This window comes from Tursiops truncatus, chromosome 8, assembly GCF_011762595.2.
Source record: "Tursiops truncatus isolate mTurTru1 chromosome 8, mTurTru1.mat.Y, whole genome shotgun sequence".
NCBI classification, from domain to species: Eukaryota; Metazoa; Chordata; class Mammalia; order Artiodactyla; family Delphinidae; genus Tursiops; species Tursiops truncatus.
In genome coordinates, this window is record NC_047041.1 from 86,008,074 (window position 1) to 86,129,969 (window position 121,896).

Sequence of the window (121,896 nt, forward strand, 5' to 3'; positions counted from 1 at the left end):
CCCCAGAGAGTGAGCATGGGGCTAAAATCAGATGGTGCTTAGGACTGTCCTTTGAGAGCTTTCAAGGACCATACAGATCTAAGACATTTCTTAATTCTCTTATGATTAATACTCCCAGAGACCTTTTGTGTCATCAGTGAACTGTGTTCCGTAGGAACAGCATTTAACACTTATATGTATTTCTGTGGTATTGTGCTTTTAGATTTCCTTGGAGTCTGGCTCTCCTAAATGGCCTGATTGCTTTCTAATGGAGCTTTCTGGATCACCTCTCAGTATGGCCGCCTAATGGGTTACTTTCCTACTTTGGGGGCCCACCTGAAGTCAGCATAAACCAATACTTTATGGAGCTCCTTGAGGGGCCGTGGGAAGCCTGTATAAGCACACACATCTCTAGCCTCACAGGGCCAGACTCTAGCTTCCCACCACGGTTGGATTCACCCACAGGTGCATATATTTTTTTTCCTTAGTGTTACATGCCCTTGATCAGTTTTTCCACAGTGGATACTTGTGTGGGTTTTTATTTTATTTTTTGTTTGTCTATTTAGCATCTAATAGCTATTTATTTTTATTCTGGTAACAGACGTCTCCATAATGTTGTGTGCTGTGCTGGAGCTGGCTGTTAAGTATCTGTCAGTTGTCAAACACGGCCATTATTAAAAATTAAATTATATAAATGTGCAGTTAGTAATCAAGGTTCAAAGTTCACCACTTCCTAATTATTTTGCTGCACTTTGTTATTACCTCAGCCCTTGAGATATTTATGTCTATTGTATCTATGGTGGAAATACTATTTAATGGTGTGCTACTGTGCATCTCCTCCCAACTTTGCATTTAGTGACGTGTTGATGGCTTGAAGAAGGCCATGGTAGGAGTATTTACACCACAAATCTGGCAAATCAGGGCTCCCACGCCCCTGTAGAATCCTGGTTTACCCCACTCTTAGCTTCAGGGGGTCAGTCCTTACAGACTTAAACCAATTAGTAAGGCCTGTTCCTCTGCCCGCACTGAAAGGCTGATTTGGGCCAATGAATGCCTGACCCAAGACTTTTACTTTCCTGTGGAGGGGATGAAGCTCTCGTCCCTGCATGAGTTGCAACCGCAAGGGGAGAGCTAGTCCAAGAATCAAGCTAACACATGGAGGAAAGCAGACAGAAGCTGAGAGATGGAAGGCCTGGATTTTGGAAGTATCATTAAACCCCAGAATCAAGCAGCACCTGACTTTGAGTCTGCCTAAATCAGAGATCAGCAGACTTTTGCTATAAGGGGCCGGATAGGAAAGGTTTCTGTCAGGGCTACTCATCTCAGCTATTACAGTGTAAAGGCCATAACCAATACATAAACCAGTGGGCATAACTGAGTTCCAATAAAACTATTTACAAGGGCAGGTGGTGGGCAGGATTTGGCCCAAGAGCAATAATTTGCAGATACTGCATCTAAGGCAATAAATTCCCTTTTTTGCTCAAGCATATTTGGCTTGGTTTTCTAACACTTGTAACTGGAAAAGCCTTAACTAATCCAGGTTCATGGGTTGTGAACAATACAAACTGACTCTGAATTCCTTAAGGAAAAACAGAGATTTATTATTAAAATAAATGGTAGCCAAAATTTAAATTCCCAGGAGAGAGATTCCCATTGTTCTAGCTCAAGTCACATCTCTAAGGGAGGGAGATTTACAAGTCCTTCCAAGACCACATGTGGGGGGAAGGGGTTGTTTCCACAGGGAAAATTAAGGGGCTATAATCAGATGAACAGGCCCTGGAGGCTCAATCTACTCCAATAAGACAGGGGAAAAGTCCCGGAATTAAGCACATTTAGCAGACACCCTGTACACGCAGCTCATCAAAGGAACTTTTGTGTGTTAGAAAATAGCTCTCCTTTTTTTTTTTTAAATAAATTTATTTATTTATTTTTGGCTGCTTTGAGTCTTTGTTGCCGTGCACAGGCTTTCTCTAATTGCAGCGACTGGGGGCCACTCTTCGTTGCAGTGCGCAGGCTTCTCATGGCGGTGGCTTCTCTTGTTGTGGAGCACGGGCTCTAGGCGCGCAGGCTTCAGTACTTGTGGCTCGCGGTCTGTAGAGCGCAGGCTCAGTAGCTGTGGCGCACAGGCTTATTTGCTCCACGGCATGTGGGATCTTCCCGGACCAGGGCTCGAACCCGTGTCCTCTGCATTGGCAGGCGGATTCTTAACCACTGCACCACCAGGGAAGCCCTAGAAAATAGGTCTCCTTGACAGAAGAAGTGTGTCCTAGTTGTACCTCTGCCACTAACATGCTGTGTTTCCCTGGGCAAGATATGAAACTTCTCTGGGCCTTAGCTCTTCAAGTACTAAAAGAAGGTGATGAGCCAGGAATCTTTTAAGGGCTTGCTGAGTGCCCAGTTTTGGCGGTTCTTTCCACATATCAGTTATCTTGCCTGTTGGTCTCTAAGACTTAATACTCTGTGCCCTCTGGTTCACCTTTTTTGCATAATCATGAGCTGAGGGAGCTCCCACCTGTTACTTAATTTCTGTGAATATGAATTTCCTCATCCGTTACGGGTCCCACCCTGGAAAGTGGTGTAAGGATTAGATTGATGGATGATTGGAAGGCAGTGTGTGTACTCGTTCAAGGTGGGGCTTTGGAGTTAGACTAGCTGGGTCCAATTCTTCTTTAGCCTTTTTTACTGTACCATTGAGCAGGTTATTTAAACTCTTGGAATCTTTGTTTCCTCATCTGTAAAGTGGGGATATTTGTAGAATTCTCTTCACAGGAGTGTTGTGTAGATTAAATGAGCCACTGCATGTGACATGCTTAGTGTAGAGCCTGGCACACAGTAGATCATCTGTAAAGAGTAACTGTTTATTATATTTGCTTATCATGATTGTATTCGGTTTTTAGAAATAAGTTCCTGATAGAAACTTCCTCCTGCTTTTTACTTTTCTCATTATGGAATTTTTCAAAAGTAATTCTTTGGGTTTTGCTGTCAGTTGCTTTTAGTTATTTCTCTGAACTTGTGAAAGTAATCCAGGCCTATTTTTTTTTAAATTTGATTTTCTAACCATTATAGTAGGATGCTTTCAGTTAAAGTAACAGATTTATATGAGAAAGGGCATTTATTGGCCCATGCAATTGCAAAGTCATCTAAGGCTTAATATAGCACTCGAAAATGTCACCCAAGATTGTTTTCTTCCTCTCACTACACTCTGCCTTCTGTACGGACTATTTCATGTTAAAACGATCTCAAATCATGGCCATAAGATGGTTGCCAGTAGATCCAGGGGTTACCTGCTTCCTCTTCCACATCCTTCAGAAAGAGAAAAGGTGTCTCCCAGTGGCGTTCTCAGAAAAGCAAGAAAGCTGCTTTCCCATAAGCCTCTAACAAATGTCTTTTCAAGCCTTATTTGCCCAGATGAGGTCATTCACTCATGCCTGAGAGAAATTGTGCCCCCAGAGGTTACTGTGTTTAACCCAATCTTCAGACCCACCTCTGAAGCTGCCTGACTGTCCGCCCAGCACACTGAGGACGCAGAAGAGGCAGGCTCCAGGGAAATTTGTGCCAGGACTGAATGGTAAGGGCAGAGCGCTGGCTCATGTCCACCACCTCTGTTTTGATCCTCTGTGTTGTTTCTAAGTCCCTGTATTAGTTTGCTACGGCTGCCATAGCAAAGTACCACACACTGGGTGGTTTAAACAACATAAATTTATTTCCTCCCAATTCTGGACGCTAAAAATCCAAGATCAGGGCATTGGCGGGGTTGGTTTCTTCTGAGGCCTCGCTCGCTCCTTGGCTGACAGGTGGCTGCCTTCTCCCTGTGTCTTCACCTTGTCTTCCTCTGTGTGTGTTTGGTCCTAATCTCCTCTTCTTATAAGGTTACCACTTATAGTAGATTAGGATCCACCCTAAGGACATCATTTTACCTTAATTACCTCTTTAAAGACCGTATCTCCAATACAGTCACATTCTGAGGTCCTGGGGGTTAGGATTTCTACATATGAGTTTGGGGGGACACAAATTTTTTTTTTTTTTTTTTTTTTTGCGCAGTACGCGGGCCTCTCACTGTTGTGGCCTCTCCCGTTGCGGAGCACAGGCTCCGGACGCGCAGGTTCAGCGGCCATGGCTCACGGGCCCAGCCGCTCTGCGGCATGTGGGATCTTCCCGGACTGGGGCACGAACCCGTGTCCCCTGCATCGGCAGGCGGACTCCCAACCACTGCGCCACCAGGGAAGCCCTGGGGGGACACAATTTAGCCCGTAACAATTCCCAGCTTCCAAGACTACTCCTCAAAAGAACTATTTTTTAAAGGCTTGTTGCATAACTATAGTTCATAATTATTCCAAAAACATTCTTTGAAATGAACCTACACTGACTTTGCCTCAGAGATTAAGACAGCTGTTTTATCCATGAGATTCTCTCAAGAGTCAGGAAATGTTTCACGCACCTGACAAAATTTCACCTTAGAAAAGTTTTAAGGCAGGTGTTACCAGTAATTTGGGCACCTATATTTGAAAAGTAAAATATACCCAACATAAATTCTTGGTGAACCTCTCAAAATGAACTGGTAATAAACATAACCCCAGAAAATGGAATGATTTGACATAATGGTTTAGAGTGAACTATGGCAGCTTTTATTTTCATCCACCTAGCACACTTTGGTCATACCATTTCTTTTGTTTTTTTTGAGGAATTTTCTCAACTCCATGTGACTTTTGGGTACATGACAGTCAAATCATTGCCCACGGCCCACCACCACGCACCTCTGGCCTCATCACAGGGTTAAGCAGGCGGTTGCATCCTCAGGACAAGGTGATTAGCTGAAGGACTGGGCACATGGCCCAAGTCAGGACTTACCCGGATGTTAGAAATTGGAGGGGGAGGGTGGCCCTCCTGTTGCAGGTTGGATTGTGTCCCCCCAAAAGATATGTTGAAGTCCTAAACCCTGCTACCTGTGAATGTGACCTTATTTGGAAATATGGTCTTTATAGATAGAATCAAATTAAGATGAAGTCATCCTCTGTTGCGGTGGGGGCCCTAATCCAATATGACTGGTGTCCTTATAAGAAGAGAAGTATGTGTCAGATACACACTGCTATATATGAAATAGATAACCAACAAGGACCTACTGGATAGCACAGGGAGCTATACTCAATAATTTGTAATAACCTATAAGAGAAAAGAATCTGAAAAAGAATATATATATATATATATACACATATATATCTGAATCACTTTGCTGTATACCTGAAACTGACACAACATTGTAAATCAACTATACTACAATTAAATAAATAAATAAATAGGAATAATAATGGCAGAAAAAAAGAAGAGAAGAGAAACAGAGGCACATGAGGAGAACACCATATAAGGATGGAAGCAGAGACTGGAATGATGCCATAAGCCAGTGGGGTCTACAAGCCGAGGAACACTAAGGATTGCAGCTGTACCAGAAGCTGAGAGAGACATGGGCAGATTCTCCCCGGCAGCCCTCAGAGAGAGCATGTCCATGTGAACACCTTGATTTCAGACTTCTAGCCTCCAGAACCGCGAGAAACTACATTTCTGTTATTTTAAGCAATCCAGTTTGTGGTACTTTGTTACAGAAGTCTTAGGGAATTGATACACTTCCCATTCTCTCTTTTTTTTTGCTGTTCGCGGGCCTCTCACCGCTGTGGCCTCTCCCGTTGCAGAGCACAGGCTCCGGACGCGCAGGCTCAGCGGCCATGGCTCATGGGCCTAGCCGCTCTGCGGCATGCGGGATCCTCCCGGACCGGGGCACAGACCCGCGTCCCCTGCATCGGCAGGCGGACTCTCAACCACTGCGCCACCAGGGAAGCCCACTTCCCATTCTCTTGAACTGTAAATTGCAGCTGAGGATTCTGAGTGTCTACCATTGCCGGCCTGGGATTATTTCCTTAGGATGGATTCCTGTGAGTCAATTGTCAAAGTTAACAAAATCGACAATTTTTTTTTTACGAGGTAAACATTTTTATTACTTTTGATATGTATTCCAAATGGGTTTCCAAAAGGTTTATTAATTTTCACTACCAGCAATGATGTATGCCATTTTATTTGACTTTTAATTATTTAAAATATCAAACATGCAAAGATCTGATAGTATGGTGAACTCTCGTGTCCGTATTACCCAACTTTAATAATCATCATTTTGCTATTCTTGGTCAATCTGCATCCTCTCTCCCCCACCAACATGCATCATTTTTTTCTTTCCTGATATAAACTATAGATGTAGCTTTTCGTCCATAAATACTTTAGTATGTATCTCCAATAGATAAGCAAATCCAAACCAATAACACACAATTAAATTAACACAATCCATTCAGTTTCCCCCTATTTTCAAAAAAGAATTGTTAACACTTGCTTTATTGGAATCAGGATCCAAACCAACGTTGTACTTGATTGATCTATCTCTTGTGTCTTTTAATGGCTAACAGTTTCCCCTCTCCTCTCTTTCCCCCCAAATTCCATTTATTTGAAGTCTCTGGTCAGTCACTTGTCCTATATTCCTCATCTGGGCCCCATTCTTCATTTGACTGACTGCACCCCTGTGGGATCCTCAACGCATTCCTCCCTCCCCTATCTCCCCACCAGATGGTAAGTGGCAACGGCTCCATTAGACTATTTCCCTTAAAGTTGCTAAGCTCTTGAAATGACTTTTTAAATGTCCCCTGGAAAGACTAACTATTTAAAGAATCTAAACCATCCTTAAGGACCCAATTAAATGTCAGGGTAAGTGACTGTTAAAACCTTGCTTTAGTTAGGGGCAATAAAAATAAAACCCTGTTATCCTCGTCTGCGTATATTCCCCTCGAGGCCAGTGGGAGAGGATAATATAGAGGTGGTATGACGTCTTTAAGACATAAGCCAAAGTCATTCTATATTTACTTAGTGAGCTTTCCAGCTCTGTGCCCCACAGCTGGAGTCATCAGACAAAGAGCAGAATGATGATAAGATGGGTAGCTATCCATTTAATACCACCTGCAAGGCAGTCAGTCTCTGTTTCAATTAACCTGCTGGGGAGAAAAAACTTCTCATCTACACTCTTATGTTCAGCATTTGGAGCTCTGCAAATTAATCTGACAAAAGATAGATTAGCAAGAGAAAAGGCAGATTTTTATTCACACATGTATGTGGGAATTCACAGAAAAACGTGACTCAAGGAGACAGAATGTGGAGCTCATGAACCAACTTAATAGAGGACAGAGGAGGAGAAGGGCGTTTATGGAAAAACAAACGACTTTTAGAAAAGATAAATGGGCCCTTAGGAATTACTTGAGAGATATGATTGTTTTGTGATCATGTCTATTTAGGTAATTTCTTATTCTGGTGCCAATTTCTCATCTCCAATGATAGGAGTCAATCTTCGCTGGTTGTGAATTCCTGGCGCAGAGGTTTATGACAGTTTAATTCTTTCGGAAGGTTCTGCTTTTACGCAGATAAGGGGAATTCAGAACAAAGACTCTTCACAATGGTATATTCCAGATCCCTTCATTTACCGCATCTGAAACTTCCCTAGAAGTTTCACAGATAAGGAGCTGAGTTATCTGATTGGCCCGTATTCCACTGACCCAGCCTCTCAGTCCTGGGAACAGATCAGTCCAGTTAAAGTTTTGTGTCATTTTAGGAGGTGATGGTGCAGAGGGAAGTGGGGCCAAAATTAGGCCTTTATATGGTGCAAGCAATCAGGCATTTAATGAGGAGCATTTCTATGAAAACAAAAGAAAAACAAAGATTTATGGTTGGAGCTTCTCTCTTCTTTCTTTTTTCTTTTCTTTTCTTTCCTTCCTGGTCCAGAGTGCAGCCAGTTGAAATTTCTAAATGTTGAGCTCAAAATGTCTTTGGGTGGTAGCCTGATGATGGTAGTGGCAATGTCACAGTCATGGCTGTTCCCCGGAGGGGACCGTGGAAGAAGCAAGTGTTCTGGTGAACTTTCTGAGTGGCCCACAGTGTTCTGGTGATAAATCTTTTGAAGTTATGTCAAGTCGCCCAGTTCAGCATGCAAGGCTTTGGAAAAAGGACATTTTAGTTCTCAGCGATGCCAAGACAAGAGAGTGGGAGAAAAACTGGAAACATTAATTACTGACAAAATGTGTGGTATAGCAGGATCCAGTTTACAAAGAGGTGACATAAGCTCAATGAACAGAACTAGAATCTGATAACCCACAAGGGTGGATGATCGTTTTCCATCGACACATAAAATTGCTCTCTACAATCACCCCCATTCTGATCAAAGCTAATCAAGGTAAGATTACTCTTATTTTCAAAATAATGAAATGGGGGAGGGGTAGCAGTATGCTTTAATGTGTTTATGTTGTTCATTTAATTAGGGAGGCAAGACCATGTTGATCTATCTGAGGGACAGATTATTTTCAAGTACATGGTATTTATTTAGAATGCAGATATGATATGGTCTACTTAAATGGAAGCTTTGACAGGATAATTATAGGATATTAATAGATTCAGAAAAACAGGTTCTCCATAAGGCAACTCGTGGTTAGCCAACTAGATAATTAGCAAAAGTGAAAATCACTTTTCTTTATAAATATTTTCCTATTCCAAGTTTCCTTGATTTACAAAGCTTTGCTAGTTAATCCAATGAGTGGGTTTTCTTGTAATTTCAAAATGGAAATACTCTGACTTAATCTTGCATACACCTCAAAACACAGTCAAATAAATAAATAAAAGAGGAGATATAAACAGAGGAAGAGGGGGGAGTGGGAGTGGGGGCGGAGCCTAGCCCTTCTTGTGAAAGCGCCCGTCTGGGAACTCCGTACTGTAAGCGCTAACTTCAGGCCCAGGGCATCCCTGATGTGGCTCATTTTACACCACTTTCACTAGTTTTTGCCATGTCTGCACACCAACAAGGTATTGTTCACTTAGTAAGATGGATTCTACTTTTCAAAGTTAAATTTACTTAGAAAGGAAAACCATAGTTAATTGTAAATGAAAATTTATAACGCCGGCCCCAGCAGTTCAAGGATTTTTCTGTTTTGCTTTCTGCTATATTCCCTAAGTGCCTAATAAAGTGCTTGGTAGGTACTCAAGGTTTTTGTTCTTGTTGTTTAATTTATATTTTTGGCTGCATCGGGTCTTCATTGCAGCATGGGATCTTCGTTGAGGCATGTGGGATCTTTTTCTTGCAGCACACGGGCTTCTCTCTAGTTGTGGCGTGTGGGTTTTCCCTCTCTAGCTGTGGCGTGAGGGCTCCAGGGTGCGTGGGCTCTATAGTTGTGGCACGCGGGCTCTCTCACTGAGGTGCGCGAGCTCAGTTGTTGTGGTGCACGCGGGCTTGGTTACCCTGTGGCATGTGGGATCTTAGTTCCCCGAGCAGGGATCGAACCCGAGTCCCCTGTATTGGAAGGCGGATTCTTTACCACTGGACCACCAGGGAAGTCTCCGGTACTCAAGATTTGTTGAATGAATAAATGTCATTGTCATCAATAGAAAAGCAAGTATTTCTGGACTTCCCTGGTGGCGCAGTGGTTAAGAATCCACCTGCCAATGCAGGGGTCATGGGTTCGATCCCTGGGCCAGGAAGATCCCACATGCTGCAGAGCAACTAAGCCTGTGCTCCACAACTACTGAGCCTGCGCTCTAGAGCCCACAAGCCACAACTACTGAGCCCAATGCTGCAACTACTGAAGCCCACACGCCTAGAGTCCTTGCTCCGCAACAAAAAAGCCACCGCGATGAGAAACCCGCGCACCACAACAAAGAGTAGTCCCTGTTCTCCGCAACTGGAGAAAGCCCGCATGCAGCAACACAGACCCAATGCAGCCAAAAATAAATAAATAAGTTTATAAAAAAAAAAAAAAAAAGAAAAGCAAGTATTTCTTTAAGATACATTGTCAATCTACAACTATTACAAACAATTAAAAATGTTCATCTGCTTCCCATGTAAAATCTTCTTGCATGCCACCAGCAATATATACTGTGGACCATACTTTTCTCAGCCACATAGGAATTGTCACTGCAGAAATGATTTCATTTCATTACTTACTTACTGCCTTTCTCACTCACTAGATAAGCAACACCGTTCTTAATTGTTTTGTCCATCCCTGTATCCCCAGCGCCTAGCACAGTGTGGGGCACATAGCAGGTATAACAACCCATGAATGAATGTCTTCCTCCTTTAATGCTTACAGTAACTCTAGCATGTAAACTATGGATATCCTCTCCATTGTCATAGAGATGAAGAAGAAACCAAGGCACAGAGGAATTAAATGACTTGCCAAAGGTTGCAGAGCTGGTAACTGAAGCAGCCAGGATTTGAACCCAAGCCGTCTAAATCAGGAGCCCTCCTTTTAAAATGTTATATGATATTACTTGATTTTCTCAGGTCCAGCCTGCGCCACTAAGGTGAGATTTTAGTTAGCTCGATTAAGAAGCAACAACTTTTTTCAACATTATCAAAGAACATTATACTCTGTGTAGTTTTTACTTTTTTATCCCAGTTTTTAGAATGATTTTCCCTCAGAACAGGTTTCAGCACATGCTCATTTGTGTTGGTTAATTTTATGCATCAACTTGACTGGCCAGAGGGTACCCAGATATTTGGTCAAACATTATTCTGAGTGTGTCTGTGGGGTTTATTTTTGGATGAGATTGACATTCGAATCCACAGACTGAGTAAAGCAGATTGTGCTCCCTAATGTGAGAAAAACAAAAAGCGCTGAGGAAGAGAGAATTTCCTCTCTCAGCCTGTCTTTGAGCTGGCACATTGGTCTTCTCCTGCCTTTGGACTTGGACTTGGACTGAAACTGTACCATTGACTCTCCTGGGTTTCTAGCTTGTCAACCGCAGATTTGAGGATTTCTCAGCCTCCATAACTGTGTGAGCCAATTCCTTATTATATATATAATTCTATTAGTTGTGTTAGAATTTTATTAGAATATATATAAATTCTATTCATTCTTTTTCTCTGACGAACCCAAACTAATACACTCATTTATTCATTTTGCCTAAATTACTGCATTAACCTCCTCCCTGAGCTCTCAGCCTCTGGATTCTCCCTGCCCTCATCTCTATTGCACAGTTGCTTCCAGACTGTTCTGCATTGTATCCTCCACACCAAATATTCATCTTGTCACTTGCCTGCCCACAAATTTCCAATGGTTGCTTGATGCCCCAGGATAAAGCATACAGTCTTTGGCTCGTGTATCAGTCAGCATTAGGTTTGGCTGCAGGTTAAAATAGACCCCAAATAACAGTGACTTAAACAGTAAGGTTTATTTCTCTCTTGTGTAACCTTTCAGAGGTAGAATATCTGAGGCTGATATAGTTATCAGGGTGCTTGGTTCCTTCCTTCCCCAGCCAACAGCCTTAGCTTTCTGCCTCCTGACCTAAGATGGCTGCTAAAGCTCCAGCCATTGTGTCAACATCCCAGAATTTGCACATAAGACTTTCTCTTAAGTCCCATTGGCCTTAACTAAAATCAGATTTTAGTCACATGGCTGCCCCCACCTACCAGTTTGGCTGAGAAGTACAGTATATTTGGGGCAGTATATTTTAGGTATTCTGTTTAAAAGGAAGAAAAAGAGACATCTAGCAATCCCTATCATAGCCTGGCATTGAAGGTCTTTTTCAATAAAGTGTCAATTCACCTTTTCCAGATTTCCTTCACTTACTAGCTGTTTGGAACACTCTGTCCCCATGGAGTTCCTTTGCTCACTGTCCCTGAAACACACCTAGTACTTCATCACCATCTCTCCATGGACTCAGCCCTCTCGGAATGCCTTTTTGCTTCATGTCCAAGCCGCACCTCTGTTTCCATGAGACTTTCCCCTGACTGCTTGAACCTGAGATGATGTCCTCTGAAACTGAACATTCCAGCAATGCAATTGTATTGATTCTTTCAGATTCCCCACCCTTCTGCTCCAGACTCCCTTCTTTTGATGACTTGACTAGTGTAAATCTTTCACTGTTAATGTTCTACACATTCAGGTCTTGTCCCCCCTCCGCCACCCCCTACTCTGTAGATCCCCAGAGGACAGGAGCCCTTTATTCAATGAACATTCATTGGCCTCTTACCTCACGGTCCACACTGTGCTCCATGTTGGGGATTTACTAGTGAGTAAGACTCAGGGCCTCTCTTCAGAGTCCTAATATATCCCATGAAGTCTGGTTTTAAAACTTGGACTCATTAAGTGCTTCATAAATTTCTGTTGCTTTGTGAGTAATAAAAGCTAACATTTATTTAAGTGACTGTTATATTCGTAGTAATATTTATTAATTATGATGTGCTAGGTACTGTGCTAGCTTTTCACACGCATCACTTTGTTTCTTAGGACAGCTGTGAGACAGGCGCTATTAATTTTTACAACTAAAACTGAGGCACAGAGAGGTGAAGTTAATTGTTCGAAGTCACACAGCTGATAAGGGGTTGAGTCAGGATATAATCTAATCCAGGCAGCTTGATGCCTGAGCCCAGGCTCTTGGTCATGTAGTAAGAAGGTGACTGGAAAGTAAGGGTGGTCTTGTGATTTGAAGATTTAGTGACATCATTTAAATAGCCATCCATAATTTGGACTTTGCCTGCCACCCTGTCCCAGCAGGAAGCTTGCCTAGGCTGGGATGCCTCTTCCCCATGGAATTCCCCCGGGGCTGGGCACTCCACTACCTGAGTCTCAGCTGCTCACCCCTGTCCCCTCTCTTCCCTTTTGATTGTCAAATCCTACTTTGGATGCAATAAAAGCAATTCATCCACCTCTGTATTTCATGGAAGCTGCATGGCTTTGATCTCGTCCATTCTGCAGTGACAGCATGCAGTAAGTAGGGAGAGGTTGCAGTCTGGAGGCTCCCAGCTGGATCAGGCTCACTGACTTGTTTCGTCCTGTGCAGCCCAGCATTTAATGTTTTTTTAAATTCACCGTCAGCATTTACAGATTAGAAGACGTCACACAAAATCTGGATTTGGGGCTTCTTTTGAAAAGCTGGAAGATTTTGGAAACACTGGGTGTGTATGCCCACAGGCTCAGGCTGCCAAGTTCAGATGGAGCACGTTCTGTCTAAATGGCAAAGTGCCCCGCTCTCTATTACCCAGACACCTTCAGCCACATTCATCTTCCTTACCAGCCAGCAGCAAATAGCATATGTATGTAGCACTATATGTCAGATACTGTTCTAAGGGCTTCACCTTTCATTGTCACAGTCACCTTTGGGAGAGGTACTATTACTATCCCCATTTTACAGATGAGGACATGAAGACCCACACTAGTAATAGTGTGAGGGCTGGGACTCTTAGCCAGGCATTCTAGCCCCACTGTCTTTGCCTTCTACCTCTCCTGTAGGCATTGTGTCCCTGCTCTAAAGGGAGAGGGAGGTGGGAAGGGGACCTGGCCCCTATGCTGCCTAAAGGCGATACATTGAAAATCCAAACCCACAGATCTGATTTCCTATACAAATAACAAGTAAGCAGGGAAAGGCTGCTTTTCCATATTGCTCTGAACAAAGCTAACCTTGCCCCAGAGGAAATCAGGGCAGCGAAAGAAACTAATGAGCACCTGCCAGTGCCTTTGGGTCCATCTAAGAGCCAGCTGTGGTGGAGAGTTTTCCCTTATCTCCTTTTCCCTTCCTTCTTGGAACACAGAGAATTAATTAATTCGATCAAGCCTGCATCCAACTCTCACTTGAAACGTTAGCCCATAAACAAGTGTAATCCATCTCTATCCTGATTGTCTCCCAGCGAGGGAGGTGGGGATGAAATATGATACCAGGCTGAACAAACATCTCAGCCTTCCTGAAGGTGTCTACGGTGGTCACCGAGGCTGTCTGAGCCCCACTGGTCTGCAGAGTCTACAGAGAGATAAATGGAGCCTGCAGCACAGAGAGAGATTCACTTACAGGCTAACTGCCTGACAGCCTCGGGAAACAGCCCTCTTCATATGCTCTGAGGCAGAGGCAAGGGCTGTATGGCTGTTTCAGGTGGGTGATGGCTGTCTCAAGACCCGTCTGGGGAAGTGTCTCTGAAGCTACTGAGCACTTCCAGATTCCAGGCGCTGTGGATATAAAGATAGACAAGTCTATGGCGTCGTTAGGGTGATCGTAAGATTCCAGACCAGGGCACTGTGGAGAGTGAAGAACACTGACTTAAACTGGAACTCTCCAGGGCTAACTGGAGAGGTGAACCATTAAGACCACTCATGGCTCTGGATTTCTTGATCCCGAATCTGGCTGAGTGACTGTGGGCAGGTAAACCGCTGAGCCTTTTTCTCGTTGTCTAAAATGGGAATGATTACAGACCCCAGTTCTTCCCTCTCAAGACTGTCATGAGGATTATGTCAGATAGTATAGTGTCCAGAACATGCTGAGAACCCCCTCCCCATGAGGGAGGTGCTTGAGACCAGGTAGTTGGGTTCTGGGGATGAACCTGGCTTTCCTGACCTGAGATGTCAGGTGAGTTTAGCAAGGTGAGGGCTACTGCTCTGGAAGATCAAGGGAATTATAAAGCCTGAGGGTGGGGAAGAGAAAGAAGAGAAATGAAAAGACAAGTAAGAGACAAGAGGAGAGAAATTTGGGGATGGTGGTGAGAGGAAACAGCTATTGGGAAATGCTTAAACACCCTGTGATTCGAAGACCACATGTCCACCTCTGCTTGGGTGTTCAGTGGAAGAGCCACTGCTCACAAACGCCTTGCTAGAGGCAGATCTTTTGGGAGGATGCCACAGACTCAGGGTGGGCTGGTGGTGAGAGCTGAGACCCTCCAGTGAAGGCTCACTCCATGTGGAGTTCGTGAATGCCTTGTGGGGGTCTGCAGGGAAGGTTCCATAAGTGTTAGTGCCCGCTCTTATTGCCATAATCATTCTTATGCCGCCAGGTCCCATCTATCAACACCAACCTGGAAATACAAAGCTGAAAACGAGTGGGGCCGACAGGAGGGGGAAAATGCCCCATGAGAACAAAGAGAAGTTTTCTTACAACGCACCGTTCCTAGAGAAGGCTAGCATTCTGCAGAGCCAGCTGCAGGAAATCCCAGGCCAGCCGTGGGCAGCCCACCTCAGTGAGGCCGGCAAGACATAGGTGGCCCTCCTCCCGGTTGTCTGCAGAATGAGAAGAATGTTAATTAATCCTGTTATCTGAGCTGCATACTTTCTGGTTTAATTCCTCTGATAAAACTACCCTGAATGGAGAGCTCTCAGAACACCGAAGGAGGCCTTTTAATGGGATTCCTGAGGTGCAGTGAGCCCTGGAGTGGGTGTGGGTGGGAGGTTAACTTTGTGGCCCTAGGAACGTGGGCATCAGCACTGACTCTTGCCTTTCAGTATTCTGAATGGAGACCTTTTACCATCCAGGCTTCTTGCCCCATTCAACATGGCCACATTTCACAAAAGAATGGGAAAATAGAAATTCACTGAAAAAAAAAAAAAGAACAAAACCTTAATCTGTTTGACCTTAAAACATAATACAGCCAGGTATTTTACCAGTAAAATGGGTTTATTCAGGAATGGCAGAGAATTGTAATTCGGGACCAGCATGCTCTAGCAAAAACTGAAAGCAAGTCCTGAGAGACAAAGGAGAGGACCCTTATTTCATAGAGGAAAAGGGGACGTTCGGAGGGGCTGTTACAAACAAAGAGTCTATTGGAGGATACTGGGAGTGCAAAGTGTGGTGGCTTTTCATTGGCTGAGTTGTGACAGTCTCTCATTGGCTGAGCTGTTGCCAGGCGAGGAGAAAATCTTCCTTTTTCCTGCGGAGGTTGTAAAGCAGTAACCTTCCAGTTGGAGATGCAAGGCGAGTCTCTTCCTGATTGGGGTCTGCAGAGAGAAAGAGGTAGTAAGGCATGAGAACTCCTCTCTGGCCTCCTTGACTCCATTTTAAGTGAGGTTTCCTTTTTCCAGTTCCACGGTTCAAAATCTGTAAGGGAGTACATGTAAGAAATGCAAAATTCAGAAAAAAAAAAAAGAAAAAAAAAAAAGAAATGCAAAATTCAGAATATGGAGCTACCTAGAATGTTTGCATCAGATTTAATAATCACATAATTGTGGTGTGCTTACATGTTTCAGGGCTTTTATTACTTTACAGGTGTTATATGTGTGATTAACTCTAAAACACTTCAGCATAGGTCCTGCGATATTTGTGTACACTATTTGAAGTGACACCCCAGGGCAGCTACCATTCTAATCAGGCGTCTCCTCTCCATGGGTAGTCAATTAGAATTATGTCAGAAAAATACCACTCCAGAAGAGACCATTTTAAGTGCTTCAGCTATCTTTACCTCTGAGAAACACCAAGAGTTTTACCGGTTAGCAAACTGTCAGAAATAGATTTTCACTGGTGAAATTAGTAGCCTGTTGATAGCTATAATGGATGCTAGAAACTCAATTACTATCAGTGAGTGGTATTCAAGATCTATAAATTGGCTAAAATGTTTTATTATTGATACCCCCACCCTTGTGTGAAAAATATATACGAATTCAAGTCTTTACCCCCAGATGGCTCTCTATCTAACTATTTGGAAAATTTCTTGGTTGTCTGAGGCTGGCTAGAAGGGTTCTACAATCCTACCTCTGAAATATTGTTTCAACTGCCTTGGGGATCGTTTCATGCAAGGTGGTAGTTGGTCTGAGCAGCTAAAAAGACAGCCATAAGGGACTTCAACTGAGCATACAGCACAGGTTATAGGAACTACATATTCCTGCTCACTGATAAAAGTTTGCAGATGTTGGTAGTGTAAGGGAGAAAAAAAGAACTTCTCTATCTTCTTAGGTTCAGTATCTGGGACCTGTGAATTAAACCGACAAAAAGATGAACAGGAGAAAAGGTTTATTTCGTATGCACATGGAGGGCCTCATAGAAAAAAGTGAAAACCCACAAGGTGGCTAGGCCTGGGAGCTTATATACCATTTTAATAAAGGGTGATAAATTGTGGAGAAGTGGCAAGACAAAGGGAAAGGGGTTTGGGCTTCTAGGTGGTAAGTTGTGGGAAGGTAAATATATGGGGGGAACAAATGGAAGACAAGAGTTGTTTAGAAACGTGTGTTACGCTGGTTCAAGTCTCACAATAATTCTGTGATGCAGGCATTATTATTACCTTCACTTATTGCTGAGGAAACACATCTGGAGAGATTGAATCACTCTAAGGACACAGAGTCAGGATATAAATCTAGGTCATTTGATTCTAAACTCCATGCTCTTTCTACCATGCAGATATAAGTTTTATGATTTGTTTCTTTTTTTTAATTTAAATTTTTATTTATTTATTTTATTTTTGGTTGCCTTGGGTCTTTGTTGCTGCGTGCTGGCTTTCTCTAGTTGTGTCGAGCGGGGGCTACTCTCCGTTGCGGTGCATGGGCTTCTTATTGCGGTGGCTTCTCTTGCTGTGGAGCACGGGCTCTAGAGCGCAGGCTCAGTAGCTGTGGCTCACAGGCTTAGTTGCTTCATGGCATGTGGGATCTTCCTGGACCAGGGCTCGAACCCGTGTTCCCTGCATTGGCAGGCGGATTCTTAACCAGTGCGCCACTAGGGAAGTCCCAGTTTTTTTCTTGATTTTACAAATATCACATACTCACAGGAAAGCTGGAAAACATATGAATGTATAAAATAGCATAATTCCACTACTCAGAGAAAACCGGATTAAGCTTTGATGTTTTACTTCCAGATTTCTTTTTTTATGCATATTTAGTTGTGATTGTATAGTGCTTATGGTTTTGTGTCCTGTTTTACTTAACATATTATAAATGTTTCTTCATATCATTAAGAAGCCTCCATGAACATCATTTTAAGGTGAACATAATATTCCACCCTATGGCTCTGTTATACCACCTGTTGTTGGACATTTAACCTCCTTCTGTATTTTACTACCATCAGCAACAAGATGGCCATCTCTGAAGGTAATCTCTTGTTTACATTTCTCGCTGTTTCTTCAGGGCAGATTCCTGGAAAGGAAATTTCTGGATCAAAGGCAAGAACATTTAATGGACATTATGAAGGATTGAAATAGACCACGGTGAGGGACTTCCCTGGTGGCGCAGTGATTAAGAATCTGCCTGCCAGTGCACGAGACACGGGTTCGAGCCCTGGTTTGGGAAGATCCCACATGCCCCGGAATCACTAAGCCTGTGCGCCACAACTACTGAGCCTGCTCTCTAGAGACCGCGAGCCACAATTACTGAAGCCCGAGCACCCAGAGCCCGTGCTCCACAGCGAGAGAAGCCACTGCAATGAGAAGCCCGCGCACCGCAACAAAGAGTAGCCCCTGCTCTCCCCAACTAGAGAAAGCCCATGCGCAGCGCGAAGACCCAACGCAGCCAAAAATAAATAAATAAATTACATTACTTTATATTAAAAAAAAACCACAGTGTACCCTGCCTTTGTAAATAACAAAGACCAGCATGACTTTCTAAGACTCTGATTAAAAATCAAGATAAATTAAAACTGAGGATTTTCAGTAAGAAAGGACTAACCGGCCATCAGGTTTATTTAGTGCTTCTTTTCTAACCAGGAGGGGGCAGCACAAACAAATACCAACGGAGATCCTCCTTGGTCATTGAATTTGACATTTTTGCAGCATTTTTTTGTGTGTGGCCAAACTTCCTTTGTAAAAATTTAGCAACAACAAAGTCATCACATTTACAGGCAGGGGCCAGAGAAGAATATCTAGTTTAGTTGAAAGATTTACAGCTTTCAGGAAGGTTCTGGAAGACTGATCCAGATGGCAAAAGGCTAGAAAGAAAAGTGTCTTTCCAGTGTGGGCTTGCACCCAAGGCTAGGAAAGCAGGTCATGGTAATAGCAACAGCAGGAAGAATGGTGTTGATCCGTGGGATTGATGATGGCGTTCTGTGCCCAGCGAGAGGTGTCTGAGGGCTGGGAAGTGGGTTTATCTTCCCAAACAGGATAGCCGGAGGAAGAAGGAGGCACATGACAGCCAGCCTGTGGAAGACCTTTAGAATGGCAGGCACAAGGTCGGTGATGCGAGAAAGGAAAGCGTTAATGAATCATAGAGAAACACGCTGTGTCAAACTCATGACAAGGGCTGGGTAAGCCACAGTAAAGAACATGATTGCAGTGTACCTGGAGCCGGGGCTGCTGACCTGAGGACTGCGTGCCATGAAAGTTTGTTCATACCCTGAATTTGCACAGAACCCTTACAGAAAAATAGACATGTTTTTCCGGGAGGAAAGATCTATAGCTTTCAGGAGTCTATGACCCCAAAAAGATTAGAAACAAGTAATCTGTATACATTCCCTCCATCTCTAGGATTAAAGGCACTCTCTCTCTCCAGAGCTGAACTCCTTCTGCCCTGTTTCAAAGGCACCTCTTTCCCCACAAGTGGCAGAAAACCCTGCCTGGCTGGAACGGTGGGGTGCCCCAGCCTAAGTCCTGGGCGGTGGAGGGCTTAGCAGGAGGCGTGGGTGGCTCAGGTGGCAGAGACTGGATGCCCAGGGGAAAGCTCTTTGGCACAGCTGAAAGCTGGGAAGCATCTAGGTGAATCTGTCAGGACAAAATTTCTGCTTGGAGCTGTGCTCTCTTTTCTAAAAGTTAAATTCCTCCCGTGTAAGCCTGGCAACACCCAAGCCTGACTAGAACTGCTGCTTGAAGAGGCTTACTGGCACAGTGAGAGCTTCATGTTTGAGCCTGTGGATCTGTTCGTTACATCCCATTTCTTCTGGAGCATTTTAAAAATAGACATTTTTTTTAATTTTTAAATTTTTTATTGAAGTATAGTTGATTTACAATGTTGTGTTAATTACTGCTGTATAGCAAAGTGATTCGGTTTTATATATATATATTCAGTTATATATATATGTATATATAATATACACATTCTTTTTTTTTATTCTTTTCCATTATGGTTTATCGTAGGATATTGAATATAGTTCTCCTGTGCTATACAGTAGGACCTTGTTGTTTATCCATTCTATATATAAAAGCTTATACATCTGCTAACCCTAACCTCCATCCCTTCCCCACCCACCCCCCTTGGCAACCACCATTCTGTTCTCTATATCTGTGATTCTGTTTCTGTTTCATAGACAGGTTCATTTTTGTCATATTTTAGATTCCACATATGAGTGATATCATATGGTATTCTTTCTCTTTCTGACTTACTTCATTTAGTGTGATAATCTCTAGTTGCATTCATGTTGCTGCAGATGGCATTATTTCATTCTTTTTATGGCTGAGTAGTATTCCATTGTATATATGTACCACATCTTCTTTATCCATTCATCTGTCGATGGACATTTAGGTTGTTTCCATGTCTTGGCTATTGTGAATAGTGCTGCTATGAACGTAGAGGTGCACATATCTTTTTGAATTATAGTTTTGTCTGGATAGGTGCCTAGGATTGGGATTGCTGGATCACACTGTAATTCTAAAAAATAAACATTTATTACAGCATTGACTATAGCGGCAGGAACCTGTGAACAATCTGAGAGTCCATCAATAGTACAACTGCTATGATCAGTTTTTTACCCACACTCCAGTTTCGATCCCAAACGTGTGGATTTTCCACACCAAGCAATTCTCCTGTTCTCTGTGGACACCAACTGGGTGTCCTACAAGTCAATTCAATTTTGACACTAATTACCCTGAGTTAGCCCAACCCACAGGTTAAGGGTTCAGCCCCACAAAATTGCCTGCCTCACTTCAGATGCCAATTGAAAGTAGTGGGTTCCCAGATTACCCAGGCTTCTGTCTGACCTGGCTACAAATTGGGGGTTCCCACGACCCCCTCCTTAGGTTTGATAATTTGCTATAACGGTTCACAGAACCTGCGGAAACACTTTACTTACGATTACCAGTTTATTATAAAGGATATTATAAAGGATACAAATGAACAGCCAGATGAAGAGGTATTTAGAGTGGGGTCTGGAAGGATCCTGAACACAGGAGGTTCTGTCCCTATGGAGTTTGGGATGTGCCGCCCTCCCAGCACGTGGATGTACTTACCAACCAGTTGCTCTCCAAACCCCTCCATGTCGTGTTTTACAAGGTTCCGTTACATAGGCATGATTCATTAAATCACTGGTCATTGGTAATTAACTCAATCCCCAGCACACACACACACACACACACACACACACACACACACACACACCACCGTCCCTGGAGGTAGGGGCATGGTAGAAAGTTCCAACCCTTCAATCACGTGGTTGGTTCCTCTGGCAACCGGTCACCATCCTGAAATGACCTAGGGACCCACCGAGGGTCACCTTATTAGCATCAGCTCAGGTTTGGTTGACAGGGGCTTATTATAAATAACAAAAGACACTCCTGTTGCCCCTATTATGCAGGAAATTACTAGGGTTTTAGGAACCCTGTGCCAGGAACCAGGGAGAAAGATGAAATATATATTTCTTATTATATCATAATATCACAAATAGTGAAATGATAGAATAAATTATAATTCATCCATATTATGAACCATTAAATAGCTTTAAAAAAGAATGTTAGATCCATATGCAATGACCTAAGAGGTGGCCATGATACTTTCTTTAAGTGAAAATACAGGTTGGAGTGTAGTGCATAGGGCAGAAATGGGCACATGTTTTCTGAAATGAGCCAAATAGCAAATATTTTAGGCTCCTGCCTTTGTAGCATAAAAGCAGCTATACACAATGTGTAAACGAACAGGCTTGGCTGTGTTCTAATAGAACATTATTTACAAAAGCAGCCAGTGGGTCAGATTAGTCTGCAGACCATAGTTTTCTGACACTTGGCATAGAGTGTGATCTTTTTGAAAAGAACCCTTGAACATTGTGTCTATATTTCGTAAAGATAGGGTCCAAGCTGTTAATATTGGTTACCTTGGGGAGAAAAAGGGCGGAATGGGGAGCAGGGAGATTATTCATTTTTCTTTATTCATTTCTGTTTTGTGTGATTTGAGATGGAACACATGTATAGATTTTGTAATTTCTTTTTTGAATTCCCCAAATGACGTAATTAAGGATTGGGAATTCTCAGCTGCACAGCTGAGTGTTTCTGCCCGTAGAATGGGAAAATTGTGGCATAAGGAGGTTTCAGTTAGTCACAAGCTCCAGAGAAATCAGTAATTGCTAAAAAAAAAAAAAAAAAAAAAAAACCTAACCCAGTTTGAGACATAATGAAAGTGTTACCGAATCAAGTCTGGCTGCTCACCACTCAAAAATCAATACTCGAGAGAGAGACAAATGTTGGTAGAAAGTTGCTTTTAATCAGAATGTCGGCAATCTGGGGGAGATGGTGGACTCAGTGCCCCCCAGAAACCATCTCTGAAGATTCTGCTCAGCCATGAAAGTTTTTAAAGGGAAAAAGGGAAGTGATCTCAGTTAATCATTGAAAAAGGAGATCAGAGTCATTACCGTCCCTCACTGTGTGCAGGTCTGTGTTGACGTCTTGTGATTTTTCTTTAGGTGCTCTATTGTTCACAGAATTTGTTCACGAGGTTACTGAAGGGGAAGCTGGGGAAGAGATCTGGTCATCTATTCATTACTTATTGTGTGATCAAAAGATCTGAAAGGTGTGCTAGGGCTGGAGATGAGTAGGGCATGGGGGCGCCTGGTTTAAAGTTAGTGACAAGCCAAAAGGGCGCCTCCCGCAGAGAGCTCTTTCCTGCCAAAAGCTTGATGATAAATAGAGGGTCACTCTCACTGTTCTTTGTATCAGTCAAGCCACATGCAGGGCTCTCTTCCGAGCTTGGGGTGCTGGAGTGTAAGGCAGACACGGGCAAACTAGATGACCGCTGAGGACGGAGGCTGGCAAGGCAAAGGACCAGGGAGTTCTTTCGAGAGGCGCAGAGCCTGCTGAGCCTGAAGCAAAGAGGGTAGCGTGGAGGATGAGACAGCTGCTCTGACACAGTGGAGAGGAGAGAGGATCCACTCACCCGAGCCCCAGAGTCTGTGCCCCATCGTCTCTTGTCAAGCAGAGGACAGTTCAGCCACAGGGACTATTGGCTGGGAGAAGACTAGGTGATCCTTACACGGCCCCTTTCTGAAATAGCCCAGAACAAGCTGGTCTCGGCAGGACTCTGGGGGCAGTTTCTATGGGCCTGAGCTCAGGGCCTGAGCTTTGGGGTGGACAGACCTGGGCTTGCAGCTGGCCCTGCCAGTGACGAGCCCAGCAACCTTGAGGCAAGTTTCTGAACCTCTCTCAGCCTTAATATTTCCTCTGTAAAGGAGAGAAAGTAATAATAATAATAATATAATACCACCACCGATTTCATAGACGTTATGAGAACGAAATAAGCCAACACACATTTAGCACTTTCCATGACGCCTGGTACAGTGAATAAGTGCTTAGTAGATGTTAATTGTTGTCGTGACATTTATCATTGTGGTTGTTACACAACAACGGCCAGATGACTCGGTTGACTCCTGAAGCCGTGGTAGCCTTTTGTTAACGTTTCGTCGCCTGATCTTTGACGAAATGAGGCTGGTATTGGCTTGGCTGCATTTCTTTCTCTGGGGCTCAGTTTCTCACCCATACAGCAGACTTCCTGGCACCCGTTGTCCCTATTTAATCAGGCAGATGAGGTATGAAAGACCCTGGGCATGGGCACTGGGAGAGTAGGAGGAAGGATACAAACGGAAGGTGACATGGTACCCAACGCCGGGAGGTCCCCGCCTCACCTTTCTTGGGACCAAATCGTGCTCCTCCTTCAACAGCTCAAGTCCTGCTTCTTCTGACCACACAGATATCTCCCTTCTCGGGACTTTCGGGCATACTGTCTGCCTGGCCCGTGTGGATTGGTAGTGCTACACCCACCCTAGTACCTTGTATCCTGAATGAATCATTTCATATGGATGTGTCACAACAAAAAGTGAGATCTTGGAGAGGCGGGACTTTGTCTTATGTATTTTCAAGTGGATAACTATTAATAAGAGATGAATTAAAAACTAATCATAGATGCTCAATTCAAGGAGATTGCTGTGTGTCAGATATGGTGCTAGATGCCCTCACACGGAATTTCAATTTAATATCACAACACCTCTGTAAGGTAGGTATCAATGTTCCCACCCTACTGAGGAAAAATGGGGTTCAGGAAAGTCATTAAGTAGCTCTAGTACTTAGTACCCCTCAAGTATATTAAGAGGCCGACTCTCCTACTTTCTTAGTGCCGAGTATCAGCACACACGAGGTTCAGGGTAAATATGAAGTAATATTTAGTAAGTCCCCGACATACAAACCTTCAAGTTGTGAACTTCCAAAGATGCAAATGTGGGCTTCCCTGGTGGCGCAGTGGTTGAGAGTCCGCCTGCCGATGCAGGGGACACGGGTTCGTGCCCCGGTCTGGGAAGATCCCACATGCCGCGGAGCGGCTGGGCCCGTGAGCCATGGCCGCTGAGCCTGCGCGTCCGGAGCCTGTGCTCCGCAACGGGAGAGGCCACAACAGTGAGAGGCCCGCGTACCGCAAAAAAAAAAAAAAAAAAAAAAAAAAAGTGTGCATCCGGTTCCAGCAAGGAACCAGAACCTGTGCCACCAACGTCAGGCGTAAGTGAAATTGCAGCTTGCCCTCCACCTCCTATTGCTGACGATCCCTCAGCTCTACCATCTCCCACCTCCTCTCCCTCCTCAGTCAGTAACTCTTCTTGCCTGTTCACTCGATGCCAGCCCCTGTATGCCAGCTATTGTACTGGACTACTGTACTTTTCAAGGTACTCTGCTGTAAGATTCAAAATGTTTTCTTTATTTTTTTGTGTTTGTTTTTTATGTATTATTTGTGTGAAAAGTATTATAAACCTATTACAGTACAGTACTGTATAGCCGATTGTGTTAGTTGTGTACCTAGGCTAACTTTGTTGGACTTATGAACAAATTGGACTTATGAACGTGCTCTCGGAATAGAACTCGTTCGTATGTAGTGGACTTACTGTACCCCTCTCTGATGAATTTGAGATTTAAAAAATTGTTATTTCTATAAAGCAACTAAGTTAAAATTAACAACAACAACAAAATGTATGAATTGCACTCGGTCCTTTCTGTCTGTTTACCAAACAGGCAGAGCGCTCACCTGGAGCTGAACCAGGGCAGAGAGGGACGGGAAGCAGGAGGCCCTCATAGGGCCTGGGTTTCCTGCAGGGAAATCCAGGGGCTGAGTGTCCCAACTTCCTTCTGGTCGATTGCTCAGGGGAAGGAAAGCAAGGGGCCTTCTGTTCTCTCTCCGGAATCCCGTGATGCTCACACTTTATAGTGGGTGAGAATAATTAGCACCTCCCCCATCCCGGCCCCAAACCTCCACATCCTCCAGGGAACTCTCCACTCTTCCCCCTGGAGGAGGGAGGAGGAATGAGGAGGGAATGCGCGTCATGGTGGGGATTGGGGTGGAGTGGTATGCAGCTACCTACGTTTTCTCCTGGACGGCAAGGACAAGCAAGTTTAGCTTATCACTTTTTTAAAACTTATCACTTTTTGAACCCTACTCTACCTAAGGCATCTTGGGGTGGTCCAGATGGAACTGGTCTCACTCTTTCCTCCAATAACCAGAAAAAATACTGTGAGACCTACCCATCCCCACAGAGGATTCAGCAAAGGAGAGAGCCCAACACCATCTCTGGCTTTGACCTCCTGCCATCTGCTTTTCCTCCATTACCTCTTACCCATCCTCACTGATGCTGGGGGCCGCTTTCAGCTCTCTGTACCACTTAGCCCCCAGGCTAAAGAGAATAGATTTCATTCTCTCTCAGTTTTACTTCCCATATTTTTCTGAGCTAATAGAATTACATCACAGAGCAAGCACACCCACCTGCAATATAGTAAAGTCATTAAAAGCACAGATCTTCAAGTCAGACTGCCCGGGTTCAAATCCCAGCTGTGCCTCCTACCAGTTGTGTGATGTGAAGTAAGTCACTTAACTTCTCTGTGCCTCAGTGTCCTTGTCTATAAAATAGTGATAATAAATAATACAAGTGGAATTAATAACACAGCAATGTTATTTAACATAGCATCTAGGTCATCTCTGTCTTTGACCTGGTCCGTTTCTCTGTTGCTGGGGCCTGTACCCACCTTCACCCTGAAGAGCAGCTGCTTTCATTTTCTTCTGTTATATGACTCCTGAGCCCCTCCAATATCCCTGTGGCTCAGGCTTCAAGGGAAAAACAGAGAATTCTTGTTACCTTATTCTGGAGAACACTTTTAGCTTCCTTTATTTCTGCTTCCTCATTCCAGTCAGAACCAGATAAGTTTTTAAAAAAAATAATTAATTTATTTTTGGCTGCTTTGAGTCTTTGTTGCTGCGCACGGGCTTTCTCTAGTTGTGGCGAGCGGGGGCTACTCTTCGTTGCGGTGCGTGGGCTTCTCATGGCGGTGGCTTCTTTTGTTGTGGAGCATGGGATCTAGGCACGCAGGCTTCAGTACTTGTGGCTCGCAGTCTCTAGAGCGCAGGCTCCGTAGTTGTGGAGCACGGGCTTAGCTGCTCCATGGCATGTGGGATCTTCCTGGACCAGGGCTCGAACCCGTGTCCCCTGCACTGGCAGGCAGATTCTTAACCACTGTGCCAGCAGGGAAGCCCCAGATAACTTTTTATACCTAAAGGCTCATCACCATGATTTTCTAAACAGAAGATCCTCCCCACTCCCCCACCACTGGAACAATGGACAGTGCCCCTCAATGTGCTCATTGTGTAGAAATAGCTGCAGTCAGTAGTTTTCTAATAATTTTGGCTTTGTAGGGGAAGAAAAACTTTTCCTCTACCCTCTTAGGTTCTGAGACTCAGGACTGTGAATTAAGCTGACAAATGACAGAGTAACAGGAGAAAAGCACACAAATTTGATTTGATATTAATATTTTTATGTGGCATGGGGAGCTTCATAGAAAAGAAGTGGAAATCTCAAGAAGCAGTTAGATTTGGGGGTTAGATACCATTTTAACAAAGGGGGATAAATTGTGGAGAAGTGACTAGACAAAGGAAAGGGGTTTGGGCTTCTAGGGGTGGTAAATTACGGGAAAGTGACTAGAGAATATATGGGACGATAAGGGTTATTTTAATAATGTTTATTTGTGCAGGCTCATTTCGCCTCAACTCCCCATCTCAGGCAATAAGAATGTTCTTTTCTTCTTGGTACCAGGAGGGCACCTTTCTCCAGGGAAATTTATGCCCTGCTTTTAGATAAAAAGTGTTACTAGAGTGTGAGCAAAGGAGAGGCAATTCTGCTGACTTGGGGGAAACTTCCATGAAGAAGGATTCTGAAGCATCAGCTGTTCTCCAGGAAAGGTGGAGAGAAAATGAAGAGGGGAGAAAACATGCCTTATGTCACAGATTAGGGGATACGGGGCCTCCAGGTCAAGCTCCTGAACCTCTTGAGGATTTAGCCTGGAGAGAAGGAGGTCGATTAGAAATTTCATCCTGTAATCCAGGTGGTGACAATGACTGTCTGGGTGGAGGAAGTGGGTGTGTGTGGTGGGGAAGGGGAGGTACAGAGAAGTGAAAAGGAGAAAATTGCAGGCGTGTCTTAAAAGTAGACAAAAAACTTGACCTGGGATTGGATGTGAAGGATACATTAAAAAAGAAAGAAAAGATCAATTTTCAAAATGTGTTAAAACCTGAGGATTTTAGAGCTAAAAGGGGTCACCCCCATCCACACCCGTTTTACAGATGAAAAGTTGAGCCCAGCCCCTTGTCTATGGCACTAAATCATGTTAGTTCCAGGTTTTAGGAACAGGAGTTACATCTCTGGATCCTCAAGCTGGATCCCCAGTTTTTCCCTGTTCCTTCCATTCAAATAAGAGGCAATACTGACCCTGGATTATGGCAGTTGGCACTCAGATAAACAGACGGTTTATACATCCCTGCCCCATCTCAGCCACCAGGACACCAGCTTCAGGAAGAACAAACCCTTATATCAGGCTTCTCAACCTCAGCACTATTGACATTTTGGGCCAGATTGTGTTCTTTATCATGGGCGACTCTCCTGTGTATTGTAGGATGTTTAAGGGCATCCTTACCACTAGATGCCATTGGCGTCCTCTTCCCTTCCCCCCACCACCAGTCGTGAGAATTAAAAATGTTTCTGACACTGCTAAATGTCCCCAGCATAGTGGAGATGAGGGTATAAATCACCCAGGGTTGAGAACCAATGCTTTGCATCAATGTGCTTACAATGAGCTCCAACATCGCATGGGCCCAAACCCATAAAACCTTAAAGGTTGAAGCTCTTAGATCATTCCTCAAGAATAAAATGATTACCAGTTTTCAAACAATCTTTAGAAAGATGATTTGTTCAATTATTCAACAAATATATCTTGGTTATGTACTACGTGCCAGGAGTTATGGACGTCGTTAGAGAGATAGGAGTGAATGAGATGACTTTAAAATGTTTATAGTCAAGATTGGTGATAACGTGAAAGTGAATGATCTCCTCCAGGACTTGAAGAGTCCCACGGGGAATGGGAGAAGGGAGAGAAAGCAGAAAAGACATTGGCAGTCAGGTGTCTTTTCTCTCTGGGAAAACTTGGAGAACATACTGCTGCAGAAGTCAGCCTAGGAATTGAGCTGCTGAGAGCATGGGCTTTGAAGGCAGATGCACCTGTGTCTGAATCTTGGCCCAATATGCCTTGGGCAAATTATCTTCTTAACCTCAGTGTCCTTATCTGTAGAATGGAGACACTAAGGATACTCAGTTCATGATTGTTTTGAAGATTCAAGAAGATAATGTGTGTAAAGCTCTTAGCACAGAGCCTGGGACTTGGTAAACACTCAACAATCCTACAGAAGCTTCTCTGATCATCTTTCAGCTTATTTTATACTTAGGAACAAAGTCGTGCTCTGGACAAAAGCGTATGCACTGCCACCAAAGAGAGGAGGGAGTCAACGGGGCAGTTACTTTAGTTTCAGCCTTTTGATTGTCCCTTATTTATGGCTTGTTGGTTGTGTGTGTCCTTGGTTTTGAGGTGTCTTATGAATATTACTAAATCTTTTATTTCCTATATGCACAAAAGCAGGGAGTGTTAAACATGTTACTTCGAGACTCACTCATAATGGAAATGAAAGTAGAAGCCGTTTTTAAAAATTGAAAGTAAGAAAAAGAATTCTACATGTGCATTTGAGGTGAAGTGGGGATGGGGGGACAAATGATGCATTTAAAGTGCTGAGAACCAAGCTGGGCACATAGTAAGCACTCAAGAAATATCTTCCGGGCTTCCCTGGTGGTGCAGTGGTTGAGGGTCCACCTGCCGATTGAGGGGACACGGGTTCGTGCCCCGGTCCGGGAGGATCCCACATGCTGCGGAGCGGCTGGGCCTATGAGCCGTGGCCGCTGAGCCTGCGCGTCTGGAGCCTGTGCTCCCCAACGGGAGAGGCCACAACAGTGAGAGGCCCGCGTACCGCAAAAAAAAAAAGAAAAAAGAAATATCTTCCATCCTTGTCATCATCATCAAATCATCAACACATAGAATAAAGAGGGGATCATATAGTATGTGGAAATTGTTGAGTCATGTACTCTACAGTTATCAACCTGAAGCAAGAAAAAATGAAGAGCAAAATAGAAAAAAAGCTCAATTAGGAGAGGCTGGAGCAGAGCATCAACCCCTGAAGCCTCGTGCAAGTTTAGGAGCCGGCTGGGCAACGGAAAATGCAAGGGCTTAGCTTGCGGAAGCGGAAAGCGCTGCTTGGAGATTTTTGTTTAAAAATAAATAAATTTATTTATTTTATTTATTTTAGACTGCATTGGGTCTTCGTTGCTGCACGTGGGCTCTCTCTAGTTGCGGAGAGCGGGGTTTACTCTTGGTTGTGGTGCGTGGGCTTCTCATCGTGGTGGCTTCTCTTGTTGCGGAGCACAGGCTCTAGGCACACGGGCTTCAGTACTTGTGGCTCGCGGTCTCTAGAGCGCAGGCTTAGTAGATGTGGCACACAAGCTTCGTTGCTCCGTGGCATGTGGGATCTTCCCGGACCAGGGCTCGAACCCGTGTCCCCTGCATTGGCAGGCGGATTCTTAACCACTGAGCCACCAGGGAAGCCCACTTGGAGATTTTTTGTTGCAAGCCTGGGTTTTCCATAAATTTAAAGTTCATATGAATCTGTTCCTCATTAAAATGAACCTTGGGTGATTAGGGGTATGGATCCCATAGAGACCATCTGGGGAAGGAGAGTCAATTGCCTCTACAGATTTCCAAATTGACCTGTTTTAAGGAAATATACCCGAGAAAGTTGTATGACAGCAGCAAGGAGAAACAGAAATGTCACAGCATCAACCAATGCTTCCATCTGGTGGGTATGTGACTGGATATTGCAAACGTAAACTCCTCTCGGTCATCTTAGATTTACAAATATTATACCGACAATAGCAACTTACATTTATTGAGCATGTACTATGTGCCAGACAGTGTTCTAAACATATTCCATGGACTTTCACCCAAACTCTGTGAGCTAGGTCCTGTTATGTTCCCAGTTTATCACTATGGAGGCTGCGGCCCAAGGCATCCTGCTAGTCGATGGGGCAAGCAAGAGATGAACGAGGCCGTCTGGCTCCAAAGCCCTTTTAAATACTGAACTTACAAATGGCTTTTTAAGACCTGACCTATTTTTAAGTATAAAAGCTTCTGTATTATCACGACGACTATCACTATTAGGGAAGCATGGTCATTGACGTCAAGGAGAATTACGACCAAGTCAAAGACTTTTGATTTAGGACAAGCGCATCATTGACCCTTGGTTTCTGTTAAGCGCTGGGATGGCAGCCAGACTGCAAGGGCTTACAGGAGTCAAGGGAGGTGAGAAAAGGGAGGCCTCGATGTATATATCACTTGCAGGAGTTTGGCAGTAACAACCGAGAAAGAAATAGAATTATAACCACGAGGGGCAGCTAGCCTTATGAAGTCCTGTTTTTTCTTCTCCCCGAGGCAATAAATACGCATTGGAGGGAAGGAAAAGGGGCCAGTGGAAGGGAAGAGGATAAAGGTGCTGAAAATGGAGGAAAGATGTTTCAAACGAACATTGGGAAAGGGATGGTACTCAGGGCACTAGTGGAGGGTTTGACGTCCAGCTGGATTTGGAAAAGATATTTCAGGCCCTACTTGTTAATGATCCCGGATGAAGCAGTGGTTACATTTTCAGTAATCTGGACCCACACCGTGCTGAAAGCCCACATTATTCTGGTGTGGGTGGTCCATTATCTAACTGTTTGGAGAGTTGGGTGTGTGTCCCACAGCCGCTATTAAACAGCTCTGTGATCTTGGACAAAAAAGTCACTTCTTATCTCTGAGCCTCAATTTCCCCATCCTGTAAAGTGGCAGATTTGAACTCAAGGTCCTGGGTCCTTTGCACTTGGCAGCAGTACTAACTTCTCATATGAGTAGAAGAAGGTCTATTTTAGGTGAAGGATTAATACCTCTATTGTGTGATTTTTGTCTTAGAGTGAGAGAGAGGTCACAGTCCCTTCCCTCTGTGCTGGAGAGAGAGGTGATTTGACCAGAATTGTAAATGGCTCTGTATTTTATTTATAAACGTATATAATGTTCATTAAAATAGACTGATTTGTTACCAGGAATCTAAGGGCATCCTTCTAAATACTATAAAAACTTAGGCCCTTTATTAGCTATATACATATCTGAGCCTCAGGAATATCAGGTAACATTGCTCACTTGTTTCAGGAAAATGATGTATCATCATTTGAATGCACAAGTCCACCCATTGGTCATGGGGTTGCTGATCTCTGGAAGAGCCTGGTTCTCGGGAGGGAGGACCAATTGCTGCATTTGTGTTGTCAACCGTCAGTTGTTAACAGCATTTAGTAAGTAGAATATCCCCCCAGCCACTGGAATTATAAAATTCAGCTCAGCAAAAGCATAGAGTGCCTACTGTGTGTTAGGCACCAAACAGGAAAATGGGGGTGATAGACATCAGTTCGGCTGATCAAAGCCTGCAACCACAATAAAAACACAAAACAGGAAGCTATGATGAATATCGGGTGTGCAGCCATTTGGAACACAAGGGGTGCAAGCTTTCAGCTAGAGGGGTGTGTGTGTGTGTGTGTGTGTGTGTGTGTGTGTGTGTGTAACAGACTGAACAGGGCAGATTATGTGGAAGGCACCCAAAGGAAAAACGTGCACAACTGATCAAGAACACTTATGCCTGGTGATCCAGAAGCTTAAACAACGCGCACACACACACACACACACACACACACACACACACGCGCGCGCGCACACACACACACACGCAGACTGCTACCTCTATAGCGTTTTGGTGTATACTTGTGGCCCTAAGTCAACCACTTGATGCAAGATGCAGGTCATATTCTGCAGTAGCAGTTCTCAAAGTGTGATTCAGGAACCTTTGAAGTAGCCCTCAGGACCTGTGCAGTCATTCAGGGCCCCCTGATCAGAAGGACTGGTGCTCTGTTTAATGCTGTGCTGTGGCTGTCTTGAAATTCGAAGTAACTTTTGAATAAGAGACACACAACCCCCACCAGCCATTTTCAGTTTGCAAATCATGTAGCTGGTCTTAGTTGCTTGAGACCCCTTCGTGGGGTGCATGAGTTCAAAACTTTTTTTTTTTTTTTTTTGCGGTACGCGGGCCTCTCACTGTTGTGGCCTCTCCCGTTGTGGAGCACAGGCTCCGGACGCGCAGGCTCAGCGGCCATGGCTCACGGGCCCAGCTGCTCTGCGGCATGTGGGATCTTCCCGGACTGGGGCACGAACCCGTGTCCCCTGCATCGGCAGGTGGACTCTCAACCACTGCGCCACCAGGGAAGCCCTGAACTATTTTAATAATACTAATAATGATGACGATGAGGAGGATAATAATCTTACTTTATTTGCCTTTTCCACTCTCATTCTCACGCGTTGGATGGTTGTGAAGAGTGAAAATGTGTGTGTTTGCCTCTTTTCCCCAGTAAGATGTCAGCTCCATGAGGGCAGGGCCTTTGTCTCTCTTGCTTACTGTGGGATCTTGGCAGAAGAGGAGCCAGCAGCATTTGTTGAGAGAATAAATGAAAGAAAGAATAAATGAATATACAAAATGGTCCCAACTGGGTTCTATAAATTTTTGTATAGGAGTTTACCAGGTGGTAATGGTAGGATTAAAGATGACTTCAGTTTTGTATAAACTTGTATATTTTAAAACATATTTTATAATTAGACCAAATAAAAACATCATGGCAATGGGATCAAGGCACTGACTGATTATATCAATGGCTCGCTCAGATAGAACTTCAGGTGGCCCTATTTGTCCTTACAGCAGCACCAGGATTTATAATTAGACCACATAATAAATGTCATTAGAATTGAGAGTTTTAGCATCAAAGGTTTCAGAAAGCAGCCTCAAGCCAAGCAGGAGAACTGATCCCCGCAACACGCTGAGGTCCACGCTGAGGGGAGGGTGTGCAAAGTGCTGGGCAGGCCGCCCCGTGGGGAGGGGAAGCGCAGTCCTGCCCTGGCCCCTGGAGGGGGAAGTGGGTACTTATACGGGGGAGCAGGAGAACAGGGTGCTCCAGGCCCAGAGAGGTTAAGTAACGGGCCCAAGTTCACAATGGTATGTTGCTGGATGAGCACTGAAATCTGGCTTGTCTCCATCACCTGAACCCTTGACCTGAATGCAGTCCTGCCTTTCCAAGAACGCAAGCAGCTTAGTGTGACTTGGCGTAGGGTGGGGTGGGCAAGAAGGAAGAGTGGCTGGGAATGAGGCTGGGGTCCAGCCTATATATAGCATCCCTTCAGTCATACTGGTAAACAGAAAAAGGAGGCAAACATTTATGGACCAGAGAAAAGTAAAACCCGAAGTTTTAAGGGGCTGTTCACTTATATTCATGTTACAAGTTATTTGGCACATATTCATTGAGCCCCTGCCCTGTGCCCGGACAGACATCACTCCCACCCTGTCTCGGAGCTCACGCCTGTCCAGCACAGCTGGGGGAAGACTTAGTGAGCTAGGCAGGATTCACTGTTAATGGTTCAATGTCATTTCTTAGATGCTGTGTTTGCAGCTTCTCATGCTTCCTTTGAAGACCTTTTGCCCCTTCTCCTAACAAATAACCTGACTCACATCTTTTCTTTCATCCTTTCCTTCCCCCAGCTCCCTCTGTCAGAGGTGCAGAAGGGCTGTGAACTGACCCAAGGCAGGTTTCCTGCAAAGAGAGGAGGAAGGGGCCCAGCTCCTAGACCAGCAGAAAGCAGGAGCCGACCCATCTCTGCCGGGTTCTCTCGACAAAGAGATTTGGTAGGTGAAGACCTACCAGTCTTGCCCTGGCTGACGCTGGCTGAGAGCTTACTCTTCCAGAGACAGCGGGGGCCCAGGGAGAATGGCCCACCCCTCCTGCAGGAATGCAAAAAACAATCGGCTATTAATTTCTAGTAGGATGAGCAGAAACATTTTTAGCCAGGAAATCTAAAGCTCCCTGGCCCCCGTTTAACTTCCAGGACTGCAGATGGCTCTGAGTTCCTCTTCGAGATCATTTTAGCCACTGGTCTTGGGAGGATATTTCACTTTTAAATGAGGTGTCTGCCTGTTCCCATTGGGCAGCACCCCATAGCAGTTAAGCACAAGGACTAGGGATCCAGACTGCCTGGGTTTGACTCCCAGCTCTGCCACTTGCTGTGTGACTTTGGGCAAGTCACTAAACTCTCTGTGCCTCGGTTTTCTCATCTACGAAATGGAAATAATAATAGTACCAGCCTCATACTCTTTTGCGGTATTATAAGAATTAAATGAGTTGATACTGGTGATGTGCTTAGAAATATGTAAACATTTTTCAGGGTTAAATTAATAAAATAAATATATTTAATTATCCAGCTGTGGGTGGTACGTGCCTCTGTCTATTCCTTCTCTTGGGATGTCTATCATTGGACTGAGGGAATAGATGTAGCAAAGAGGCTAAAAGCAGGGATTTGAGGGTCAAACTGCCTCAGTTCAAATCCTGACTCCACCACTTAATTAGAGATTGTCATCTAAATCTCTCTGCTCCTCAGTTTTCGCATCTGTAAAATGGGTTTATAATTGTACTTTCTTCTTAGGATGTCATGGGGAATGAGCTGTGTCATGTTTTCAGTGTAGTAAGTGGTACATAGTAAGTGCTCAATAAATTTTAGCTGTTATTACCAGGCACTCCAAAAAAAAGTGCAATTTTGATTGCATAAACTACAGTAATGCCAAAGCTAATGCACAGAGCACACGTGGCCAGAGCCTCACACCAGCTCCTCAAAGCTGGTTGTGCGCTAATTAACAAAAAGCTTGGCGGTTGGTCAGATGTGGGAGAGCTCAGCTATTTGGCATTTAAATCCTGGCTCTCCTGCTTGCTAGAGGTGTGATGTTGGGCAAGTTAGCATCTCGAAACCTCAGTTTGTTTCCTTCCTCCCACCCTTCCTTCCTTTAATAAATATTTATTGAGTGTCTACTCAGTGGAGGCACAGTGCTAGGTTCTGGGTATTCCCCAAATGGACAGGCCCGTGAGGCATCACAGGCAGGCTGTACAGTTAAACAGGTCACCCACTCTCTGCTGGGGGCCTAGCCTGGGCCCGGTACGTGCTCTCAGTAACTATGGCTGCTCGTGCTAATTTACGATCAAATGCCCTTGATCACATCTCCATCGGGTCTCAACAGCCTTTCTCATGAAGGAGGTGGCTGGGTCTTATTCTTTTCTCCATCCCAGATGAGATGCATAGGCGGGTCAGAGGAAATGATTGTGAAGGTTACTCATTTGGTTTCTGCAGTGGAAAGTGAAGGAGGGAGACACTTCCCTGTAAATTTGGATAGTATCCGTAGATTAGTCATTCAAGAGATTAAAAAACTGAAAGCAAAGTCGGCTGAGTAGATTCCGTTAAGAACTCCCGTTGATCTTATTTAGTTCTGGGACCTCTTCAAAGCAAATTTGACTGACGTGCAATTCTCCCATCTAGGACAGCATTTTCCCGATGGTGTTCTGTGGAAAACTATATCCCTAAACTCTTAATAGTAGTCCATGAAAAGAAGTTACATTACTGAATGTTTCTTTCCTGCAGACCGCCCCCAAGTTCTTAACATACAGATGCATGTTATGATATTGTGTGCACGATATATCCAAAAATTATTTGAGTGAAGAACCTTTTGCCAGTAACACTAGCAACAGCTTGTGGTTTACTCTTCCTCAGAGGAGAGCTTGAGAAATGCCCTAAGTTAGACTTCACTGATGAAAGCCAGGCTGAAACACCCAAACTCTGGTAACATGAGTACCATACTTAGGAGAAGTGGAACAGACATTGAGTGATGTCAGATCAGAACTGCCCCACTTAATGCCAGAGAATGAACAGAGAGTTCTCTCTGAGCCACGGCCATCCATGCGCTGGCTTGGCTCACCTTGACCCAGCTGCTAGGGACAGTTGTCCAAAGGGACAGGGCATCCTGGCTCTGCCCACTTTCTCCTACTGCAGAATTCTCCTTTCCCATGTCCAGCAGAAAACCTCCCTACAGTTGGTGGTTTGGATGAGAATATTTATCTTCCCCAAACAGCTCTGTAACTTCCTCTCCCTAAATTGGGAGGTCGAGATGACTCAGGGTAGGGAGGAACTTACAGTGGGAAAGAAAACCTTGTAATTTGTGGTTATTTCTACTTCTGACAAGCTGGGTGACCTTGGGAAAGCACTAAAGCGTTCATTTAAGCCTCAATTCTTCATCTGTAAAATGGGGTTAATAGTAGCACCCATGTCATAGTGTTGTCTGAGGTGTGAGACACTGCTTGCAAAGCACCTGACACAGGGCCAGTATATCGTATGTCTGCAATTAATATTAATATCAGTTGTAACTGTTGTTATTGTAGATTCCACATTTGTGTGGGGGGGGGAAGGAAGGGAGGAAGGAAGGAAGGAAGGAAGGAAGGGAAGAAGCAGAGAGGGAGGAGGGAAGAGAGTGGCACAGGATGCAATGTTTAGGGTATAATGGGAATTCCATCGTGCAGAGGAAGATTTAGATTAAAATGGAAAGTGAATAAATTTCCTACTAATGCAGGAAAAAGAGAAAATTTATCAATGTGATTCTAGGCAGAGTCCTAGAAACCAAAATTACTGGTTACATATTAATTAGTATGTTAGTTTATACATCAGGCTCTGGAGAATTTAGTTAGCATGAGTCAATCCCCAGAAGCTTACTTTGCATGGGATACATCTTGTGGCTGCATCGTGGTACCCAGGACACTGAATTTGTGGTTAGAGACTTGAGAGATGGGCACTGACTCTGAGGAAAGGGGGATAGATTGCCTTGAGGGATTTTTTTCAGCAGGCCTCTGACTGTAGCCTAGATGAACTCTCCTGGCCAGAACTCTTTCACTGGCCAAAACCATCTCTCTCCCCCTGTCTTTTTCTTTCTCCTCTTCCACACTCTTCCCTTTCTTATCCTCCCCTCTTCCTTTCCCTTGCCCTACCCCAACAGGAATGAATAAGCATAAACACACTCCTACTTATTCCATTTGTCTTTGTATATAACCAATGAAGACTACTATCTTATGTCCTTATATTTATGTGATTCTGCTCCTTATTTTTATTTGATCTATTTTTGAAGTGGGGAGCATGTGAATGTCACATTTTATGATTACCATTTGATTTCCGTATTCTTGGACCACTTGTTGAAGTCTCCTTTATACTCAACAGTATTTTTTAATACAAGAGTATATTTGTATTGCGGTAATACAATAAACATTAGAGAATAAAGAAAGGCTGAAATATATGTGAATCAAACTGGGAATCAAGCTCAATACTAGGCTTTATCATAAAGGAATTGGGATTATTTATCTAGGGAAACAAACGCTATAGACAATAAACACACAAGATCTCCTGTTTTGAATATGATGCCTCATTGCTTTCCTATTGCTACTAAAAAAATGTACTGCAGTGTGCCAAGCACTATGTCAAATATTTCACATAACTCTCATAAACTTCATTTCGACTTTATAAAATCCCTGAAAACCAGATTGTGTCTGCAGCTGAGACTCTCATGGATTAAGGAACTGCCCTGAAATAATGCTACTAGGTCTAAATCAAGGTTTAGGTTTCCTCCCCACAAGGAAGCATTTCTTGATGGTAAGATTTGGGTTATATCAATACTAGAAGAGATGACTGTTCTGGTCAAGATACCTGTGTTGCAAAGGACAGCCTTACTCCTACGCCACTCTTAAATAAAAGAGGCCTCTCGAAGACATAAAGCCAAGCCAGGCTTTGTGGGAGCCGGGGCCAGGAAGAGTTCTCTCTCTCTCTGTCCTTCTCCCTCTCTCTGCCCCTCCCCCTCCATCTGTGCGTGTGTGTGTGTGCACGCACACACATGTGTGACTTTTCTGTTGGGAGATCCTCACTCTCTGAGAATTCATTCATTCATTCCTTCAACAAGTATTTGAGTTCCTATGCGACATGGAGATCATGAACAATGTTGACAAGTAGTTTCAGCAGAATGGAGAAGATGAAAGCCTGATGGGAGAGGGTCAAAGAAAGAAAAAGAGAATAAGTATTAGGGACAATGAATATGGAAAAATCTTTCAAGCTGTTTTGTTCTACATAAACTGGAAGGGTGGGAGTGGAGTAACACCCCGCTAGGAGATGTGGGGGGATGGGATCAGTTGCACAATGGAGGGTCTAGCCTCAGATTTGGCACTGGCAGTCCATCTCCAGCAATAGGAGGGAGGCGGAATATGGCTACAGATTCTAGCAGGTGCATAGGTACAGCAGTGGTGGTATGTGTGTCGGTCAGCTCAGGCTGCTGTAATAAATACCATAGACTGGGGGGCTTAAACAGCAGACATCCATCTTCTCACAGTTGTAGAGACTGGGACGTTCAAGATCAAGGTACCAGCAGGTTTGATTCTTAGTGAGGGCTCTCATCACAGCTTGCAGGTGCTGCTTTCTCACTGTATGTTCACATGGATTTTCTTTTTTTAAAAATTAATTAATTTTACTTTTGGTTGTTTTGGGTCTTTGTTTCTGTGCGAGGGCTTTCTCTAGTTGCGGCGAGCGGGGGCCACTCTTCATCGCGGTGCGCGGGCCTCTCACTGTTGCGGCCTCTCTTGTTGCGGAGCACAGGCTACAGATGTGCAGGCTCCGTAGTTGTGGCTCATGGACCCAGTTGCTCCGCGGCATGTGGGATCTTCCCAGACCAGGGCTTGAACCAGTGTCCCGTGCATTGGCAGGCAGACTCTCGACCACTGCGCCACCAGGGAAGCCCAATGGATTTTCTTTTTTGAGAGAGAGAGAGACAGAGAAATACAGAAAAACAGAAAGACATATCACTTTTGTGTCTCTTTCTCTCTTTATAAAGGCATTAGTTTTTTCATGAGGGCCCCAACGTCATGACCTCGTTTAACCTTAATTAACTCCCAAAGGCCCCACCTCCAAATACCATCACATTGGGAACTAGAGGTTCAACATATGAATTTGGGGGGACATAATCATTCAGTCCAACGCATTATTGAAATTGTTATTAGATGTTCTTATATTATCGTGCAAAGGAGGAATGAAGGTTCTCAGATAAGAGTGAGGATGAGGAAGAAAACTTTGGAATGTGGGAGACAGTAGAAGCGTGAAAGGACTAGAGACATTTGGTGCAGGTGCTGAGTGGCGTTAGGGGCCCAGGAGGGTGGTAGGTGTGAACACACGGTTGCCTGTATTTCTCCAGCTGTTTATACTGGTGTAGGCACTGAGTAGAGGAGAATTGGATTGAACAACCTTGGCTTAGCCAAGCAATGCAATGAGAAAGGGGCAAGGCAGTCTAGGGCGTATGTGAAGAAGTTAATATAATAATGGAATCTAATCTGAATGAGGAGGGAAGTGAGGACCTGAGGGGTTGAGAGCCATGAAAAGGTAGTATATCCCAGGGAGTTGAAGAATTATGGGAGTCAGGGAACTAGAGGGAGAGAAGTGAAAGTTAGAGAGTGGGAGAGAGTGGCAGGCAATAGGAAATGACAAGGTCAAGGTTGACCAAGAGAGTGAGTGGCTGTGGTAGAGTGAAGGACAAGGTCATTGGAGCAGAGGTCAAGGAACTGAGCATTGAGGATACTGGAAGGATTCTATCTATGGATATTGAAATCACCAAGATGATTCTTCAATGGACATTGAAAGCACCAAGAGCAATACCTAAGAGAGTGACCTTGAACTGGGAGTGAAAGCTTCAAGGAAAGAGAAGGATAACCCACGAGATGGCAATGACCACAACAAGGAAGGAAAGTGGGTAGAATAATCTGATGGTTTGATGGGATTTTTAGGAGGAACTATGGTCTGGAAGTGGTGTAAGGAACAAGGAAGACAAGTACTCTCCCTCAAAATTCAGTGATACAAGGCGTGCGGGAGAAAAAACACCACCATTTGAGAGGACTTTGGAGGAGGCAAGGCCCTCAGGGGAGAACCAGTGTTCATTTAGAATAGTGATTCTCAAAGTGTAGTTCAGGAGCCCCAGGGAGTCTCCAAGACCCTGTCAGAGATCCATAAGTCAAAAACTATTTTCATAGCGACACTAAGATATTATTTGCCTTTTTGCTCTCATTCTCTCACAAGTCTACGGTGGAATTTTCCAGAGGCTACGTGATGTGTGATAACACAACAGATTGAATGCAGGAGTGGCCAGAAGAATCCAGCTGTCTTCCATTAAGCTGGAAGTTCAAGAGATGTGCAGAAATGTAAAACAATGTCATGCTTCCTGTGACTTAAAAAGATACACATATGTGAAGTTATTTTTCATAAAATACCTGATGGTTTTACTATAGTTATTTGAAATTAATAAGTTAATTTAAATGTTGTGTTTCAAATCCAGTAAGTATGGATAGATATAACACACACAAACAAAAGTTTTTTGGGGGGTCCTGAGACCCAAATGCCTGAGAACTACAAGGTTATGGCATAAAGGCTAATGAAATGTTCAGAGAAGTTGAACATAAAGGGGATTTTGCTGATGATGGACTCCGGGTTCCAGAGCACACAACAGAAGGCGTTGGGGAATGGGGAAGGGCTGGGAGACAGGTCAGAAATGGGAATGGAAAGACCCAATGTGGTGATGGCAGTCTGGAGGATTAATGGTGATCTTGAGCCCTGGCTTCTCACGTTGAAGGCATAGAGTGGTGTGAGCATTTCCGGGAAGCCAGGAGCACTGTGCGAGGCATGAAGCTGACTTATATGGTATCTGGGCACCTCAGTCTGAATTTTTAGAGGGCAGCCTGATAGGCACTGCTCATCTGCCTACTCCCAGGACCAGTCACCTGTCACAAGTCACAGGATGATCTGCTGCCCTATTCTGTGGAATCTGAGTGTGATGGTTCTTAGAGAAGGGAGTATGGTCTGGGCAGTCATTCTCAAATGCTTGCTACAATGATGGAGGAAAATAAAAAAAATATTTTTGGAACAACTTTGATTATTTGGAATTTTTCTAACTCAATTCTGCCTGAAGGTGCAGAGATGGACTGGGTGTGTGCAGAGTTTACACTGTGACATGAAAACTGGGGTATATGGTTTACCATGAATGTATTCCATTGCCTCTGGACGCAAAAGACCTTCTGAGAGGTGCATCGGGCAATACAATGGCAGCATCTTTGGAGGTGCCAGTGGTGAGTGGGTTGATGTATGTAGTCAGATTCTTAAATCTGCAAAGAAAATTTGGGCATGGGTCTGCACCAGTGGTTGGTTGGTAGAGGATCTAGCCCAAACAGTCTTAAGGTTAAGTCTGCCATATTGCACAACTTCTAGAAGATACCATTCGCACTGTGGTCTAAGGGACTGATGTTTTTTTGCAGCTGTGAAATGCAAAAGCTCTGATGTGAGAACTTTCCCTGTGCATGTCAGTATCTTACTTCCACATGGTTTCCTCTAACATCTTTTCGTCATAGTCTCAACATGTCAATTTATTGCATTTAAAATATGTTTAAATGGTGCCACGTTTGGAGAATGTGTTCAACAAGAGCATTTATTTCCCTAGCCCCTCCCACCAAAATGTGTGTAGGGATATAAATCAATTTCCCTCTCTACTGGATAATTCTCATCAGCCTTTAAAACATGCCTTGCTATTTATCACCCATTTAAAAATAAACCATCAATCAAACCAGCAGACTATCTTTTGACCGTGCACCCTCCAGGTACAGCCCCATTTCTCTGCTCCCCTTCATAGCAAAACTCTTTGAAAAAGTTGCCAGTATTCCCTTTCTCCATTTCTTCAATTCTCTTTCTCTTCCCAGTCCACTCTGATGGAATTTCCTTCCATACCACTCCCCTGAAAGGACCCTTATCAAGGTCACCAATGACCTACATTTTGCCAAAGAAATGTTATTCTCTGTTTTCATTTTACTTGACATTTTGACAGCACGGGACATACTTGATCAATCCTTCCTTCTTGGGATATCTTCTCGAAGCTTCTATATCACACTCCCTTGGATTTCCCTGTCTCATTAGCAACTCATTTCTTTCTATTCTGCTGGTTCCTCCTCTTTCACTAGACTCCTCTATTCTTCCCGGCTTCTCTTCTCCATTCATACTGTCCAAGGCATCATACCTAGTTCCTTGGTTTTCAGTACCATCTATATACACTGAAAAGTCTCCTATTTCTCTCTCCAGCCCTCAATGCCATCTCATGTATTCCAATGTCTCTTTAACATCTCTGCTTGGCTCTCACTTCAGGCATTTCAAACATAACATGGCTAAAGCAGAACTACTAATTCTCCTTCTAACTTCACTCTCCATCCTGTCCTTGCCATCTCAGTAAATGGTACCACTATCCACCCCATTGCTCAAACAAAAAAATGGAAGTACCACCCATGACGGTTGTCTTTACTTCACACATCCAATCTATCAGAAAGGCTCATCATCTTTAATTCTATAATGTTTTACAAACATTATTGCTTCAAACTAATTCAAGCATCATCATCTCTTCTTTGGTCTACTGTGCCCACCTCCTTTAAGGGACTGCCAGCCCTCACTTTTCCTAGTTTATGAACCACATATCAGCCACAGGGATCTTTCTAATACAGAAATCAGATCACATTACTTCCTATCTAAAACCCTCCAATAACTTCCCACTGTGACCCAACTCTTACCAAGACTTACCAGGTCCCATACGATCTGACACTGATCTATTTCTTGGACCTGTTTGCTAGGCTTCAACCATACTGCCCTTCTTTTTATCCCTCTAACTTGATAGGCTTCTTCTTGACTCAAGGCCTCTACACTGACCTTCTCTTCTGTTTGGAACATTCTTCTGTTCCTATGGCTGCCTCTTGTCATCATTTAAATCTCAACTCCAAAGCTACCTTCTCTGAGAGACCATCCATGATAACCAAAGATAAAGCATTTCTCTTCTTCCCTCCAATCACTCTAATACCCCATTTTATCCTCATCATAGCACAGATCAGTACCTGAAATTATGTGAAACTACCTTTATGTGTTCGTTTCCACGTTTATTGTTTGTTTTCTGCCTCTTGATGGCAGGGACTTTGTCTTTTTTGCTCACTGTGGCATGCCCAGTACCTGACACCAATAAGTGATGGTTCAATATTTGTCGACCAACTGACTGACTTGGAATTGTGGGAAGGAATAATTGAAGTCTGGATTATCTGGGGAAAATTCACGTAGGATTGCTAAAGTTCTTCTCACTTTTAAGATTTGCTCATTCAAGTTATTCTCAAAACACATTCATACTGAATTAAATACCAACCCCTTTAGAATGGAGAGGCACTTCCCAATACTAAAAGATAAAATTGATAGAAAAAAACCCAACACACCAGAAACAGCCCATTGCTATCAAACAAAGAATGAAGCGAACGAAAACAATTGTTTTTTGTATCATCCAAAATTCTTCCCGAAAACAAACTTCAAGGTTCTCAGTTTTTCTTACTGTGGAAGTTAAAGAGAGGGCAGAAGGAGAGCAAGGGTTTTCATTGGTGTGTTAAGTCCTCCTGCTAGGCCAAAGGTCACTGATTTTATACCCCGGTGTTAGATCAGATGCTGAGCTTATTTTTCAAATGGTCCTGTTTTTATGGATGGTGCAGTGCTGTGGACATATATTGAGGGCTTATGCAAGTTCTGTATCTAGATTGGCATTTATCATGAGTAACTACATTAACTTATTTTATGACTAGAGCTCCAAGGACCTGAAAAACTATGTGTTCGAAACTGCATATGCCTGGGCACCTACCTGTGCTCCTCGCAAGCTCTGTACCAGCCATTAGCAAAGGATCTTGGATTTTCTGGGCCTCCAGCTTTCTATCTATAAAGAGGAGAAAACTTATGGAATGATTTGATGATTTTTTTCTTCATTGGAATACTTTTATGATACGATATGAGACCTTGAGGTGTCATGGAAGGAGGTCTGAACTGGAGATCAGAGCTTAAACACCTAAATTCAGCAGATGTTTATTTCATACCTATTATATACCAGACCCTTAAGCTACTACATGCTATGCTTCTGCAAATTGAAGTAATTTTAATTATTATTTAGAGAGGAAGCAGTTAATGAGACCAAGAGGGAGTATAGTATAGAACAAGAGTCCTGAATTGGCATTAAGGGTCCCTGCTTTGTCCTTCCTTGTTTGTGTATATTTTTAGACAAGTCATCTAACCCTTCCTAAACTTGGTCTGATTAGGCTTGGGGGGGTAGAAATGAGTAATGGATTGGGAGGGGTAGGCATTGTCATGGGAACAAAGGAAAAGTAGGAACAACAGACCTCTGGAAGAGCAAGAATTGGATGGTGGCTTTGATCCCAAGGCAGCCCTAGTGGGGGCCTCTGCTGCTCCCCGCGCCCACTTGCCTCCCTACCTACCCCATAGCTTCCTTCACCTCAGTAGTATTCAAATTCTGCAATTCCATGCAAAGTTTGTTTATAAAGGCGTTCTCTTGCTGGGAGAAAAATGGTTTGAACCAATGCCATCCTCTTACATAATGTCTGCTGACTCAGACCTCTGCCCCCCTCCCCCACCCCCGCCCCTCCAACTATATGCCAGCATCCCTTTTCTAGCTGCATCTGAGTGGCAGGGAAGTGGGTGAAGCAGGCTGGGAACAAGAGAAGTAGAGAGTAGGGAGTGGCTGGGCTTGTGGCAAACTGGAAAGTGCATGCCCTGTTTAACAGGAAAGAAGCACTGTGGCACCAGCTAATTGTGGCTGTGCGGGCCTGCACCATGGACAATGCCAGGTCATCCAGATTTTTCCAGGCAAGCTGAAAACCCACATTTTTGCATGAAGTTTGCTGCTTTTTACGTGTTGGCAAGTAATTTAGAAAATGTTGACACCATGGGGTTCAAACAGTATACATCTAATATATATCTAGTTAGTCTACAGACAGTTTTTAGAAACTAGAGTTCAGATAAAGTCATGACCTTTCAGCTTTTGTTCTGGATACTAGGTACGTGTGTGTGTATGTGTGTGTGTGTGTGTGTGTGTGTGTGTGTGTGTTTTCACATTCCTGAAATGGAATCTGATTGGCCCAATGTACCTTTTCAGGCCAGAGTTTCTCAGAGGAGTTTATCACAGAGTTTGGCTGCAATGGGGTCAGTGACCACTGGCGCTGCCTAAGGCCTACCCTTGCAGCAGGAGCCTTGATTGGGCCAACTTCCATTTCAGAGGCTGTAGCCATGGTAAGCTGTGTGACTGATATAGCTAACAAAGAACTAGAATTTCCTCCTCCATAAATGAATATTTAAGTAGCATGATCTGTATTGGTTTCTTCTAACAAAATTCTATTTCTTAATAAGAAAAAGCAATGTTCCACTGATATTTAGTTAGAATTTCGGTAAAAATGCGGGTGGTGACAAGTATAATATATTGGTATTAATGGTCCTTAGAGCAAAGCTCTGATTTGCACCAAAATGTTGGCTCCTTCTTATTTTAAGAAAATTCTGTTCACAAAATTAGCAAAACCCTTAGGGTTAGAAGAGAGTTTAACCTCTTTAAACCTCCCTTCCAATCTTTGAATATTCTTTTATGGCGTCCCCACCAAGCTGGCATCGCCTATATTGTGAATACTTCTCTTTACAGGGAGTGTAAAGGGAGCCACTTTTATCCTCGGATAGCCTGGTGAGTAAGTTTTTTCTTATTGCACAGAGCCCAACCCACCACATGCAGGCAGCATAGCATAAATTTGCTAAAGGAAATCTATTCACGTATTCTTTCATACGATATTTACTGGGGAGATACTATATGCCAGGAACTCTCCTAGGATCTTGAGTATTATCAGAGCAAATCCACGTTCTTGTAGAGCTGATGTTCTAGCGCAGAAACAAGAGGTGGTGGGAGAGACAATAAATTTCTTTAAAAAGTAAATCACATAAAATGTTACAAGGTGATAGATACAATGGAAAAAAGAAAGAGTAGAGTTGAATGAAGGGGATTGGGAGGGAAGAGTGAGCTACAATTTTAAATAGACTGAATAGGGTAGGCCTCATTGAACGACTCCCTTTCCACTTCCCAGACCTGCAGGATAATAATAGTAATAATAATAGCTTAGTATCTGTGGAATCCCAGCAGAGATTCTAAGCACTTTCTCTGTATGAAATTCATTAAATCCTCATAACAACCCTGAGCTAGCTACTACTTTTATCCCCATTTTCATAGGAGCACACTCAGGGGGAGCGGTTAAGTAAGTTGGCTACTATCATGCAACTAGTAAGAGATGGTGGTCGACTAACCCTGACCTTCTGGCTCCAGGCTTTGGCTCTAGGCTTTGGCTCTCAAATGCTCAACACAGCTGCTTTTCAGCGCATCTCCCAAGTCTCCTCGTTGACCACTGCCCTCTCAAGCGTTTCTTTCCCAGGCACGTGCTTTGTCCAGTGCCTTTCATTGTCTCTGATTCTTGGCATGAGGTTTAAAGTCTCTTTATCATCCTGGGGTTTGTTGAGAATACTTTAGCTTTATCTGATATCACTGGACAAGGGAGGGGGGCACCCAGAGCTTCACGAAACCCTCCTTGGGCACACTCTGACCAGCCACCCTTACCTCGGTTTTGTAAGGTCACAGTGATCAAAATAAACACGAATTTTTTTTTCTCAGTTTTGACATAAAAAGACATCTTTTTTCAGCAAATGTCACTGTGGTTTCAAAGCCTAAGTGTGATGTGTGAACGGGCAGCATTTGTAAAGTATTTCCTGCTCAGCCATAGGGTGAAATTATGCAAGCCAGTAAGTCCTGAAAACAGCTGCATCAAATTCTTAACACCTGCAAAAATAAAAAAAGGTTTGAGAATAATTTTTCATTGTTTTTAATTTGGGGATTGGTTGGTTTTCTGCTGTTTCAAACTCTGAAGGACCCTCCAGTTCACTAAACCTTCCGTTGGAAAGAGAATTGGGGAATTTTAAGAGAGTTTTGCAAATCTAAGTGAGAGAATTCACTGGAATTATATTTTCATTGATGCACTTAAAACAACTTCTCCTGGAATCAGCCTCAGGACTGCTCCTTAAAGCAACGACAAAAGCCCCAGGCTCTAGTCCTCTAGTGCGCCCTGGATCACTCCCTTGGCTTCTCGGTAGAGTTTCTCTTCGTAGGGGTGGAGGTAGGTGGGGGGTCTCGTCTTGTGCGACGGGAACGCAGAGCCAAGCTCCCATGACCTGTTGCATCCTCCCCAGCTTTTCAAGTTAAAGCGCTGGATTTCCTGAAATTGTTGAACTGGATCTAAGCGCAGGCGCCCCCTTTCCCCTGCCCCCCTCCCTAGCAAGGTGAGGGTTGCTGCTGGGGAGGAGAAGTGGGAGGAGGTGAGGTGGGGCTGGGATGGGGGCTGTTGGAGAGAAACTGAAGCGATGAGCACAGGACAGGAAAAGTGGGAGGAGGAGGAAGGAGGGGGGAGGAGGAGGTCGTAAGATGAGAGAGGAGGGAAACGTGTCACCAGCTCGGCTCCGGGAGCTCCGCTGCCGCCGCGTTTGTGGACTCGCGCGGGAGAGGACTTGAGTCTGGACCGGACCCCGCGGAGGGCAGAGCCGGGAGAGGAGGGAGAGAAGGAGGCTGGGCAGAGTGCGGCGGCGAGAGCCATCCAGGTCGCTCACTGCTCTCGGGTGAGAAAACTTTCTCGGGAAGACCGGAAACTTTTCCCTGGGCGCGCGGAGTCTGGGGCGGAGGCGAGCTGAGGGTGTGCGTGACTCGAGGTGACTCGGGAGGGGCTGGAGTCAGGCTCAGCAGCGGCACGGGATCGAGAACAAAATCGCCGGGCACACCGGGCACAATCCGGCGGGGCACGGGGAGGGGCCTTGGGGAAAGCGTTACATTTGGGGGCAACCGGGTGGGGGCCCCCGCGTGTTTAAGGATCCTCCGATTGGACGCTGCAGGCGGGTACAGAGGAAGGGGCTCGCGACCACCGTGGGGGGCGCGGGGGGGGGGGCGGGAAACGCGCCCAGCGTCCGCACCTTAGGGTGCGCGAGGGATCGCTGTGGGGTGGAACGCGGGACGCCGCCGATCCTGGGACCCAGGCTGTGCCAGGAGATCGAAAAAGAAAGTTTGCTTGTCGGTCTTTCTCGTTCTCCTCTTTGGCCTGAGGGGCGGATCTAAAGAGCTGCCCCTACTCGGGCGCGGGCGATTCAGCGCCCCGAAACACCCCATCTTTTCCTGCCATTTCCCCCTTTTCCGGAGAGAGGCGTGGGAGGGGAGGCCAGAGAAGTGAGCCGCTTTGTCCCGAGCGCCGCTGGACGTGCGCGCTCTGCCGACTGGGGCGGGCCCGGGCGCAGCTTGCGGAGACCCGGCGGGGCGGGCGGCTCTCCTCGCCGGCGGCATTCCCTTTCTGCTTCACCTTTCCCGCCAGACCTCCCTTTGGGGAGGCTTTCCCCTGTGCGCCTACTGTGCGCGCGCGCGCAGAGCTCCTTGCGCGCACAGGGGGCGCCCTGGAGCCTCCGCCCCTGCAGCCCGCACGCTCTTGTCCCCAGCCTTCCGCCCCTTTTCTGAGGGGCGGCCGTCCGAGGGCAGACCAGGTTGCGTTACTTGCAAATCGTGCTTCAGGAATCGGCTGTGGGGTGCCCCTGTGGTTGGCAACAGGGTTTTCCCCTTGTTCTACCCACCTGCCTTTGGTCACATGCCACCGCCTCTTCCCCCGCGGTGCCGGGAGCCCGCGTTTTGTTTGTCAGCAGTAAGGCGGTGAGTATTTATAGACGCACTACAGTCTGCGGAGTGCAAGGTTTCAATTACTGCGATGCGCCCCACAGGACGGAAGGCTCACGCGAGGCGGCTCAGCGGCAGGTCTGCTCCAGAGACTCGCTTGGAAATAGTTCTGGGCCGGAGTCTGCTGGCATCCTTGCTGGGGCAGAGTTCTGGACCTGTTGCCCAGACGGTACGTGCAAATCCAAATGACCCATTGCAAAGGACCAAAGCAGTCAAGGACGACAACTCCAGATTGTCTCCATCCCCTGCCCCTCCCCCATCAAAGGGTGCTCGCTGATCAAGCCTCAGAGACTGCCCTTTAGTGACCATCGTGGGTGCAGTCATGACATTTCACTGGCCTACATGGTGCAGTATTTCACGGTGCTGCGCCCTGGTAAATTGCTCTCTGGCTGGAAGGCGCTGTTACTGACAACATGAAGCAGCAAGCGGGTCAGGAGGAGAGGTGGAACTTGCAGAAACTAATTTAGCCACATTTTAAATTTAGCCCCTGATGAGGTTCCTAGTAGACTGAGGCAAGTGCAGCCCTCCTCTCTGTGGAACCTGGCTGGCCCGTCTTCTCTGGTTGCATTCAGCCCAAGAATCTGACCAAGGGTGCTGTTCAGAGTGTTTTTGTAGAATGTAGCAGATAAGGGAAACAATGCTTGGTCAGTCCTCAAAGTTGTCTTTGGTTTTTTCAGCTCCAACCATTGTCCTTTCAGTGTTTTACTGAAGCTTCTGACAGCCGGAACCATTAGTAGTGTAAAAAAGAAAGGCGTTAGAAATAGGCTTGCTTGACTGGGTTCTTTCTCAAGGGCTTAGTTTATAGACAAAATTATTTCTCGAGGAGACCTCGTTTCTTTCAGATCCAGAGGGTCATGGGTGTGTATTTATTTCAATGGGTGAAATTTCAGTAATGGTCTGTGTTTGAACATTACAAAAATGTTCCCTTTATTTTAAAAAAGGGGGCAAGCGCCTATTGTGGCCTTAATATGTCTTAAACTTTGCACTAACAGACTCTGATAATATTATATAATCTGCACCAAAACAATGATGAAATAGGTACTATCATATCTGCATTACATAGATAAGCCCACTGAGGCTTAGAGAACTTAAGTAATTTGTCCAAAGCAACACACACAGGGGTGGAGCTGAGAATGGGTTCCGGATCTGTTACTGCAGCCTTGTAGTGCCAGCCTGTTCTGGAGATGTCTTTCCTTTCAGGGCCTCAGTTGTTAATTAGATCATCTTATAGTTGATTAACTTGGCGGCTTTTTTCTTTAAATGTCACATAATATCACAGAGTGGCTCAATAACTGAAAAAAATAATCCCAGTCTTGTCTTTAGAAAACTATCACTCTGCTATCTGAAAATTTCATGCTGGAAATCCAGAGCTAATGTCAGAATCTTCAATTCGTTCATCGACAATGTATGTGCAACATTTAGACCATTCATCTGCAGAAAATTGAAATTAGTAAGGGCTTTGTGGATTTCTTAATGATTTCTCTATCTTAGGGGATTTGTAGGTGTGCACGTGTGTAATCCGCTGTGGTCATTCTTTTTGTAGTGCCCTTGTACAAGGTAAAATATACTGAAATCTTTCTTGAATTGTAGCCTTTTTCATGTTCATCTTTTTTTGCAGCGCTAGACCAATACAGAATTGATTTGAGAAATAGAGTGTGAGGTCCTATGAAAGATCCCTACTGTGTTTAGCGTTCATCATTGAAAGTTTATTCCCTAGAGTTGCCTCTGTATGTGCAAAATGTAAATGCTTGCTAAAAGCAATGCTTATAGAAAGTACCATTTGTGAACAAGTCAGTGGGAATTAATATTTCAGTTGCTGAAAGTTGGGAATAAAGTATTTTGTGGGCTTTGTGTGGGGTATGAGGTTAGTGATTTTGGAACAGAGACAGTGGTACCCTGTTAAGCAGAAGGTACTGTTTTACAAGGGAAGATTCCCCTTTGGAGCTAAGAAGGAGGTTGGGAGCATAGACGATACAAAGCAATAATGGGGCATCAGAGGTGAACTTGAGTTATTTACGCTTTTGTCAGGGGCTGAAGATCCAAGGCAAGGTTTACCTTGAAACTTGTACAGTTAAACGAGCCAACTTATTTACTGGCCAATAACTGTGAGCCAGGTCCAGCCATGGTAATGTTATTTGAACCTCCCAACAACTGTGCAGGTAGCTATTCTTTTCTCTATTTTAAGATGTGAAAATGAAGGCTCAGAGAGGTTAATTACTTTCCTGATGTCACACAGCTATTAACTAAAGCCCCTTGTTCTTTCTAGTTCATTTTGATATCTACCCTTGAAGGCCTTCCATGAAGAACCCAGGGTCCCAAGTACTCAAGAAGGTCCTACTTGTTCACATGGAAGTTTCTGGAAGTTTCTGGATCAGAGCAGTGTGGTAGCACTCAAATGAGGGCACAGGAGTTGGGTGAACAATGGAGGAACTAAAGGGACAGTCTGGATAATTCTGACAGTAGTTATCCCATGGAAGAAGGAGAGAGGCCCAGAAGGTATTGTGAATTTAAGAATTACTGGCATTGGTCTGGCTGGGGATGGCTGTCACATTGCTCGGCAAGACCTGGTGATTAGCCTGCCCGACAAGGTGCTGAGAGGGGAAAATGGGGGAGGAAGTACTGCCACCTCCCTCGGCATGGCTTCTGTTGTGAAGAGGCCTTGTTAGAAGCCCCAGGTTATAGTCGATATAAATTAGGGAGTCCGTGAGACCTGTTTCCATTTTAATTGGACTCGGCTCTTTGAGGTAACAGTCGCCCAATCTCTCTCTTTATTCTTTTCTTACGTTTTGCCAGTTTATGGCCTTTGTAGATCAATCCTTGGATTTCATTTAGAGGTGAGAGAGAGAAAGAGGAAGAAAAAATAGAGCGAAGGTTAGTGATTATCTAAATTGGATTAAGCTCTGTCTAGCAGCCGTTTAAAGAAATACTACTTGCTCTCTAATTACCATCAACTAGGAATTTAAACGGTCTATTAAATTTAACCTGACTTTTTTTCTTTCTTTCTCTTTTTTTTTTTGGCCTTCTGATAGTTGCAGCCTTAACATATTCTGGAAGTTTGGGGGCTTTTTATATATTCTTCAAATGTGTGGAGGACATTCTCTGCCTCCTCCCTTTAAAAAAGATTACATTTCTGTAACAGGATAATAAATGATATTATTATATACTGGCTTGGTTAAAAAGCAGAAGCTCATAGCCAGGTTCAGCCGGCCCTGGCTGGCTGGAGAGCGAGTCAGTTAACCGAGTTCTTTGTCAGAAATGTAGAGACACCTATGTTAGGCTTTCAGGGTGGAGTATGGCTCGCGTGTTTTTCTCTGTAGTAAAAAGTTAGGCTTAGAATGAAAATCAGCCACCTTTACTCTGTGTGGAAGCTTTGAGTCAAAAATATGAACGTTCTTTATCAAAGTGGGTGGTGTGTGTGCTTTGGGGCTGGGACTAAGGTGAGGCAAGTGCGGCATCAAGAGCGTGGCCCTGAGAGAGATGCCTCACTCGCCTCTCCCTCTTCCCAGCCCTGCTGTGCTTATGGTGAACTGTGCCCAGAAGGGTTCTGGAGAGATCTCTCTCCCTCTTGACCATGACCTATGGAAAATCCAGGTCGACATCTACCCCTGCCACTGCCCAAACAGCCTCTCATAATTATTGGTACAATTTATTTTGCATATAATCATCTGTTACAAAAAGCGTGTATTTACCTCTAAGCTTTCATACTCTTTCCCTCACCTCAATTTTAGGGTGTAAATGTGAGATTTCTCTCAGGCACTCATCAGTGTTCTGGTTTCACTTTAGCTGATCACCAAACACCAGCAACACCTCCAGTTTCTTGCTTCTCTCAATTCTTACAGAACTTCCTTCAACTTTGCTGGTTCTTTTGGACACAGGCCAAGTTCTGTGTTTTGTTGAAGGCCTCTGTGACAGAGGTTAGGTTTCTAGCAAATACTAGGATTAAGGGGACACTTAGGGGCTCCCTTGGCCATTCAGGAACTAGAGTATATGTCCATTTAAGCTGAGCCTGGGAGAATACGTGAAGGAATTTGTTTTCCTCTTCTTCCCAAGGACTGGGGGCAAAAATCCAGCAAGGCCTCTGATGTGTGTCTGTATTATTCTGAACTAAGCTGCCTCAAACCCTGTTACAACCTGCTCGTGACCTCAGCTGCGTAAATCCTCCGTGTAAACCCTTTTACGCTTGCTGTTGAACTCTAAATACTCCTCTGGAACGGGTTCAGCATCATTCCCCGGATGTCTTTGGGGGAGAGCACGTCAGCTGCTACTGTCATTTTGGAGAACTGCACTACGACTTGCTGGCCGCTGGAGTCCATCACTGTGCAGCTGTATGGCCACTTTCATAAAATATCTGGACGCAAAAGTAGTGGGTGAACATGGTAATCCTTTGCAACGTTCTAAGATAATTAAAAAAAAAAAAACTGGACCAACAGGATAATCGATTCCTTTCAGGCTTCAGAAAAGCCCCCAAGACACCCCCAAAGGTTGGAATCAACTTTGCAGAGGGGAGAGTTGTTCAGAGAGGGCACGCATTGGTCCTAACTGGCATCTTGGAGACAACACAGGTCGGGGATTTGAGATCTGGAATCTGATCCTGACTCTGCTGTGGGCAAGCTGTCTGACCCTGGGCCAGTTGCTCAGTGTTCCTCTCTACAAAATAACGAGATTGGTCTCCCGTGAAGGTTCCTTCCTATTCTAAAATTCTGTGATGGCCAAGGAAGTGTGGTTTAGAGCAGTGCTTCTCCAAGTGCCTACCCGGTTGGGGACCTTGTTAAGCCACAGAACCTGATTCAGTGGGTCTGGGTTGGGGCCTGAATGACTAACAAGCTCCCAGGTGATGCTGACTCCGCTGATTCTCAGGTTGCTGGTTATGTAGCCAGGCACTAGAGTCTGGACCAGGGTCTCTCAACCTTGGCCCTATTGACACTTGGGGCTGAACAATTCTTTGTTGTGGGAAGCTGTCCTGTGCATTGTAGGAAGTTTAACAGCATCCCTGACCTCTACCTGCTAGATGCCTGTAGTACCCTTCACACCTCCCCAGTATGGCAGCCAAAAAATACCTCCAGACGTTGCTGAATGTCTCCTGCAGGAGGAGAGGAGGGCAAAATCACCCCTGGTTGAGAACATTGGTTCTCCCTAGAACAGTGTTATCAATCCTGGCTGTACCTCAGAATCCCCTGGAAGATGTCTAGAAAATACAATAGTCTGGAGTTCTTCTCTGAAATTCTGGAAAAGTACTAGTCCCAGACTTGAGTCGTGGTGCTATTATCCTTCCATAGCTGTGGGACCAGTTGTTCCTCTGGCCTCCCAGCCAGAAACTCTTCACTTCTAAAATAGAGGTCATAATGATGCCTACTTCTCAGGGTTGTTGGGAAGATCAACTGAGATGACATGAAATGAGCTTTAGAAACTACAGTCATCCCTCGGTATCTTCAGGGCACTGGTTCCAGGACCTCTCCCTGCTTCCCTATACCGAAATCCAAGGATGCTCAAGTTCTTTACGTTCGGCCCTCTGTACCCGAGGGCTCAGAACCCGCAGATAGGTAAGGCTGACTGTATAAAGTGCTGTGCAGATGTCAGTGGTGAGTGTTATACCACAGGCCCCTGGAGTTTCATTTTATTTGTTCAATTACTTTATCTATTTTTCCCAGGACTGGATTCATCTTCCCACAGGTCTGCCTAAGTGACCTCCACACTTTTCCCTCATTATTCCTCCAGCGCTGGTAGTTAGGAGCTGTGCGTGTTTTTCTGCAGTCGAAAACTGGCAGCCCGGGAGCCAAACTTTGGCATCAGAAATGTCTTGTTTGGTTTGAGTCGTGTTTTGGAAAAAAAAAAGATTATTTTTTCCAGTATTTAAAAATTGGGAGATTTGACATATAAACACAGGTTTCCAGTTTTTCTTTAAAAATACAAAAAGAAGACTGAATGTTCTCTTTAGTTTGGTATGGTCCCCACCTGGCCTTCTAAGCGTGGTTGTGTTTTCTGCCTTGGCCCCTGTAGGCACTGAGTTTGCCATCTCAGCTTTAGGCCTTCCTGTGTTTTTCTTTCATCGTGACCAAATTACTCTTCCTCTTTTCTCTTTTCTTTATCACTGGTAGGACAACATCTGGCTCCTCTTTGCATCCTGGGTAGTGGATACTCACTAGCTATTTATTAAAATGCGATATTCTGTCCCATCCTTTTCTGTCACAGATGAAAAAAAAAGGATACTCATTGAGCTTTACCTTTGAAAGCTTGCTTTTCCTTCCCCAAATTTCCTTTCCAGTGTCCAGCGCCCATATTCTTTAGAGAAACACAAGAAAATGGAGAGCATGTATTTTCGGTTGACCTTTCATTAACTTTACTTTGTAACTGGAGAAGGTGATTTAACCTTTGTGCGTCAATCTTGTCTCAACTGTCCATCTTCAGTTACAGCCCTCAGTGTCGACTTGCATTTATAACATTACTTCTGAGTATTTCCTGCGAGCCCCTGAGCCCCTTGGGGGCAGATACTTTATTCTTCTTTGCCCCATATGGCTTCCTCTACTTAGATCCTGGCACACAGCGGACCTTCTAACATGTGGTGGTTGCATGAACTTGAATCGAACCCATGACCTCCCTGAAATGATCATATCCCAAGAGCCCCTTCAGGCTTCTGACTCTCTATCCAGTGCTGTTTACACTTGGCCCCGTGACATAGGAAGAAGTGCCCTTTCCCTTCGTCTCCTTTTCTTACGAAAAAGCACTCCATCCCGTTTCTGCAACGGGAGAGTGAAGCTAATTTTTTAATAAATCGCACATGTTAATCTAGAGCACATTTCCCCACACTGAAAACTCTTGTTGGCTGCCAGACAGTAGCTTTTGACCGCTGTGTCACCCCCCAGGGATTTATGTATGTTCCATGTCAGCGATGTAATTGCAGACATCACGGTCGGTCTCGGCTACTGCTGGTGTCTAGCCTTTTGGTTTATCCTCTGGGAGGCACTGCAGAATTGCTCTGGATGGCGTTTATAGGCCACACCCAAACAATCTGCACTCCAAGAACCGCCCTCTTCAAAGTGAGGCTTATAGAGGGGGTGATAAGATGTGTGGTTATTCCCCACAGTTTTGCTTGACTTGTATCACGGGAGGGGATTTTTCTGGTGATTATACTGTGGTTTGAGGCCTGGGTGATGATGATGATGGGATGAAATAATCACTTCTAGATGGATCTGAATTGTCAGTGCTCTGAGTCCTGTGGACATTTAGGCAACACTTTGAAACAGAGAAACATGCGCCTGCATCCTGTTGGTGCCGATATTTACTCTTGCACAAATTCAGGCTCCCAGACTCTTCTGTCTGCGCTCGGTTTCCAGTGGAGCGCTGAGAAAGTTGCCTCATTCTTCCTGTTGAGCCTTTTCCATAGTCCAGACTTGACCCTTAACATTTTCTTGTTTGTGGGAGTGTCTGTCTCTCGGCTGTCTTTTGTCTCCTCAAAGTTGCGAAGTTTTGTCCTTAATCCCAACGAGCGTGCTGTGCTCTGCAGAGTCACCTTCCTCTGCTGTGTTTGTAGGATCCGCTGACCAGCATGCAGACCCAGGACTCTGTGCCCGCGTGACCCAGGTCCAATAATGCTTAGGCGGACCCCAGTTCAGGCAGAAGGAAGGGCATTTTTCTGGTCCCCCAGAAACGGGAGGGCTGCTCTTTCTGCTGGCTTGGAAGTCCACATTTCATCCCATCATTCAAAATTATTTGCTGGGCACCTTTTATATGCCCAGCCTTGTGCTCATAGCGGGATACAGCAGTGAACGAGACAAGCAAGGTCTTACAGGTCTTTAAGGAACTTACGTGCTCTCAGGGCCAGTCAGACAGTGAACAAGTAAACACAATGACTTCAGCTCGCTTGAAGGTACCATGAAGAAACGAAGCTTCCTTCCTGTAAGGGACAGAGCATACAGGCTGCCTGAACCTGGTAAGAAGCTGTTGGTGATGGTTGAGAAGGGAAGGCATGGGTGGTGACTGTGTGGCGGACAGGAATGTTGTTAAAACAGAGGGTTGGGAGTTCAGGCCCTGGAATCAGGTAGGATTTGACTTTTGGTCCCACTTAGTAGTCTTCTGACCTTGGGCAAGTTAATTTCCAGGCTTCAGTTTCTTCCTCTGCAAAATGGGAATAACAAAACCTACTTCCTGTAGGCTGGTTTAGGGTGGAAATGAACTAAGGTGATAGATGCCCGTAGAGGCTCGGCACCATGCCACCGTCATGACCAGCCTCTGATGATGGTTAGTATATTCTTAGGAGCAACACCAATAGCAAAATCGGCACGGTAGGCAATTGATTTGCAAAATGGTCCCACTGCTCTTAAAAACCTACCTCTGACTTGGTTTCCATCCCATGGGCGGAGGCTGGGTAGTTCAAATCTGGTTTCCTAGGTCGGCTTAGAGGGTTCTGTTTGGTGTGTGTTTCTTTCAGTGAAATCCCAGGTGCTGCTGGCTCTCCTTGGTGAAGAGTATACCTCGGTGTGTATGTGATATGGGGGTGGGGGGTTGCTTGTGGCTCTACCAAGGAATTGATGATGGGGTAAGAGTGAGATAAGAGAGAGAACTGGCTGGTTAAAGAGGCTGGTCAACTAGATGATGTGGCAGGTAGGAGCTGATACATTGGCTGAGGGCTGGTTCTGTGTATGCACTGTGTCAGGGTCTGATCCCCCTCCAAGTCTGTCAAAGGCACCCGTTTTTGTGTGGCTTACAGGGTAGGGACTGAATGCATGGCTGGTGATGCTGAGAGGTTATCATGGCCATCAGCAAAGCCAAACTCTTAACTAGCTGAGAAGTCACTAGATTTAGGGAAGGGAAGTGACTTACCCAAGGCCGCAGTGGCTGGGTAAGTGCTGGCTTACGTTACACCCCCGTTAGGCTCTGGGTAAAAGGTGTGCGAAGGTTTGGTGGTCATAGCTACGATGGGATAAAATAAAGGTCACCAACCTATATGTGAGGCCCCCAAAGTGTTAGTCGGCCTGGTGAATTAGTTGCCAAACTTACATATCAAGTGATTTCAACATTTTAAAAAGTCTGGATTTGGGGCTTCTCTTCGAAAATTCAGATCTGGGACTGCTGGGCTTTTATACTGAGATGGCAAAAACCAGATTGGATTGAGCAATGGCTGGCTCCTTTAGCCTGGGTTGGTCCTGCCCACTCTCTGGGATGTGCCAGGCTCAGCCCTTTGGGCTTGTTTGTGATGCATGATGCAAAGACAGAAAGAAATTGGTTCTTCCTTTCATCTTCTTTTCTTACCAGGGTTTATTTTCTGGCCCACGTATCCCTAACAAGGCAGCTCCTTTTATAGCGTAAGTGTGCTGAATAAATAAATTTGCGTTGAATGAATGAGTGAATGGATAGTTATGGATAGAGGACTGCGCTGGGGAACAGGAGCCAGGCTTGAATCCTGACTGCCCCCGATAGCTGAGTGACTTTGAACAAATCATATAAGCTCTACTGATTTTTACTTTTGGAGGAGGGAGGGAAGTAGGAGGCGGTCACTGTTGTTTTTACTTATTTATTTGAATAAGTAATACATCTTCATGTTTCAAAATTCAAAAGGTACAAAAGGGTTTAATAGAGAAAAGTGTTACCCTCTGTATCCCTACCACCCAGCTCCTTTCCTGGGGAAAACCTGTGTTACCAGTTCCTGGTTTGTCCTTTCAGAGATACTTTATGCTCATGCAAAAATATGCAAATACTCTTTTTCATGTTTTTTATGTAGATGGGAGCCTAATATACAAATGATTCTATGTTTAGCTTTTCAACACGCTTCACTCAGAGTGTCCCCTGGAGAGCGTCCCTGTCTCTACCCTTTTTTCTTAGATTCCAGAGTATGGGATCCCATAGTTGACATAGTCAGTCCTCTGTTGCTGAGCATTTAGGGTCTTCCCCACCCATTGCTGTTATGAAGAAGGCTGTAGTAAAAACCCTGGTTCCGTAAGCCACTTGACATGCCTGGAATAACATTACTGGGAGTAGACTTGCTGTGTCTGAGGGTACAGCCGTTGTTATTTTGGTAGACCTTGTCAAATTTCCCTCCATAGCAGCTGCCCCAGACTGCTGTCCCTCCAGCAGGGCGTGAGAGTGCCTGTTGCCCCACACCATGGCTGGGTGTCACCTTTTGGGACCTATGAGGGCTTCGTGAAGAGCAGTGTTCTATAAAAATTTTAATACTAGCTACAATTGGGGGGACCCCTACTGTGGGCCAGGCCATGGTCTGGGCTGTCTCATTTAATGTTAACAACATCGAGGTAAGTATCACAGTCATTTGACAGATGAGGAAACTGAGATTCAGAGAGGTTGAGCCATTTATCCAGGTCACCCAGTTAATAAATTGTAGAGGCTGGATTTGAACCCACGTTTGTCAGATTTCAATACCAGGATGTTTTCATACAGTAAAGCCGTATGTAATTTGAGGTGTCGGTATCCTCAGCTGACACTTGCTTATAGTTTCTGTGTCTCCCAGCAATAGTACCTCTCAGGGGGCTGGTTCATTTGCTCATTTATCAAATATCTGTGGAATTCCTGCACTATACCAAGCTCTGGGGATGCACTTGAGAACAAGATAGACATAGTCCCTGACCTTATGGACCTCATAAAAACAATAAGAAACAATTCTGTAGTGATTTATTGAGGTGGATTGTGATACGACAACAAAGGAGGTGAGGAGGGTGCTCTATGGGGTGATGTGACCTGATCATGGGGGAGGGGGAGGAGGGCCTGTCTGAGCAAAGGAAGTTTAGACAATAAAGGGTGTACAGGTTTGAGCCTGGAGAAGTGAGTGGGAAGTATTTCACACAGAGGGTACAGCATGTGCAAAGGTCCTGGGGCAGGAAAGAGTGGGTGGTATTAGGGGAAATGAAGGAAAGTCAGTGAGCTGGCATGCAGAGTGAAGGGAGGTGAGAGTGTGAGGTTGGGGTTTGGGGATTTATTCTAAGACCTGTGGGGAGCCTTTGAAGTCATTGAAGCAACATCAGCCATAAGCATCACAGGCACTGGGCTGTCGGGTTCTTGTCCTAAGCAGCACCTCCATTTCCTTCTCTGTAAGATGGGGATGGCGATGGCACACAGGGCTTTCCAAACATTTTGAATGTTACAGACAGTAGGAAATGCTGGTACATTTAGACTCAGTACGAGTGCACGTGTAATATACACGTTTCTCCCAAATGCAGTGCACTCTGATATTTTCTGTTCTAATCTATATCATTAAAGGTTTTTGGTCAAGATCCCCTAAATTTATTTTAGAAACACTGAGATCATACATGTCAAGTACCTGCACCTTACTTCGCCCTCAGCGAACGTGCTATCATTCTCCGCTCTCATCATTATAAAGATCTCTCTGGCCACAGTTAGAGAATGGATGGGTGAACTTGAATGACAGTATCTAAATCCTGACTCAGCTTAAGGACGTTGCCTCTTCATTTCTGTGTTTGTGTCCCAGGGAAGGAGCTCCACACTGGGCTTCCTGCCTGCAGGGTCTCCTGGGGGCGGGGGTGGGGGGACGTGTCAGATGGGCTCTCTGTCTGGTTTCCCTGGGAACTGGTTTCTCCTCGTTTTCCATTTTCTGGGCGGCCACATCAGACTGAGTACCCAGTTTTCTTTGACTTCTTTGTTATTTACACTCAGAATGGCTTTTTCCTGGAAGCCTCAGAGTCATTGTAAGCCACCCACTTCTTTATTTTAAGTTGTGCCATGGTCCTACTTCCCTTTTCAGAGTCATGGGCTGGAGCCTTAGTAGAATTCATTTGCATTTTCCACTGAGTGTACCACCTTCTTCTGCCTACTGGCCCGGCCCGAAAGCTGCCACCCCTCTCCGTGCCCTGGCCCTGGAAGCTGGGAGGAGAAGGCAAGAAACCACATTCTTTTTCTCCAAGAAACACATTCTGGATCGTGAGTGCAGAGGTTTCCAAAGAGACCCCTGTGCAGTGAGCCTGGGAGAGCAAGACCAGTGGCAGCACCCAGTAACCCTCTAACTGCCTCACGCATCATGGACACAGGACCCCGGCTTTCCAGATTACTGAAGTGAACGCTTCCAGCACCCAAAACTTAACCCCTTAAACCATCTTAGAAGCACATTTTTCTAAATGTTAGTAACCTCATCGGTCCTTCACAAGGGAATATCTACTGAGACACTGTGGCTTCTGTAACTCAGAGACTTTAGGCAAAGAAGGTTTTGTGGCGGTGACAATGATGATGGTGGGGGTTGTAGCTGAAGTGTGTCCCCCCCCAAATTCATATGTTGAGACCTAGCGCCTAGTACCTTTGAATGTGACTGTATTTGGAGATAGGGCCTTTACAGAGGTGACTGAGTTAAAATGAGCTTGTTCGGGTGGGCCCTAAGCCAATCTGACTGGTGTCCTCATAAGAAGAGAAGATTTGGACACACAAAGAGACACCAGGGGATGCATGTACACAGAGGAAAGGCCACGTGAGGACACAGGGAGAAGGAACTTGTATCTCCTGAACTGCAAGAAAATAAATTTCTGTTGCTTTAACCATCCCATCTGTGGTATTTGGTTATAGCAGACTGAGCAGGCTAATACAGCAGTGATGGTGGCAGTAATAAAAATAAACAATAGGTAGCATATATCAAGCACTTGCTGCATACCAAGACTATTTTCAGCCTTACTTGAATCATCTCATCCAGCCCCCCACCAATCCTAAATCGCCTGCCTTGGCTGGAAGTGGTGACATGGGGCCTGGCTCTGGCCCCTTTGCTCTGAACCGCCACTGCACCTGTGGTAGCACCTGCATAGTTCCAGGAACCCTGCCAAGCACCTCGTAGATAATCTTTCTCATCGGCACCACAACTCTCCAAGTTCCCGTGTTTTAGAGGTAGAGACTGCAGTTTAGAGTGGTTCAGGGACACAGAGTGAGTATCTTCTCTTTCTGTTCGCTGCAATAGCAAATTCCCACAACCGTGGTGCCTTAGAACATCAGAAATGTATTCTCTCACAGTTCTGGAGTCAAAAGTCCAGAATCAATGTGTCACGGGTCACACTCCTTCCGGAGGCTCTAGGGGTGAATCTCTTTTTCTTTTTTTCACAGTATATCAACTTCGAGCTGCATTGGGAGAATCTATTTCTTTCCTCTCTCAGCTTCCTCTGGTGGCTGCCAGCATTCCTTGGCTTGTGGCTGAATCTCTCCAGTCTCTGACTCCATCTTCATACCTTCTCTGTGTGTATCTGTGTCTCCTCCTCTTCTGTCTCCCATCTCCTGCATCCCTTTTATCAGGTTACATGTCGTTGTATTTATGGGCCCACCTGGATAATCCAGGCTAAGCTCCTTCTCTCAAGATCCTTGACCTAATCCCATCTTTTGCCACCCGAGGTAATATTCACAGGTTCTAAGAACTAAAATGTGACATATCTTTGGGGGCCAGTTTTTCTGCCTCATACAGTCAGTGAGTGGCAGAATGAGCATTGATGCCAGGGTTTGTCTGATTCCAAAGCTTCTAGTGACCACTGCTCCTTCAGAACTACAGGCATTCGCATTAATTTTAATGGTATGTTAACTCTTCCATTTAGGGGGTACCATACTTGATTTAACCTTTCCCCTTTGGGTGGATATTTTGGTAGTTTCCAGTTTTTCGTTACTGCAAAGAATGAGCACATCTGCCAGTCTTTGGGGACACGTGACCATGTCTGTAGGGTGCATTCTTAGAAGTGGAACTGCTGGGCCAAAGGGCTGGTAATTCTTAGCTTGCTTCACTCTGTGACCAACACCCACCCCCGCTGCAGCCCAGAAAGAACGCTGCAGGAAAGGAGTTGAGAGTCATCATGCCTCAATAAATAACATCGTGAGTTACCAAAGACCCTGATGCACTGTGACCACCATGGGAGCTCAGAGGCCTGGCCTGCTCCCAAGTGGAGTATTTTCCAGATGTTTGTGAGGTCGCCATAAGCTAGAGGAAGTGTTGCTCTGTGTCTACTGCTGTCATTGCTTGGAGATTTAGAAGTAACAACAAGTTATTTTATTTATTTGACAAGCACTTATGAAGCATTTGCTCTTTGCCATGCGCTGTTCTATCTAAGTGCTTTACAAATATGTACTCACTTTATCCTCCTTCAACCCTGAGGTTGTCATGCTAGCAAGCTCATCTCTTGCAGGGGGAAATGGAGCCTCAGAGAGGTCAAGAAACTTGCCAAGGTCACACAGGTGGCTTGTGGCTGAATCTCTCCAGTCTCTGACTCCATCTTCATACCTTCTCTGTGTGTATCTGTGTCTCCTCCTCTTCTGTCTCCCATCTCCTGCATCCCTTTCATCAGGATACGTCATTGTATTTATGGGCCCACCTGGATAATCCAGGCTAAGCTCCTTCTCTCAAGATCCTTGACCTAATCACATCTTTTGCCACCCGAGGTAATACTCACAGGTTCTAAGAACTAAAAAGTGACTATATCTTTGGGGGCCAGTTTTTCTGCCGCATACAGTCAGTGGGTGGCAGAATGAGCACTGATGCCAGGGTTTCCCTGCTGAATAAGTTTCCCTACTGTGACAGTGCTTGTCATCATGTCAGGCAGGCAGTGGTGCCTTATTAGCTGCTGTCCTTTTCTTCATTTTTATCTTGAGCACTGTGCTTAGGCTTGAGGTAACAGAGATGAGTAAGTCCCGATGCCCATCTTCAAGGAGTTTACAAATGGCTTAGGTGGGAGTCAGGGAACCTGAGTTCTAGCCAGTCCTGGCTCTCTCCTCCCTCAGACACATTGGACGTTTCCCTGCTCCTCTGGGCCTCACTTTTTCTTTTTTTTTTTTTTTTTTTGCAGTACGGGGTCCTCTCACCGTTTTGGCCTCTCCCGTTGCGGAGCACAGGCTCCGGACGCGCAGGCTCAGCGGCCATGGCTCACAGGCCTAGCCGCTCCGCGGCACGTGGGATCTTCCCGGACCGGGGCACGAACCCATGTCCCCTGCATCGGCAGGCGGACTCTCAACCACTGCGCCGCCAGAGAAGCCCTGGGCCTCACTTTCGTCACCTGTAAATGGGGGCCTGGACTGGCTTCACCCCAAAGCCCCATCCGTCTTGTCACTTTCTGATTTGTCCTATTTAGGTCAGGACAAACCGATGTCCGAGGAGCCAGCGCCGTAGCAGGTGGATGCAGGGTGTGTCAGCTTTTCCCTTTAGACTGCTCTTGTCAGCATGCCCAGCAGCTTCCTCTGCGTGCTCTGGGGAGTCCTCTTGGCTCCGTCCAGAAGTGAGAATTGTTGAGACCCAGACAGCTTTGCATTGTCTGTATCTGAGGGTGGCAGGTTTTGCCGGCGACGAATGAGTCAGAGGTGCTGCTTGTTGTGTGTTACTGTGGGGCTAATGCAAGGCCGAGGAGGCTGTGGTCATCATCCCTTTGGCTGAAAATTACCCTTAGTTAAAAAGGTCACGTGTGTGCATGGGTCTGCCCATGCGTCTTGCAGGATGCACACACGGCTTGGAGCAGGCGGCCTGGTGGGAGGCGTTAGCTGAGAAGTCGGGCGGGGCCAGGGTGGGGACGGGAGCCCACCCTGGGACCCTCAGTGTCGCCCAGCCTCCTGGAGAAGTGGTGTTTCAACAGGAAGCCGGAAGCTGATCGATCCGTTCTGCTCACCTTTCTGCTTCCCCGTACAAGTGCCCCTGAGTGGGAGGCAACTGCATCACCTGGAGTTTAGGATGCTCATAAAAGGAGTTAATAGCCCGTAATTACACAGATGAATTGCACTTAACAGGCCCATTTAAAGAAGGGCAGTGAAACAGAGCCTCTCTTAATAGTGTGACCTTTACCGGGCAAATCAAATCCCAAAGCCGGCTAGTTTCAGGCTTCTGAAGGGGCTTCTGTGGTTGTGTTACTTCTTTGCCTCACTCACTGATTTGCACAGATCTTTCCACCTTGCAGGGGCACTTGGGGAAGTATTGAGACCCTCTGAAACTGAGCGGGCTTGTTACAACTTCCCCAGCATTTACCGGTAAAGTTTAGTCACTATTTGCTCAGTCTGAGAATGGGTCGAAGGGCAGGAGATTGTAAAAGAAAATGGGACACAAGTCTGCTTTCCTTTAAAAAACTGTAAGAGGTGGGCGGAGTCATTCCTTTTTTGGCTCTTGGTTTTACAAGTTCACTGTCACTGTGCCACAGTGCTAGCACCGCCCACACCCTCTGGATGGACGGCCTCCGTGCCCATCTAGCAGCCTCACTCCCCTTCTGACCAGAGCAGCGTGTTTCATTAAAAGTAGGCACCTCAGTTCCTCCTTCTTCTGACGCTGCAGTTGGACCTGCAGAACCTACCCCTCCTGCCAACCTGAAAGTTGGCATTTATGGCTGGAATGTCTTTTTCTTTCAGCATCGTTTTCGGGATCATAGCAGAGTAAGCTGGTGAGAGAGGTGCCAGTGAGAATACTTCTGGGCTAAACCTTAAAGCCTTGGAAGGAGAAAGTAACTATGACCTTGGTGGTTTCCTTCTGTCCTTCACTCTGACCAGTTTCAAAACTCACTTTAAGTCGTCAGTTTGGACTTGAGGCTCGCTAAAGATGAAAAGACTGAAAGGACAGGTTCAAAGTGCCGAGGAAAGAAGGAGATGAGTCTGAACAGAAACAGCTGATGCTTGAGAGCCTTGGGTCTGCTGTTCTGCTGGGCATGTCACACCATCTCATTTCCTCTCTCATCAGTCCTGGGAAGTTGGCAGTGCTAACAGGTGTGGACTCTCAGACTTAATGAGCTCAAAAGTCACACAGCTTGGGAGTGGCCTTGTTAAGACTCAAACCCAGATTCACTCAAAGTCACTGCCATTAACCATGGAGCCTCAAAGGTTTCCAGGAGACAGTATCCTTGAACCCAACCCTTCAGGGTAAGTTAGATTTAGACAAGCAGAGAGGAAGAGGGAGGGGGTTCTGGGCAAGGGAAACGGTAGATACAATCAAAAGCCTGGGAGGGAGTCAGCCTGGCATGGAGCATTGCCTGCCAGTTGTAAGCTCCATGGGGCAGGGACCACATTCTCCAGGGCCACCATCGTATCCCCAGTACCTGAGTGCCTGGAGCATAGTAGGTGCTCAATAAATATTTATTGTGTGAACAAATACATGACCAGTCATCTTCCTCATGAGCCTCTGGAAGGCAGGGACTAGGTCTTAGAAATCTTTGGATGCCCCACAGCTCACATGGTTAATAAATAGTAACCAATAAATATGTTCTGATGGAATGAATGAATGAACAGCAGGTAAGAGAGAGTGAGGAGATGAGCCTGAGTGAAGAGGCACTGACACTTTGGGAAATACCGAGCAGTACACATGGGCTGCCGTGGTCAGGGCATGTCAGGGACAGTCTTCAGTGCCAGGACAAAGAACTCTTGTGTTCTCTGTTTTTTAAGAAGCCATCTCTTAACGTGCAGCATCGTGGGGTCTACAGAAACCCAGCCAGCACCCAAACTCTGATGAGCGTGCATGGGAACCAAGTCAAGTACAGCTTAGAAATCACTTTTCTGTAGCACTGGCCTCAACCCACTGTCGCTGGCTTCCCATTTTGGGAAGTGACCAAAACTAACAAGAGGCCTGTAAACACTTGTGAATGGGACCCTGCAGGGTATAGATAGTGCCGTGGGGTCCTGGAATTGTTTTTAGGATAGTTTGGCCAGGAAGCCCCAGCCAGCTTCCTCCAAGTTGGGGTCTGCTCAGCCTAGGTGTTTTCAACAAAAGCTGCCCTCTCTTTTCAGGTGTTGGCTCACGTTGTGGTTTTGAGAAAGCCTGAGGGCCAGAAAGCAGTCCTGGGAGAAGCCCTCTGGGTGGGCAGTCGGAACCTTCAGGTCCAGAGGAGAAGCCGTCCCCTCACCTGGACTTATGACCCGCGGCTTCGCCCCCAGCCTGCCTGTCGAGTTCCCCAAGATGGGCTCTTTCCGCAGGCCCAGACCACGCTTCATGAGCTCCCCGGCGCTCAGCGACCTGCCCCGCTTCCAGGCAGCCCGCCAGGCTCTGCAGCTGAGCTCCAACTCGGCCTGGAACAGGTACAGGAGGCACGGGCGGGCACAGGGGCGCTGCCAGCACCAGAGCAGGGCCAGGGGCTGGCTGAGCTTCAGCATCTCCTGATACCTCAGCTCCAGAAGGTCGTGAGTGTAGGGTTGATTGATGAAGAGAGTGCTTTCCCTACGGCAACTGTATCCATTCGCTTTCCTTTGTTAAAAAATATTTTTTTCTTTTTTTATTGAAGTATAGTTGATTTCCAATGTTGTGTTAGTTTCAGGTGCACTGCATAGGGATTCAGTTTTCTTTTTTCTGATTGTGTTCCATTATAGGTTATTCCAAGATATTGAATATCGTTCCCTGTGCTATACAGTAAATCCTGTTGCTTATTTATTTTATGTGTAGGAGTTTGTGAATCCCATACTCCTAATTTGTCCCTCTCCCCCTCCCTCTCCCTCTCCCCAGGTTTCCTTGTTTTAGTAGAGGGCAAGCAGACCACTGGGGGCCTCTGGGCTCTCAGAGTCAGTTAACCAGCCCGGGACAGTTGGATCAGAACTTACAGTTACCGTTCATGCCCATTAGTCACATGCCAATTGTAAGAGGACCCGGGGGTGGGAACATATAAGTAACCTCAAGTCACCTGTTACCCCTTCGGAGAGCTAAGACAGTATCTGTGGAAAGCTAACTAAGCAGCGTAAAGCAGGGGTGATCCATACCTGGGAGCCACAGGTGGCTGGGAGAGGAGACACTTAGCCTTTGTAAGGCGTTCAGCTGAACTATTGTGCACCCAGCACTGAGTAGAGACTGAATCCGTTGTATGTCTCGCCCTTCTCTGAGCTGTTTTTCAAATCTGTGTGGTTCCTTTTTGGATAAATCAATGCATCACTATTTTAAAGCATTATGGAATTCTTTGTCGTTTGGATTATTATGGATTTTTTCAATGAATGCCCAACCCTTATGATGGGGAGGGAGGAGGTGTCCGAAATGTTTTGATGTTAAATGGAGGCTTGTCCATTGAAAAAGGCCTAGAACCTTTGGTAAAGACAAGCTTGTGATCAGCTCCTTGCTGAAATGTTGGGCTGGGGTCCAGAGAACGTGGAGTCAAGACTTACCTGGGCCCCTCAACGGATTAACCCTTCTGCCTAGACCGTGGCAGGAGTGGGAGTGGCCGGGGAAGTGAGGCCAGCCCCTCTGGAGTTCTTCCCAGAGGGTACTATTAAAAGGCAAGGACAATTAAAATCCATATTTGAAATTTTTTTTAAATTAAACATTTTAAAAAGGCAAGGAATTATCCTTTCCTATTGGCCCTGGGTCTCCAGGCTGCCCTGTGAAGACAGGTCTCCTGAGTGAAAGGACCCCAGACCTGAGTCGTCTCCTGCTTGCAGTTACTGCCACTGGGGATTCTTTCAGGCCCAGCGGCGGTGGCCACGCAGTTTCCTGAGAGTAGATCCCACTGCCTGCCCTTCATTAAGGCCGCCCCCCAGCAGGGCTGCCAGCCTGCGAGAAAGTGCGGGGGCGGGGGTGAGGGCCTACTTTTGGGTCCTCCTGGCCTCAGTCTCCCTTCCTCTCCAAGGACCCTCAGATGGAAGTGACGGATTCCAGGGACAGAAAACATGGCCGTGTTTGTGCCACAGGCTTCCCGGCCCTTCCACCCACCTTCAGCTCTGAGCTGCTTGAGGAAACGGCCCCGGGGAGACAGATCCACTCACCAGGGGTCGCTTCTATTTCCCTGCAGCGTCCAGACTGCCGTGATCAATGTCTTTAAAGGGGGCGGCTTGCAAAGCAATGAGCTCTACACGCTGAACGAAAACATCAGGTATGTGGCTGGCCAGGCCGGGACCCTCCCACCGTGGGCCTGAGCTGGGGTGGAAGGAGCTACCCCCCCCCCCAGGAGCTTTACCTTAAGTTCTGTTTTCTGCTTGGTTCCTATTGCTGCTTCTGTTGGCTTTAATGAGACTCTTGTAACTGTTAAGTTCTGAGGCCCTTATCTGTCTAGACTTCTGCTCCAGAGAGGGCTCGTCCATTTGTCCATGTATGTAATGTATGTTTGGGTCACTGGGGTGCAGGGGTAGAGGGCTGACATCTGGTAGCTGCCGTTTATTCTGTAAACATTTCTTGTGCCCTGCTTGATTCTTAGGTGCCATATTAGGCCAGGGTGGCCTAGCAGTTGGTAGCAGACGGCTTGGGATTTTATTACTGTCCTTCCTTTTACTAAGTAGCTCGCCAACTTCTTTGTGCCTTGGTTTCCTCTTCTGTGAAACAGAGATAGGAAATGCACCTACTTCCAGTGCACAAGATTCTTGTGAGTTATTGAGTTACTACATAAATAGTCTGTAAGAACAGGGTTGGAACACACCAAGTATTTGGTACTTGGGGCTCTTATCATCATCGTTACTGTCATTGCTGTTAGGTTTTGGTGATGAAACCCTCAATAAGACATGGTCCTTGAGGAGTTTAATGTCTTTGAGAATCTTCCCAGTAGTGTCCACTACTTGTTCTTTCATTCATCAAATATATGAGTGCCTCCCTATTAGCCAGGCACTGGAAAAACAACAATGAGGAAAGACAGATGTGGCCCCTGCTCTCCTGGAATTGATGTTCAGTTGAGGAGATAATCATTAGTCAACTGATCACACATGTAAAATGTAATATTATGCACCTGTGACAGCTACTACAACACAGCTGATGTGATGAAAGTGTATGTTAGTAGGACTTGATCTTGCCAAGGAGGCCAGGAATGGTGATGTGATACTTGTGCTGTCATCTGAAGGATCGGTGGGAATTAACTAGATGAAGAGGGCTCCAGGTGGGGGCAACTGCACGTGCAAAGGTCCAGTGGTAGCAACGAGCAAGGAACTGAAAGAAGGCCCACGTGCGCAGAGTACTGGAGGTTGGGTGGTGGTGCGGTTGGGTTTGTGTTTTGGTGAAATGCGGGCAGAGAGGCAAGCAGGGCCCAGAGCCCCGAGGTCTCCTGGGACAGGAGGTTGAACATCAGGTCTTTTAATGCCCTGGTGTTCATTCCTCTTGGGTGTGTTAAGTGCAGAACATCAAGGGTGAAGACCTAACCCTGGAATGGGCAGAACATTAAAAAAGGCCATTATTCAGGTCTTGTTTACATTTAGTTAAGACCTGTGTTAAGGGTCAGTGAGGTGTTTTAAGAGCTCTGCTTTCATTAAAACGTTTAGAGCTTGGAAGCAAACAGAGTTGTGTTAAATTTCTAGCCAGGCACTTGAATTTCACCTAATAGTTACACAAATATGGAAAGAGACAATAGAGATCATCTCACCCAAGCCCTCCTTTTACAGAGGAGGAAACTGAGGCCCTGAGATGTTGAGTGACAAGGGCAAAGTTGGGTCGGCCAACCCCCCAGCTTGCAAGAGCTGAATTTTACTCCAAGAACTAAGATCTCGGTCTTTTCCGTGAACGTTCCTTAGCTCACAATAGATGTATAAATAAATAAAACGGTGACTCAGGAACGTGCTAATTGTTCCTCACATCAGGGGACTGATCCTGAAATTGTACTTAAAACCTTTGTGGGCAGCTAGGAAAAATACGGGCCACGCTAGATTTCAACAGCCCTGTTAACCCCGGGCTGCTCACTCAGAAGCCCACAGGTAGCCAGCAGGTCTAAGTGGGTGAAGCCGGCCTGGAGAGTGGAGGTGAGAGCTCACCCTCTGTCTAAGGGGATCCCCCCTGCCCAGAACAATGCAGGTCCAGTGACATACCGTCTTATTTCTCAAGAAGAACCAGAAATTGAGATTTTTATGTGAAATTTTGTCTTTTAAAAGTTGATAAGTAATCCAAATGTCCCCAAACATTGGTACAGGCCAAACAAAACACATCTGTGGGCTGAAGTTGACCAACGGGCTGCCCATTTATGAGATCGGCCATAGCATACATGGGGCGGCATCTCTGATGGGGTGTCGTGTCCCAGATTCTAGCGCTAAGGACACCCAAGTGGGGGAGAAGGGAACTGACGTGGATGGAGGTGCCAGGAAAAGTGCCAGGCACCTTTCACATACATCATATGCAGCCCTCCTCACAGCCCTGAGAGACAATCATTGTTCTCAGTGCATAGCTTATCGGCAAAATGATGGGCAAGAGAAACAAAATAGCTCGTCCAAGGTCACGCAGCTATGAATGATAGAGTCAGGATGTGAACCCCTGTCTGACGTAGGCACCTATGTTAGTTTGCTCAGGCTGCCGAATGGCTTTTGTAACTATAGACTGGGAGGCTTAAACGATAGATGTTTATTTCTCACTGTTCTGGAAACTGGGAAGTCCAAGGTCGAGGTGCTGGCAGATTGGGTTCCTGGTGAGAACTCTCTTCCTGGCTGCCATCTTGCTGTGTCCTCGCACGGCCTCTTTGTGTACGTGATGGGGAGAGAGCAAGCTCTCTGGTGTCCCTTCTTATAAGGATGCTAATCCCAACATGAGTGTTGAGGGTCCTACCGTCATGACCTCATCAGAACCTAATTACTTCCCAAAGGCCCCACCTCCAAATAGTGTCACATTGTGGGTGTAGGGCTTCAACATATGAATTTGGGGGGTGAGGGGACACAATTCAGTCCCCAGTGGAATCTGTGCTCTTTGCACTGTATCGTAGCGTCAGAGAGAGAGGTTCTAGGCTGGAAGAAGTGTTAAGCCAATGGTCTTGATCTTTGTTTCTGCCTTTGTTCCTTTCCCAAGGCCTCTGGGACTCCATCTGTACCATGTGCTGTGATTCTTAACATCCCTCCAAGGATCACATCACTCCTCCAACACTCCTTTCCAGTATTGGGTTTAGTGGGGGCTGTTGGATGTTCCTCTCTATGTTTGGAGCAATTTTCCGGCTAGTGAGAAACACATATGGTTGGGGTTTGAAAGTAATTGCCTGGATGTGAACAACTCAAAGCTGTCAAAAGCCAGAGCTTCGATGACCATGTCCTGGACCGTCTGCCCTCTGTCCTTCTTTAGGATGGTGGTTAGAACAGAGATGGGCTTTCCCAGCACAGACACTCAGAGTATCACTGAGAACATGAAACACACCCCAGGCACATGTATGACCTGGTCGTCCCAAGTAAAATAAAGTGAACCCACGTCTGCAAGAGCCAACATGGGAATAAACACAGCTGCCTTTATTTCAGTAATTAAAACACCAAAACAGACATACTACTCTCTGGTTACATTTAAATAGACAGGTTTTGGTTTTTCTTCACTCTCTTTTTTCTGTGAAAAGACCTGTTCGCAGAACACAATGGCAAACTGGCCAGCGTTGAGGCCCGACCAGGTGGGGTGAGGGGCAGAGGCGGTAGGGATGAGGGAAGAAGATGCCAAAGGAGAGAAGGCTATTCATCTCAAGCCCATTTTTCAATCAATTATGACGGTTCTATGTGCAAGAAGATCCCTGCCAGATTCGAGAGAATAGTTTAACTTGTTAAGAGAGTGGCTTTTGGATTCGGAGAGATGAGGGATCAAAATTAGGCCAGCTGTGTGACATGGGCAAGTTACTTCATTATCAATCTCTGTTTTTTCTTTTATGAAACGGGGAAAATAATGACATGAACATCATAGTGGTTGGGAGGTCTGAGATAATGCTAAAAATGTCATTATTATAAGATCTGGTGCCGAATACATGTTAGCCATTATTATTCCTGTTATGAAACTTGAGCAATAATAAAGTGATAAATGCTGGCTGAGTACCATGCGTGAGAGCACAGGGTAGTGTGATGAATTGCCCCATAAACAGTACTGTATACAAAGTTCTCTAGCTGTTTGGATGAGGTGAGCTGACTTTGAACTAGAGAGGTCCAGGACAGGCCCTTCCAAGAATGTGCTGGCCTGGAAGTGTGGGTGAGGCTAAGTTCTTACAAGGAGAGCCAGCTGTTTCTCCTTTCTGCAGAGGAAAGAACAAGAGGAAATGACTCTCTCAGTTCTTCATTCTACTCCAGCCAAACAGTAATAAACTTTGATGGATTATCCAAGTCCAATGTCAAAGCCTAAATCAGCTTTCCCGGGTCACCCCAGCCAGCCCTGGCCATCTTTCTAACTGTGGAGTTAGTGTGTTCCCTGGGAAATATGAATTTGTGTAAATATTAGCCAATGCGAAGGATGACCAGGAAGGTAAGTTTTATATAACTGGGTTCTGAAATGCAGTCGTTACAAACAATTGATCTTTTCTTCTAAGACGTGTCTCCATGTCTTAAAAATGAACTTCAGTTTAAACTTAAGTAGATAGACTTTGGGGTATCTCTGAGGAAGAACTCTGGACTAAGGATGTTCAACTTCTAAAACACATTACTAGATCAAGAGAAGGATGCGGAGACCTTTTTTTTTTTGAAAAAAAGACTGGAAAGTGTCCAGCCATAGTTTACATTTTTATTGAAATGAAAATTATTGGAGGTACAGAGATAACGCCTTTCCATGCACTTGTGTCCACATTGATTAGCAACTTAAAGGATACAATTGTATCCTTGTGTATATTATGTGTTTTAGAAAACAAGAAAATTCCTTATATAGTGTTCCTCAAGCTAACAATGGAAATGTGGTTCTCACGCTACCCATTATTATTGCCAAGAACAGATATGCTTCTGAACACGACCCTGGAAGTGGTGGTCTAATCTCACTGGTATATTTATATAGCTGTTGAAAGAACATAACAGAATATGCTATTGATACATTGTCCACACCCTATGGATGGAGCTAAGAGTCCTTCACTATCGCCTTTGCTGTTAATTGCACAAATTTCTGGATCACCAAATTTACTCAAAGATTTTTTACAAAAATAATAAATTAAACAGGTTAAAAAAATAAGGACATTTGTGATAACATGCATGGTAATTACGGTAAAATTAGCAGTCTGAAATTTCATGCTTTTTCTTAAATATTAATTTAAAAACAACTTTTGCTCACAGTGAGCCAGTTTACCTCCTGATGCAGAAGCCAGGATATAGGATTTTTGTCATCTAACTCCACATGATCTTAACCCCATTTCTCATTAGCACTTATTTCCTCATTAGTTTTTTTTTTATTTAATTTTATTTATTCTTTTATACAGCAGGTTCTCATTAGTCATCCATTTCATCCACATCAGTGTATACATGTCAATCCCAATCGTCCAATTCATCACACCACCCCCACCCCAACCCCCGCCGCTTTCCCCGCTTGATGTCCATACGTTTGTTCTCTACATCTTTGTCTCAATTTCTGCCCTGCAAACCGGTTCATCTGTACCATTTTTCTAGGTTCCACATATATGCATTAATACACGATATTTGTTTTTCTCTTTCTGACTTACTTCACTCCGTATGACAGTCTCTAGATCCATCCACGTCTCAACAAATGACCCAATTTCGTTCCTTTTTATGGCTGAGTAATATTCCATTGTATACATGTACCACATCTTCTTTATCCATTCGTCTGTCGATGGGCATTTAGGTTGCTTCCATGACCTGGCTATTGTAAATAGTGCTGCAATGAATATTGGGGTGCATGTGTCTTTTTGAGTTATGGTTTTCTCAGGGTATATGCCCAGTAGTGGGATTGCTGGATCATATGGTAATTCTATTTTTAGTTTTTTAAGGAACCTCCATACTGTTCTCCACAGTGGCTGTATCAATTTACATTCCCACCAGCAGTGCAAGAGGGTTCCCTTTTCTCCACACCCGCTCCAGCATTTATTGCTTGTACATTTTCTATGATGCCCATTCTAACCGGTGTGAGGTGATACCTCATTGTAGTTTTGATTTGCATTTCTCTAATAATTAGTGATGTTGAGCAGCTTTTCGTGTGCTTCTTGGCCATCTCTATGTCTTCTTTGGAGAAATGTCTATTCAGGTGCAGAGACCTTTTAAGAACAAATTCATCAGGAATGTCACACCTCAATCAAGTGGCCAATTTTCCCCAAATTAAAGTCAGGGCTCATGGTCTGTCAATATGAAGACCATAAACCAGAATCTTTTCTATTGAAAATCACCCCTCAGCATAGACATATTCTAGTGAAATCCCTCGTCATCACAATCTACAGTTCTGCCCGCCCTGAGTGTCCGTCTGCCCTGGTGTGGGCTGGACCTGAGTGTCTTCTTGGTTTAAATTCTCTATGGGCATCGATGTGGTTTTGAACGCCCCTCTCCAGCCTCAATTCTGCCCGCCCTGAGTGTCTGTCTGCACTGGTGTGGGCTGGACCTGAGTGTCTTCTTGGTTTAAATTCTCTCTGGGGCATCGATGTGGTTTTGAACGCCCCTCTCCAGCCTCAATTCTAATGTGGCTGCATTTTGGCAATGGGCACACGTCTCTGTTAGAGGTCTGGGTTTCACGAGCTTTCCCAGGAACAAGAGTGGCCAAACTCTGACACAGAAGCATGCCCTTGCTAAACATGCCTTTCGGCAACTATTCCACTGATGATAGAAAGTTAGGAAAGCGTGAGAAAGCCATGATTTATTTGTACTGGTTCTTATAAGAACCTACGCAAGTAGTTTCTGAAAAGTGCTTTCACTTTTTGGTTGGCTGGTGGGAGTGGGGGGGGTACGTGTAGAGGGAGGGGTCATTGATGCTTTTCTTCATTTAATCAGTGAATATTTGTGGACTCTGCCAGGTACTGGGCCAGGTTCTGGGGCAGCCATTGAGGTGGGTTGTTCTTGCCCTTGGGGAACTTACGGCAGAGTGAGAGTGGGGAACTGAATAGGCAGTTATCATATGATGTTCTAAGTGGGGTGGTAGTAGAACCCAGAGTGTTGGGGAATGTGAGGGGCTGGGCACGTGATTAAATATGGGAGAAAGCCATGCCTCCTTTGAAATCTGCAGGATGAACAGGTGGGAATCAGGTAGAAAGGGCAAGTGAGGATATAAAGATCTTGCCACTACTCTCTCCATACTCTTTCACCCCTCCTTCTTCCTGGTTTTTTTTTTTTTTTTCTCAGCAGAAATAAATGCTCAGAGATGAGGTTTCCGGAAACCAGAGATGAGTTATCTGCAGCTGGCCTGAGGCAGGAAACTCACATTTTCCTTCTCTCTCCAACCACCCTGCTTCTGTTCTTGTTGGGAGGGAGGTGTCATGAAGGAAACCCCAGAGATTTTCAAGGAAAGAGGAGGTTCCAAGAATTGAGCTCGGTCTCTGACAGGTCGGAGTTGAAACATCCTGGTTCTGAGTCAGTTGGCTGTCTGAGGCCCGGAAGGGAGCGCCACCTCAGATGCTTCCAGCTCTGTGAGGGAGTCTGTTGACTGTACTGGGGCCCACAGCTGTGGGCAGAGCTGGGAGGGGAGGAGAGGAGAGGAGAGGCCGGATGGAACCCACAGGCTGGCAGAAGGGACCAGGCTGAGTCAAGATTCTGTGCGGTAGTAATAACAGTAGACGTCAGCAGAACATTTATTTAGTGCGTGCCGGGCTCTGTGTGTTAACTCTTGTAAAACTCACCACGCCCCTGTGAGCCGGGTGCCACTGTATCCCTATCTTACAGATGAGGAAATAGAGGCACAGAGGACTGGAATAACTTGCCCAGAGTCACAGAGCTAGTTAGTAGCTGACCTGGGACTTGAACTTGAGCTTCCCATGTTCCTCAACACACAGTAAGTGGGCTGCAAGAGGCACATGCCTGGCATTGTCCAGATTTAGGCCTGATGCTCCTGGATGTGGATTCATGAACAGATCATCAGATGAGTGGGGCATCGTCTTCTGAGGGCCCTCGTTTGGGAGGCCTGCAGGCGAGATCTTCTCTTTTTGGCCCAGGTCGCTCTGCCTGGCCGTGTGTTGATACCTTGTGTCTGCTCTAGTTGAGAAACAGACTCATCTCTGGGGGCAGGAAGACTAGTTGAAGGGAAGTAGTGAATCAGAAACCTCTGGGATTGGCCCATGAAGTGGTCGGCCTGCACAGTGTTTGGAAATCTGGACATCCCACCTGAAGATCCAGGCCTCTCTGGAAAGTCTGCATCGGGCAACGCTGCATCTGGAACTGGTCAGTGGGAGCGAGGCCTGGCTGCTGGCTTCAGTGGAGTTTGCTGCAGCCCCACTGTCTGTGCCCGTCTGCTTCCCTCACTCACCTTACCTGCCTGCCCCTGTGGGGATGGGGGTACCACTGCCTGATGTTCAGATGGGCCTCTGTTTGAGTTGGGATCTGCCAGTGTATGGCCTCAGGGAAGGCTCTGAGCAACAGTCGCCTCATCTGCAAAATAAATTCCTACCTTAGAGGCTATTGGAGAATTCAAGATGCTTTGTGCCATCTGCTTAGCAGTGTACATGTGACATAATTAGGAGCTCTGGAAATGCTTTTTGTTGGTTTTCTCCATCTTTTTCACTGTCCCCACTGCCACCCACTGGGGTGCAGAAAACAGAGAGGTGTGAGAATCCTAGCATTTTATCTGAGTTACGCACACAACCTCTGATAGGCCCCCATAGAATGGGCCAGCAGAGGAAAGGGATGTTTCCCTGTGTTACTGCTTAAAAGACGCCACCTCCTTGAAACGTGTCCTATTGCAGAAGCAAGGTGGGTGATCTCAGGAGGATTTAATGATCAGGTTGGACAGGCACTGACTGACGAGCTATAGCGTCAGGCACAGGACCCTGAGGCCCCCTGCTGTTCCTAGACCATGAGGACGTCTGGCTAGATCCCACCAAAAGGCCTGGGTACTTGCGGCAGCCCCGGATTGCCAAATGGCACAGAAATACTTCACAACTGATATGGTGTCCCCACTCGTGCTGGCTAAACTTTAGCCCTGTGGCACCTGTCTCCAAGCTGTTTCATTATCCTTTGGGATTTTGCTGCCTTGGGGCTTTCCCTGTGCACAAGAGAGATTGTGGCTCACATCTAAGGTGATTGTCTACATCATTTCTGCCTCTCCATGCCCTGCCTGCCATCTGGTCCTCCCTGTACCTCATAACCAGCTAGATCCAGCTTGGGCTGTGCCTCGTTTACCTTCAAGCCCACAGAAGTGGGAAGTTGAGTTGACAAGATGGTGCGGGGTGAGATGACAGTCTGTATAATAACAGGAAATCCTGTCATCTGGGGTGGTGTCTCACCCAGTCAGCCTGGAGGAAAAGGGGGTGAGATAGTACAGATCAGCGTGTGAGTGGTTCCTCATTTCTCCTTATTACTGCCCTTTTGGCTTCTGACTGAACTTCATGCCCCATTTCCCTTTTGGGTTGAGTCCCACATAAGCATTCACTTCCCATTACTCTCAGGTCCCCACTTCCTTCTCTTTCTAGCTCAATGGCTGATGGTGGTGACGGTGGTGATGATGATGGTGGTGACAATGGTGGTGATGGTGGTGATGATGGTGCTGGTAGTGGTGGTGATGGTGGTGATGATGGTGGTGATGATGGTGATGGTGGTGGTGGTGGTGGTGATGGTGGTGGTGATGGTGGTGATGATGGTGATGATGGTGATGGTGGTGGTGATGGTGATCATGGTGGTAGTGCTGGTGGTGATGGTGCTGGTGGTGATGATGGTGATGGTGGTGGTGGTGATGATGGTGGTGGTGATGGTGATGGTGGTGATGATGGTGGTGATGGTGGTGGTGATGGTGGTGGTGATGGTGATGATGGTGCTGGTGGTGATGGTGCTGGTGGTGATGATGGTGGTGGTAGTGGTGGTGATGGTGGTGATCATGGTGGTGGTGATGGTGGTGATGGTGGTGGTGGTGATGGTGGTGGTGGTGGTGGTGGTGGTGGTGGTGATGGTGGTGGTGGTGGTGGTGATGGTGGTGGTGGTGGTGATGGTGGTGATGGTGGTGGTGGTGATGATGGTGCTGGTGGTGGTGATGGTGGTGGTGATGGTGGTGGTGGTGGTGATGGTGGTGATGGTGATCATGGTCATGATGGTGGTGATGATGGTGGTAGTGACACTTGCTGAGCCTTGCTGTATCCCGGGAGCATACCATTCAAGGATTAATTCGTTTAGCCCTTGCAATAATCCTGTGGAGTGGCTACCCTTACTATCCCCAAATTCCAGTTGAGGAAACAGTTACAAGGGACTAAACTGTACAGTTAACTTGCAAAGGTTACGGCTGACCACAGGCTTCGGACCCAGGCGGCTGCCTCCAGACCCTCACATTCAGTGAGACTTCTCTCCTCTCCATCCTGAGCTTGCTGCATGCCCTCCTCAGTAACCTCTGCCGTTCCATTTTCTTGTGTATAAAAAGCGGTTTTGTTTTACGCTTAAATGAGGAAATACATATACGTTGTTGACAATGGTGCCTGGCACTTAGTAAGTGCTTAGTAAACCTTAATTGGGAAAAAAGCTAGGCTCCATCCTAGGAGCAATTTGTTTTTTGTTTATTATTATTATTTGCTCCAATATGTAATAACTTTCCTATTTCCTGGGAAGAGACCCTAGGAAAGGATGGAAAAAGTGGAAGGAAGGCTGCCGGTTTCTGTGCCTCTGTGCCCAGGAGGAACATATGTCCTAGGTTTTGGGAATCAGGATTTCCATCTCTTCCGTATCTAGGGAACCCAAGCACGGGCTCTTCGATTCTGTTGTCTTTCTTCTGCTTTTCTCTTCTTTCTCGTGCTTTACAAGCTTAACTGGCAAATGTAGTGAGGATGGTTATAGGGTGAGTGGTCCCTCTGTGAATTTAGGTCTGTGCATCCCTAATGCCTTGATACTTTCCATTTTTTGGAAGAGATGGTACCCCTGTCTCCTGGGAGAGGGGTCCCGATGGGCAGGAAGTCATTGTCTGAGCTCTTCCATCCTTCTCTCCTAGCACCTCACACCACATCTGACACAGAGTAGGTTTTCAGTAGACGTTTGTGATTCAATGAAATAACTCATGGGGTCCCGATGTTCTATCAGTCACCCGTTCCTGTTTTGGAGGGAAGCTACTGATGAGTTCCCCCTGGAGATGGTACCTCAAGGTAGAGGGGTGGAAAATCCCTTTCTCTCAGTTCAGCTAAGACCAGGGTAGAGTTTTTGAGAAGTACCCTTTCCTTGTAATCCAAGTGCAAGCAGAATAAACACAGAATATAGAAATAGATGGTGGATCTCGCACTGTGGCTCAGCGCAGACTGTCCTCAGCTTGGCTCTGTCCTCTCCTCACCCCCCTCTCTCTGCATTAAGTTCTCGGGTTACCAGCCTGGGGTGGGTTTGCATTGGCAGATTCTCAGGACTTGTGGGATTCTCTGATCCCCTAGGACAGTCTGCTTCCTGATATTGTGCCCTTGATGTGGGAATGCACTCCCACAATTCCTTCTCGGCCTCAAGCCATCTGTTGGTAACCCTGATGGTGGTTATTGTTAATTCAAAAAAAATTTTTTTAATGTTTTTGAGTAGGATGTGTTCACAGTGTACTAAAAATTTATATATACAACGAGGTATGCATTGAAGAATCTCCCTGCCTTGTACTCCAGAAACCCAGCTCCTACTCCCCTGCCAAAGGTAACTTTTATTACAGTAGTTTATTGGTTATTCTTCCAGAGCTTCTTTACGCATATATGAGGAATATTTGTGGAAAAGCAGCGGGGGATACTTGACACTTTATACGAGGTCCACAGACTAGGGTCTAACGAGGTGGTTTGGTGTCTCTAGCACAGCGTTTCCCAACTTCAGGGGATAAAGTTTGCTAAAGTGTTTTGTTGCCCTACTGAATTTCCAGTAACAGCTTCAACCTTCTCCAGCCTCCTACTTGGGAAGATGGAGAGGAGGAGACACAACCCAGTGCATTTACATATAATTTTGAAAATGCATGTATGTTTTGTGTGTTTAAAAATCAAGATACTGAAAAAAAAAATCAAGGTACTGTATATTTCAGTTCAAAGGGTCTCTTGGAAACCAAATCATAGTTGTGACAGAACAGCAAGTTAGAGCAGATTTGACAAGTGAATTTGTTGCTCTCGTGTAAATAAAAAATACATATATTTTCTCTTCCCTTCTCACAAGGTAGCACATTATACACACTGTTCTGCATCTTGCTTCTTTTTGACGTAACGTAATGTAGATATTTTCATATCATTACTTAAGAGCACTTCCTTATTCCCTTTTGTTTTTTTATGGCTGCTTAGAACGTCATTGTACGAATGAACCAGGTTTTTATGAGCACTTTATTGGCGCACATTTACGTTGATTCCATATTTCACCACAGCGGAAGTGCTGTACATGTATGTATCGACCTTGTCTAACTCGTAACATGTGCAGACAGAAATAAGACAGGATTTTGTAAGGAACAGGGCAGCTTACTGATTTACCCACCCAGGACAATGGAATATTGACTTAAATGATCAGCTAGTGTCTATTCTGTTCTGATAATTCTGTACGACAATACCTAGTAGAGAGTGTTTTGAACATGGAATTCTCTTACAATACCTGCTTACAGTCTATTACATGTAACATATATAAAGCAGATTGCCACACCTGTGTGTGGTTCCGCTTCAGTAAAGGACCGAGGACCACTCTTATCAGTGTGGTGGGAGCACCTCTTCCTATCCTGCCTCTTTATTCTTATCCATCACCATCTTGCTGCCCCTGGTACGGCTGCTGCTAGCTTCTGGGTCCTTTTTGCTATGCCTTTGTCTTGGCAGTTGCAACAAGTTCACTCTTTAATCTCTGCTCCTTTATCAGCTGATTTCTGCCTCAAGCTTTGTCTTCCTGTAATGCCCTGCAGAATTCTGGCCTTGGCCAGAATTGCTGCAGTCCCGGCTGTAACTTAAGGGTTCCTGTCACTGCAGTCTGCAGCCTTTCCGTCCTCCCTGATAGGTAGGGGAGGAGATCTCTTGGATTCCTCAGCTGTGTAGCATCACAGTGCTCCTGGGGTACCACCTGTCTAATCACGTCCAGCCCCAGTTCACGATTGTTACTCCTCCGCCTTGCTCCAAGTGGGTTTCCATAGCTCTTGACCCTGAAGGCTCACCTGTACTGACGACCTCTGTCTCTTTCCATTTTACCTGAAGCGTCTACATGAACACAGTGTCCTCCCAGCGTGGCTTCCTCGGGACACCAATTCCATAGCCTGCGTTTTAGTCTCAGAACCGTGTTGACCCCTTAACATTGTAAGTGCCCGAGATAATGCTTAAGAAACTGTTAGTAGTAGCCCGTTATGAGGACTTGTTTTTCCACTTTTTTTTTTTTTTTTTTTTTTGCGGTACGCGGGCCTCTCACTGTTGTGGCCTCTCCCGTTGCGGAGCACAGGCTCCGGACGCGCAGGCTCAGCGGCCATGGCTCACGGGCCCAGCCACTCCTCGGCATGTGGGATCTTCCCGGACCGGGGCACGAACCCGTGTCCCCTGCATCGGCAGGCGGACTCTCAACCACTGCACCACCAGGGAAGCCCTGCTTTTCCACTTTTTGATGAAGCTTGGCTTCTTCACCTATGGTTTTGAGACTTCCCAGTGGCCATGAAGACTTTGTTGGGAGGTGCTTCTCTTTCCAGCAGCCAGAAGCAGCCTCCCTGCCTCTTCCTGTTTCAGGGCCTCCCTCTGGGGCTGCCCACTTGATTTCTGTGTCCCGTCTGAGCGACGCCTCTGGCCTCGAAGACCAGCCGTGACCCACCTGCTCTTGGCCCAGTGACCGACGAAGGCTCCCCTGTCTCTGTCAGACCCACCCACATCTGGGTGAACCCCTGGGTTCTGTGGATGGGATGGCCTTCTGAGAGCCTGCCATTCACTTGGATCTCAAAGTGCGGTGTCCACCACAGATACGTTTTCTGTCCTGGCAAAAGGAAGGTATCTTCCTTGCTCAGCATGAGTTTTCAGCTTTCCAGGGCTCTTTCTGGTGCAGAAATTTAGATCTTGGTTGTTTCTTCTTCTTGTGACTCAGTCTTATTGTATCTATCTTCTGCACACTGTGGCATCTTGTTGTAACTTCCCGTTTATCCTACAGCGACACGTGAGAATGCATTTTTTGAGGAATTAAAACCCGGCAGGTGTTGTCAGAAGCTTGAGTGTTTGCTCTTTAGTAACCGTGTCCGGTGGGATGCGTAAATGAAATTATTGGAAGTCCTGAAGAGTTTTTTTTTTCCTGGATCCTTGGTTTTAGCTTCCTCACCTTACTTGGATCAAATTAAAGAAAGAGCAGTAGGGATAGTCCCATGATTTATCTCAGGGAGAAGGAGGTCTGGTGCCAATACCACCATGTTTTATTTTTATTTTTTAAGCACTTAAGACTCTTTGCACTTACCTCGGGAGTGTATCGATTAACCTGCTAGCTCTCCACACCCCTCCCCACAAGAATGTAAGCTCCCTGAGAGCAGAGACCTCGCCTGTCTTGTTCACTTCTGCAAGCCTGGTGCTAGAACAACGTCTGGCTCATAGAGAGCAGCTGAATAAATGTTTGTGCTGCATAAATAAAATCCATCTGTTCTCCTTTGAAGGACTTTTAAGTCCCTTTGGGATGGGCAGTAAGGCCACTGAAACCACGGCACCAAGCTCAGTGTCTCCGATGGATTTGGAGGCGAGACGGGGTAGGGTTATGCAAAGAGATGTTGAATTTGCAGAAGGTCTGGGTTTGAATCTTCACTCTGCCACTGACTTATTTGGGAGACCTCTCTGAGCCTCAATTTCTTTATCTATACACGAGAGATAATAATTGCTCCCCAACACACACACATACTTTGCAATACTTGGGTGAAGAATGTATGAAAAATGCATTTTAAACCGTAAAGTCTGCAAATGAGGGGGAATTACAAAACCATGGCCTTTCTCTTCCTTATTTTTTGCTGCACATGAAGCCAGGTGCCCCTGCCTGCCTCCACCTCTGTTAGAATTGGGATATCCTATGGCTGCCCTCTTGAGATGCTTTATCTGTTAAAGTGAACTAAGGAGCAGATGCTTTCTAGGAGTTCCATCTGCCCCAATTCCCTAATGACCTTGGTGGGGGTGGGGTATACTGGCACCTAGGAAAGCACACTTCCGGCTCAGGCCTGGCCTCAGCCCCTGTGCCACTGGTGAGCACGGCAATTCACCAAGCATCTGTGAACTCCAGGAGCTATAGCATCAAGGGCTGCTTGACAGTTTTTCTCTCTTTCCAGGAGGCTGCTGAAGAGTGAACTTGGATCGTTCATTACAGACTATTTTCAGGTAAGCTGTGTGGGTCTGAGCTTGTGTTATATTGTGCACGTGGGTACATGTACCTAAAGGAGTGACCGATACTGTACACCTGGACATGGCTTCAACATCCAAAATTATGTATCCCGAGTTCCTACTACATGCTGGGCATTGCAGTGCAGCCCTACTGCGTGCTGGGCACTGCAGTGCAGTGACAGTGGAGGCGTACAGGGCAAGCGTGGTCCCTGCTCTTATGGAGACTATAGCCTCAGACAGCGGTTCTCAGGCTTTTTGGTCTCAAGGACCCCGTTACGCTCTTAAAAATGATCATTTATTTGGGTTATCTCTATGTATTTTCACCATATTAGAAATTAAGCCTGAGAAAATTTACTGTGTGCCTTAATTCATTCAAATAATAAACCTACTACATGTTAGCATAAACGGCATTTTTATGAAAAATAACTTTCTGAAAATAAAAGGATAGGAGAGTGGTATTGTTTTATATGTCTGCAAATCTCTACCTGCAGACTGGATCCTCATATCTGCTTCATAGTCAGTCTATTGTGATATTGCCCATCTGGAAAATATTGCACCTAGTCTCTGGAAAATTCGACAGTACACTCAACGGAGGATGCAAGGCAAATAACAGCTTAGTGTTGTTAAGGAAATCGTTTTGACCATGTGGAAAAGGTCTGGGTGATCCCTCAGGAGACCCCAAACCACACTTGGAGAACTGCTTTCCTAGTGCCATTCCCTCCCACTCCGCGTATGGTACCTAATTGAGTGTAATGCTATGTCCCTTTAGCCAAGTTCTTTCTTGTCACTAAGCCTCTCGGTCTGTTCTGTTAAAGATAGAATTGAATCAGATAAGCTAACATCCCTCCTGCCTAGACACTGTTGTTAGGCAGCTAATGAGTTCAAGATTCCAGGTGCAGTCAGGATGGTTTCTAATCCACTGACGCGAGATGCCTTTCTGACTCCATCCAAAGACACGTGGTGGGAAGTCCCCACACAGATTTTTTTCAATAGTCAATACTATAGTACTGCAGGATCCATGGTTGGTTGAATCTGTGGATACAAAAAAACCTCAGATACAGAGGGTCAACTATAAATTATATGCAGATTCTCGACTACACGGAGGGTTGGTGCCCCTAACCCCTCGCGTTGTTCAAGGGTCAACTCTATACATATTTGTTATTCTAAAGTGTAATCCATCCCTTTTAATGGGAAGGTGACATAAAAATCCATAATAAATTGGTTTCAGGTTGGTGATATTATTCTGTATCCCAGGTGAGCGTACTTTTAAGACAGTTTAAAGAGTTTTTAGCTTTTAAAAACAACACAGGCATCCTTCCATTTTCCTTCCATAAATCAGGAAGCTTAAACTTTTATGTGCACTTTAAAAGAATGACAGATGTCAGTTGTCTCTCTCTCACATGCACACACACACCCACACACACCAGAAAATGACCACTTGGCCACTCTATATCTGGACAAAGCAAGACCCAGCAGAAGCCTGGAATTCAATCAGGGCAAATGTCTCAGCTGCTTGAAAGAAAACCCCTGTCCAGGGAGAGACAAACAAAGATTAAAAAAGAGATAATTAGTCACAAATGTGAATCATTTCAGTTGCCCTCGACTCAAAGGTCAGTCTTGTCCTCACTCTCTTCTCTTGCTGTCTCTAGTGATTGAGTTTTAAATCCAACTACAGAGAAGTGGTTTTTCAATCCCTCCTGGTGAAACCTGCCAGCCCAGCTGCCTTCCTCATTGACATTTAAAATAGACAGGGTTCTGTGTGGTTTCAGTCAAGTTTGAAATGTCAGTCATGTCTTGGCTTTGGGGGCTACCCCTCGGATGGGTGGGGAAGGGCATTTGGGTGGGGATTTATTTATCTGGAAAACCCTGAGGTTTTGGGGGCAGTAAGTGCTGCTTACAAAGTATGCCAGACACTTAACAGCTGGTAACCACATGTCATTTTTTATCGAGTGCTTAATCAGAGAAACTGCTTGGTGAATATCGAGTCTCTTTCTGGGGGTGTGGGGTATGAACTGGTTTTCACAGTTTTGAATCTGGGTTTTTCCTTAGTTTAAGGTGCTAGACTGGAGAAAAGCCTATCCTAGACACTGTTTATTAAAATGTAGGTTTTAAGTCTCATGTAGGCACAGAGCCTTTTTAAAAATGTGTTTGGTTCTCCAGTCCCTAGAAATTACCTAGCACATAGTAGATGCTCAATAAACTTTATTGGGAGAGAGGGAGGGGTTGCCCACCACAGATACATGAGAGATTTTAGGAGTTGCACACAATGGTATTAAATAACATTTGCCTTTGTGGTAAGTGTTTCCTTTCCTTATTTTCCTTTAGCACTTCTGATCGTGCAAGGGAGAGTCTTCGTTTGTGCCATTGTGTCTGTTACACTTCTGCAAGACTTGGTGATCTCTCTTGTTTAAGGAAGAGAGAGCAGGTTTCAAAATTAGTGTCTTCAGCTAGAAGCAATGTCTAATTAGGATTACATAACATCATTTTGTTGAGATTGAGTTGATCCTTGAGTTACATTCTATTTATGGTAAATGGTGTTGCTGTGGTTTCTTTTATAAACATATTTATGTTTTTAAAAAAGTGGATTGATTGAAGAAAAATAGTATACAAAGAATAATAGTGTATGTGGCCCTGGCTGTGACCAAGTGGTGAAGGTGGTTCAAGAGAGACTCAGGTGTGGAAAGTCCTTCGCTAGGCACCCTTGAAAATGGGCTGGTTTCAAAGCCACACCAAGAAGAGGTTTTCAGATGAAGAGGGAAATCCAGGAGGCAAGGCTGATAGAGGTGACCTCAGCCTTCACACTCAACTACCGGATGTAGTTTCAAGAGGGAAAGTCAGAATGGGCTCCAGAAAGAACATTCCTCCAGCAAGGAGGAGAGGGGAAGGTCTGGGGACAAGTGAGGAGCAGAACCAGGGGGGTGGACAGGTAAGACCCAAATGCCATGGACGTGGCTGTTGGGGAAGGTGACGAGTGGGTTCCTCCGTGTGGAGGATGAGATGGCCACCCCACCCCCACCCCGCCTGGACATCTGGACTCAGCAATGAGGTCTGTCTCCTGGGACCCAGACCCCCCACCCCAGAGACTGCTACCTGTAAAAGCCATCACCGTGGCTCCGCTTTTGAAAGTGAACATTCTCATTTTGCAGCTTTGAAGAAAGACTCACAGAAAGATTGTCTTCAGTGAAGAATAATGAAAATGACCCGAGGTGAGGGCAGGGGCAGAGCAGGCGGAAAGATGGTGCTTATCTTGTGTCTGCACACAGAGAAGACAGGCTGTTTGATTGACAAAAGCACAGATAGATTTCCGTATGACAGAGGCCAGAAAAATCTTTGACATTTCCAGTATTGATTTTCCTTTTTCCTCCGTCTGTTTTGAATTGCACCCGGAAGGAAAATTGGGGTTTCCGACAGGAACTCTATATCCTAGAGACAGCTCTGCGGGGTAATTGGTTCCTTTTATCTTTGGAAATGGTTGACAGGAAATGCTCTGCATTTTTCTCTTACCTGATTAGGTGCCTTGGTGGTCCGGGGCCTGGGGATGCGAGAGGTGGCAGATCATACTTTCTGTGCTTCTGCATCTGCTGGTTGTGTTGTGTCTGTCGAAAGCTTTCCCCCAAGCCCAGACAGTTAAATTATTTTTGGTGGAACTAGAGTTTCGCTTGATACAGAGACTCAGTTTGTAGTCAGTGGCTTTGAATAAGATAGTACCTAAGAAAAGGAGAAATTTGGCCGCCATACTTGTCAGTAGGGCACGGATGATGTAAATGTTTGATGTAAAGGTTTCCATCTACTGCTCGTATCTGTGGCAGTCACAAGAGGCCACTTTCCCCTTAGCTCATCATTATCAGAGAAGATTCATTAAGGGCGTGTGGCATGTGGCAGGGAGCTGAAGGAGAGACCCACAGAAGCATCCTGGTCACCATGGAGTTTGAAACTGAAGTGCAGGGAGGTAGATGCATCCGTATAGGGGACACACGGCATCGTGTTAACTGAAACCCCGAGTGGATGGTAAAGGCTTAAAAACAGGCCCAGTATAATCTTTACTATTCTTTAAGATTATCAATCTTTATTATTAATAATAATCTTATTATTTAAGATTAATAATAATCTTAAAGATTATTTTAATAATCTTTAAGACTATTAAATAATAATCTTCTTTAATCCACCTGGGAAGGCTTCTAAAACAAACGGGATTCCCAAAAGGGGAAAAGAGATAATTAGGTGGGCAGAAGGTAGTAAGGCACAATTCCCATATACTCTGCTTTGAAGGTAGAATTGGGGCCAGTATACAGAGGGACTTTGAACAAGAGGAGCTGGGCTCCAGTGAGAGGACAAGCAAGAGGGGAGAGGATGATGTCTTTAGGTGAGAAGGTCGTTAGAAGTTGCATCTTGCATTTGGCCAGTACTTGGAAGAGAGGCCTTGGGGAGTCTGTGAACATTGGGGTGGCTTAAAGCTCCCCTTGGCTGTTGAGAGGGGAGAGAAAAGGTGCTAGTCTGGGGGCTGCCAGGAGGACCCCTGGATGCTTCAGGCTGCCCTCCTCGGCAATTACTTGAATTTTATGCAATTATTTGAATATTTTTATTGGACTTTCCTGCAATTTTATGAAGAAAAACGAGTCTTGAAATTGATAACCACTGATCTTAATATAATTGAGAGAAGGATGGAGATCAATGGGTATATGCGGAAATGGCAACTCTTTGGCCTCATTGTACTGAGGTTATTACACATTCCGTTGTTAAGGAGGGAACATGTAGGTACAAAATGCTGCAAATATATCACCTGAAGACTAGCTCTGAAAATGAGGTGTAGTTAGGGATTTTATCATCCTTTTTGGCTCTGTGGGAACAGAACTCCCCCTGATATCAGGTAAGTGTCTGGGTCCACATGGGTATGTGTTTTCAGGAACCCATAATGGATGAAATTGGGTGACTTCCAAGTAGACTAGGCCGGAAATGGCAGGAGACAGGTTTAGGGAACCATTGGGGGAAGGGATGGAAGGCAGGGGTAGATGCTGGAAAAGTGGACACATCCAAATACGTGGAAACATCCAGCAACTCGCTGGCCATAAGAAGTAAGGACTGAGGTAGGAGGTCTGAGAAATATTTGTTAGACTTGGAAAGCAACGGGCGACCTTTCTTGGAGGCTGTTTCACAGCTATAAGGAAGACTAAAATAGCCATCATTGTAACAACAGCTAATATTTTCAAGCATTTATGTGCCAGGCATTGTTCAACAGTTCTGAGCGGTTGGTTCTCAAAGTGTGGTCCCTGGACCTGCGTCTTCAGCATCACCTGAGAATGTGTCAGAAAAGCAAATTCTCAGGCCCCACCTCAGATGAACTGAGTCAGAAGCTGAGGGGACTGCGGCCCAGCCGCCTGTGTTTTAGCAAGTCCTCTGAGATTCTCATGTGTGCTCAAGTCTGAGAACTGCTCTAAGCATCCTTCCTGCCATGTATTCCTCCTGACAGCTGATGGGGAAAATTTCATTATTACCGTTTAGCATATACGGCAGCTGAACCTGGGTAAAGGAAGGTTATCCACAGTCATACAGCTAGTAAAAGGTAGAGCGGAGATCAAACCCAGGCCATCTGGCCACAGAAGAAAATCTTTTGGATTATACTTTAAATGTTAAAAATGCCTGGAAGATATCCCCTGAAAACCCCAGAGAAGAGAAGTTTCAGTGCTTTTAAATTTAATTTTACTTTATTTTTTTAGGATCCAGCAAAACAGACGTGGGACCATTTTCCTGCTTCCTTGTAAAATAACTTTGAAAAAAGCCCAAATTCACCCTTTTAGTGAATTTTACCCTTTTACCAGCGAAATGTGCTAAATGAAGATTAAACTTGTACCAAGTTTCAAATTTTCTTCATTCCCCATCTGGGGCTTTCTCTCTGGTCTCATGACACCCACACACACAACCCCAGGACTGGTTTATTAAGAACTCTCTGGTCCTGGGGGTGAGTTGTGTTTATAAGACTTTTTGTTGCTTATCTAGGAAGGCATCCAGGTTCACAGGAAATGTAGACATCCTAAGAGATGATGGCTGTACTTTCAAAGTTACAGAAGAGAAAAAAAATGGAGGTGGCCCATGATTTCCATCACTGGCTTGGTGCCAACAACAGCAACTTTTGCAGACATTGCTATCCCTGGAAACAAATGCCTAGAATGGAATGATTGGTGAATACAAGTTCGCAGTAGGCAGAGTGACATGCTGCCAGACGCCTCTGGGATGGGAAAGAATGTCTCATTTGGGAATAGCATCCACCTGGGAGCCAGGTGTACGCCTTGCCAGACATCACATATGGTAGTGGAGAGGGAGACCCCGGGAAAGTACTTTTGGAGAGACGGAAGTTGAGAAGCTAGTAGCAGGATTGGGCAGCAGCAATGACCCAGCTGGATGGAAGCTTTGGCGGAACCCAGTTACATGGCCTGAAATTGCCAAGCCAGCTGCCCCCAGTATCTGAACCGAGTGGATCTCATCTACTTTCCCTTGTGGGCAAGGGCATTGAAAACCTCTCCAACTGAGAGGGCAGAAGAGTGTGATGCCTAAAAGCACCAGCCTTTCTGCCAGGAAGGTCTGGATCCCAGTCCTTGCTAGAACACTTACTGGCTGTGTGACTGTAGGCATGTTACTTAACCTCTCTGAACCTCAGTCTTCTTAGTGGTAATCTAGTTGTAATCGTAGTACCTACCTCAAAAGGTTGATGCAGTGACTAGATGAGATGACGTATATCAGGTGCTTTGTACAAAAAGTGAGCAGTGAATGAATGATAGCTGTTCACCTTAGTATTTTTTTAATCATTGTTGAAGTAAACCAGAGTAATATCCTGGGGGCAAGATTGGGGCTTTGGATTCCAGCCAACCTGGGTGCAAATTCTGGTCTCACATTTGCTAGTTGCTTCTCTGAACCTCTGTTTCTTCATCTATATAAAGGGGATAAGTTTGTGGCAAAGGTAGAGTGAGATAATGCATGAGAAGGGTATAATACAGTGCCTGACAAAGAATAAAACGATAAAAAAACTCCACCGTCATTCTTTGTGTTCTCATTATTATCATCACTGCTAAAGCATTAGAAGCAACAGGTGGCTGGCAGCCTTAAGCATTTACAGAATTCCTACCTTGTGTGGGAATAGCGTCATTCTCCTCACCCCCTAGCTTGTTGGTTCCCCCTTTTCCTGAGTCCTTCCGGCCGGGTCGAGGAGGAGCCTGCTTGACTGAAGATGCATGTGGTTGACATTGACAAGCCCTGCACTACAGCAGCCCACCCTCTCCTCTGCCGTCCTCGCCTCGTCCTGCCCACCCTCCGTGATTACCCAGGATGAGCTCGGTCCTTCCAACCCACTGAAGGCTCCATGGTTTTGGATGCCTTTCCACAGACATCCTTGTTTTTTGCATTTTTCCTTTGAGCCTTGTTCTTCTGTTGGCAGCCCGTTTTTGATGTCTTAATAAAAACAGATAGGTCAGCTGTTTTTGACTTCCGGATCCTCTGCCACTTCCTTAGAGTGCTGTGTATTCCCCGTCCAAGTTCATTTATGGGGGCTGCATGAAGTGACAATGGGCCCATTTCCTAGGTGGCTGCTATTGAATGTAACTAGTAATGTTAGCTAGTTACGTTAACGAGTAACGTTAACGTGTAATGTTCTTTGGCTTGAAGCCTTTGGGCTGGGGAGGTGATGCGGTTGGTACCATCAGGCAGGGAGTGGGACAAGAGAAAAGTCAGGATCTTCTCCAGCTCGGTTCCCATACATTTTCTCAGCACCTTCTACAGTCAGGCATTTGTCTGGGGCTGGGAATACTGGCAGGTGAGGCCAGTGGGGACAGACACTTCGAAAGACAAACAATGCAAGATAGCTGTCTAAATCCAGGCTGGTTTTCTTTTCTTTTTTCTTTCTTTCTTTTAGGTCTCAGCAGCCTTAAGCCCCACAGATGTCCAGTTGGTGTGTCCTTAGGTGAAGTGACCAGCAGACAGGGTGGGCTTCGTAATTTGCAGGGCCCAGTGCAGGATGCAAATGTGGCTCCCACCAGGGTGAGGAAGGTACTCCCCTTCCCATGGACCTGTGGCCACAACGCGTCATGGACAGGGGGCCCCCAAGAGATTGTAACCTTGTTCTCGGTACATGCTCTCGGTACATAGCTCAGGGGTGGTCGAGAGGCCCCCAGCTGAGTCATCAGCACTCAAGCCAGAGCTCTGCCAGCCCAGGGCAGGGAGGGGGGGCTGCCACCAGGCCTCTCCCCAAGATGCCACAGAGCACCAGGGCCTGGGCCCCTGCCAACGCAACCCTGTCACCACCTTGGGAATAGAAGGATGGCAGTGGTGGGGCAGGGCAGGGGAGGCCAGCAGGGTGGAGAGCAGCAATGGGGGTGCGGAGCAGGGGCCTGATAACCCCTCCTGGGGTGACTGTAGAAGGCAGGACCATGAGTGAGCTGAGGCTGGGCCCCTACGCCGTGTTCCGTTTCCCCAGCAGGCTTCACTTACAAAACACAGATTCAAAGCTAAGACTATTAAGAAGTGAAGATGCACCTGCAGAGCATTAAACCCCAAGCATGAGGCCCTTCAGAGCACCGGGCCCTCAGGATTACAGGGCCCTTGGGGGCATAGGGGGCCCGTGTGACTACAGATTCCCAGGGGAGAAAATGATTGGCTCAGTTTGAGACCCAGGTGGGGTGGAGGGCAGGCACCAAGCCAATCAGCTAAGCTGAAGATGCAGGCTAGATTCAAATGGTTCGAGCATGCGAGATAGGGAAGCGGGGCTTAGAGCCAGGCTGGCCCAGAAGATCCTAACTCACTTAGCACATGCCAAATAAAAGATGGAGACCGTGCTTCTAGCTGCAGTTTATTCAACTGTAAAATGAGAGCAAAATCTACAAAGCATAGGGGTATAAACATTTTCAAGATGCTTTTGAAAGGTGCTTTAGCTTCCTGGAAAATATGTCCACCTAAAAATTATGGAAACTGTATGTGACCTGTTGATTTGGACCACCGGGCTGGGGAGAGGGGAGAATGACTAGATGATTTTTAAGGCCCCTTTTAAGTTTTTGTTACTGTTATTTTGGTCTAAGCTACAGAATTTCTATGCTGTGTATCATGAGAAATTTTAAAATGAATGTTTTCCATTTCTCCATAGTACACAAGTAACTTCTTCTCCTTGAAAAAAATTTCTTTTTTTGCCCCAAATGTCTCCTTGAAGGGGGAAGACATAGAAAAGAGGAGGAAGGAGAACCTAGGCCACTTTTTAAAGTTTATGTCGTAAGATGCAAAGTAGTTTTTATCAAATGAAAATAAATACCATTTTTAAAATAAGAGCAAGGTGTACAAATGCATAGGGGTGTTAGAATTTTAAGGACCTGTCACTCCTGTCAGAGACTCACTGTCTCTCCTCTTACAAATATTCTCTTATCTTGATTTCTTAAAACCAAAGAATGGTCTGTAACATCAAAACAGGCAATATATACTCAATATTTATTAGCTTCTCCTATGATCTAGGCACTGTTCTCAGAGCCAGGGGGACTAAATTAAGTGGTCCTCACTCCTAAGGACCTAAAATCCTAACACATAGGATATAGGGTTTGAATTAATTTCCGTTATTAACTAATGATATAACCTGGACTAGGCTTTTATTTCTCTCAGTGCCTTGGTTAGCCCCCCCTACCTTTAAAATGTAGATAATTACAGTGATGGAACAAAATTATGCGTCGTAGGGAGGAGTCTCTCTTACATTTGTAGGTGCATCTCAGAAACATGAAATTAAGGAGGGTTTGTAGGTGTTCTGGAAGAAAGCTGAGGTGTCCGTGTTGGCAGTAGAGGCGGTGACAGAGAACAATGCATGAGGAGTCCTTGCACGGAGTGCCAAGGGGACTCCCTGAGGCCCTCGTCTGGGCCAGTGAAAGGGACCCGGGCAGACACTTCAGACCTCAATTGGGATCTTTGCTCAGAACCATTCAGGGGGAGTGACTGCCATCTGGAAACACCTCCACCGTCCATTCCTGCCCAGCTCGGTGGCACAAAGTCCTGACTTGGATCGTTTCAGTTTGGTGCTGTGGTGTTTTCTTGCTGCTGGGATTCGTGTGCTTGGCTAGAAGGTAGAGAACACAGAGTTTCACCTTAAGTACCTGTCTGTTCCATGATTCCTAGTAAAGGAATTGATTTTTTTTTTTTCCCCTTTAACAGAGTTGGTAGACCCCTATAGGATGTCACTCTAACTTTGAGTTGGGGTTCCATCTTGAAACTGAAGGGTGGCCAATTACTTTTTAAATTAGGTTATAGCTTGTGAATTTTCATAGGATCTATAAACTCTGGTGTATATGTATTAGTCACAGGAATGTGATAGTACCTTTGATCAAATACTTTAATATATTTGATGTAAGTCCATTCATTACTGACTCTCTTTATCTCCCACTCCTTTTGTGAAGATAGCTGGGCTAAAAGAGCAACTCTTGTCATCACTACCCAATTCCACTGATTACTGGGAACATAAAACACCGTGTGTGTTTTTGTGTGTGTGTGTGTGTGTATTTATAATGGTTAATTATTATAAGAACTTTATGATAATTGCTGTTGTGACGCCGTGTTGTAGATGAGGGACTCAAGACTCAGGGAAATGAAGTCCAAGGTCACACAGCTAGAAAGTCGCTGAGCTGGGACTTGAACCCCTGTCTGACGTCCAGGTTCTTTCTTCTCTGCCATGTATGCTCTCATCATCACCGTAACAGGGTTTAGGGTTTTATAAAGGAGAGTACTAAGAAACGCATTAGGTTTGGGGTAGGATATATACCACTGTGTACCCCCTACCCTATAAGCATAGGCCTTTGCTAATCTAAAGATGTGTGGTGAGTGGGGAGGCATTCTTACTCTCTGAGCTTCTGTGACCTTTGGAGGGGCTGCCCGCGTCATGTGGGACCAGCTGTAGCCTTCTGAGGGAAGGAGGGGTCTGGGTGGGAAGACTTGCTGGAAGGCAGCAAAGCAGAGTGGGCAGAACATGGCTTGTGCAGATAGGAAGACCAGCTCTGCGTCCTGTGCTCCAGCCTCTCCCCCGACCATCAGTGAAGTCAGGGTAATGGCACCAACTTGACCGGACTGTTGGGAGGGTCAGAATTAGATGAGCTGAAGAATATAAACGCTCTGATACGTGCAAAACACTCAGCAATTGTTAGTTGTAATTGCAAAGGGACTTCCTCTTTCCACAACTTTCCCACGCACACACTCATTGACGGACCCACACTCACTGCTGCTTAAAATCTTGTGGGCAGTCTCTTTCATGCTAGCGTGAGAGATTTAGCATTTTTATAAAAAATCATTTTTATAAAACAAATCCATTATTTCTGCATGATTTCCCATTGCCTCCGTGCTCCCTTTTCTGAGTTTTACTCGAAGGGCTTGAAGGACATTGGGTGTCTGCCCTAGTCCTTCCAGAGAATTCAGCCAAGCTTGGGGCAGCCCATTCCCTGGTCGGAGGGACGGGGATGGCACTTGGGTTTGGCTCTCGTCTCCTTCCTTTGCTTTGGGCTGTCTCACTGATGCCTCCGGAAGCCTCGGCCTTCCTAGAGGATAGAAGGCTTTTTCAGCCTGGAGGCTTGGGCAGCGCCCGAGTGCCTGGAACCCTGTGCCCTCGCCCACTGGGAGTGGATCTGGGTTTGTCACGCGGTGAAGTAGCCCAACTCTTGTGTCCTTTGTTCTCTTTCGGCAGAACCAGCTTCTAGCAAAAGGACTGCTGTTTGTGGAGGAGAAGATTAAGCTGTGTGAAGGCAAGTACAAGGCGGCCCCCGTCCAGCGGGCCCCTGACTCAGCCTTTGATGCTCGGATAGCTGGAACGCTTCTGTCCAAGAGAGGCGCGTGCCTCACCCCGGCCGTCCCTTCTCCAGCTAGGGGGCAGCATTTCCGCCGGAGTTCGCCACTCCCGGCAATGCAAGTCAGACTGTGTTTTGGGAACTGAGGGGGAATTAGGGTGGCCTCTTTGGAGACCCCCGTTAAGGGGGGTTTTCATGGGATGCATGCTGGTGGTCTCCTTTGAAGGGACAACTTATACTGCAGATCCTGCCACGCTGTTCCCTCTGGTTTGATCCAGGCTATTTCCTATTGGCCTTTGTATAATACTGTTTATTGAGGTGGTGCATGTCAGGAGGCCAACCCACTTGAGGGACAGGAGGCTAAGCAGGCACCTACTCAATGGGGGGTGATTTACTAAACAAAGAAAAGGGCTTCCCTGGTGGCGCAGTGGTTGAGAGTCCGCCTGCCGATGCAGGGGACGCGGGTTCGTGCCCCGGTCCGAGAGGATCCCACATGCCGCGGAGCGGCTGGGCCCGTGAGCCATGGCTACTGAGCCTGCGCGTCCGGAGCCTGTGCTCTGCAACGGGAGAGGCCACAACAGTGAGAGGCCCGCGTACCGCAAAAAAAAAAAAAAAAATTGTTAGAGTCAAGCTGACAGGGTAGAAAGGCACTGAATGGATCTGGGAGGCAGTCAAAGGCAAGAGTCGACCGACCCCATGGCTCCACCAACGGCTAATCTCAGCTCCCACCGATGTGGATCCTGACGCAGCTCACCACCTACTTCTTGGGTAACTTTTGGCAAGTTTCTCGTTTCTTTGAGCCTTGGTTTTTTAAAATAATTTTTAAAATGATAAAATGGGACTAGGGATCGTAGGGAGTATAAGAAGTATAACTGGCATAGCTCCATACCTGGCACATAGTAGGTAAGCAAACTGGTTCCTTCTTTTTTTTTTTTTTTTCCTATTCCAGCCTAGAGACCTCCATCTGTAGGTCAAGTTTACTTCTAGATTCAGACTTATCAGGCAGTAGATCATTCCTTTTTTCTTCCCCTTCCCTGGGAGAGACACTTGTGTCCAGTGAAGTGTCTCCTAGAAAGACAAAGTAGGAAGAAACATGAGAAATTGACACTGCAAGGTCCCAGTGCCCAGCACACAGTGAGTGCTCACCAAACCTTTGGAAAATGAGAGGTTTGAAATTAACCTCTGTCTATTCAAGAACTGACTGAGCCTGCAGCCTTGTTTCCCTCCAATGCAACTACGCTGAGATTTTTTTCAACCTTAGAGATACCCAGTAACCCGAGGCCTTATTTTTGAGTGACCGGCTTTGACAAGAGCTTCGTGGCCCTTTTGCGTGTTGGAGTTAGGCTAGTACACCAGTGTGAAAGGTGGCTGCCTGCCCGGTAGTAAGTCGTTTGGAGTTATTCCGTGCTCCTGGAAATGCGGAAGGCCAGCATTATGAAAGAGATGCTGAGCAAAACCAGAGTGTCAAGGACCCTTAAAAGGGAAAGTTGACTGTGTGTCATCCAAGTGACACTTAACATAGCTACGTTCAGAGTGAAAACTCAGGCACAGAGCTAGACGGGATAAACAAAGGGCATCCAAGTTTCTGTGTTTCTGCCCCAAAGCACGACTAGAGAGCAGTGGGCCGGGATATTCTTGCTGGGTCCCTTCTTGTCCTGGGGTCTGGGTGGCAAGGTTCTTTCTGCACAGTGAAGGGGCAGGTGGGAACCTATAAGGGTCTTTCACATCTTTAACCAGAACAGCTCTACTTTTTCATTTTGTGTGTTACAACTCCAAGAAAGATTTTATTTGGATAAAAGGATTCTTTTGCTATAAAATAGAGTTTTGATCCATCTTATCACTGAACAACCTTTACTTTATTGACCTGGCTTGTACACATCCACTCTACCTGACAGCTGCGGAAGGGACAGAGGTAACCCCTCATTATGTGGTACTCTTTCGTGGACAGAATATGCCTTGTTACTTTCCATAATCTTTTCTAGAGCTTTAGTGACCTTGGCTTTAAAGAAGTTTCTCATACCTCTTCTATACCTCTGGTGATCTAAACTTCTATGGCAACTAGAGGACAGTTTTTATAGGACAGTCATCTAGAACCTCCCATCCAAACCCATTTCATCTTTGCAGGGGGCTAAGGCCTTGACTTGTGGGCTGCTCTTGGAGATGGGGTCACCTCCTTCCTTTAAGTCTTTCTTCCCAGGGCTACCCTGTTTTGTTAGCCTGTGTCTCTCTGATGTTCTTCTCTGAACACTTTCCAAAACCTTCACTCCTCTCTGAGATTTGCAGCAGGTTCCCAGGAGAGGCGCCTTCCTGCTGCCAGGTTGAAGGATGACTTCATTGCTGATGAGTATTCCATCTTGGAGGTGAAGGGGAGTAAGTAGGCACCAGCACTGAACAGCAGGCTTCTCTGTCACTTCCTTCCAGTCGGGAGGGCCTCTGCTTGTCTTTCTGATGGAAGACTTAGGATAAGGGCCATCAATAAAGGAGCTGGCATAGCCTTTTCTCCTTTGAGATACACTCTCCAGGTGTTGGAATTCACCTTGGTTTTAGGCACCAGGATGCCCTAACATTTCAGACCATCCTCTTGACTTCCTGACCTCTTCCCTGCAGTGAACTAGCCTACCTTTGAAAAGAGAATGGTGATTGACACATTCATTCAAACATTTATTGATTATCTACTTTTTTTTTTTTTTTTTTGGCTGCGTTGGGTCTTCGTCGCTGTGCGCGGGCTTTCTCTAGTTGCGGCGAGCGGGGGCTACTCTTTGTTGTGGTGCGTGGGCTTCTCACTGCAGTGGCTTCTCTTGTTGCAGAGCATGGGGTCTAGGCGCACAGGCTTCAGTAGTTGTGGCACACGGGCTCAGTAGTTGTGGCTCGCTGGCTCGAGAGTGCAGGCTCAGTAGTTGTGGCGCATGGGTTAAGTTGCTCCATGGCATGTGAGATCTTCCTGGACCAGGGCTCGAACCCATATACCCTGCATTGGCAGGCGGATTCTTAACCACTGTGCCACCAGGGAAGTCCTTGATTATCTACTGTTTACCAGGTATTTTGCTAGGTGCTAGGGACACAGTGGTGAACAAAACTTCATAGGATTTCAGGTCCTCGAGGCCCTCACTACCTGGTAGTGGAGACAGGTATTAATCAAATCACCATCAGATATAAAACCCCAACTGGGACAAGTACTAAGAATACAATCCATAATAGGGGGATTTGGCCAGTGGGGGAGACTTTCTTGTGGAAGTAATGCTGGAGTTGAAAATATTAAGATAAACGGATGTACGTTAGGCAAAGAGAGGAGAGCGAGAACAGTCTAGCCAAAGGAAGTAGAACGTGCAAAGGCCCTGTGGCATGGAGGGGGCATGAGGTGAGCACGAGGGGCTGAAATAAAAGTCGCATACAAGGGGAATACAGAAGAGGATGGAGACACAGAAGAAGGAAGCAGACTCTCCCCAGCCAGATTGCCTATGCTGTGGTTTCTTTATCTAAGAGCAAAGGAAAGTGTTGGAGCTATAGCTATTAAGTCCTGCTCTGTCCTGTCCCATATTTGGGTTAAAAGGTAACCTCCTTCCACTCACCAGCCCTAGTATCTGCAAAAACCTATGCACTCGGTACTTGCCATTCATTCATTTAAAGATTTCCAAACATTGATTTACTGATGTGTCTGGCTAAGTGCTAGAAATAGAATGGTGAGCAGCACAGACAGGGCCGGGGCCTTCACTCCCATTCTAGTGGAGGAGACAGAGAGAAGTAAATGAGCGATTCCAACAACGTGTAATTAGCACACGGTGGGGGAAAGGAGAGGGTTTTGCATTTCTCTCCAGTGTATTTCACTCTGACCTTTCAAAATCTGCACAGCTTTGGCCCTGCTAGCTACTAGTCACGCCCTCGTTCTGTTTTCTCTGCCAGCCACTGCTTTTGTTGTCCGTTAAATTAATAGATGGACAACACTAAATGACTCTTTCAAGATCGGTTCAGTGGAACTCGCCGTGCATTGCCAGACGCATCTCTCAGGGTCTAATCTTGGCTGACCCAGTTTCCCTGCCTCAGCTGAGCAGAGATAGTGCCCAGTCAGCTCTGTTATCTAGGTCATTAAACAGCAGGCACCGTGCAGGCTCTGCTCTGCCAGTGCCCGCCTTTCCTGCAGGTGCAAAGTCCCTCGAGCAGCCTTCCGGTGGCGTTGGGTGACCTATGTCCATCTAGCCTGGGGGTGGCGCTTGGCCAGGGCTTGGGCTTCCTGATCCGGGGGATGAGGTAGGCATAGCGTCAGGAGGTGGGTCCCGCGTTTTGCAGGTGACTGTTCAGAGAGTAATGCCCTGCCGGTTACAGTGGGTGGAGGCGATAGTTTCTATGCCCTCTTTCCATCTCTCTCAAGTGACAGCTCAAATCTAGACTGAAAAGCCAGTGTCTTAGTGATTATGAAAAACAAAATAATTTATAACTGTGCACATGATCTTTCTGGATTGTACGGGCAAGAGCACGGGTTCTGGAATCCCAGCTTGGCCTTCTACCTGTGTGACTTTGAGCCCAGATACCTGGCCTGTCTGAGCTGTAAAGTGGGGTAATAGCGTCTACTCGTGAGATAGCTTATAGATAAATAATCTAGCACAGGGCCTGATAATGTTGTAACCATTCTCGTGACGATAGCAGTTATGGCGTGCTTTTCAAAATTCAGCTCCCTTTTCTGGATTAAGGGACAGAAGGCATATTTTCGGTCGAGTTTTCCCATCCAATCCCATGTTTACTGTAGTAACACTTGTGGATCAAAAGTAGGTAATGAGCTTCCTTTCACGACCATGCCATGCTCCGTCTGACGTGGAACTGTCTCCTGGCCTCTCCTGCAAGTAATGACCAAGGTCTTTTCTTTCTTCCTCCCCTCCCGTCTTCTCGCCCTCATGTAGGTGAAAATCGCATGGAGGTTCTGGCTGACGTCTGGGACCACTTCTTCACTGAGACGCTCCCCACCCTGCAGGCAATATTCTATCCAGTTCAGGTCAGTCTTACTGGGGAACATCCTCCTGCCGGTCTGGGCAGCCTGTCTTATTCCTTGGCCTTTGCCCCCTGGGGCCTGCCAGTGAATGGGGGAAAACCAGGGGATTGGGCGCTGCCTGAGCCGGCTCAGGACCTCGGACATCCTTGGAAGGCCACTCTGTTCTATAGTCAGCATCTAACCTCAAGCAACGAGCAGTGCCTGCAGACCTAGCAATTGGTAGGCGCCTTCTTCCCTCTTGGTTTTGAGTATGTCTGTATATTCTTGGAGTGGGTTGTTTCTTCTTACTTTCCAGAAGTAGGGAAGGTGGGGCAAGGAGACTTTTTCTTTCCTTTTCTTTCTTTTCTCCACCCCCTTCTTTGAAGCACAATTTTCTGGCACGTTTTCTGTGGCTCCCAAATTGTGGGAAAGGGACAATGTTCCTCACCCCTTGTAAGGGATTCCTGAATACGAGAAGGCCCATGATGTTGCAGAAAGAACTGGGGACCTGGAATCAGTAGCTGGGTTTGGGCAAACTCATTTCCTGTTTCTAGGCACAGCTCTGTTTCATCTCCTGCAGAATGAGGAATTTAGAGTAAAACCGAGTAGCATCTCTTATGCTTCTTATTCTGTGAGCTCAGCTCATTCTACCACATGCGTTGGTTTCCCTCTACCTTCCTGAAGTGGCTAATAGCAGGACTGGTCAGTGCCGGGTCAGAATGGACAGCTTCTCAGGCAGACTGACCAATAAATATTCCTCTCCAAAATGTACGTCTCTGTCACACGCTTATGCTGCTATGTGCTCACGAGCGCTCCTCCCACTGCGGTTAAGGCATCATATCTAATCAGGTTTGTTGAAGTGCAGGCGTGGGCGCTGCAACCATGCAGCCATTAGCAAAGGTAGGAATTACCTTGGACCAGAGGTAAGGGCCCACGTGCTTTGTTTGCTCTGAGTGGTGTTTTCAAGGAAGTTGGAATTCTTTTAAATACATGTCAAATATTTAAAAATTGGGAGGTTATGCCTTCAGAGTCCATCTCCAATTCAGGTTTGCCCCTAACGATTCCAGGAGAAGTGTCTGGCCTGCAGCGCACTGCTCTTTTCATCTCATCCTCAGCTCCACCCTGCACCCCTGCGAGAGGATTTGAAGCATTTATGTGGATGGTTCACTCCCTGTGTCCACAGACTTCTCCCTTCTCTGCAATACTCACTCTTCGGCCAACAGTGGGTCTTAAGAAGACACACCAGGGAGGTAGGGTTGGCAGATTTTGCAAATCAAAATACAGGATGCTGAGTTAAATTTCAGATAAACAATGAATAATGCAGTATTTGGGATATACTTATGCTAAAAAACGATTCAAATTTAACTGGACAGCCTCTGCTTTATTTGGCAGTCCTACTGGAGAGGGGGTGTAGACCTAGGTCCCCCTTAGGACCATTTGGGCAGGGAACTCCAAGGTGCGGATACCCGGATGGATTTAGAATGGGGGGGAGGGATCTGAGCGGGCCTGGCCCCGTGCAGTCATTGGAGGCCCAAGAGGGGCCCTCTTAGCCTCAGATCCAGGCAGGAGCCCAGCTGCATGAGTCTGAGGATGGTACTGTCCCGCTTCTCTTGAAAAATTCTAAGATCTAGCAAGGGTTGCTCTTGCCCCTGTCTGCCCCTCCCCCACACAATTTCCCAAGTGCTACTGCTGGTCCAGACACCCCACTCTGAGAACCCCTGAGTTAGGGACTCTTACCACTGGTAGTGACACCCCCAGAGGTGTCTGTTTGTCCAGCTAGGTCCTTCTCGCTGTGTAAGTGTCTGTGTGAGACCTGCTTCCTCACTGGACGATGTGTTTGCATGCCCACTGTGTTCAAAGGTGTGGAACTTTGCTTGCCTTTTTCTGTCTTGTAAAGTGAAAGGAGTCCTGGCGATGAAGCGAGGGTACAGATACCTATGAGATAGAAAGTCAATGCCGAGTGCTGGGATGTGGTGCAAAGAATAGAAACTGTAGGACCTTGAGGAAAGTGGGGGGACTGCTGTCATTGGAGGTGGTTGGGGAAGGCAATCCAGGAGTGGTTAAGCTGAGCCTGTGAAGCATGGGTGGCGTGTATCTCTTGGGACTGGAGGGTAGGGGGATGTGGGGATGGCAAAACCTCTCTTGCCCATGTTTCTGTAAAACCCTAAGGAGTTGCAGGAAGTGCAAAACTTCCTTAAACCTTGGTCAACTTGAGGGATGGGAAGCTATGTCGTCTTTGGGAGGATACCCTAGTGATACCTCACCTCTACCAAGGTGATTTTTGTTGTGCGCTGTATGTATATGTGCAGAGGAGAGTCCAGGAAATGGGCCCTCCTTTCCCTTTCTGTTTTGGGAAACTTTAGGAGCTCTAAAATCAAATAGTTTAGGTTTGAGATCAGCTCTATCTTGGGTAAATTGCTGTCACTCTGGGTGTAGGGTTTTCCATCTGTGGAGCGGGTTTTAGAGTAGTGTCTATCTCAGAGGTGGTCGTGAGGATTAAATGTGCCATTTACATCTAGGATATTGAGAATCAAGCCTAGCACATGGTCAGAGCTTAGGAAGGGTCACAGCTCTTATGATCATTACTTACTGTTTTCATCCTCTGCCCCCAGCCTACATGGTTGAACAAGTCCCTTTCTTCTCCTTTCCCAGTGATTTTTCTTCCTGTGTTTCTTGCATTTGCAGAAGAGTCTAACAGGTCCTGTGTTTCCTTCTTTGCCTGGCACATGATAGGTGAGCAGGTATTGAATGGGTGAAGCTGAGGAAGCAGCCTTGCCTGTAGGGAGGCGCTGTTGACCTTCCGTCTGGTTTCTCCTCATCTTCCTCCTTTCTGACCACTAGCACACCATGGCCCCCACTGTACGTGTCTTGTATCACCTTTGGGTCATCTAGGCAGGTTGAGTCGCACCTTATCTGAAGTATAATTGATTTACAATATTAGTTTACAATGTTGTACAGCATAGTGATTCCATGTTTTTACAGATTATACTCCATTTAAAGTTATTATAAAATATTGGCTATATTCCCTGTGCTGTACAATATATCCTTGTATCTTATTTATTTTATACCTAGTAGTTTGTACCTCTTCATCCCCTACCCCTGTGTTACCCCTGCCCTCTTCCCTCTCCCCACTGGTAACCACTACTTTGTTCTCTGTATCTATGAGTCCGTTTCTGTTTTGTTATATTCATTAGTTTGTTTTATTTTTTATATTCCACATATAAGTGATAAGGTACAACATTTGTCTTTCTCTGTCTGACTTATTTCACTAAGCGTAATACCCTTCAGTTTCATCCATGTTGTTACAAATGGCAAAATTTCATTCCTTTTTATGGCTGAGTAGTATTCCTTTGTGTGTGCGTGTGCGTGTGTGTGTGTGTGTGTGTGTATTTATATACACACACCACACCTTCTTTATCCAGCGATCTGCCTATGGCATTTAGGTTGTGTTCACATCTTGGCTATTGTAAATAGTGCTGCTATGAATATTGGGGTGCATGGATCTTTTCGAATCAGTGAGTCACACCTTATCGTAAATGAAGCTTTTGTTCTGAAGGACGGGGGCCAAGTCTGTGACTGTTTGACAGCCCCCTGGGCCTTGCAGACACCTCGTTCCCCCCGACCATCCATTTGTTTTGCTGGCCCCCACGTGGTGGGTGGCAGATCCCGCCAGCTCTCACCTCCCGACACTGCTGCTTCTTCTCTCCTGCCAGGGCCAGGAGCTGACCATCCGCCAGATCTCCCTGCTGGGCTTCCGCGACCTGGTCCTGCTGAAGGTGAAGCTGGATGACTTGCTGCTGCTGGCCCAGCCCCAGCTGCCCTCGTCCATCGTCCAGATGTTGCTCATCCTGCAGGTGAGGCTGGGCGGAGACATCACCGCAGGTTGAGGGGGAAAGGGCCCTGTGGCCAGAGCACCCTGGCTCAGTTTAGTGTCCTTTAGTGTCATCGGTCACGTTCCAGTTCATTTGTCCATTTGCTGTGTGTCCACTGTGCACCGTCAAGGTCCCTGGTGCTGTGCTGGGTGCTGGGATCCCAGGGGAAGCCAGAGGAACACTGCCCCGTCCTTCAGGGAGTGGACACCCTTCTCCCCCATCCTGTCATGTCAGGGAGCCTCGCGTTGTAAGTTACGACCAGAACCCACTTCATCCCAGCTCAAGCCAGACCAGGAACCCACAGGAAAGGTCCTCAGGGGCTACAGCCACAAGTGAGACCACGTCAGGCCACAAAGCTGCCAGCCTCTCTCCACTTACTGGTCTCTACTCGTATCTGGTCCACCTGGCTTCTCTCTGACCCTGCCTCTCCTGGCCTTCTTGGACTTGGTCTCTCTCTCTCTCTCTCTCTGCAGAGTTGCAGTCAGTGCTTCGGTTTGCGCCGACAAACGTGGCATCCCACAGCTTGCATGTTTCCACCAAGAGATGACCCAGGTGGCTGCCTAGCATCTCTTGATCCCAATTCTAGATCAACGATAGGAAGATGAGCTAACCCTGGTTGGTTCCCGGCTATCTGCCAGGCATGGGCCAAGGACTTAAAGCGTGTTGCTTTCTGAATCAGATAATCCAAACCTTATGAGCTGGACACTGTTGTTAGTGCCATCTTACAGACGAGGAGACCGAAACCCAGGAAGTTTATGTGTTCGCCTGAGGTCCCGCAGCATGAGGTAGTAAGATTTAGAACCATGTACACTCAGGGGAAAGACTGATTGGCCCAGCTCGGGCTACGTGACTCCCCTTTGCGCAATCGGCTAGGACCTTGAATAGGATCACATAGAATAAACATGGCCTCCGTGAGCCCGGTTCTGTGGATAGGGGTGCACAGTTCCAAGAAACAAGGCTTGTGGCCTAAGGACATCCCCCAAAATGCGGCTGCTATGCCTCTCTGACCTCTGTATCAAGTTCAGATGCTGCAGCCTCAGCTCTGAGCCCGTCCTCAGGGAAGACAGTTTCATTCTTGGTCAGGCTGGTGAGGTTCCCTGGCTGCCGTCTCGGTAGGGGTGGAACGTCAGGTGTGGAACCCCTGATCGCTCCCTCCCCACCAGCTGCTGTTTTCTTCCGGTTCTCTAGCTGGGCCATCCTTCTGGGCCTTCTCCCCCTTTCCTGAGGTCAGAGAGGAGGAAGGGTTACCTAACAGAACAAGAGGGGGTGTCATTGGCTAGAATACCAGGTATTTTTATGAAAAGGAAGGAGAAGGAATGGGGATAGGAAAGCATGCGTATGCAGCTCAGGTCTATGAAGCATAAAATAGGGCTTGGGTCCTGAAGAAGGAGTCTAGAAAAGGAGGCCTCTGGGATTCGGAGAGGAAGGTTAGGAAAGGAAAGTTGGGCTTCCACACTTCCATTTCCATTTATATTGTGGGAAGTCGGGCAAGGAAACAGTCTCTGTTTTCCCATTTCACAGATGAGATGGAGGTTCAGAGAGGTTGGCAAACTAACTCAAGGTCACGTGCTGATTTGTAAGAGAGCTGGATTTGTCACCCATTCCTCAGCTCTCGCTCTTTCTACCTTCCCACCTAGCCTCTCCCGGCTACCACTGCCTCCCCTCCCGCAGCCTCCCAGGGTACTTGGAGACGCCCCATGAGCTTCTGAGGTGGTCTCTTTAACACAGGACATTTGGCCTCATTTCCCCGAGGGCCTCCTGGGACTGGTTCCCTGGTCCACGTTCTTCTACACTCTGGGAGCCAGGAAGCCAGAGGCGGGGGTGTGACAGTGACCACGGCAGGTTTCTCCCCAGTCCAGGTCCAGCTCCTTGGGTGGCAGGGGCGGCAGCTTCTGGATCTGAATGGAGCGTGCAGGTTGTACTACCCTGGGACCATTCCTGCTCCAGGAAATTTAGGCCCCAGTAGTTAGAATTGCTCTGCTCTCTCCCTGGGCCCCTACTTCCCACAGCGCCATGAGATGTGGGGCTGGTTTTTCCCTGCCTAACTCATATGGACAAAAGAGCCATTTCTCAGGCCATCTCTCCCTTTCCCAGTGCTCTTCCAAAATGTCCCTGAACAAACCCCTCCCTCCCCAGAATATACAAGGGGTTCAAACTCCTGTGGGCCATGAACTCCTGTCCTTAGGCTGTCCAGGAAGAGGCTGAGCCAGAGATCTTGACCACTGTGGAGATCCGGTTCCCCCTGGCAGTGGCAGACAGGTCTGAGACCATCCTAGAATGGTCCCTTCCTAGGGGACCTGCCAAGCCGAGCAGGAGTGCTCCCTGCCGGGCCAGCCCCCAGGGCCCCCAGTCTCAGCAGGGCCCCGTGCTTGGTTTAATTGTCTCCTGTCGCCATCGGGAAACTCTTTAACAAGTTTTGAACCAGGAACCCCACGTTTTCCTCTTGCACTGGGCCTTGCAGATACGTAGCCCGTCCAGCGGCCAGGCCAAGGGCTGAGGGCAGCTCCCTCCTAGAGGGCTGTGTGCAAGTCAAGTTCTCAGCCCAGGGAGAGAACCATCCAGCTCCGGATCAGTGCGTTTGTTAGTTAAGCATTTTCTTCCCACCTCCTTCCTCTTTTCCTTATTCTGTCATCCCTCTCTGTTTAGTGCTTAGGAATTGTAGAGGAGGAGAGGCTTAGATGAGAAATATCAAGGCATTAAAAAAATGAGAAAAAAAAGTTTCCTCAGCTCTGAAACCCAACCAAGGTGGTTTTGGGGCTGAAACTGGTCCGCTTTTGAGGCCAGGGGTGGGTCTCTGGGAGCATGAATAAGGCTCCCCGCGCCCTTCTGTTGCCTGGAGGATCCCTTTCCATTTGGGCAGATTTGTGTGTGAAGCATCTTATTTCTACTGCTGGCCTTTCCCAATGCTTCAGCTCCTGCTAAGCAGTATTGGAACCTGGGGGCGTGAAAAACCACCAAGTTGTCTCCCCATCATCACCCACTTCAAGCGCCAGGCAGCCCCACTTGCATTTTCTCTTCATTTCTTTTCCAGGCCCTTCCCAGCCCTAACTCCCAAGTCTTCTGCATCACAGCCCCTCCTCAGCCTCCTCTGTGTTTCCTTAAGCTTCCCCCTCCCTCCCACTGCCCCCAGCCACCTCCTTCGCACGGTGATGGAGCTGACGAGGGACCACGTCAGCCAGTTTCCTTGGGGGCTTCTTACACCTCACCCAGCGATCTCCAGCCTGTAGGACTGGCCCTTCCCCCTTCATGGCCCAGCCTCCAAAACTCCAGTGCAGTGGAGAGTTTTCACTTTTCAAGTGAGGGTGACATAAAATCTATTCCGCGTTGAGAATTCGATGGGACCACCCTTTGGGCTGAGCAAAGCCCCCGCAGAGCCTTGTCTCTGCTCCCCTGCAGCCCCTCAGCATGACCACCTGGCTTCCAGGGCTTTCCAGTGAGAAACTGAATTCCCTTGGAGTCTGCTGGTTTTCTAGAAAACCTTGGTGACCTTCTGGCTCCTTTCAGCTCTGAGGACTCCTGTCGCGCTGGGCTTTTGAACTGATCCTTCATCTTGGTGCTAAATGTGTGTCTAGTTCCACAGTGACACCCCCTTTCTTCTACTGTTCTGGACTTCTCCAAATTCTGTTCCCCTTTCTTTTCGAGCTAATTAACAAGGGGCAGTAAGACGGGCTTGGAGCCAGACAGCTTGTGTTCCGGTCCCAGGTTTTTGCCGCTGTCCAGCTGTGTCTCCCTGGGCAAGTTACATGAGCTTTCTGGGTCTTACTTTCCTCATGTGTATAAGGCAGATGATGAGGGCTGTTGGGAGGCCTCTGTGCTCTGATACACGTGAAGTGCTTATATAAAGCGCCTGTGTGCCAGGTGTGAAACAGTCATTGTGACAGTGCGGGTGAGAGTGCTACGGTTGGAACCGCTCAGACCTCAGCCCTGGAGCTGGGGTGGGGACAGTTCCCACGGGCCCCGCATCGGGGTGGGATCCAACCGCAGAGGCCACGGTGCTCTCCGTGCGCGGTGCCGATGACCACCCCCCATGACAAGGGCCTGAGGCTTCAGTCCTGGCTGTCCTTCCTTTCAGCCACAAGGATGCGGCCTGCCTTGAATATAGTAGGAGGGCAGTTGGACTTTGACTGACCTTTGTCTCTCTTGGGTGTTTATTTCCAGAGTGTCCACGAGCCCACAGGCCCAAGCGAGGGTTATTTGCAGCTGGAGGAGCTGGTGAAGCAGGTCGTTTCTCCTTTCCTCGGCATCAGCGAGGACCGCAGCGTCTCAGGCCCCACGTACACACTGGGTAAGGGGCACGGCTCTCAAGCTGCCAGGAGCCTCCGTGGCAATGATACCAGCTGTGTTTTACTGAGCCCCGATTATACCCCAAGCCCTTTGCTTCCCATGTGGGTCGTGCAAATCTCTGCATGTCCATCGCTCATGTTTCCCGCTGGCCTGTGTCTCGGTAACCTCCCCTCTTGGCAATTCCTCCCAAGGCACTGTTACCGTACCTCCGTGGCGGCGCTCGTTTGATCCGCATCTTTGATCGGTGGCTTTGATCTTTTTCGGTGTTTGCGATGTTAATTTTCCTGTATCTCATACCAGAAACAGCCTTACTGCACCCCATCCCCCCATGAGTGGAAAAACCACCAGTGATGAATTTCCCTTTGAAAGCAGCTCAGAATGTGAAGCCAGCTCATTGTGTGTGTGGCTGGAGGTACAGCTGCTGGCTGCCCACTACATTTCTATAGTTACCACCGGGGCCTTCACGCCAAGGACAGGGGCTCCTGGACTGGGGGACAGATCCCGTTGTGGCCTTTTTCAGTGGCTGTAAAGCTAGCATTCAGGCTCTGTACTAGTCACCCTGGCGAATCTAGAGATGAATTGGGTCTGTTCCTTCTCTCAGGGAGACCACGGCCTAGATGGGAAAATAGCTACAGAATATCATAAAAGATATGGCTCAGTTCCCCTCTGAAATGAAAATCCCCCAAATGCATGAACTTCGGGTTTGTGGTTCTATCTCCAGCATCCAGGATGGTGCCTGACACACAGTAGGCACTCAAAAAACTATATTTGTTAGACGGATGGGCGGCGTCTGTACCTGGGGCTGGGGTGACCAGCACCCACAGACAGGTGCAGAGGCGGAAAGGGATTCCCCAAATTTGGAACCTTTTGCCCCCTCTTCTTGCTTGCATGGAGACCTAGCTGAGCTTCAAAGAAAAAGGGGGAGGAGCAGCCTCCAGCAGGCTTCCCGCCCCTTCCTGGGCCTCAGGACTGCAGAGAAAGGCAGGGCCGGCCACAGTTTTCAGGCCCCGTTTATGCTTCTCTGGAGACACCAGTATAACCACAGCCACCACAGATCCGAGGGTGCTGGCCCGAGCCTGGTCCTCCACACTCCCTCCTTCTCTGCCTCCCTCCCTCATTCCACCCGGCTGAAGGAAAACAGTCCCCTGCCCTCCCCGTGAGGAGGCCTGGGCACCACCTTCCGGCTTTGGCCCAGCAACTGGCCCCCCGAGTTTTTGGGGCAGGTGTCAAGATGTCAGCGGGTTAGCCAGGCCATGGCACGGACCCCACCATCCTCTGGGCCTAGAGCCGGGAACAAGAATAGATTTGGAAGTTTGTTCGGTGAGGACTTGCTCTAAGAAGGGATACCTTCAACTTTTCAGCTATAATAAGACTAAAACATACTTTCATCAAATTATAAACCAAAGGGCTGAGGTTTTATTCTTATACCAAGGACAATCCTTTTCTCTGGGGCGTTGTCACAGTAGGGGCAGAGAGGGAAGGAAATGACCTTCTTTTGATTATTTTTTTATTATATTATTGTTTCAGCAAATGTGTACTGAGACCCTGTCCCTGGCACCTTGTGAGGTGCTGCAGGTTTATCTGTGACAAAACTGACCCATCCCTGCCCTGTGGGATGCAGGGTCTGGTGAGGAAGTCACAAGCAATAGACGATGACTCATCAGTGTACGAGTGCTCTGAGTGGGGAAGTCCAGGGCCCACGGCAGGAGGACTTCACCGGGACTGGGAAATCAGGGAGGACTTCCTGGAGGAAGTGGTATCTGCAGTGGGACCTGGAGGATGAATATAAGTTAGCTGAGTAAACGGGAAAGGAAGACTGTCCCGGGCAAAGGGAAGGATCTTTGGGAGGGTTTTGGAGTTGGGGGGAGGAGGGCGGGGAGCAGGAGGGTGAAGCATTGGAGGAACTGAGAGGGCCTTAGAGTTTTAGCGTGGCTGATGGCAGGGAAAGCCCCGGGACACAGACCACATCCTGGGCACTGTGCGGGTGGGCTGGATACCACCTTCCCACGCACAGGGGAGGTGAATGAAGGTCAAGATCGCTTGGCTATTGGAGACAGGCTTCCAAAGCCCGGAGCTGTTTGCCCTTTACCAGCTTTTCCCCACACTCCACCCACACCCCACCCACCCCGTCAACTCCTAGGAGGTGACTGATTTCACTGAGGGACAGCGGAGGAGCTGGTCTTTCCCTCTCAGTTGTCGACTGAAAAAAATATACAACCTGAAAGTTGAGAATTATGTTTTATTCGACGGACACACTGAGGACTTAAGTGCAGAAGACAGCTTCTCAGAGAGCTCTGAGGGACTGTTCCAATGAGGTAAGGGAGGAGCCAGGATATGCAGAAGTTTTTGCAACAAAGACCAGGTAGTCGGAACATTGAGAGAATACTGTTAAAGAAAAATAGACGTCTCAAGTCAGTGAATTTTGTGCTTTTCTGCATATGGGAAGATGCAAGAGTCTGGGCTCATTGAAATCATTCCTTTGATACCCACCTTAACTCTCTAGGGCCAGTATCCTGCTCTTCTCCATCCTGAATCCCCTCAGGGGGCAGCTTCTGTGGCTGAGGGCTTGATGGCCACAACTCCTTTGTTTACTGACACGGCAGCCGACATTCTTTGTCCACACACTCCTTAGCCCAAGAGGTGTCCGAGACCGACATGTCATCCCAAACCCCTGGATACCAAAAAGCTAACACGGCCATGAAGGTGCCCTTCCTTATCGAGGACACCCCTTTCTAGATAAAGAGAGGAGTCTCTGGGCCTCAGTCTTCCCCTCAGTCGGTTGGAGGCAATGACATTTCTCCTGCCTGTGGAAAAGGCAGCTGCCTGTTATGACGGCCGGCCGAGGTAAAGACTGAGGAGATGGAGCGGACATGAGAGATCCCTGGACCCTCGGGAGGGCTTTGCCACGGCCGCTCTGGGCCTGACTCGGTGGGAGGGGTCAAGGGCAGCTGGGACCGTCATCTCCAAAGCCACCCCTTATCAAATGCTCGTCACCTTCCAGGCCCTGAGCAAGGGCTTGGCATGCCCGCTGCGAGGGTGCCTGCTGTCATGACCTCAGACTCAGCGTTGGTAAGAAACGCCCCCCGGGTCACGTGGGGTAGGTGACCAGAGCCAGAGAAGTGGTTTTCCAGGGGGCTCCCCACTGCACCCACGTGCCCACACGGGTTGATCTGGGGACTCAAGGGCAGGCCCTCTTCCTACTGGCCAGGCCGATGGGTCTGAGAGTTAAGCCTCACCCTGCAGATGTGCAAGGCTCGCTTCAGAGAGAAAAGATGAGTCCAAGGCCGTGATGGAGTGAGAGTGTGTTTGTGTGTGTGTGTGTGTGTCCTCCCTGCCGAAGCTGTCACTTTTCTCGGGCAGACGGAGTGTGGGGAAGAGGAGGAAGATAATGAAATCTTAAAAAAACCCAAGAAAACAAAAAAATCCAGGCTGCTTTGTCAGAGGTCAGGCCCGTGTTTCTACCTTTCTGGTTTCCCAAGTTTGCAGGCCGCTGCCCTGGCCTGGGTAGTGCGCAGTGTCTCCCACATGGAAGCCTGGCCTCCCACCCATGTATCCCCATTGTGTCCTCCCTCGGGGGAGGGCCCTTTTCCTCAACATACTGTAACTCGTCCCCGTGCCCAGTAGGCATTCATGGGCTTTCAGGTGCCGGGGCCTGAAGAGGGACGCCCACCGTGGACGTGGTGGGCAGGGATCACAATGCCTGCCTTATGGGGGCCACTCCAGTGGGGCCCGGCCGGCGAGCCTGGGAGATCAAAGGCCTGGGAACTGAGTCCCCAAGAAAGGACCGCCTCCTCCAGGCTTTGCTTCTCTCTGGGGAGTTGAAAGGAGCTGCCACGTCTGGCTCCGGAGCAGAGGGATGAATGCCAGGGCTCAGCGGGGCGCCTGGGGAGTGAGGGGGGAACAAAGGCTCCCCTCGCCATACCCCATGTGACAGGCGGGAGGAGGCCTGGAAGTGGGTACAGGAGGTGGCAGGGCCCAGCCCCTCTCCCTGCTCCAAGGGCCCCCTTGCAGGGGAGGGACCAGTTTTTAGGCCCCAGGGGAGGTCCACAGCTTAGTCAGTCCCTTAATGGAAATTTCCTTCTCTGAGTGGCAGGGCCCAGCTTTCCCTGATACAGATGAGAAAAAGAGGGAAAAGAGAGCAAGCAGTCACGGTGTGGGGAGGCCACTGTCAGCTCCAGGCCTGCTCTTCAGTTTTAAGGCCTCCCAGGGGGCCCTAGCGGGGTCTGACCTCGCCGGGACACAGCTTGGCGTATACTTGTCCTGGGGTTGGCTCTGGAATCCAGTGGGAGCTTCGTAAGGACACACTGTCTGCCCAGGGGACTCACACAGCCCAGCGGCCCCTGTGGTCTCGGCTGTGCCCACACCCAGTCTTGGGAGCCAACACATTCCACCCAGAATGCAGGAGGAAGAGCTGGAGGCCTCTCAGTCAGCGTCAGGCAACAGCCCTAAGGAGAGAGGTGAGGCCAGCCGCAGGAGCGGGGCCCTGGAAACCACAAGGGCTGGGCTTCAGCTGTGTGCCCTGGAGTAAGTTACTTAACGTCTCTGAGCTGCAGAGGGCCGAGCACAGAGGAGGAAGGAGACTCCCTGTCTCAGGGCAGGGCCCAGGCAGAGCTGCCACCTGCTGTATTATGGGCCCCAGATAGAATGGCCTGGGGCCTGTGGAATCACCCCAGGTGAGGAGTTGTATGTGCCTGCCCTTCCCTTCTCTGGACCCCAAACCACATTCTGGCCCTTACCATGGTGTGTGGTCATGGCCTGATTATTTGTTGTTCTCCCCCTTAGACCGGGAGCTCGTTGCATGTGGCTCACCTGTATCCCAGGCCTGGCATAGACCTCTCCTCCGAGGGAGGGGATAAATGAACCACCAGCTGGGGTGCAGGCTGTCCATCCCTCTCAAAGGAGCAGGCCCATCTCTAACGACCCCTCTTCACGACTCCTCCTCTGAATCCCCAGAGTGCTCTGTCTGTAGCCCTGCCCTGCCATTTGACACTGATTTGTGTGCAGGCCTCCCAGAGGTCAGGAGCAAGGGCTGTGCTGTCAGCCTTGGGTTTGAATCCCGGTTTCATCACTAATCGTGACTGTAAAATGATATAGCATCTCAACCTCAGGTTCCTTTTCAGCAAAATAGTTAGCAGGAGATCATGTCAGTGAAGCTTCTCCTTTTTTGATACAGTGCAGAGTAGAGGCTCAGTTAACGATTGCGCCTGAGACTCTACCCCTCTCCAACGCACGTACCCCCTGCGCTCCAGGCCCTGTGCAGGCCCCATATCAGATTTACATTTCTCTTGCTCTCAGCAGTGCGCACAGCATCTTGCACAAAGTTCAAGATGTGTTTGCTGAAAGAGGGGGCAGATGTCATGGGGACCCCTTCCTCCAGGCTGGCCGCCCTCCCTCTGGCTCCATCTCTCCGCAGCAGCCCAAGTGGCCTGTCTTGTCAGTTTGCTGCCTGTTGAACCCTCCAGGGCCTTTGGGGTGCTGAACTAACGGGGTGAGAGATGGACAATGCCCAAGCCCCCATCTGAGACACCTTGCTAGCTCGTTCTACTATGGAAATCATCAAACGAATTCTTTCCCCCAGAGCTTCTGTGTGTGTCCACCATGCACATCTGTCCCCCAGGCCCTCACCTCATCCCATGTCCTGGGCCTGGGCTCTGTCCTACCTCTTTCCTCTTCCTGGATCTGCACGTAGTAAATGCTCACCGAACAGTCCAGCCCAGTCTCCTGCCAGGCTGGTTGTAGGGCCACAACCTGGGTCTTGCCACTGCCAACCTAGAGTGTGCTTGCTTTTAAGAGCAGCAGGAGAGAAATGAATTGTTTTCAAGGGCATTTTGTAATGGATGGTTCTTTAATGAGGTCCCTGCTTCTCTGAACTCTTCCGGTGCTCCTGCTTTACAGTTACCGATTTCTGTGATCATAAAAGTAATACATGGTTATTGTAAAAACGTGGGAACATTATAGAAATGTGCGGCTTGGCACGTACAAGCGCCCATGCTTGAGAGGACCTCTGCCGACGTCTGGCATCGATTCTTCTGTCCTGGTGGCTCCTTGGCATTCTGTCTCCTATTCGTTCTTCCCCAGAGAAGGGGCTGATGACGCAGCCTCTGTCTGGCACTACTGGAGGCCGTGTTTGCTGTTACCTGAATTCAGAGGGTGGGCCGGCTCAAGCGCAGCGGCAGAGCCCTGAGAGGCAGTAGCGTGTAGTAGGGGGCGTCTGGGCACCGCCATTTAGAGCCTCAGAGGGCTGGGCCAAGTCTCAGTCTTCCTCCTCCGAGCAATGGGGATGATGAGAGCCGTCCTAGTGTTTCAGAGGGAGATTGGGATTCAACGGTGAGACGGCAGATGGGAACACTCTCAGTAAACTCTAAATTCTATGTATTATTCTTTGGTTTTGAGAAATATCAGTTATTGCTATTAGCACCAAACAGCTCCCCTGGGGCTCTGAGCCAGTAGTCTTGGTGAACTTAGTCCTAAGGGTTAGCATTTCATTCTCTTGTCATTGTTTATACCTATGCGCGTGTGTATATGTGTGTGTATATATATGTGTGTATATGTATATGTATACATATAGACACATGTATGTATATGCATATGCACATATACGTAACTACACATGTGCATATATGGACATGGAAAATCGTCCAGTGCTGGGAACTGCTGAGAGCTTTGCAGAGGGACATGGCCGCCTCACTGCAATGCCCATCTAGGAGCACATGCTGAGAGCACGTATCAGGGCCTCCAGATCCATGGGAAGAGCTGACACTCAGCTAGAGCAGCATGGGCCGAGTGTCCCCAAGGCCAGCGTGTGACCAGTGAGCGCTGTCTGCTCTCCCTTTAGAGACGAGTTTTCCCCCTCCCCCTCTGTGATCCTGTCAGGGTGCTGGGAGTACCAGTGCAGTCAACCCTTCTCTATTTCTCCCCACGGCATCCCCTGCTGAGAGAGGGATGTGTTAGTGGTCTTTGAGGTCTCAGGGATGACGGAGCTGGGGAAAGCAGTGACACACGCAACGAGGTGGGCGGTTGGAAGGCTGGGAGACGTGTGCACTGGCAGGAAGAGGGCCAAAGCAAAGGAGGAAAGGCTTTGAACAGAACCCGCCGTTCCTCAGCCCTCCATCCTCAACTCCTCTGCCTCGCTGGGGTCTTTCATCCAGTTCGTGATGCAGACACAGTGCCTGAGCAGGAGAAGAGGACAGTGCCTGCAGAGGAGGCTTCCCTGGGACCTTGGGGATGCAGGCTTACCCTGGTCCCTACTCCGGCCACACTGTAGGTCTCTGGACTGGCCTGGTCCTTGTGAAGGCGGGAGATGAGAGGCCCTCGGAACTGGGTGTTGCTGGTACACGTGCTTCCTCCTGTGGAGTCTTCTCCCTGGATTTGAACCCCATGTACTTGGCTTGTCCTTCCCACGAGATGCTCAGTCTCACTATGTGTACGTTGTGTGGGCAGCTTGCAAGAGTGAGGTCTGGAGTGAGACAGACCTTGTTTGCCTCCCAGCTTTACCACGTTCTCTCCATGTGAGCGTAGGCTTGTTACCACCTCTCTGATATTCATATTGTCTCCCACTTTACAGATGAGAAAATGATCATAACTTAGGTTCAGTTTAAGGCGGATTCAAAAGACAAAAGCATGTGGAGGTTGAGCATATTTTCTAGAGTGTGGTGAGAATTCAAGAAGCAGCAGTTTTATAATAATTCCTGTCCAGCCTTCTCTCTGTCTTCCTCAGTGGGGCCAGCCACAGAGCGTCATCCATTCTTTGGTGCTGTGAAAGGCTGGTTGACTCCAGAGTATTGACTTGAACAGAACACGGGTGTCAGACCACTGACCTGCTGGGAGCGTCGATAGTCCAGCTTCAGGACGATCTGCAGGACGTCCCACTGCCCTCGCTTTGATAGCCGAGCTCCCCCCAGTAACCTGTTCCTCCAGACCTAAGCTTATGAGGCCTTTTCCACTTCCTCTGTTGACACTGCAGAGAGCACATCATGCTGAATAGAGCCGAGGGCCTCTTTTGGCAGCTGGTCCAGCCAGTGCCCGGGTCTTCAGAGGAGACTGGTTGAAAGGGAATTGAGGGCAAATCCCATGAAGCTCGGGCAGCAGCGGGGAAAGCGGGGGGAGACTCCCTTGGACCTAATCAACCATGGAAAGTCCTTTGGTGACCCCTACTGTGGGGGGCATATCAGGCATAAACAAGTAAAGATACAACAGAAGCCTTTAGACATAGCCAAGTTCTTCCCTTACGTTTTAGGGCTTCATCTAAAGCTCTCTCTGAAGGTGGGGCCACCGCCTCCCTCGTCCCCCAAATTCATTAGGAGTTTTTGACCCCCACTAACCCCTCTGCAATCACAACCTTTGCTGGTCTTTCTCTTGCAGCCAGGCGCCACTCCAGGGCCCGGCCCAAGGTCACGCTCTTGAGCTACGCCTCCCCGATGACCGCCGTCAGCCGGCCCCTGAACGAGATGGCCTTGACCCCTCTGACGGAGCAAGAGGGCGAGGCCTACCTAGAGAAGTGTGGCAGTGTCCGGCGACACACGGTGGCCAATGCCCACTCGGACATCCAGCTGCTGGCCATGGCCACCAGGATGCACTCGGGCTTAGGGGAGGAGCCTGGCGGCGAGGACAAGTGCCTGCTTCTGCCACCCAGCTTCCCGCCGCCCCACCGGCAGTGCTCCAGTGAGCCCAACATCACTGATGGCCCCGATGAACCGGAGCAGGTGGCAGCGGGCAGCCAGGAGGACTCAGAGCTGAACTGTTCATCCCTCAGCTGAATGCCCGCCTCTGGGACCTCCCAGCTCCTGCCTGGCCACCAGGATGAGGGCGGCTTCATCCGCGAGGACCGCCGAGGGGAGCTCTTCCTTTGGGCAATGCCGCCTTATGCCTTTCCAGGTACAGGCTAGTGTGAGCGCCCTTGGGAAAATCCCCGTCGTGAGCCTCTCCATTTTCGTGACTGTGACCACCTACCTCTTGGCGGCCACACAGATCCAACTGCCTAATGTTCACCTTCTGACTTTCAGCCTTGCCTGCCTGACTCAACTCAAATCCTCCTCTCTGGGCTTTTCCCCTCAGATATTGGACTATCTGATCCTCCCAGCCCTATATCGCAGTGCCCCTGGCGTTCCTATAGCAGGAAGTCGTCCGACCCACACACACAGCCAGCAAGGATGTGTTGGCGTGTGGAGTTCCCCTTGAGGGTCCTTGTGATACAGAGGCCGATGGGTGAAAAGAGGCAATAGAGAGGTACCTCTTCTCTCCGTCTTGTGTGGAGTAAAAGTAGACTGCGGCCCCTCCCAAGCCTGACTCTGGGAATGCAGCTTTCGTTTCAGTTTCAGAATTACTGGGAAAGAGTGGCCCCACCGGTGGGTGAGGGTCCGTCCTCACCTATATCCAGACCCTATGTGCTGCCCTTGGCTTTTGGCCCAGGAGGGCCACAGTGCTGGAGGAACCCCGTCTTTGATTAAGCCTCAGCATTCCCCTCTCAGGCTTCCTCCCCGACTCACGGAACTAACCTTCCCGGTGGAGTAGCTGGTGCCTCCCTCCCTTTCTCATTTCAGAAACCGACCCTTTTCCTATTGTGGGGTTGGGGCCAGCTGATACCAACCAACCAGTCTGTTCCTGGATTTGACTTGAATTTTTTAAATGTGCATCGTTTCAAAAATAAATTGCTTGCAAGTATTTGCACGTAGGATCTTGTACCGCTCATTTCCAATGGGGTGTGTCTTCAAACTGAAAAACAGCAAGCCCCCTAAGAAAGGAGACTGGAAGTGGTCCAGGGTGAAAGTGATCCGTGGTGGGCAGGGCTTAGAGGCCGCAGAGCTCTGGAAGCAGCTGGACTTGAATCCAGTGTGGCCTGTGTTTGTGAGTGTTGTGGTTTATAGGAAAAGTTGCATTGAGATAGAGAGACTCAGCTTGTCTCACGAGCTGAGAGTTCTAGCAAATGGGATGTCTCAGCGCTCTACAGTGCAGGGAGCTGGGAAAGATGTGGGCAGGACCTTTTGGAGAGATGTCCATTCCCTGTGATTAAAGAAGTGCCTGGAATGTATAACCTGTGGGGCCTTGACATGTTTTGGGGGGCAGCGGGCTTTGGTACTGTGCTATATATATCCTCAGCACTCCTCCCTCCATCCAGGTCTGGGCTTTTTATCTCCGTTGACCTCCCTGTTCTTTTTGTATTTGCCTGTTGGCCCCGCTGATAACAGCTCCAGAAAAAAGAGAAGGCCCCTGGGCCCTTCTGGCACCTTCTAGGTATCCTGTTAATCTTTGGAAACTTTGTTTATGAAATGTCAGAGACATGAGCCAGTTTGGCTTCCAATATGGCAGGAGGTGGCCGGGAGAGAATGAGGACAGTTTAAGCTGCCAACAGAGGAGGAAAGCTTCTAAGCTCATCTAAGCCTTGACAGCATTTCCCTTCTGGGTGAAGATTTGAAATATGACCAGAGGCATGCTTTTGATGGCTTTTGATTTGGAAATTTTGTTTAAAAAGTTGTTTTGTTTTCAGCCTTTTAAGAGATTGATGGAAGAGAAATGTCCAAAGGAGATCTTCTGAGAATTTCAAACAAAAAATAATCTGTGTATGCGTTGGATAAAGTCCACAAATTCACTAACAGGTATCAGTAGGTAACAACATGATGATTTATTTTAACTGATGGCTTCTGTCCTTATTGGTACACTTAGCACTTGGGACTAGTATTTATTGATCCAGGCAAAGTAATTAATCATGCTTGGGTTTGCTTTTTTAGTTTACAACCTGAATGATATATATGTCTTTAAATGCTTTTTCCACACACTAAATGCCCCTGATGGGGACATCAGTCATCAGTTAAATATGTAAGCTCTTAGGCCGAGAATGGGAGTGTCAGTACAGACCCAGTGTACTTAATTGCTAATGAATGTTAGCCAGTTTACAACTTTGCCTTTGATGTACACACCTGATATTTGTACAGTATTTCACACTGTACATATAAAAATTGTGCTGATGTCTATGAGCATTCTAGCCATCAGAGCTATTGCAAGAGCGACAACCGTAGTGTTGTTTTTTGTTTTTTTGTTTTAATTTTATATTATTTTTGGCTGCATTGGACCTTTGTAGTTGCGTGCAGGCTTTCTCTAGTTTTGGCGAGCCGGGGCTACGCTTCGTTGTGGTGTGCGGGCTTCTCATTGCGGTGGCTTCTCTTGTTGTGGAGCACGGGCTCTAGGTGCGCCGGTTTCAACAGTTGTGGCACACGGGCTCAGTAGCTGTGGCGCACGGGCTTAGTTGCTGCGCGGCATGTGGGATCTTCCCGGACCAGGGCTTGAACCCGTGTGCCCTGCATCGGCAGGCGGATTCTTAACCACTGCGCCACCAGGGAAGTCCAACGTAGTGTTTTTAACCACTTTTTCTCCCCTTCACAAGATGAAGATTCGTTTTTGTTATTTAAGCTAGGATCTTCCGGTGGCTGAGGTTTAATGACAGGAAATGATCATGACTCTTAAACTCTGAGTGGGCTCGAAACCAAAAACCTTTTATGCTGTCCGTTTCAAATGGATTCAATAAACGTCATTTTGTACATGCTGCCCTGTTCCCAGGCTGCGTGTCTTGATTGAATTTGCAAGCGCAGAGCGTCCGTTAGATCTTTTCTGCCTCCTGTCCTCACACTCCCTGTGTGAGGAGCCTGCCTTCCCTGGCGCCATGTTCCGTTTCCTGTTGCCCCCACCCCAGGGTTAGGCAGCAGCCTGACCTCAGCCAGTCTCCCCTGGGCTTGGCTTGCCATCCTTGTCTGGATTGGCAAGTCATTTCCTGGAGGAACAGCCTGTCTGCAAAGAAGCTTGGAAAACACCGAACAAAGTCGGAGAAGGCAAGGCCTCTTCTGAAGCCAGCTTGGTCTCTTTCCTGAGTGTTTGACCTGGAGGGGGCACTTACCGTATTTACTTGTAAACCATCTCCTCATATATGCCCCTTCGGTTCTGTTGGGTAGAGGCTATTTATTTATTTTTTAAATTTTTATTGGAGTATAGTTGATTTACAATGTTGTGTTAGTTTCAGGTGTACAGCAAAGTGAATCAGTTATACATATACATATATCCCGCAGAGGCAGTTTATAATATTTTGCTCTCCACATACATTGGGCTAGCCAAAAAGTTCATTCAGGTTTTTCCATGCGAGCCGATGGAAAACCCGATCGAATTTTTTTGGCCAATCCAGTATTTTCCTGGGAGGGCTGCAGCAGTGTTGGCTTGAGACCCCTGAAGGCTTTGTAACAGGCTTCAGAGAGGCGTGACCTGAACTGACTGAAGATCCTGGAGGAGGTCAAGGAGAGCGTTCACACTTTTTATTGTGCCTTCAGAGGCTGGAAGTGTGAACTATGAACCCTGAGCATTCTGCCTTGGTAGATTTCATGCCATTGGGGCACCACCTGTATTCACTCAGCCAGCCACTCAGCTTCCGGCCAAGGATTTGCGGAACTGCCACTGCTTTGTAGGCACTTGTGTGTGCTGGGGATGCAGTGATGATGGATAAGCTGCGTGCCTGCTCTCTTGGAGCTCACCATTGAATGCGGGAAGGCTGGCAATCGGGTCAACACAGGCATTTCAAAAAATGAACAACACTGGATGACACAGAATGGCAAAATGCAGTGACTAGAGGGTGATGCGAAGGTGACCCTAGGTCAGGTGGCTAGAGAAGGTCTCTCTAAAGTTGCAGCCGGCTTTACAACCTGCTTTTGTTTCCGCTCGCTGCCATAATAAATTCCCACGAATAAGTGGCTTAAAACAGCGAACACTTCTAATCTCACAGTTCTGTAGGCTGGAAGTCTGACCTGGGTCTCCCTGGGCTAGAAGTCAAGGTGTTGGCAGGGCCGAGCTCCTTTCTGGAGACTCTGAGGGAGAATCCATTTCCTCACCTTTGCCTGCTTCTAGAGGCCACCCATGGCCTCTTCATCTTCAACACCAGCAACAGTGGGATGAATCCCTCATGCCAGCCTCCGTTCTGCCTCCTTCTTCCACTTTTAAAGACACTTGTGATTCCATTGGGCCCACCTGGATAATCTTTATCTCAAGATTTCTATGGGCAAGGCCTCTCCCGCCCCCTCTGCTGATGTCTCAGTGGGAGAAAGGCCAGCCACCTGGTATGCTGGGGACCCCGAGAAGATGAGGCGGTGTCGAGCGGGTGGGTGCTGGTCTCCAGGGAGACTGGCCCACCTAGCCCAGGGGCCTTTAAGCCTGATTTCTACCCACTGGCCCAGACTCCCATGGTGA

The 121,896-nt window shown here is 46.8% G+C and overlaps 1 protein-coding gene and 1 long non-coding RNA gene across 11 annotated transcripts; one reads left to right on the forward strand and one right to left on the reverse strand.

Moving 5' to 3' along the window:
* Window positions 1-37,268: 37,268 nt before the first annotated feature.
* LOC141279382 (uncharacterized) lies at window positions 37,269-48,950 on the reverse strand. Its single transcript, XR_012333521.1, has 3 exons — window positions 48,797-48,950; window positions 43,962-44,033; window positions 37,269-39,027 (listed from the first exon to the last, which is right to left on the reverse strand). It is a non-coding gene; the product is annotated as an uncharacterized lncRNA (long non-coding RNA).
* PRR5L (proline rich 5 like) lies at window positions 47,598-120,211 on the forward strand. 10 transcript variants are annotated; one of them, XM_019948238.3, is made up of 12 exons: window positions 48,955-49,065; window positions 51,163-51,392; window positions 56,710-56,823; window positions 66,558-66,845; window positions 68,537-68,617; window positions 83,728-83,776; window positions 95,463-95,520; window positions 100,455-100,546; window positions 101,590-101,772; window positions 104,236-104,376; window positions 108,553-108,679; window positions 117,040-120,211. In XM_019948238.3, the coding sequence occupies exons 4-12, from the start codon at window positions 66,682-66,684 to the stop codon at window positions 117,432-117,434; spliced, it is 1,290 nt and encodes a 429-aa protein (XP_019803797.1). In that variant the 5' UTR covers window positions 48,955-49,065; window positions 51,163-51,392; window positions 56,710-56,823; window positions 66,558-66,681; the 3' UTR covers window positions 117,435-120,211. The 10 variants fall into 10 exon arrangements, with proteins under 10 accessions (XP_019803795.1, XP_019803801.1, XP_033716365.1 ...); XM_019948236.3 differs by lacking the exons at window positions 48,955-49,065; window positions 51,163-51,392; window positions 56,710-56,823 and adding an exon at window positions 47,598-47,803; XM_019948242.3 differs by lacking the exons at window positions 48,955-49,065; window positions 51,163-51,392; window positions 56,710-56,823 and adding an exon at window positions 48,486-48,872.
* Window positions 120,212-121,896: the final 1,685 nt, after the last annotated feature.

Excerpts from the sequence above, each read along its gene's own strand:
- PRR5L (XM_019948236.3), top strand. The coding sequence starts at position 66,682 with ATGACCCGCGGCTTCGCCCCCAGCCTGCCTGTCGAGTTCCCCAAGATG. Across the intron at positions 101,773-104,235 it reads TAAGAAGACACACCAGGGAG|GGCCAGGAGCTGACCATCCG; the intron begins GTAGGGTTGGCA and ends CTCTCCTGCCAG. Across the intron at positions 104,377-108,552 it reads AGATGTTGCTCATCCTGCAG|AGTGTCCACGAGCCCACAGG; the intron begins GTGAGGCTGGGC and ends GTTTATTTCCAG.